This window comes from Lycorma delicatula, chromosome 8 (genome assembly GCF_047948215.1).
Source record: "Lycorma delicatula isolate Av1 chromosome 8, ASM4794821v1, whole genome shotgun sequence".
Classification (NCBI taxonomy): Eukaryota; Metazoa; Arthropoda; class Insecta; order Hemiptera; family Fulgoridae; genus Lycorma; species Lycorma delicatula.
In genome coordinates, this window is record NC_134462.1 from 99436270 (window position 1) to 99561997 (window position 125728).

At 30.3% G+C, this 125728-nt stretch overlaps 3 protein-coding genes across 6 annotated transcripts; 2 read left to right on the forward strand and 1 right to left on the reverse strand.

The window, feature by feature from the left end:
• Window positions 1-6293: 6293 nt before the first annotated feature.
• Window positions 6294-43049, forward strand: LOC142329274 (PP2C-like domain-containing protein CG9801). Its single transcript, XM_075373706.1, has 7 exons — window positions 6294-6702; window positions 18333-18535; window positions 21270-21446; window positions 30221-30519; window positions 32866-33067; window positions 36307-36495; window positions 40007-43049. The coding sequence occupies exons 1-7, from the start codon at window positions 6572-6574 to the stop codon at window positions 40345-40347; spliced, it is 1542 nt and encodes a 513-aa protein (XP_075229821.1). The 5' UTR covers window positions 6294-6571; the 3' UTR covers window positions 40348-43049.
• A 15038-nt stretch (window positions 43050-58087) lies between these two features.
• Window positions 58088-66490, reverse strand: MED8 (mediator complex subunit 8). The gene has a single exon (XM_075373800.1). It carries the CDS (start codon window positions 65973-65975, stop codon window positions 65181-65183), a length of 795 nt encoding a protein of 264 aa, XP_075229915.1. The 5' UTR covers window positions 65976-66490; the 3' UTR covers window positions 58088-65180.
• A 4634-nt stretch (window positions 66491-71124) lies between these two features.
• Window positions 71125-110986, forward strand: LOC142329144 (mitochondrial inner membrane protein OXA1L-like). Of its 4 annotated transcripts, XR_012757427.1 has the most exons (13): window positions 71125-71379; window positions 75835-75885; window positions 77478-77837; window positions 78981-79152; window positions 83778-83921; window positions 86862-86947; window positions 90132-90296; window positions 92129-92239; window positions 97953-98130; window positions 99586-99714; window positions 104158-104218; window positions 105622-105730; window positions 110770-110986. XR_012757427.1 is itself a non-coding variant. In XM_075373482.1 (10 exons), the coding sequence occupies exons 1-10, from the start codon at window positions 71314-71316 to the stop codon at window positions 99693-99695; spliced, it is 1443 nt and encodes a 480-aa protein (XP_075229597.1). In that variant the 5' UTR covers window positions 71125-71313; the 3' UTR covers window positions 99696-99808. The 4 variants fall into 4 exon arrangements, 1 of the variants encoding a protein (XP_075229597.1); XR_012757428.1 differs by lacking the exon at window positions 105622-105730 and having other exon boundaries at window positions 110770-110985; XR_012757429.1 differs by lacking the exon at window positions 75835-75885 and having other exon boundaries at window positions 71126-71379; window positions 110770-110984.
• The last annotated feature ends 14742 nt before the right edge of the window (window positions 110987-125728 follow it).

Consider the following 125728-nt stretch of genomic DNA (forward strand, 5'->3'; position numbering starts at 1 on the left):
CTATTATTAGCTGTGTGCACTGTGGCGCCATTTTGTTGGAAACAATCTTTGTTGATTTACACTTCTGTTAACTGATTAATGAAGTTTGTTAAAACAACACAATAACGATCACTATTAACTGTATTTTAAAAAAAAAGATTGGATCCACAATCCGCGTTCTACTCACACCGACCCAAACTCCAATTTTCTCTTCGTGTAATAATCGTGTCATGGAAATTAGTTGTCATGTCATGTCATGTCGTGTCATGTTATTCGATTAATCGTGCCACGGGGATTAGTTGTTGACCACAGTCGTGTGTATTTTGTGTATTAATATACCCTCCCAGATAAAACCACGCTTCACCTGCAAAAAACGTAATGTCTAGGACCTACGGAATTTCGGTCAATAAAAACATTGAAAATAATTACATTTAAACATTGATAATAATCTAGTCTTTTGGCATGATCTGTAGATTTCAGTTCTTGAACACGCATTATTTTGTAGTGGAAAATTTTCAGTTCTTTTCTTGCAGCGTTATGTGCGGCAGCAAGTCCGATATTTTGTTGCTTTGCTAACTTACCATTGACTACTATGGACTTTCGGCCATAGTCCGAAATATCAAGCAGCTTGCTTCTGTACGTTAAGTTTAGGTGGTCTTCCACTTCGATCAGCGTCTTTAACAGAGTCTGTTGCCCGAAAGTTTTCTATGAGTTCGAATTGCATTGCGATGAGGAAAGGTGTGTTCACTAAATCAGTACACTGATCACCTTCACAAAAGACTTTTCAAGTTCAACTAGAAAAATCCATTCCTCTGAACCAAAATGATAACACAAAAAATTTCTTAAGTTTTCCCAAATACTTCTAAACTAACTTAGTTCTTTCTAGCTAGAACCAGCAATTTTTTATTCAACTTAATTTGAGAAAAAGCTAAAACTATCTGTTAGATACTAGCTCATAGTTGCTAGGTTTCACTCACTTCACCTTTTATTACTTAAAATTTTTTAATTTGCAAACTTTTTTTAATTTTCTGAGAACTAATAATATTAATCTGAATATCTCATATATGTGCAGGTCCTTATTTAACAGTGAATAACTTCATAACGAACAGAAACTTTTACTTTTTAACAAATTATTCACGACAGGGTATCAAATATAAATTTTTCATTTGAACAACTATCACCATAAAAATCTGAAATTCTTTAACCATCAGAATAATTGTATGATAAAGTTTATCACTAGGATACATCTTACTCCTTCTGACATAAACTGTAACCAGTCTGAATTGTCATTTATCATATGCTTAAGGTTTTTTGTAAAAGCGCCCAAATTTTTATCCTTGCTGCAAAAGTGATAGGGTACATATCCAGTTACGTACTTCAAGCCTTCTTCATTTATACTATCTCTAAATATTTTTTTTCATAAGTACTTAAAAAATCTTTAAGATCTAGAGTGATTTTGATATTTGCACGTTTCATTTGGGAACAGTAATATTTATGATGAACAAAGGAGTAGTGTAACATGTTTTCCTCTTTACATCAATTGAATCAGTCATTTAAGAAAGGGCCTGTTGGCACCATTTCTAATTTTTCAGGAGACACATAATATTTTTTTGTAAAGAAATTAATAATTCATGTTTATTGCTGCAGTTATGAAGTTCTAGTGTAACTTAAACATTTGGGAATTTTAAATATTAATAATATAATTTTTCCAGTACGTATTTATGCTAATTTAAAATAATGGAACTGGAGCCTGTTCTTAAATGAATGGTGAAGCAAAAAGAAAAAAGGCAAATGATGTTCAATAAAGTAATGTGGACATAATAAAGAAGCCACAATTTATTATTAAAAATTACATAGGCCTAGTATTGTTTAAATACACAGTGTGCCTATTACAAAATTAAACACTAAATTAAAGAAAAAAATAATTCGGCTGAAACAATTTGGTTTTTTTTTCATTTTTCTTTGTCTTTGTTGATAGTAGGCTATGCAAGTATGTATTTGCAAAAATGTTGATGATCTTCTGGAATAAAACACAGCAATTTTGACAAATTTTGTAGTTTTTTCTCATTGATGGGCACACACGTTGGGCAGGCTCACTGGTGGTGTTGTATCAGGTATTTTTAGCTCAAATGTGTGACTGAAAAAATTTCCAATGTACTTTGTTGCACAAACTTGCCTCCATTGTCTAACATTTAAAATATCCTGATAGGATATACATTTTACTGTAAACCTATTATTTTTTGCAGTGTTTACAATAATCTCAATGTATTCTATTATAGAATATATTCATTTTTAAATAAATCTTTTTATGAAGCCAAAGTCTCAGCTACATGCATTAAATAAATGCTCTGACATGGAAGAAATGATAATTTTTTTTAATCGTTTGGACTTGGCTAAGGCTGTGAGTATTCTAATCAGAGAGTGATTTTTGTTTTGTTCCATGCATCCATCTGAGAAGAGATAGAGATGGGTCACTGTGTCAAGGACAAAACATTTTATATAGTTAAGGATAAAGGAGCAAACATCATTTGCATCCTTTTTCCCTTCACCATCTTGGCATATATACTTAACAGATTTTGCTCTGATTTTATGTATATTAAATATATTTAATATACATAAAATCACAGCAAAATGGGTTTATATAAACCCATAATTGTCAGAGATAAAATACATCCTGCATGGGAATCCGTAGCAGGGGTAGGATTTGCATGAATCGAAACAGAGCTAATCGTATTGACTTTCTTTCTTGCTTCTTTACTTTCTTTCATTTTAGTAAAAAAACCTTTTAGCATGGGGCTTGTGTATCATGTATTAAGCCTTGTTTGGCGTGTTCATTCAATGTGGGAATTTTCATTTTTACTACAAGTTATTCACATGTAACACATGTGTTATTTGGGGCTGCCCGAAAGTAAATTCAAAGTTATATTTGAAATAGAACTTGTGTTTAACTTAACTAGTGGGGTGATTTTCTTTGAACATTTCATACATTTTTTATCGTTCAACACTGCATTTAAATAATTATATTCTTGTGATGAATAATGACTGCATTTCACAGAAAATTCAGAAATATGATCATGAATTAGTCTACATTCATTTTCTGGTACAACTCAGTTCTTGTTACTGATGCCTCTCACATCTACTGCGAATGTCCCATATTTTAATTCTCTGCACCCATTTTTCAATGACAACAAATAAACTGAGAAAATTCCAGCAGGACGGTTATTCCTATAACTGTCCTGCTGAAATAACTTTTCCTTTTTAATTTGAATGTTCAAGGCCGATACTTTAATTTTTTTGGCTACTTCACCCTTATATCTTTTTTTATTTACTAAACCTTTCTTCCTTTTTGTTTTTAGAACATCTGATACATTAAAATCACAAGCCTCCATTTCATCCATCTGTTTAACTGCATGAACTAAATTCCAAAATTCATCACCAGATGTCAGTTCATTATAGAAAGGCCTCATCTCCTGTAGCTGAGTCACTTCTGAAATGAATGCAATATTCAAGTGGTTGTATCTTCCATATATATACTGATGGGATTGAGCCATTTCTTTACAAAATATCAAATAACAAATTTGCAGTGAGGTTGATATCCAAATTTTTTTTTTAAATTGTCATACCAGTTATTAATTTCATTAATTATGATGTTTCTTTTCACTTAATATTGTGCATAAACCCTTTCTTGCTACAATGTTCAATTCCTTTTGACACAATTAGAAAATAATTGTGTAGTCAATTGCACCATCTGTCTTTTTGAACCTTTCACATATAAAGGATATCTAATAGATATGTTAGCAATTGTTAATTTTGCAAATGATATTGATAGCAAAATTTTAAAGCATTTTTATTGATAAATTTATTTCCAATATTAAAATCAACCTATTGTGAATCAACAAATAAAAGGCAACCAAAACTACAAAAAACTTACTGTCATATTGTCAAAATGCAAAATTTATTTCATTTGAATGATAATAAAGAAAATAATTTTTAATAAGTAATATTTAATTAAGAACATAAACCAACATTTCCAGAACCTATGTTACTACTAACAGCAACAACAATGAATACCATATTATGTAATTTATAAAGAATTCCTTTATAGCATTTTTTCTCACAGGCTAGTCAAATTCACAATATTTAGGCTGGTTCCACTAGCTGAAGAATCCTTTATCAAAAAGGTTTGACAAGATTTATGAGAGGACCTACTTTATATTGTTTGTTTTTGTCAATATTTATTTTATTTGAAATATGAATCTCATCGAAGGTTAAAACACTTAGATACACCAGTTACTTAATTACGATGATTTAGTTTTTGTTAATGCAATACATTATTTAAAATGCCAGCATGTAAATTTAAAAATTTTGTTCAAGTTGAAAAAATTTAGTGTTGAACCAGATGTTGCCCAATGGTTGAAAAACTGGTAATCTGTTACCAGTTTTTAAAAAAAAAACTGAAGAATAATAAAAGAATAATAAAAGAAGAATAGAGCTCTGGCTCTATTCTTCTTAAATATCTATCAGCTCTTGGACTAACACTCTTTAATGAGATTGCTGCAACAATATTCTCTGTTAAAATTGAATCTCTTTCCTGCATTTTATATCTTGCAGTACGATAAAAATTCTTTTTAAAGTTTGATTACAAGTGGCTAAAATTTCATCACTTTTTAAGGCTTTTTCTTTCAATAACAGTTCCTATTTTTCTTTTAGTTCTTCAAACTGAATCTTCATACCATGATTTTCATTTTTACCTTTTCTTTAGTTAATTTCATCAAAGTTAATTAATACCACCAAATTATCAACTTGAAGTAGAGGAATGGCAAATGTACTCACTAAGATTTCATCAAGGTTAATCATATTGTTATTTAGAGACCTGTTACATAAAATATTCAGAAGTTCGATGATGATTTCTTTTTCCTACCCATCTTGTTATTGTGATGATAAGTCTTACAACAGCTGAAGGAAAATATTTAATCGATATTGTATTTGCTTTAAAATTACAAATTTTAGTTGTTGTTTAGCTGATGAAGTGGAACAGTAAAACTTAAAAAATCAAAATGAGTGGATCACATTTTAAACTAAAATGTGAGTGGATCAGTTTTTAATTTAAAAACTGAGTGTATCAGTTTTTAAATTAAACTTGTCACTTTGCCAACAAATAATAATCTACTGCAATTGCAATAATAATCTTCTTCCTAATTTCCTCCTTCTGGAAATCTAAAATATTCTATTTCTGCATCTTTGAAATTTCTGCAGGGTTTATATAATGAAAAAATCACTGTCCGGCATAATTCAATTTAAAAACACCTTAATTTTAAAACCCTTAATAAGAGCACATAAATTTAATTATACACTTAATCATAAAATACCTCAAGTTCTATAAAAAAAAATATTCCAGACACTTTCAAGTAAATGAAAGCCAAGAAAAAGATCATTATCATACTACCATGGAGTTTTCATTTTATTTATAGCAATAGCACACCAATTACTGTTCTGCAGGTGACATCATGAGCAAACACAGACCGATTTAGAACTTCTGTATGAACTTCTGTACACTATTATTCTCAAACTACAATAGTAATATACAAATTTCCCTATTTATAATAAAACTGAATGAGAAATAAATCTTAATAAGACCTTTTCATCACTAAAACATTTTGAATTAGATTTTTTTGTTTTTATTGACTTTATCAGTATTACTAAAAAGGTTTTTCTTTTTAATGGTTATAATTACAGGAATAACTAGACTTTTTCCTGGTTGCTCATTTAAACCTGTTAAATATCTCTATTTATGGGTTGAATTCTAAGTGTATTTATAATTCAAACAATGTTACCACCGTATATCTAAACTCTTGAATTAAATACCTCTCCTTTTATAGATTGAATTCTGTGATTTTCAGAACCTAAACAAAGCTACCAACATTACGTTAACTCACGATTAGATAATACTTCTCAAATGGAATAACCAAAAATTTGATTTTAAAAAAAATGTTAACTTCCTGAATCCAAATAATTAATTACTTAACAGCACTAATTTCAATATATAGATAATTAATGTCTGTTTACAAAGTATTTTATGTTCCCCGTCAACGATTGAAAATAAAAATTTGCTTGCCTTGTTATTTAGATATACAGTTTTTACAGTATCCATTTTCATCCTTACTAGATAAAATAATTTTTCATACCTAAAAAAATGTAAATTCCGAAAAATAAGACATTAGTAAAGAAAGTGAAGTGAACGCATATCATATTGGTACCACTGCACAGGGAGGAGGCTTTGTATTTATCTTTTTGGTTGGTTGAAGGTTTTAGACTGTGTGATAGATCACTAACCTTTTGTCGTTGTTATTCGTAACATGACATACTTTAAATTCCGTCGATAAATTTAACTGGTTCATTTTACCTACTAATTTTTTCTTTAATTATTAAATTTTATGACTTAAACAGAATAAAGTTATGTTTCTTTATTGGTGGTGTTAAAGTAATCTTAGTTGTTTGTACAAATACGATTTTAATGTTAACATGATATGTTAATTTTAATAGTTTTTTTTATTAATACGGCAACATCTATATATCCTCGTAAAAATTGATTATGATGCCTTCATTTCGACAAAAAGTCGCTGGATTTCTTCGTCAATTGTCCAATCAAGCAGAAAATGATAGATCGTTTGATGATCACAAACCCACGTCTTCCGATTGTTTTATTCAAAGATACTTGAGTGGGTGCGTATTATTGTTAATGTTGTCATTTATATTTTTTTAAACATATTAATTGATTAATAAGTGTATACTTTATTTCTTACGTCTATTAATTGAAATTTGCGCTATTCTAAATGGTTAGGTTCGGATGCGATTTAGAACTTCATAGGTTTGTTTATATTAACTTGGTTTCTAATCATAACAGTGTTGTGTTGTATATAATATATAATACAATTGATAAGTATGTGTTGATTTAATCATTCTCTTATGTATAAAAATTTATTTATTCCCACTACATGTTTTATGTCTCATTTTTTTCAAGACTTGTACATATTGAAACTCATCATTTGAGTCTGTGAATATATTGTAACTGATTGATGCTGCCTATGTATTGGACATGTTGTATTTCAAATTGAACTTGCTGATTTTTCAATATATACCTACTGAATAAAAAGTTAAACTATATTTGTATTATCCCATCCATGAATTATTCATATAATTCCTTATATGTACATACAGTTATGTAGAAAGATGGTACTCTTTCTAGGTACATCAGACCTTACCAATTAATACTGTCAAGGAGAAGGTACTTTCACTATCTTCATATTTTCTTTTGTTTAATAATTTCTCATTTTTTACTAAAATAAGTTATAAAATAAGTTTACAACTGAGTTAATATTTACAAAGTAATATGAACGTAGAATATCTGCCAGGCTGTGAATCTGTGTTTAAGAGTTAACTCTTTTTCACTGCAGTCTTCCCAACATGTTAGCAGTAGATTCCACCTATTAGCAAGGAACCTTAGTGTGAAATTCTATAAAATCTTAAAGTGCTGTGTTGGCTGTGATTGTTTCGAAAACAGTGATTAAGTGCCAAAAATTTGATTTGAGAATATGACCATGCTTCACAAGGTCCATTAATACGGTTGGTTAAATTCACTTAATTGTACATCAATAAATGCTCAGGAAATTTTTTAATTTAAATACTAAATATAGGCTTTGCTTTTTAAAATGTAGGATATACTAATTGCTGTATTGGTTCAGAGAAAATGATATAACTCATACTTTACTGTGTTATGTTTACTGTGTTATATGTACAAGTAGTCAGTAGATTTTTTGTACATAAATTCTTATATTGTAGAAGCCACAAAAAATTATTTGTGACTGTATTGAGTTCTCTTGTCAGTGCTATTAGTGATTTTATTAAAAGCTGGTACATTTTCTCTTTTTTTGTATATTCGAAACTAATAATAAAATTGGACATTTAGAAATAGGCATAAAAATTCAATACCCTGTCTAGTTTCATTTATACATTTATTTGATTTATAACTGGTCCAGTATAATGCTTTTCGTAGTTTAATTTTTTTTTGTTACATCTAAAAAGTAATTATCTGATGAAATTCAAAATTTGTAAAATGAATTCTTTATGGTAGAGATGCCCTGTACTGTTTGTTATTGCCAGATAGATTATATGTTTAGTGAACTTATTGTTTGTCTGCACATTTATTTCTACGTAGGTAAAAGTAAATAAAGTATATCTTATTTTAAAATCATATAGTCTCAGTTACGCATCAACATTTTTACTTCCTTGTATGTACAAGGAGGTATTGTAATAGCAAAATATTTCAGTTTACAAATTTCAACTGAAATATGCATTTCAACCATCCCTGAATCCATTTTGACTAGTTTCAGCGTGATATCTGTATGTATGTCTCTTGCATAACTCAAAAACATCGGTTTGAATCCGACTTCATTTCTTTTTTAATTTAAATATATTGATTTATTAATAATTTATTAACATCTGATTGTAAAAAAAATTTTTACAATAAATAATAATTCAATTATGACAATAAAAAAAATTTTTTAAATCAGAAGTCATTAGTGAAATAAAATTTTATGTACTTTTAAAAGTGTGTGTATAAAATTTAATAGGCATACAAAGAAGTCATGTGGTGTTCACATCAGATTTCTTTTATAAGATAGTTTTACTATTGCATCACAATGTTTGTAACTGCCAGGTAAAGAAATAGATTTAATCTTTATTCCAGAGGCCAATAATAGACTATGCTAGGTTCATGGCAATTATTGTATTGAGGCTTTTTAAACTCTTAATAAATAAGTATCCTACTATGCCATATTTAATTTTTTACTCCACATTATTATGTGCTTCACCAATTTCCATTAAGTATTAATAGACTAGTTTAGCTAGACAATTGTAAATGTAATTTTCTGGTGTATTTGCCATTCATCCAAACTAATTATAGTTTCACGCCCTCTTTGTCTAATAACATGTAGTTTATATTCCATTCTCTTACTCTCATTGCATAATAAAAACAGATTTGTTCCCCTTTAGTGTCCCTCAAAAACCATGTATGTGTATAGAATACACATTGCTGGATACTTTAACTATTTTACACTTTTAAAAAAGAACTTATTTCCCTCGAACAATATTTGATGTTTTGCAAGTTTTTCGGACTTAGTATATTAATTTGCACATTAAGTGATACAACATTTCTCTGACTTCAGTCATTTAAAACTATTCTGATTTTAGTATTTAAGTTAATGGTATTCCTATTTTGAATAAACCCAACATTCCCATAACCTTATCTATACAACCATAAAATCATGGTTGACAAACAGATTTGTGTGGATTTTGTATGATGCTACATTCACATGAAAAAGTGATACGTGATTTTAGTTTTTAATTCATTCAATTGAACAAATAAAGTTAATTGTTGAAAGGATTAGATCTTATTCCAGTTCCTGAGTTGTTTTTATTGCTTTAGAAAATTACAATTAATAATGATGCTGTTTCATTGTATAATGTTGATAATATTGCATGTATTACAACATAATTTAAAATTAAAAAAAGAATTTACAAGAAAAATAATGTTAACAGAATAATATGGTACAGAATTTTTAATTAAAAATCTGTTGGTATTAATGTAGTAGGCAATCTACCGCTGTATTTAGTTAGTTCTTAGATGGCGCCACTGAAATGCTATATTGAAATAAGAAAATAAATAAATAAAATTATAAATATAATCTAACCTTAACCTACATCTGCTTTGCTCATTGACCTTCACTCGCTAGTCAAGGTTAGCGAGCATAGTGTAAGTTAGGTTACATTATATTTATAATTTTATTTATTTATTTTCTTATTTCAGTATAGCATTTCAGCGGTGCCATCTAAGAACAAATCAACTAACTACAGCCATAGATCACTTACTACATTAATACCAATCTGTTTTTGGGTGCAACTATAAAAAACTTTAATTCACATTAACCATAAGATGAATCACATTCTTTACTTTTATGAAGTAGATTAAAACTGGTACCTTTGTAGGAGTAGTCATGCCATAAATTTATTAATATGAGCAATAATCAATATTTGGTCTTGTATGGGTAAGTTAAACATAACAAAGAGAAATACTTAATCAAACATCATTTTTATGTATACTATTATATAAACAGGAAGATGGTTTTTTGTTCGGGATAAACATAAAAATTACCCGATCTGTCTCTATAAATTTTTACCCATGTTTCTTGGCATAACTGAGAAGTTTTTTGGATATATTTCATCCTTATATATATATATGTAGTAGTGCAGATTTGCCAGTCAAAGCACAAACTTTAATGAATTGTGAACTGTGAGTGTGTATCACTATGTGAGCTGGGTTTAAACTGAATGATGTGAGTATTTAAAAACCAATTTATAGATTTTTTGAAATTCTGAGTTTCAAGTGTTAAAATGAATTTTTGAGTTTTTTTTTTAATCTTCGTGTCAATAAACCAATTTCTAAATTTTTTAAATTCGACCTTGAAAGGGGATGAAGAAAGATAAAAAAAATTTTGAATGATTGTAAATTTTCCCAATCCTAGTTACAGTAAATGAGATATTCAGTAGATTTGGGCATGCAAATGCTCTTCAGACAGATATTTAAATACCATTTTCAGGTTTTTTTTAAATTCCGATTTTTTAAGGGGTGCAAAGTGTATGGCGCTGTGGTCAACTAAAACAGTCACTGCCTGTGTTACTATATGTGTGACTGGCTGCATCTGCCTCCCATTACTTAACTAAAAAACATAAAATATAAAAATTGACGCCATGGGAAATGCAATTGACGCCATGGGATTACTTGCATTTCCCATGGAAAACAATATAACAGAGGCAAAGCTACAACAGGGAGCTAATCTCTTAATATTTATTCAAACATTTATATATTACTCCATCACTTATCATTTCATTAAAGTCTTTGAGCTGCTGCCTCAGCATATTCATATCTCATGTTTAATGGATTTATCTCTCATAAAATATTTTTTTTAATGCACATTTGCTGCTAGTTTAATTTTTAGTAGATCAAATCAATGAAAATTACTTGGCAGGCTAAACAGAGGCTATAAGGTAGATATTTAGGTAGTAGTTACAAATTATGATTAGTAGTAGTAGTAGTAGTGGTGATTAGTAGTTAATTTATCATTTTGTCTCTGGAAATACGCTAGCAGACTTCTTTGTAAAAATCCCGGAATTGTAAATAATAACAGTACCAGCTGAGGATGTAAACTTGAATCTTTTGTACAAAGTAGACAAATAAAGAAGGATTTTGCAGTTCATTGAATTATGTTCTGATTTGAGTCTGTTGTGATATGATTCATAACCAATAGAAACATTTCTCACTTACCAACAGAGATGTTGCAAACATACACCCTTTTGATTAATTTTATGTAATTCAGTTTGTTCTCTAAACATCCATTGAGCAAATTTGAAAGAAAAACAATCTGCTGTAGGCTGAATCTCAAGAACATTCTTTTGAAGTTCCCTATGCTGTGTAATTTTACTTGCCTATCAGCTTAAATCATCTCTACCTACATCACCTAGTCGTTCTATTTTAGTCTGAATTACAACAGAACAGAAGGCACCAGAGCAGTCAGTGTTAACAACTTTTGAACATCCTTGACAGAATTTATTGACTTGTACAACACTTCTCATCATAGATGGGAAGTATTTCGTTATATAGAAATATCTCTTGAAGAAAGTGTTCTTTCCCATAAAAAAAAAAAATTCTTCTCTTATTTCATCCACTTTTGAAGTACGATTGCCATTTTTAAACACAGTAAATATGCAAGTACATTTTGTCTACATACGGGATTGTGCTATCATCTTACGTCATTTTTAGAAAATATATACTGCTATTTTCTCCAGCTGTTTTTTATCAGTTTGTAATCTAATTACCAAATTTCCCTAATATGTTGTAACCCTTTTTTTCTACTAAATCTTCCAACAACCATTTCATTATATCTTTTTTAGGTTTTTGGATCATGTTGATTTACATTTTAAACTTCATTTAATTTTTAGGCATGGAGAGGGTTAATAAAAGAATACTACAATGTATCCTGAGATCAATTTTTTCTGCTATTTTGTAATTTGTTAGGTTTTATGTTTCTTTTACTTTATATATTTAAGATTATACCTCGTAATTAAGTGCAGCCCTTTACTTTTATGGGAGCATATTTGCTAAATTAATAGCTAGTTTGTTTTAACTATTCTTAGACCATGATCTTTGGAGTCAGCAAAAACCAATTTTTTGTGTTTCTCTAAGTATGATACCATTTCTTGAATTTCTTTTTTGCGTATATTGCAGATCTGCAAATACAATTTTTCTATCACCCTTAGTTTTAAATAAATTACTTTTTAAAAAGATTTAGGGAAAATATGGTTAAAATCTGTAAAATTTATAATTTTACATGGCCATACCTGATTTAGAATGATTTCACTGATCCTTTTTTTTATAAATAGCCTCAGGCACATCCCAAATTATGTCCAACAGTAATTGGCTAGCATGTTAGTATTCCATTTCCGTTTATAGTGGCTTTCCCACCGAAATGTCTTGGTGAAAACGTTCACCTTGTTCGTCACTTACATCTCCAAGGTTGTTCGGGAAAAATCCAGATGTGGGTGGAGGAAATGTATTTTCAAAGACATATTACATCCCATAGCTCTGTATGAAGTAAGAAGTTGATTAACAATATTGTAGTAATAGTCAGAGTTTTGTTTGCCGAGAAAATTTTTGCAAATGCCTTTAAATGAAGCCCAAGCTGCGCTTTCCACATTATTTAACATTGAGTTAAATACATTATCTTTGATCAACTCTCTTATTTGTGGACCAACAAATATTCCTTCTTTAATTTGTCCTTCACTTACATTCAGGAATTTCTACGTAATAGACAAAAATCCAGGACTATCCTTCTTCATTGCTTTTGAAAGATTTTTCATTAGTTCTAGCTTGATATGGAGAGGGAGTAAACATTTTCTTTGGGGTTTAACTAAGGGCTCATGAATAATATTTTTCCAATTTGGAGTTTGTTGTCTCATTTCTTTCACTCTTTGGTAGCATAATGTTTATCCCTAGCTCTGCTGTCCCATTCACAAAGAAAACACATGTACTTAGTATAGCCTAACTGCATGCCTAACAAAGTAGCTATTTCAAATCAACCACATATGTTCCAGTTATGTTTTTTATAATTTATTTTTTCAAGAATGTCTTTCTTCACATATGTCTCTTTCAAATTAATACTATAAACAATTGGTATTGAAGGATATTTGTTATCGTTGTGTAATAAAACCACTTTTAAACTATATTTGGGCAAATCTATGAAAAGGCACCATTCCTCTGGTGTATGATTTTGCCTAAAGTGCAATATAAGTTCATCAATACTTGTGCAATAAACCAAATTATTTCATCAATAAAGTACTGAGAAAGTCCTTTTTGTCGACCTTGAAAGCCTGAAATTTTTGTATTTTTTAAAGTAAATTCCATCAACCTTGCAATCTTGATCCTAATTGTTCAGCTTGATTTTTTGATAAATTTAAGTCCCTAACCAAACCATTTAATTTACCTTGTGATATAAGATCTGACTTATTGAAATATAATTCAAAATCAAAATCATTGTTGTTTTCTTCAGTACTGCCGGAGTCTTCTTCGCTGCTTTCAAAACATATATTCACAGGTGGCTCAAAAATAACAAAAGTAACAATCGGTTACATGATCCTGTGCTTCATACCAAACCATAGGTACACCAAATGGCAAAGCCTTCCAAGTATCTTTCAGCCATCCTCTTAAATATACAGAACAATTAGTGCATACTATATGAGAAGCCCATATCTTATTCTGATCGCCAATTTTGTACTGAAAGTACAAACGATATGTTTTTTTAATTAAAGGTGTAATGGTTTTTCTACTTGATTTTATGGTAAACTCACCACATACATAACAAAAGGCATCCACATCATTTACATAATTTCGAGGCATTATGACACTGTACTAGTAACAAACTTAAGACAGCAATATAACTGAACAAAATGTAATTCATTCCTAAATGCAGTGCTTAATACAAACAACACAGTTGTGTTTTCAGCTACATGTTTTGGACCTGCACTGACATGATTAATCTTGTCCATGAAGGCTCACTCTTCAGTATTAGATATGATGTCATAATATGTGACTATGGTATGATTTAATTCTTTGTCTAATATTGTTTATTTATAGTTTAAAAATCATGTTAACAAAGTTAATAAAAGATGAGCTAACAAAATACAATGTAGGAGCAACTATACGTTTTGTAAATAAAAAAAACATCCTTTAATTAAAATATAATTTTTTTTCAAAAATGGGGCTTGATAAAAAGATTCTGAGTTCATATTCATTTTCAGCATCAAAAATCAGATTAAAATCATGTATCGCATGTTAGGAAACAAAAATGATGTTTATCAGTGTAATCAAATACAGTACCGATAAAGAAAGCTTTTAAATTTACAAGCTTATTTCAAATAAACATTAGTTTAGTTTTGATAATTGTTTAAAAAATAATGAAAAGCTGATTATAATTTTTTTTTTAAATAAATTCAAAATAAATTTATTCACTAATGTAGATTTATAATTAAAAAAATAATTACACATTTGTTTTGATTAGGTGTAATCCAATGCAATTGCAATGTGTGTATGATATTTATTTATTTTACAAGAAGCTGTTCTGTTATTACTTATCTAATTTATTAATTATAATTGTTATTCAAATAAACATTTTTATAATTCCTTTATAATATTAATCATAAAATTATTTATTGTCTTATTTCACCAATAAGTGCTATTCATAATAATTAATACAACATCTGTTATCAAAGTAACATTTTATATTGTGGTGTAATATAAATTCGGTGTTCAGAAAATTTTTGGTCTGAAAAGAAAACATGATTTTTCAAAAACTCTTTTATATTTTCAGTGTAATTAGCTTGTAATATATTATATTTAAACCAACAAATTTCCATATTTTTGTACTCTTAGTATAATGCAATTTGGCCAGCTCTGCAAAATAAGCTTTGACCTCATCGTATGAGTGAATCTTCATCCTGCGAGCCATTTCTTCAGATTTGGGAAGAGGAGTCACTGAAGAGGAAGAGGAATTACTGGGAGTTAAATCTGGCAAATACAGTGCAGTAATTGTGTGGAAAGAGCCTTTTTTTTTGCTAGATGTGGACACTTAGCTGGAGTAACTTCCTTCAGTACTGCAGTAGTGAAGTGTAATATTCCCCAGTGTGACACTGGGAAACCAGTGATTCCCCAGTATACTGCATTTTCCAAAGTAGCCTATAAACACCACACCACAAGAGTTTCATATCCTTATCCATGACTTTTCCTGCGTGTGGAACCATTTACACTTTATTTTACACACTTTCTCCTCCTCCTCATTGTTTGGACTGCTGTTTGCCTTCTTTGGCATATAATGGTTAATCCATCTGCCATCTTAATTCAAAATGAGTCAGATGGTTTGAGGGACAAAAGTAACTGAATTACTAAAGTATTACCATAAATTTGCAAGGAAATAAAAATTCTTTTATCCAAAGAAAAGGAAACTCATTACTAAAAAAGACTAATAAATCATTTTTATTTTCATTAGTTCCTTTTAATGTTTGTGTTCCAGTTTTTTAAATTCATTACAATTTAATTTTATGTTCTTTAATTAAAAATTTAACCATGTAACACACTAATTTCTTTCTATTTTAATGTCAGATTACATGTAGTAACTTTATACTTACTAACAAATTGTAAACAGACTCCGTTACTAATACTGTTTTTTTTCTTTCAAATTTTTAAAGTATATTACATTCATAAATCCTGTAATTTGATATTTTCCCTGTTTCATCACTCTTAAGGCCACAAACATACAAATTGTAGAGTTTTCGCTACATATTGATTTCTCTGTTAGTTTACTAGAGCATGCTACTACATCTTGGTCTATCCTAAATAAAAACCATATCTGCTAAGGCCATAAAAATGATCAATTAAATTATTATGACAGTTCTCCTAACTTTAATCTTGCCTGTTAAAATATCTTGAATCTGTTGAGTTTTACAATTATTTTTGCTAATAGTAAAAGCTCTTGTACAGAGTTTAATTAACTTTCTTAGATTATTAAATGATGTTATTTGAAAGTTAGATGCCAATTTTATTGATTGATTAGTTTTAGATTGTTAAAAGTGAAACCTTGACAAAAATCAGTTTGTGTTTCTTTAGAAGAAAATTACAAATTTTGGAACAGAGAATCTAGTATAAAATCATATTGTAATAGCTGTAAAATCTAAATTATTACATGTGAATGTTGGTGGAGGGTTTACAAAAAATATATAAAGCTACCTCTTTAAGATAAAAAGCTAACTTAAGATTGACTTACAATCTTAAGAGATTGTAAGTCTCTCTCAATAAAAGAGAGATGATATGATAATAGAAAAATTAAATTATCATAAAGAGCAACTGTTTCATTTTTTCCCTACAAATGTTCAATGTGAGCATCCTCACTCCCTGTATGGAAGGACATCTGCACCTGCCATGTGACAATTCTGGATACCACACCACTTCCTCAATTCCTAGCCTGAGACCAGAGATCATCTTTTAGACCCTCTAAATGTGATTATAATATCACATTCATCAGTTTGGCCGCCGTCAGGATACCACTGATGCAAATTCTTCAGTAGACATTTCCATCGGTGTTTTAACTCATCTTTGCCATCACGTTTGCTATGGCTTCTTAAAAAAAGAAAAAAATTGCTCATTCTTCTGTAATTTAATTCCTGTGCCTCACTCTTAACACCGAAGGAACCAAAATAATTATCAGATAAATATCAAACTAGACTGAACTGCTTCATACATCTGACCAATCGGATAGTTCGTCCCGTACTTTAACCAGCAGATCTGGAATAATGGAAATGATAGCTCTTCAGTCCTGTGTGTTAAATCGAATAAATCAATTGGTAGTGGAGGCAGATACACAAGATGTATTATAAAATACCTTGGACACAATCGCAAACAAGCTCTAACATCAGGTCCATGCTGACAGATCCAGCAGTTCAAAACATCATTCAACCAATCCCGTACAGAATTATGCCTGTGCGGAAGATCACCCGTTTTGTTACTAAATAAAATCTTTTGTTCCATCCTGCATTGAAAAAAGAGCCATGTATGCAGCATGTCCAAGTAAATAACTCAATTTATGCTTAAGAAAATTACCTGTAAACTTGCTATCAGAAGATTGAACAGAAAACATTTAATTTTAGGGAATAACTTTAGTATTGTAAGAGTTCATATGGATTTTCTGAGCCTCAGATACTGACATTATGTATGTTAACTTTTCAAAAAATATGAAACTTAGACTCATCATTAAACATCATATGATTATAATCTTCATCCTGCAACATTTAGAGTGCGAAGTTGGCACACACAGTGTAGTCAGTAGATTTCAAAGCTTGTAACAGATGTAAATGGTATGGATGCATATGTATCTGTTTCCTTAAAACATTCCACTTTGACAATTCTAGTTTGTGATGTGTGACTGGCCTTATTAACAAATTTCTAGGACTTCACAGGAAAGACTCGCTTACATTTTTAACATTTTCTTCAGACACCTTCAGTCACCTCATGGTCTTCCCTTTACACAAACATTAGGACCTGTTAGGTTTCTTTCCAACTATATTTCTGGTTTGGATATAAAACTAAAATAAAAAATCTTTTCTTAATTTTCTAACTGTAAAATTGTAAGTCTTAAATAGGTGTTGGTAAATCAGTCAATCCTAGATTAATATAATCCTGTATGGACAGTTTTTGTTACATCCATTTCATTTTAGATAGTTTTATTTTTAAGAAAATGTTGCATTATATACATACATACTTTCAAAAATGGGCTACTATATAAATGATATTAAAGTTACCATTTCATGAGAATAAAGGAACGAATTTACTTCAGCAATTTGTTATAGGATCATAGAAGATGATATAAGCCCAGGGGATTATATGATAGCAAATTGTTATAGTAAATTATTTAAAAATAGAAAGATAAAAGAGAAAATGGATTGTGGTTGCAAGAAACTGATAGATATATAAGTGTAACGTAATGGTATAAGTATGTTATTGATAGTGTAAAAAGATTTTAATTGTTTGTTTTATCATTATTTCTAATTATAGCATTGAAAATAGACATAATTTATTTCCAAGGTCAGGTAGTCATTGTTCTTGAAAACAAGCTAGATTTTTGATCTATATATTTTTTAGAAAATTAAAATAACATTGATTCATTAATTAAAATTTCATAAATTTTCATGTTTAGAAAAGAACAAAGTCGTGATGAACCAAAGATATTGCACGGTCGTACATACCAGGAGTTGCCACCTAGATCACTTGGTGTATTGTCTAAAGCAGTATTAGTCGCAATGACCGGTCCTAATGGAGGTCTTACCACAGTAAATCATCGTCAGCGGCATCTTTCGATCAGTGATCCTGATGTGCATTTTATTGATGAACCTCAGACTGGTAATTTAGTCCTTTTTCTTACATTAATTTATTTAGTTTTAAGATATAATTAAAATTTTACTATACTCATACAATGTACAGTTGAAATAAGAGTATGAAAGCCTGATAAAAAAGAGAGATGATATGATAATAGAAAAATTAAATTATCATAAATTTTCAGATATTAACATATCAGCCACCTAAATATAAAACTAGAATTATACTGTTACTGCTTGTGCTGTTCTGCCACATATATACAATGAACACTACTTATTTTTATTTTTATGAAAGGATTTAGTGCCTGTTCTGAACTAATTCTAAAGCTAAGCTACAAAGAAAAAAAATTGAAGTTCTAAGCTACAAGCAATCAAATGTCTATATCAGATTGTGAACTCAAAGCTACAAGTATATTGGAAAAACTTATTTTCTTAGTTCAGCCTAAGTATTGACAGTCATATGTATGATGTTAAGTAAGTTAAGTGTGAGTGTTTCACAGTTTGTAAAGTTACGAAAATGAGCAGTTGTAAGGAGTCAAAGGTGGGTAAAGACATTGTTTACAAATTCTTTATCATGTTCTATTTTTCATAATTCCTTTGTATTTCAACCCACTCCTACTTGTTCGTGATATTGACCAGTATACATATATATAATTTCTGTTCTTTGAAATTGAAAGTAAAATGTCAGGTGACAATATTAATAAAATTACTGGTCAATATCACAAACAAGTAGAGGGATGAAAAACAAAGGAATTATATATATATATATATATATATATAAACAAAGGAATTATATACATATAATTTTTGACCTGTCTAACAAATCACATTAATGTGTAATGTAGTGTTTGTTAATATATGTAAATTTGTAACTGAATATCTAGATAACATAATATTTTCATAGTTATTTTATATCGGCAGATTATTGTAAACATGAAAATTCAATACTAGATTGATTTTTGTTAACAATTACAATCTCAATAAAAAGTAAAGTAATTTATTTATATTAACTTTATATAATATTAATGTATAATTACTATGTTTATGTATCATTTTACATAAATATAATTTGAAGATTTATTATCATCATCTGTCATTACTACATACAGTAATAACCTGAAACTAGAATTAACAGGACTACACTTAGCCGGTATTATCCAAAATCGAAATTAACCAGAAATTAGATTTACATATTTCTGCAAATCTGTATGGTAACCAGTTCTGTATGGTACTTTGGTTCAGATGGAGGGATTTTGTTCATTGCTCTAGGCTTTTATGAAGTCTGTATAGTACAATTGCAAGGGTCCATTTTTAGTTTCCATAGTTAGTTTACTACAAAATTTTATATTTTTTAGATTTCATTATACATTTAGAGAATCATAATGATTTTTTAATTTTATTTTTAATGTTTTAACATTTTCATTAACATAGTGATTTATTTTACAATCTTTTTAATTTCTCTTTTTATTTTTCTGTGGTCCAGATTTTATTTTTATAATTATTTTTGGGTTAATAATGTTCTTTAGAATTTCTTTATAATTAACAATCATTGTTTTTGATATTTAAAAAAATGTATTTTCCCGAATTGATATTTGTTACGGTTAACTATTTTTGATAATCCTATATGTGTTATAATTTTTTTACTCCTATCTAGTCTTCCTACTTTGCATACAAATTAGAAACATAGAGAAGAATTTTTAAAAAAAATATATTATACTCGTGCTATTCTGTTTTATGATCATTCATATGATCAGATATCTTTAGTTCGTTATTGTCTTTTTAAAAAACCAAGTAAACTAGAAGCTCTAAATTTTTTACATATAACTGAAAATGCATGATCACACGGATTGAGCATGATCCAAGCCTGAAGTGGGAACACTGGTACTGGGTTGCAAAGAACATGTGATCTTTTTTTTTAGTGATCTGAACGTTAATTTTTGAAAAAAATATTTTTCCAAATTATTTCAACTTCTCATTATAAAATTCATTAAAAAAAAATTATCTATGTTGGATGGTTAAGTAAATTGTAAAATCATCATTATATGATGTATATGCTAACGTCACCTTTTTATTTGCATTCTAACTATTGAAATTTTTAACCTTAAGGCTCTTTATTGGACTAATTAAATAACATTTAAAGTAAAAATTAATAAATTCAGTCTTTTCACCCTTTTGTAAATTTTTTCTATATTTTTAATATAACATGAAAGAGAAACATATGAAAGATATTTTTACATACGTTAATGTGTTAATCATCTGAAGTAACAGTGCATTATGAAAGCTTGTATACTTGTCATTAAAGAAAAACAGCAAAAGGATTTCAAATATTTATTGTATTAAAATTATTCTGCTGCTTGAATTCATTGAAATAATAATAATAACATTTTTTTAAATGTGTATAGTAGTGTATTAATTTAGCTTCAAGTACAGTAGTGGAATGTTTATAAAGAATTGAATTTTTTTTAGAAAATTTGTAATTCACTTACACTCTGGTAACACATTAACAGCACTTCGAAATAGTAAAAGTTAAATCTGGTATATAATGCTCAGAAGGTTTTATTTTTATATTTCTGTTCATTTCTCCCTCACAAATTATTGAAATTTCATATAAAAACTCTAAAACAAAAGAATTAACCAATAGTCTGGGCAGTGTAAGTTTAAATTAACTGGTATTTACTATATGTTAAATGACTTAAAAAGATTATTTTTTAATAACTTTTTTGACTTGTATTTTTATCTCTTTATGATTTTAATCATAGGTAGTTCATCAAGTGGTCATTCTAAAGATGCCAATTCTAACATATCACCAATGAATGCCAATGTTATTCCACCACCCCCTGAGTATGCTACTCCATCAAATGCTGCCAACAATTCTACCTCTATACAAAAATCTGAAAGTGTTCCCAATGCTTGTGACAGCAGATTTAATAATCCGGGTAACTATTAACTTTATTTCAATAGATTTATGTAAATATTAGAATGTGATTTCTATTTTCCTGATGATATCGCCACATAAGCTTGAAGCTTGTGCATGAGATATGAAAATGGAATTTTATATGAAAAATGCCAAGCCTGATCAGGATTTTTGGATGAAAGGCTTACCACTCTGCCCTGGAGATCAGCAGAGTAGTATTTTTAATACCTTATTTACTGTAGTTGGTGCTTTGTAGCCGATAATGGCATATCATATTGAGAATTTACAAAATAGAAGTGAGTAAAGTGCGAGTGCCCATTTCTGTAGCTTTTTGTGAACAGATCTAGGACATCATATTGCATTATTGGCATCAGGTAATCATTGATACTAATCAATGCTTACCTAATATTATGTTTGTTTTAGTATTTTACTATTTTATAGTACATATTTATTTGTCTTAGTTTACTAATTATCCATTACTTTGAAATGTTTAAGTAATTACATTTAGCCACAGAAGTATCATGCCATTCATTCCCCTTTTTATTGATTTGAATAAAATTTAAAATTCAATGTACAAAACTTATACAATAGCCCTCCATCCCCTTGCTATTATAACATATTGATTCCTGTGGTTATAAATAGGCAAGTCACAAATTAAGTCCTTAGCATTGATCAGCCATATTGTATTGTCGATTAGTTTGCAGTTAGATCGTCCAGTTATTTCTTAGTAGAAATTAAATTATTAGATTATGTATTATTTTATATTGAGTAAAAGATAGCAGTGCAATTTGTTGTGGATTAAAATAATTTTTTTTTCTTCATTGTATTCACCCCAATGGCATACATTTCTTAGTAGAGGCCTGTTTCAAGACATTGAATAAAGATGAACTAAATATTTACTTTCTCTGAGGTCTGTTCAGAAAATAATGAACTGTATTTTTTTAATCTTTATTATTAATTTTACAAATTATTGGTTCTTGCTGTCCTTCAAAGTACTCCCCTCCACTATACACCCACTTTCCCCAGCAGTGTTTCCACTTTGTGAAGCAGTCCTGGATAGCTTCATTTGAAATGGCTTTAAGGTCTGTGATGAATTGCTTTAATGTCATCAATAATCTCAAAATGGCATCCTTTCATCACTGAAGAAAAAAGAAAAACTCGCATGGAGCCAGGACTACCAAGTAGCGAGGCTGAGGGAGGATTGTCCTCTGATTTTTGTCACAAAACTGACGAATTGACAAAGCTGAGTGTGCAAGCACATTGTCATAGTGAAGAAACCACGAGTTGTCTCGTCACAACTCCACTCTCTTTTTATGGACTTTTTCACTGTTGTTGAACGCCGATACTCTGGTCCCTAGTGCGTCTCAGAGTATCACCGTGGTATATCTTACCATCAGTGTTCATTTGGCTGTCGGTCGTGTGTGTACCTTCCGACAGTATCGAGGTTAGTTGGTCTTAAGGCTGTATTCACGAACTGGGCATTTTAAATTAGACTCAGCATCCGTAGCTTTGCTACGGTGTGATTGGCGTGGACTTATGCAACGCGTACTCGCCTCAACGCGGCGAAAGGGTGGCAACGACTGCTGGTCATTAGTTCCCGTAACAGAAAAAAGGCTTTGCCTTTTAGTCCTTCTGCGCTCTTGTCAGAGCGAGGGCCGTAAACTGTGGTTCATTGTGGTACGTCTAGTGCACCAATCAATCGTTCCAGCAGCGGCGAAGAGGTTCGAAGGGTGACAGAAGAACGCAAGGGTCCTCCGGCTGCCCGTACTTGCTGCGGGTAGTTGTCACTGTGTGGGCTTGCCCAAATTTGTCAGTAGTAGGTAGACAGCGAGATTTTAGTTAATTCAGCAGGACTTAAGGAATCTTCGGCCATGTCGGAGTTCCAAGAGATTAAGAAGTCCAGGCGGAAGAGGAAACCTGCGCCAGTTCCATCAACCAGCTCCTCCGAGGACGAGGTCAGCGAGGCAATGGATACAGGGGCACCCACCCAGGTGCAGTCCTTCCCTGTAGTAGAGGCTTTCAAAAATGCTAAGGGCAGAACTGCCAGGTCTGCCCTGTTGTTGAAAGTAGTCCAGGAGGACCTGGGCTACTTAGTAGATTTTCTTGCGCTTCCCGGCGGAGTCAGTTCGGGGGCGAGGAAGACGATTCTCCCTCGACTTGGCAAGTTGAGGGAAGCTTTCAAGGCGGTTAGTGAGGGTTTCGAGGCCTCGGCCTCCAAGCCCCACGAGGTCAAGGCGGTTAGTGAGGGTTTCGAGGCCTCGGCCTCCAAGCCCCACGAGGTCAAGGCTCCCAAGGTGGTTGTTCAGACCCCAGTGCCGCCCAGGCGCTACGCTGAGGTCCTGAAAACCAAACGCGAGGCCAGCAAGGCAGCGAAGAAGCCGGAGGAGGTAATCTTCGTAAACAAGGCGGAGGGCTCGAAGACCACGAGTCAAGACTTGAAGCGCGATTTCCGTGAGGCCCTTCGTGGTGATCGGAATCGGCTTAGGATTCGTGATATTAAGGAGACCAGCAGAGGGTTAGTAGTTGTTGCAGACAATAAGGAGACGGTCCAAGTCATCAAGGACTCTCCTGCGGAACAGAAGCTTGAGGTCAAGGTGGACCCCAAGCGGTTGAGGAAGCCCCGGGTCATAATTTATGACATCGAGCGGAGTCTCTCTGATGAAGAGGTTCTGTCTCTCATTCGAGAGCAGAACACGGATTTGGACGAGGCCTCATTCAAAGAGCAGTGTAGGCTAGTCTTCAAGACTGGAAAGCATGATGCCTCTCGGTATCACAGAGTTTTTGAGTTAGGTGCTGGTCTCCACCAGAAGTTTTTGTCCGAGGGTGGGGTCTTCGTTGATTTTGGCTCCTGTCGCATCAAGGAATACCTTGACGTGCAGAGGTGTTTCAAGTGTTGTAGGTTCGGCCATAGGGTCAAGTTTTGTAAGTATGCGTCGGTCTGCGCGCATTGTGGTGAAGAGGGCTACAAGCGAGACGACTGTCCGCAAAAGGAGGCTCCGGTCTGCGTTAACTGCAAGTGGTTACGCAAAAACCGTAGGCACTCCATCAATAGCAGGGAGTGTGGTAGCTATTTGAGAGCGATTGAGGTCTACTTCAACTCGCTCGATGGTTATGTTCGGTCAACTCAATGCCCAGGGTGCCTATGCGGTCCAAGTGGAGTTAGGTAACGTCGTTGAAAAGCGGAGCCTCGATGTTTTACTTCTGCAACACCCGTACGTTGTCAAGGGTGACATGCCAGGTTTTTCAGACTGGAATAAGTTCCATGTTGGTGAAAGTAAATCCGCCGTTCTGTGCAGGCAGTCTATAGATAGTGTCTTTGTACGGCAAGCCTCTGACACGCATCATGTCGTTGTTAAGCTTGCTGTGGATGGTTTCGACCTAGTTGTGGTTAGTTCGTACTTCCAGTACAGAGATCCACTGATTTACATTTGGAAAGATGAGATAGAATTATCAGGCTGATAGCGGGTCGTCCTATTCTTATAGGAGTTGATGCGAACGCCAAATCGCTTCTTTGGCACAGTGGGATCACAGATGACGGCGGTGAACTGCTAGAAGGCTTCATCGCGCAGCACCGTTTTGAGGTGTTCAATATCGCCGGCGAGTTGGCTACCTTCGCCGGCGCGGTGGGACTGCGGAGGACCTTCCTTGGTACCAACATTGATGTTACCATAGGCAAGGATATCCCTGGTTGGATTCTGAACTGGTCTGTAGTCGATGATTGCGAAAGCGACCATCGGCTCATAGTTTTTGATTGGATAGGTGGGCTGCGCGATGTCTTTAGGGCGGACGCCCCTGTTCAGCAGGGGCGCTTCTTGCACAGGCGGGCGGATTGGCCCAAGTTCTCTAACATTCTTGCGGCCAGGATGCGGGTATTCACTCGTACCCTGGACGAGGTCCCTCTAGATAACCTGGCAGAGAATTTCTCTTCTGCGGTGGTTGAAACCGCAGAACTCTCAATCCCTCGGAGTACGGGTCGAGAGAGAGTAGCTGGTTGGTGGTCTCGGGACTTGACTGCGATAAAGCAGGCCGTGGACCGACTCAGGAGAGCCGCACAGCGTGCGCGTGATCCTGACCGGCGCGAGGCCTTGTTTGCGGAGTATCGTCAGAAAAGGAACGAGTATTTTCATAGAATTAGGACTTCTAAGCGAGATTCCTGGCGCTCTTTTGTTCAAGAGCAGGGGAATAAAGACCCTTGGGGTGTTGTTTATCGTGTACTTGGTCACAAGCGGAAAAAGGACAGTCTTCTGTTGGCTCTCTCGACCCAAGACGGCGTTGTAGTTGAGAAAGATCGTGTTCTATTTCTTCTGATGAACAATCTGCTCCCCGATGACACCGAGGTTTGTGAGACCTCGTATCACCGGAGTGTTCGAGCGGCGGTTGTGGATTTCACTACAGACTCTGTGTCTTTGGAGATTGCTGAGGCGGAAGTCCGCCAAGTAATCTGTAGCCTGGCTAGGAACAAAGCCCCCGGATATGATGGTATTACGGTGGAGCTCCTTATTCGCACCCTGCCTGTAATTCTTGGCCCGTTGACTAGGGTGTTCAATAGGTGTTTATTTGCCGGGTATTTCCCGGCTTGCTGGAAGCGTGGAATTTTGAAGTTGTTATTCAAAGGTGGTGACAAGGACCCCACCGTTAGTTCTTCTTACCGTCCTCTGACGCTCTTACCAGTTGTTGGAAAAATTTTCGAGAAGGTACTTTACCTCCGCATTAATAGTAGGCTGACTTCGAATCACATGCTGATGGACGACCAGTATGGCTTTAGACCCGGTAAGAGTACAGAGGATGCGATTCTTAGGGTCCTGGATCTGGCTTCAGGCAGTGAGTGCAAATATGTACTCGGTGTCTTCTTGGACATATCCGGGGCATTTAATAACTTGTGGTGACCCTCTGCCTTGTTTCAATTGCAGAAGCGTGGTTGCACGCAGGATGAAATTAGGACTCTCTCGAGTTATTTCAGCGAAAGAATTGTTGTCCTTCGTGACGGCAGTTCGCAAGTAGGAAAGACCCTGTCAAAAGGATGTCCACAGGGCAGTGTATTAGGTCCACTCGTCTGGACCATCGAGTTTGATTCTCTCATGCGGCTACGTTTGCCCGGTAGCTGTCGCGTTGTGGCTTATGCCGACGATGGTCTGCTGCTGGTTGAGGGTGGCTCGCGTGCTGAGATTGAGCTCAGAGCGGCACCGGCATGTAGGGTTTTGCAGTTGTGGAGTCTTCAGCATAAGATGGTTTTCAGTGCGGAGAAAACCACTATGATTTTTTTGAAGGGCCGTCTAGCTGCAACTCGCCATCCGCGGGTTGTGATGGACGGTCGTTCAATTAGGTATGTCACCCTTAAAAAATATCTGGGTGTTATCCTTGATGAGAGGCTTCTCTTCAAGGAGCACCTGCAGTATGTGGCGAAGAAGGCAGTTGATGCTTTCTTCGGCGTCCGTAGAGTGGTCCATCCCGATTCGAGGTTGAATTTCCGTACCATGCGGATTCTTTTGCGAGGCCATTATGTTGTACGCTGCGTCCGTCTGGGCTCATCGATTGCGGTACCAATGCTATAGGGACATTCTATTACGAGCCCAGCGTCTTCTTTTGTTAGCGGTTGTCGGTGGTTACAGGACTGTCTCGCGAGAGGCAGTAACTGTGATAGCGGGCATCAAACCTGTTGATATTTTGGCTACAGAACGTAGCCAGCGGTATGTTGCAAAGAAGGGAGGCCTTCTTACTTCTGGGCGTATGCGTGAGATCGAAGACCAAGGTTTCGACTCTTGGCAAGATAGGTGGAATACTTCTTTGACAGGTCGTTACACGCGTGGTATATTTCCCAATGTTAGAGAGTTGCGAGCGGTTTGCTATGTATCCCCCAATCGGCACACTACACAGTTCCTCTATGGACATGGTGCCTTTAGGGATAAATTGGCAAGGTTTAGGTTGGTCGATTCCGGCTTCTGTCCGGACTGTAGGGTCGATGACATCGTGGACCATGTCCTTCGCATATGTTCCCGGTACGTAGCTGAGCGTACCATAGTTACTAGGGAACTCGAGAGAGTAAACTCTATTTTGGATCTACGAGTCAACTGGAGGACTCGTAGAGAGTGGACAATAGTTGCTGGCTTCCTTCGCTTCCTCACCCTGAGCAGGGCTGCCGAAGGGATTTAGTAGGTGATAGGAACCTGGGTGGCTAGGGACCGCCTGGGCAGTTGACTGGCCGAAGGTAGGCGCTTAAGGCAGCGTGCCTCGGTTAGATGTATTTGGTGTCTTGTATTGAATTACGCTGTCGGCGGAGTTGGGGCCACTGCCAACGGGCATAGTTATCCTTGCCCGGGGGGTGCGATCGCGCTCCGACGAGGGCATTTATGAGCTAACGACACTGTCGGCGGGGCGTCTCTGGGTACTGCTTTGGTGGTATGCAGGGGAGTCTTGACGGCGGTTTGCGAAAGATGGTGAATGTCACGCGGGACTCTGTGATAGCGCTGTGCGGGAGTAGGCGTTTATTCTCCTCTCCCGGGCAGACCGGAGCGGAGTCAGATAAACTCATTTTGAGTAATAAGCGGGGTTCTTAAGGGAACTAGGTCTAAATTTCGTTGTGTGAAACTTTAGTGGGAAAGTTTGTTATTGAGGCTGTTAGTACGGATCTGAGACATTCAGTAATTGGCTCTTTAATAGTTAGGACTAGGCGCAGGGTCTTCATTCTGCGGTTAGGCTTCTAGCTTAGTTCCTGAGGGCGACGTGGTAGCTGCAGGTGTCCGTTGCCTTCATTCTGAAGGCATAAACACGTAAAACTATCTCGGGGTGAACTTTACCGATGCAGATGTCCCTCGGGGTATCTGCATCGGTGGCATCTCTGCGGGGCCTGGACTGAAAGCTGTGGTGCGCAATCAGTTTGAGGGCGAGAAGATGTCCTCCATTAAAGCCACTACTGGCTAGGAACGGAGGGGGTGGTGTAGCGACCAGACACGCTACGAGGTAGGATCTTCTCCCCTCGGGGGGGAATCGAGATGTTGTTGAACGCCTTGATAGTAAGCATGGTTCACTGTTTCATCTTGAGGCAAGAATTCAAAATGCACAATTCCATTAAAATCAAAAAAAAGAAACAGAGAACATCACTTTGACATTGGATCAACACTGGCATGCTTTCTTGGGGCATGGAGATCCTTTGCCCCAATCCATTGTGACGATTGAACTTATGTCTCAATGTCATAGCCGTAAACCCAGCTTTCATCTCCATTATGATCCTTTGAATGATTGTTTCATCATCATTGGCTTGTTCAAGAAGTTGCTGACAAACATCTACTTTATATTCAGTCATCAAATGAGGAACAAACTTGCTGCAACTCGATGCATGTTCAATTTTTCAGTCAAATTATTTTTGCATGATCTAATTGAGATGCTAACCTCTTACAAGTTCTGTAACAGTCAATCGGCGATTTGCTCACACCAAATCGTTGATTTTCTGAACATGGGTGTCATCAGTTGTAGTTGAAGGCCTTCCTGGTCAAGGGTCTCTTCAATCGACTGACAACCACTTTAAATCATGAAAACCATTCCTAACATTGTGTATAACCAGAGCATCATCTCCATAAGCTTGTTTCAAAAGTTGAAACGTTTCTGTAAAGGTTTTCTCCAGTTTCAAGCAAAAGATTACATTGTATCCTTGCTTCTGAAAATCGCACATTGCAAATATCACTACTAACACTTCAACAAGTTGCACTCAAATAACAATAACATGAAAACTAAACAAGATATCAATAATCCAAAAGCATGTGGTTACAGAGGAGGTTATGCGGAACACAATGCTACCTACCTCACATTACTAAATATCTCCATTGGCACAGAATTAAAAATGTTTGGTTATTTTCTGAACAGACCTCATGCAGTAGTTAAAATTATCTGGGTTGTCGAGAAGAATTCTTTGACAGTTAGTAATTTTTAACAAAACTAATTTTGTCTGTTGAAGCAAAATTTAATACAAACACATGTTTACTGCAGATGTTGACCAAACTTTATCAATGATAACATCATGCATCAAATCAAATTGTATTTTGAAATGTTGCCATTATGCAATGGCACTTGTTGGAACACACTTTGTGAACTGGTTGGTGCACTATTACAAAAATTTATTGTTTTTTTTTTAATACACATCATTTACTTTTAGTGGGATGTGAAATTTATAGTTTGGAGCTATTTCATTTACTTTCATATCTGATTCTCCGGATTTTAAAATTTTGTGTTTCTTTCGCATATTATTTACCTTTGTTTGATTTTGAGATTTTGATTTCTTTTATTTCTGTCATTGTATCACTAAAACCTTTCATGCCCATAAAAATATATTTATTATCCAATGAAAGTTAATAATTATATCAAATTAAAATAAGGTGCATTATATATGTTATGGTTTTTAAACCAGGTAGGTTGTTGTAGTAAACTAGAGAACATTGGCAAATATTATGCTGGATTATTTTATCACTTCTAGCAGTGAAGTATGGAACAACCAGCTTATGTCTGTTTATCATGGTTCATGTGGAAGAAGTTGACATTTCATTGCCTCAATTAATACCAAATAACTTATAAACTTGGTAATAGATTGCTAAAGAATATATTGTTTTTTAATTAAAAAAAAAGTAGTTAGTACTTTGTGATTGGTTTTACTTTATTTTGAGAGTTGTGCAGAGTTCAGCCTCCAGTTTTATTACAAGTGGAAATTATAATAATCTTCTTAACTGAACATCCATTATTTCTATTAAACATTTACTTTTTACTAATTTCATAAAATGTTCATAGGTAAATTTTTTATATTCTTTTCAGATAGTATATTAGGTGTGAACAGAGAAATAGCTGGTGTGAGCGATTGGGGTTCAGGTACAAGTGAAGCATTTGGTTGTTCTACAACATTATATGAACGACATCCTCTTACTGGAATACCTGCTGGTGAACCGATTGCTGATAGTTTCGCTATAGTCACACGCAGAGATTCAGCTATATTGTGCTTAGCAGATGGTGTAAACTGGGGTGTAAAAGCTAGTCTGGCTGCACGAGCTGCTGTACATGGTTGTATTGATTACCTAAATAGAGCAATATTTTCATGGCCAATGTCCACTACCACAGTAAGTAATACTAATTTTTGTGAAAAATCTCATCTAGTTAAAATTATTGTATTTTATCCTTGTAATACATCCTGACTCCCAGAGAGAGAAACACCTGCCTTGTGATAATCAGTCACCACGCCATTCACTCCGATCCTAGCCCTGATGGACTTTACCAGAGGTCGTCTTTTAGACCCTTTATACATGATAACATATCACAGTCATCACTTTGGCCTCTGTCAGGATGTTACCAATGCAAATGCCTCAGCAGTAAGTGGGTTATATTTTCATGTTAATTGGACTTTACTATATATCTTTATTGAAAAACAAGATTAATACATTAGACTTTTGTCATGCTGAGCGGTAAAATGAATGCTAGGTTGAAGAATGGAGGCAAGATGATATTGGAAGTATAGTCAGATGGTAATAATGGTGACAGTAAATTCATTCTTCCTGCCTTTTGTTAGTCCAAAAGAAGTTTCTTTGTAATATTGTATTTTAATGAAGATTTAAATGTATAGTTGATATGTTCTGACCTAATAACATTATGACATAACAGCAAGAGAAACAGATGATATATCATTTAAATGGATATTTAAAATACAATAATGTTAAGTTTAATACCTGTTTTATGAATGAAATTTTTATTATTTTAATACATTTTATTATTAAATGTGAGTGAATTATTTGTTTTATACATAAAGATTTTCCAAACTATTATTGTTTTACATAAAAGTTACTCTTCATTCATTGGCCTTTACATACGCAATAAAATCAATACCTGAATATACTTTACTTAAAAAGGAATGTACTGTATTATTAGTAAAATTTAAAGAAAAAGCTGCATGCAACCACACAATGCTAAATTTTATTTTTTTTACGGTGAGGTGTGGTAAAATGTACATTACATCTGTTACTTAGACTACGTATGGTTCCTGGTCTTGATAGTAAACTTCCTTGGTCCGAGACAGTTCCTTTATGGGCTGATCATCCTCTTCCTTTTTGTTCACTTTTCATAACCTTATTCCTTTTTGCTTAGATAAGGTCAATAGAAATTAGTCAACTGGCACCTTGCTTCTATTTGTGGAGAGTCAGTTTAGCTCTATTTAGTAATCATTATGGCACCCACTTGTTACAAGTGGGTTAGTGATTGATCCACTTTCCAAGCTTGTTTATTTTTTATTTTACATGAAAAGGTAGTATAGTACTATCCGTGTCTGTGATATATTTACTGATTGAAGTTTATGATTACTAAATGTTTAACTTGTTTTCATAACAAAATACCAAAAGTAGTAAAGTAGAAATATTGCATCCTTAATGAATTTATTTCTCATTGTTGTGCTTCCATAAAATTTTAGTACAGCTCAGCTCAGTTCATGCCATTACAAATTCTCAAGATTCCTCTGCCCTGCTTGTCAGACTTTTTAATTCTTTTGAACTCCTTAAACCTTTTGAACTTCCTTAAGTTATAAATGAAGCAGTTAACATATTGTCTTTTTTTATCAAGCAAACTATATGGTTCCATATTGACTTGCCAAGCCCTGCAGGAGACACTTTCAGTTTGTTGCTCACTGAACTGCCTTTATAATAAACGTCATCATTTTCAGAGCTAGCAACTCGTGAGTAGTGCTGTTTCTGCCATAAATGCTTCATATGCATCACAGCCATAATAATAAAAGTTGGGATAGATTGATTTTTACTTCTTTTTGTGGGAATAACATTAATTCTCTTGTCTTTAATCAATAAAAGAATTTTTCATACGCATTATTTAATTTTCATTGTTACAAATTGTCACTGTGAATTTTCATTGTTATTCTGTGTATCATTTTATTATTTTCCTAATATTTAATAGAATAGTATTTATTTTTTAATCTTTTTTATAATTTTTTTTTTATGTTAATTTTTCTTGTTTTATTTCTTATCTATACTTTTTCTGTTTATTTTACTTAGATGTTCATGGATAATTAGAATCATAATAAACTGTTAAATTAATCATTTTTTACAAATGTTATTTACTTTTTAAGATCATAAAATATTAATTTACTGATTAATCTTACCCACTGATAAGATGTAAAATTGTAAGAAGTTGTAATTTTTTATTAGACCTTTATTTATAGTTTTTCCTGTATGTTGCCTAGCTTAAAACATTATCATTGAATAATATTTCAAAATTTTAGATTTTACCATGTCAGTTTGTGGTACTGCTTTATCACTATTAATTACTAATTCCCTTACATTTAGTACAATTTGTGGATGGTACCTTATTTTACCTTATAATGTTATTTTAGCAATTAATTACCATTTTGTTGATTTAACCAATTAAATAGTGTTAACTTTTTCTAACATTTTGATTCTTTAATTCCACAGGAAGTGTTTCACTCCTTGTTAAGATCATTTCATGCTGCTCATACGTTAATACTTCAAGAAGAAGGATTGTTAACTACACTAACTGCTGTGGTTGTTTTGCCATTAGTGACATCTGATAGGTATATAGCTTGCGCATGCAACGTCGGTGATAGTCTCGCTTACGTGTACAGCCCTGTATATGGTGTCAGGGAAATAACACAAGGTAGTTTATGTACAATAAGCTTTATCATACAAATCAGTGGATATATGTGTTTATATGTGTACACTTGTTTTGTGGTAAGATAAAATGTATATAAAATAAATCATTGTTCTTTTGAATTTGTATTATAAAAACAGTAAAATGCTTATTGCTGAACCTCATTTAAAGTGACGCTGTAAATAAAATTTGTGATATAGATTTGAACTTATTTTTATTTTGATCTGTTTGCTGTTTATAGAATATTGCTCTGCTACTTATAATTTTAAAATATACGGTTTAAAATTGCTTTAATGGCTTATACGTTATTTTTTTAAACTTAGCCATAATTATTTAGTATAATTAATATAAAAATAAAAACAAATTATAAAAAGCTTGATTGCTACCAGCTTTCTCACCTTCAACAGAAATAAAAATTAATTTACTGTACAATTAAATTGTCATAGTAAACATTTATGTTAGTTTTTGTAAACTTTTTTTTTTAAATTATCAGTTGACGTATTATTACTTAAACAACTTACTTGTCAAATAATGCATGATTTTGTATTGAATATTTTTAACAAACATGGGCAGAGTTGTTTAACATAAGAACACAATTATGAACATTGATTTTTAACTACTGATGATGACATAAAATCCAAAGCATTATTTTTTTTATAATGATTGTTTTTATTGCTAAATATTTTAAAATGTGTAATGTACTGCTACTACATCAAGTAGAATAAACTTGCAGTTTGTAATTACATTACAAGATATTTCACATTATTTATTAGAATTATAATAACTTCCTTATTTATCAGTCTGTCTCTCCCTCTCTGTCACTAGCTGAAATATGTTTGCTATTATATGAGGTCTGTAAATAAAGTAATGAGACTAGTTTTTTTTTTTTGGCAGCCACGGTGGCAACTCTGTAAAGTTACTAGTAAACAGATTGTTATATGAACAGCTGATTTATATTAGGTGTTAATATCTTCAGTCTATTGTTGCCATGTGAGTTGTAAACAAACTTTTTTGTGAAACAAAATTTTGTTGTGCGTTACAAAGATGAGTGATACTAAATATGAGCAACGTTGTGCAAACAAATTTTGTGTTAAACTCAATGGGAATGCTACTGAAACTTTTTCAAAATTGAAAAGGGCGTATGGAGATGACATCGTCATGAGCCCAAGTTTTTAGGTGGTTTAAAGCATTTTCAGATTGCTGGGAATCAGTTGCAGATGATTCACGTTCTGGAAGACTGTTAATGTCAAAAAGTGACGACAATGTTGGACAAATCAGAGACTTGATATGGTACAACCGGCGATTAACTGTCAGAATAATTGAATTTGAACCGTACCACAGTCCATCAAATTTTGACAAACAAATTGGACATGAAAAAAGTTTCTGCAAAATTGGTCCCAAAAAACCTCAATGTTGGACAGAAAACCAATAGGGTGGAAGTGTATTGCAATCTTCTAGGGTGAATTGAAACTGATCCTGATTATCTACAAACTGTTATTACCGGTGATGAATCTTGGATATTTGAGTGTGATCCAGCAACAAAACATCAGAGTAAGGAGTGGCACACTTCACACTCACCAGGTCCCAAAAGAGCAAAAATGGGCAAATGAAAACCATGCTAACTTGTTTCTTCGATAGTAATGGCATTGTCCATAAGGAGTTTTTGCCTACAGGACAGACTGTAAATCAATGTGTTTTCAAAGAAATTCTTGAAAGACTGCGAAAAAGAGTTGCCTGTGTGAGACCAGCCATCAAAGACAACTGGATGCTGCATCATGACAATGCACCTTGTCACACTGTACTCTCAATTAATGAGTTTTTGGCAAAGAAAAACATTACTGCAGTTCCTCAACCACCTTATCTGACCCACCATCTGAAAGATATTCCAGTTTTTGAGTTCCAACACTGCTATGAAGAGTGGGAAAACCATTTGAAGAGTCACATGGGTTCCCAAGGAAACTATTTCGAAGGTGATAGAGTGCATGTATAATTGGATTGTAAATAAAAAGTTTTTTTGAATCGGTCTCATTACTTTATTTACAGACCTTCTATTATAGAAATCATATGATCAGTGTCCATAAGAAAAATAATCTAAAATCCCAGTTAATAATACAGGTTCATTTTTCGTATTGCATACATACTAACAGATTTCTTCTATCAAATAAATTGTATATAGTTTTTTTAATGTATTTATTTCTGAGTAGTTTTTACAAATGTTGCATAGAAAAATGAATAAATATACAGCTTTGTAAAAAAAAAAACAATTTTTTTAAAAATTGCATATTTTTTTTATACATATACATAATTTATTGAACCATATGTTAAACTTCTGTAAAACTCCAAAATTGTAGTATTTTACAACCTGTTCTGCTGATGGGATAGGTTTTTCTTCTTTGTTATGAGTACCGTGACTGCAATCCAATGGTTTTTGTCTCTTTCCCTTTTTCAGATCAGTAGTGATGTTTCCAGCTTTCCTTAGCTGTTGAAACTGCACAAAAATTATTCTCCATTATATTGAAACAACCCGAAAACATGCTTGGAAATGTTTACTTGTTCACACTTTTGATCGGTTGTTAGCATTCGTATCATCCATCTGTAGAGAGGTTATGCAAATATTAGTGAAAAGTGTCGTGCATCCATTCATATGGGATGTCTATTGTCTTAGCGATTTCTAATATTTTCAGTCTTCTATCCTCCATCACTATATCATGGATTTTTTTCAATATTTTCTGCTGTTATAACCTCAACAGGCCCCATAGAACATTCAGTGTCATTCATTCTCTTATGACCATTCCAAAATTAACTAAACCACTTGTAAACTGTTTTATTCAATGGAGCTGATTCACCATAAAATTTATCCAGCATGGCTTTAATTTTTTGTCCTGTTTTATCATTCAAAAATTCACCACATAAAATTTTCTGCTATCCATTATTCACAAATCATAATATTTTATTAACTCAAATTACGGTCAACAACAGAATTATGAAAGTGTCTGCCTGAAACTTTGTGCAGCTCTTAACATAGATATGGGAAACTAAACGTGACCAAGAAAACTAAAAAATGACCAACTAAAAATAAGCATCACACATTAACTTTGCACAGACTTATAAAATGCCTCTTTTGTTGTTGATGTTTGTATATATGAACCACATTTCTATGATGCCCAATAAAAATAAATCAACATATTTTATATTTAAAAAAGGATTGTGTATATCTGATTCATTGATTAATTTGTTTTTATTAGGATCTCACGATGTCCATCGCATGCGTGATATGAGAGATGCTCTAGGAGCGCTTGGTCCAGTTGATGGTCAGAACCCAGAGCTCGGTAACCTTACGTGTTCGATGACAGAAGTGGAACCAGGTGATATTGTATTTTTAACATCTGATGGAGTGTCTGATAACCTTGATCCAGTTGTTGGCAAATTTACTGGTTAGTATTTTTCTTGAATCCCTTGAATAACTTACTCCAACAACTTGAGAGTTGGAAATTAAGATTGGGTTTGAAAGTATTGAAACTCAGTAACATTAAGGTTTCTGTGAAAGTTATTTTGTGTAAATTTCACAGTAAAATTCAAATGACAAAATGAGGTAATAAATTTTATTCCCTTGTATTCACAGATGATACATTCTAAAAGCTACTTTGGATAGACGTAATCCCAGTATAGCATTCAGGATTTACACACTATATAGTATACAGGATTAAAATATACAGGGTTGCAACATATACAGCAAACCTTCTTCCACTTTCCAACTTATTTGTGATTAATAAGCTCAGTCGATTAATTTTATGTAACATGACATTTTTCCAACAGTAAAAGGAAAACATTTATTTCAATTCCAACGATTCATTTACCAACTTGTTTTAAATGAACAAATATTGTAATAAATAAATTTAAAAAAAATAATAATAAAACTGGCTACAAAATAGCACATAAAAACAATACTTTTTAATTTTTCCTTAGAAGTCTGAGCCTAATTAAAAACAACTTTTTTGAGGTCAGTTTTATTTTTTAAGTTTGTTTTTTCTGGCTTAATTTTTAAAGTTTTTTATCTATCTTAAGTTTTGTTTTCAACACATTCATGCACTGAAGTTTTTTGCAAATTATTTATCAATATATAGGAAAAAAGTGATGGTAATATCAAGATGCAGTTTGGTTTTAGGAATGGTTTCAGAATGACGCTTTGTTTTTCTATCCAAGTTTCAGTACAGAAATGTTTAGACCAACAAAAGATTGTCTTTATGTGCTATATCGATTTTGAGGGAGCTTGCGATAGTGTAACGCTTGAAAATAGTTTGAACTTTTATTTTGTAGTAAAGCTAGTAGGTAACAAGGGTTTTTGGATTCTGGGGAATTTGTAAATTAGGAAGAGCATACATTGAAAGGTATTAAGATATTTAAGGATGTCAGGCAAGAATGTGTGTTGTCTCCTGTATACTTTTTAACTTGTATTTTGAAGCTATTCTAGAAGTTGCTGGAAGAAATTGAGATGGAGTACAAAAGTTACAGGATGGGTTTAATCACAATTACGATATGTCAATGATATCATGTTCCTTGCAAATAATGGTGATCTTTTCTGTTGAATAAAATGAGCATTGTACTTAAATATGGACTTGAAGTAAATGTTATAAAAACTAAAACAATGGTTACTAGAAAATTGTAAAGAAAGACATTAATTTCAAATTATTTTGGAGTGTCAAAACATTGAGAGAATTGCATCTGGTAAGTATTTTGGTTAACAGTTTAATGAGTAATGGGGATAAGATAATGAGAAAAAGGTTTGTATTGAGTTACTCAAATGTACTTGCTTTGAAATAAGGCTTTTATTATGTAATCAAGAAACTTAACTTGTTGGAATGCTGCTAAGCATATATCTTAGCAGTATTATTATACCGAGTTGGCAGATGACATGTTAAAAGCATATCAAGATTGATTGTCTTTGAGAAATGGCTCTGCAGGCATATTTTTTTAATCTCGGGTTGACAGCATCTCGAATGCAGAGGTTTAACGAATGAATGTGACAGAAATTATTAAGTTACATAAAAAAGAGAAAGGTTGTATGTTTAGATCATATTTTTAGGGGTAAAAAATATGGTCTTGTGCAGTCAATAATTGAAGGGAAAGTTGAAGGAAGGGGTTTGTTCTCATGGCACAGTTAAATCTCTTGTAAAGCTAACTCAGAAGAGGGAATAGATGATAGCTTCCAACCTCTGGTGAGGAACTTGTAACAAAAGAAAAGAAGTTCTGTTTCTATTTAAGATCCAACAAAAAGGTGCATATGTTCAAAATAAAATCTGTTAACAAAAAACAAAAAGGCAACAAACCTGCATCTTGATAAAATAAGGAAATTTTAAGTAATAATATTGTCATTTCTGCTCTGTGAACTAATGATTTCTAAAAGCAGGTATGTGCGTAGGTTTTTTTTTACTCTAAGTTTCAAATAATAATTTTTCTAAATTTTTGTCAAAAATACTTAGAATATAAAATTGGATTCAGGCTGTATACCATTATGTTACAACAGTCTAGTACTAAGTGACAACAAAAAATGAAAGGTATCTTCAAATTGTCTATCTGTGAAGTTTTTGATAGAGCTGTCTCTGAGTTATATAGAAAAACCTTGCTGTAGGACCACCGAAAAACACATCTACAGAAAAAAAGTCAATCCAATTGGGAAAGAGTATAGCCTGATATTTTTTTCATTTATATTATACAGATCAATTTGAAATTTCTTCTTTTTTTGAAGTTTGTTGTAAATTGTTAAATCGAGGCCTGATATTAAGATAAAATCAATTTTATTTTAATTTTATTAGTTTTTATTATATTGTCATTATTCTTTTTTTGGATTCGTTTTGGAATGCAATTTGAACGCAAAACATCGTCTTTCATGGTTCTTTTTGGAGAATAGAAAGAAGTCACAGGAGGCCATGTCCAGCAAATATGGAGGTTGAGGCATCATAACTGCATTGTTTTTGGCTCAAAATTCATGAACAAGCAGTGAAATGTGAGCAGATGAATTATCGCAGTGCTATTGCTATGAATTGTTTTGACACCAATCCGAGGAGTTTCTTCAGATTGCTTCATGCAAACAGCATAGAACTTTCAGGTAGTAATCCTTATTGACTCTCTGGTAATGATTTGGTGATTGTCCATAATCATTTTCAACAATGCCATCAGTTGTTGATATGCTAGGATGTCCAGGGTGTTCATCATCTTCAATGTCTTTATGGCCCCCTTGGAAATGTATCTACCACTTGTAAGCACTTGTTTTATTCATAGAAGAATCACCAAAAGCGACATTCAATATTTCCATTGCGGTGCTGCACTTTATTCCATTCTTAAAGCAAAATTTACTGCAAATTCTTTGTTCCATTTTTCCACAAGTTAAAAATCACCATCCATATCAAAAAATTTTAACCATTTCGACAGCCAACAATATACTAAGCATCAATATGATTATAAATGTAAACATACATTAGGGACAAGTGTACCAACATAACAAAACAAAATTGTGACAATTGACCTTATACAGTCTGGGAAATTAAAAATTCTGCATATTTTTTTATCAAACCTCATATTACAGTAAAATATCATACCATTATTCTACAATAGAATGGAGTATTACCTGGATGGATCATAGAGCATTTATGTAATATTAATGCTGTTGTGTTCAGGAACCTTAATATTTTTTTTACAAAATATTAAACTGAAGATGTTAAGATCGCTATTCAGAATGCTAAATATTAGGAATTCAGAGTACCTTATTCTGTGATGTCCCATGTACTTTATTATAAGCATGTTTTCTTGCTGCTGATAAATTTTTTTGTAATAATTGAACAAACAGTTGATTTATTTTCATTGGCTATATAATAATAAAAATGGTTTCTAGTTTATTTTTAGTCTGTCAATATGAATAATTTGTTTTAATTTAACTTACATGTCTAGGTTTACCAATGGTTGAAGCTCATCAGCGCCATAGATTGACTCTTTTAAGAACAGAAGATCTTTTACGTAACGGAGTGTCTGGTCACGGCCCTCCATGTTCAACAGCTAAAGAACTTGTTTCATTACTGATAGACTTTGTCACTCGATTGACTGCAGCTAAAAGGCGTATGTTGGAAGACGTCGAATTATATGCCGACAGTGAAGGCGGACCCCGGACACGAGGTAAGCAACGTGCTCGTAGGAAGGATGTTTGTGCTAAGTTGGCTATGGTGCCTGGTAAATTGGATCATGCTACTGTTGTTGCATATACGGTTGGTGAATTTCCTCAGTCAGGAACATGATATACACAGTAGTTTTTATAACTTAGTTTGTTGCAATATATAAATACACGATTTTCCGTCTTCTAATCATGTTCCAATTTTCATTGTGGTTGCAAATCTATATTTACATAAAGTACAGCATGTATGCCGCCACATTAAATAAGAAATACTATTGTTAATATGTAGTTAAGTGTATTAAGAAATATAGATTTTTAATGGGTACATATCCACATATTAATATCATGAAAGTTGTTTAATTGTTTATGTGTGTGTGTGTGTGTGTGTGTGTGTGTGTGTGTGTTGGAATAATACAGTATGATGTTCTTTTGTATCAGCATAACACCAGAATTAATTAAAATTAGCATAAAATAGTAATTAGATAATTACAGTATTTCTTTTATTGAATAGAAATAGTTGTAGCATTGGAATATATTATAAATCACTAATTAAGACATGTTGATGTGCATTCATAATATCTGAATCCTTTTACTTAAATATGGTATAGATTTCCATTCTTGCTGAATTTGAGCTATTCCTTGTAAATTTAAGTATTATAGAAAAGTAGAATATTTAGTGTTTAGTATTTGAAAATGGCACATCTAAATTGTACCTGTATTTTTTATTTAAATAATTATTAGTCCCACAAATATTATTTTATTTATAATACATTTTTTTTTTTTACTTTAAAAATTGTTGGTGTTAGGCTGGAAGAATTTGGCTGAATTATTATTTCCAGAATTTAGTACAGTGATACTCTTTTAATATTCTGTTGCATTTTCCTCCTTTTTTGTTATGATGTAAACATTCAACTGTTAGTATAATTCACTACTGAGCTTTTATTATAAAAATTATATTATTTAAAATATTTTTTAACTAATCTTTTTTCGTAATAAATCTTTAAAATTATTTTTCTTACTATAAAATAAACTTATTTATGTTTTTTTAGTATTAATGTAATTTTTGATAGTATTCTTTGTTTTTTATTGACTCAGAGAGTCTGCCATATGAGTGATAGTGATTTTTTATTGCTTAGTATACAGCAGATTAGTTCTTTCATTATACATGTTTAATTATAAGAATAAACTGCTAGATATGCTGGAATCATTTTCCAAATCTTTTATTATGTTTCAACAAAAAAACCTTTTAAATTGATTACTGAAAATTTTTTTTAAAATGAATTTCATTTTATAAAATTAATTTTTATTTTATAAAATTTCATTTTATAAACAGATTTCTGTAATTGTGTCCAGTTTTCTTGGTTTTGGGCCTTTTCTTCATTCTTTGTAACTTTTCCTCCCTCTATGAGTTCTGTTGGAATTTCAAACTATTTCTTCTGCTTTATCATTTCAAAGTAAACAATCAGGTTTCTCTTGATTGTTTACTTTAATAACCTCTCTTTGTTTAATTATTTTATTTCAAATATTCCTCACCAGAAGTGAATTCAAGGACTTTAAGTATTTTCCAATATGTTGCATGTATAATTTTTGAAAATATGAGATTACTGATTATTAAGAATATATATATATGTTGTTAATTAAATAATTTTATTATGTAAATTTGATAAGACACCGTTTTATCTTTCACTTTTGTGTTGTTATTATTCTTTGAAGCTGTATTAAGAAGTTATTATTAGTATTTGTTTAACAAGTATGAAATTTGTTCATTTGTTAGTATATATGTTTTAGCTTCCATTCGTTTTATCTGTTGTTGAAAAATAAAACATTTTATTTTATTTATTTATTAATCTTTTTTAATCTCCTGTGTACTGATTTCTTAAATGTACACTTCTTATATTTCATTTATGTCATACGCACTCTACATCAATTTCAGCCTTACTTAATTTAATTTACCTATAATAAATTATTAGAAATTTGAAGATATTACATTGTATATGATTATAATTTGTTTTTTTCTATGTTGGTAAAAACTTGCTTTTATCATTTCTTAAATTTTTTTTTCATTTTCAATATGAATACTTGTGTATAAAAGAATTTATTGAATTTGATATATTGTTCCTTCTCATTCATTGCAATTATCATAAAACAAAGAATTTATATAAAACAAAAATTTTCATTTGTTAAAACAAAATGTCAGTGTAAAGACTGTAAAATCTTTATTGACATTACATCACCAATAAGCAAAGAAAATTGTTTAAAATGACCAGCTGCAAGTAAAATCTATCAACTTTCATTTATAACATGTGATGATAGTGGTGGTACTGGAAAACTAAATATATGCAAAATTTCTTAGAGGGTTTATTATAAACTTGTAATTATATTACTTATCGATATAAATTTGTTTGACTTTTATTTAACTTCACTCATTTTGCAATTGAAGAGTAGTTCATTTGTGTAAGTATATGGAGGTTTATTCTTTGAACTCAACCAATCAATTTTTATTTGTAAATGCAGTGTCAATTCTTATTAATTATGAGGATGCCAGTTTAGATCTTTTAATGTCAGATTTCGAGTAATATTCTGATATTTATTTATCTGCAGGTGTCACATGTTGTCTTATTTTTGGAGTCTACCATATATCTATTATGAAATTGAATTTATACACATCATAAATCAGTAAATAGCCTACCTTCTGTTAAGTAATCTTGGATTGCTTTTAGATTGTTTGAAGTAAACATTCGATTTATCCCAATGACTTAGAGAAAAACATGTATTTTCTGTTGTCAAATGCCTTACAATGGGTAATGTATCCATTGTTACACTATATCCAGCCAGTAGTATATATATATATATATATATATATATAATTTTTTTTTTCTTGAGTATATAACAAAATCTGAACATATCTCTCTTAAATAATTATTCATATCATATTCAATTCACATTATTTCATCAACAATCTGTGCAACCATGAATAAATGAAGCATGTGGCAATTATTAACTGTAATCTAGAACGTGAAAATCAATTCTCAACCTATATACCTTAATACGGCATATATGTCTGTTACACCAGAGACCATTTATATTTAAATTTATCTGGTGTCTATATATTCCATTGGCATAATATTTTTTTGTGTAAATTTCTCTCTAATTTCTTTTTTATTTGGCAGGTCTATAATTTTCAGTTTTAAATGAAATAAAATCTAATGTTGCAATACCGATAAACAACTAAACAATAATAATTTATGCGGAATAAAACTTATCCTTTGCTTGTAGATATGATAATGAGGTAAATAACTCAAATATAGTAAATCATACATTTCGTTGAAAAAAAATTAAATTTATTAAATCAAATAATAAAACATTGAAAAACTAAAATTAAGAAATATTAATGAAAAAATTAAAATGATGATGAATTTAATATCATTTTTAAAAACTTTTTTTTTAATTACAAGAAAATTGTTTTTTCATTACTGTGACAATATTAAGACTATGTTGAAATTAATGTGGAGTACAAAACATGCACTGTATATATAAGCATATTAAATATTTGAGGTAAAATGGTACTTTACTATTAATTGATAATAGCTGTTAAAAATGTATATTAATTTTTAAATGTAATTTGTTATATTAGTGTTAGAAAACATATATTATTTTATGTAACAAAAATGAATAAGTTTTTATTGTGGGATCTTATTATTGTGAATTTTTACAGTTATGTTTTTATAGTTGTAATTTGAATTAATTGTTTGTTAATTTTGCATTAACTAAAGTTAATTTATGAATTAATTATATATATTTATATATATAATTACTTATTTATTTATTTATATTTATCACTTATTTAGAGTTTTACTTTGAATATACAGTATAAATATATGTGCAATATGCATACAAATAACACAAGAATACATTGGGTTCTTCCTATTTTTATATTCTCAAGCACTGAATTTATGACTAATATTATATAATTATTACTTAATGCTGGTCATTAGTGAAAGTACAGTATATTATTAAAAGACAAGTAGTATTTTGTAGAAAAGGAAAAAATCCGTAATATTTTTGTCAGTCAAAACAATAGATTACTTTTCATGAAAAAGTAAAGTTATAGTAAGTAATGTTCAGCTTCTTTTAATATATAATAGTTATTAATATTCTACCTATTACCAATCCTTAATATTTATTCTCAAATATATAGTATACATTACAAGTATTTTCAAACAATCTATGCTCAATCAACTGGTACGTGTGTGTGTGTGTGTGCGTGTGTGTTTTAGGGGTAAAATTGTATTTATGTCGTTAAGTTGTCTCTCTTTAAACATTTCATTCCTCTTAATCTCTTTCTTCTTCCAACTATTCTTAAATTTAAATGCAATGATGATCTATGCCCTTTTAGTGCCAATATTTACATTAAATGCATTTAATTTATAAAACACCATATTGTAATTGGATTAGGCTTATCTTCATTATTAAAGATATTTTATTCTTTCAGTCTAATTATTTTTATGATTTATTCGTTCAGAATATGTAATGAATGAATAAATCAGAAAAATGTTTTGCTATTAGAGATCACACTCCTTTTAACTTTATATGCTTAATTTGTTTTGTTTAGTTACATTATGAAAATTAAATTCTAAATTAAAAAAACTGGCAGTTTAGCTTGTGCAGATTTTCTTATTTTCTAACCCTGTACTTACCAAACATTTTAAAAAGTGTATTATTGCAACTAAAGTGAAGATGATCATTCATTTGCTCTCCTTTGCATTCATACTCATGCTCTTTGTATGTATTTAAATTTTAAAAGATTAATAAAATCTTTTTTTAAATAATTAACTTTTTTAATTTTAGAGAGAAAAAGGTGAAAAAAGTTTTAAAAACAATTTAAATTTTTCAAATATAAATTGTTCAAAATAAAACTTTTCACTAAGTTGCACCTCAATAGAAATAGTAATCATGAATTAACAAGAAGGAAGCAGCTACTCCAATACCTGTCTGGTTTTAATAAAAATTTGGTATTATCAGTACTGCACATACATGTCACTGAACCAAATTCCACGAATAAGGTGAAACCAATTAAATATAAGAATACTGTCACTGATCATTTATAAAATCTAATATTTCAGAGATTGTTAAGTGAAATATATACAAATATGACCCAGAATCATTCTCAGCATCACAGATTTTTTTACAACTTCCTCATTCACTAGTTTGACAACCCTGCCTGGACATCATCATTTTCTAACCACTTTTTTCCTCAGCACCCCCTGGAATTGGATGAAGATAGTTCATATCATTTAATATTTATATTTAATTCCTTCAGTTTTTGTTAGATCCTTCAGTTTATCTGTTTCCTCTTTAAAAAAGTATTTTTTCATATGTATAATAAACAGTTTAAGATTTATAGAATACAATTGTTTTTTTATGTATTTCATAAGGAAATTTTTTATCCAAAACTCTTTACATAATAACATTATATACTGTAAATACACATCAGTCGAACTGATGTTTAAATTATTAACTGTACCATGTTTGAAAAATAAACCATACATGCATTAATATATTTTTGGAGACTGAATTTCAGCTTAATACATTATGTTCAGTTGAAGTTGAAAATTGTCAAAATATTGTTGGATCAGTAATTGTAATCATTACAATAGTAGTGTTGGCACTAAAAGGGTCAGTAATATTAACTGTTATTATTAGGATGTATTAATAGAGACATTTTAAAAGATAGTTTGTAAAATCTAATAGAATCCATCTGTTGCTCATTTAGTTTATAGCTTAAAAAATATGTATGTATAACTTTACTGTATGATTAAAACAAAATGAAGATTTTAATATTTGAATTAATAATTATATACTTGTTGTTAACGCAAATAAAAAAATTACAATTGAATTTAATTTCACATTTATGAAAATCAGTCACATTAAATTCATATCGTTTGGTGGTATTTTCCACATCATGAAATTTTTATATGATAAGATACAAATGTAAAGTGTAAGCAGTTGTTATTAGGTAGGATTTCTTCCTAGTGCACGAGGCCAGTTTTGAACCACAGCAGTGGTACCATGAGCCATTCGTTACCAGTATATAAAGCTTAAATTTCAGAGCTATATACTAAACAAGAATTGTGGAATAAGTTGTGATAATTTTAGAAAACATGGATTATGATGTATCCTTTATTTATAATACTGTAATATTTCCATTAACTTTTCTTTTTTATACAGCAATATTTTTAAAATTGTTTTCTATGCTTATTATATTAATGTTTTTTTGTTACGTTTATGCTGAATGTTTTTATTCTTGTATTCTTTAAACTGTTGTGAAAAATGCTTGTAAAAAGATATATCAGTTATTTTTTTTATACATTTATTTATAGCTATCGCATATTACATTACTGTAGTTAGCAACTAAAAGAAATTTACCTGTATTGTTTTAAACTATAAAAAAATTAACTATCTTTTTAAGATAATTACTACATTCAAGCACAAATGAATATACATTGTTAAAAAAAGTTTAACCTGTAATTGGTCCAAATATACAATTGAACCAAGTAACATAATGTTTCTATTATTTAAGACTGAAATTCTTTAATATGAAAACCATACAAAGGGCTATATTCTAAATTAAACTAAAGTTTAATTTCACAACCTGCAGTAGTTATACTGTGAAAAACTTAGTTTTTGTACTATTTTTTAATATAGTTAAACCTGTTCAAAATGGACCCTGAGCAAGATGGAAACCTTCCCATTTTGGAAAATAATATTCCTGTTAAAAAATGGACAAATCAATGTATGTCATCCTATATAATACGAAACCTCCACAACATGGAAATGGAAAGTTAGGCACCCAGAATAATACAGAAAATATACTATATGAATTATGGGTATTAAGGAAGGAAAATTGATTATTTTATCAGAATTTGTAGAAGGTGATTAAAAATGATAGTAGCATATAAGAAAGCAATGACAGATATATGTGAATTGGCGGTTGAACACGCAAGCAAAGAACAGCTATAGTGATGACGCAATACACATTCCAAAAAAATTATGTCATTGTTTATTGCATAAAAATTTGTCTATGCTTCTTTTCTGTCTATACTGCAGTTGGGTTTACTTGCCTGTAAACTTGTCATGTATGTCGAGTTGCCCAACGTTCTTGAATTTTTTACTGTGTAACAATTAATGTGTTTGTGCTTTATTGTGTTTGTCTGTATCTTATTACTATATTGTACTGTAGCTTACTATGTATACATATCAGTTTATTTTAAATTTATAAATTTGTTTTTGTTTTAAAATTCACCAAAATGTCTCATAAAATACTGCTTTAACACTAAGTGATAAACCTCACTTCCCGATGTAACTAAATAACAAAGATAAATTGACTGTATGTCAGTTAATGGACAATTGTAAGTGCGGTAAACTTAGATCTAAATCTTAAAAAATAAGGAAAAAATTATGGACGAGTGGTTAAAAGGAAATGGGAATATGAAAAGACAGCAGAAAACTACTGGATATGAAGAAATGAACGAACTGTTGTGAGAATGGTTTGTTAGCAGTAGATCTAAACATTTGCCAATTTCTGGCCCTTTATTACAAAGCCAAGCTTTATTAGCTAAAAAATTAAACAAACCTGATTTTAAAGGTACGAATGGATGGCTTGAAATTTAAAAAATAGACATAACATCGTGTGGAATAAAGTTTATGGAAGAGCAACTGTTGTTGATCAAGTCTGTAGTTAAGGAATGGAAGACAAAACTTTCTATCATGCTGGCTTGCTACGATCAAAAAGACTTTTTAACTGTGATGATACAAAAATATTTTTTTAGAACTTTACTGACTAAAACATTAGCTTTAAAAGGAAAAAAATGTGTTGGTAGAAAGGTATCAAAAGAACCTCTTACTGTCTCCTTTATACATACATGGCTGGGGAACTTCTAAAACCGCTCGTCATCAGTAAATCAGCAAGACTACAATGTTTTTCTTACATTAATGGTAATAAACTCCCTGTGACTTGGCGATTTAACAAAGAAGCTTGAATGACTTCTTGTATAATGGAGGAGTGGCTGAACAATTTTAATTCTAAAATGAAAATTCAAAACTGCTGTGTTCTGTTATTCCTCGATAATGCAACTTGTCATTGTCATAACAGTTTGTCTAATGTTAAATGTCTGGTTTCTACCTAACACTACAAGCATCATACAACCACTGGATCAGGGTGTGATTTACACATGAAATCCTCTACAGAAGAATGGTATTGCAATAGACTATTATGAAAATGAATTGTGTGAAGAGTGCTAATGTGCTCAAGAAATCAATTTCAGTACTTGATGCTGTATACTGGATTCATATGGCTGTAAAGAATGTAACAAAGGAAACCATAAAAAAATATTTAAAAAAAACTAAATTCTTATCACAACTATAGTCTTAGATGAAGCAGAGGAAAATATGAGACTTTTAAAAGATCTGAAAAGTACTAATGAATTTGAAATAGACAATGATGATACATTTGTAAACTCTGACAGTGGTTTTACCAGTATTACGGCTAACAATGCAACTGAGGTAGTTTTGTCAGTTCCATGGGAAGATATGACATTGAACCACCTACTGATGAACATGAAGAAGAATGTATCGAACTTGATGATTCAACAAGCAACATTGAAGATCCCGTCAAAATAAATAAGCAACATTCAAGTTCCTGCCGTACTTCGATGCACTCCAAACCTTAAATGACTTAAAGGAGTTCGCCACAAGAAAAGACTGTACTGAATTTTTGGTGTATTTGTGTAAAGTGTTTATTTCTTAAGAGTAGCATGCTGTTAAAGAAAAGACATTGTTTGACATGTGGAAATCACACAAATAATGATGATAAAAATGTAATTTAATCATAAGTACTATATTTTTGAAAAATTATTTTTATAGTTTTTGTAGTTAATTAGTATAACATTAATTGTGTAATAAAAATATCTAGTACGCCTACAAACTGAATTGCTTTAATAAATTATATACTGTATTATTCCAGTAGATTACAGCATTCTAGGTAAGTTGCTGTGTATTCTTAACAGGACACATTATTATACAGTATATTCATCATTACAGTCATAACAGGATAAAACGGAAACCTGTCCAAAATTGAACAAAAATTTTATCCCATTGGTTTCTGTTTTGAACAGGTTTCACTATATATCACAAACAAGTGCATTCAGTAGAACAGAATTCTAGTATCTCAAACAAAAAGTAGCTTATTGTATCGCTACACATAAATATAATTTGTATACAAGTGATTAGTTCTATCTAGATATAGCTGCAGTTATATGAACCTTATGAATCTACATCATCATGATTAGATGAAAAGAATCCTACTCTACATAGTGTGTGCTCTGTATGGTATTAGCATTAAACAATTTGATCATGATTACTGCAGTATGGTATATTATTTTATCAACATTAATATTTTAATGTCTTGAAACTTTTACTTAAAATTGAATTATTGCAATATAATGAAGTAATTTCTTTTTAATAGCAGTTTGATTCTTGTTTTAACACGAGTGACAGTATGCAACTATAATTCATATTAATTTTATGTTGACTAGTTTAAATGTATGTCAATGTTAGTTAAGTATCAATTAGTCATTTAAAAACACTGTGTAATATTATGGTAGTAATAAGCTTATTACGAAAGAATACACATTCCATTGGTTATTATTTTTAAATGGTAGTTTTTCTGTTGTATGTTTAGGTATGATGTGATAAAGATTCCTTTTTTTATAATTTATACATTGTATAATATACAGTATATAAATGTTTAGTAGATATTTTATAGGGAGCAACATGAAAAATGTTCCTGAAATTTTTTGATGAAACTGTTGAAAGATTTTACATTCTAATTATACTACCTTTTGGATTCCCAAGTCATTATGCCATGAGAATAGTCACAAGCATCCTATAAACTACTACTAAAAAAAGTTGTGCCTTCCTGTATTATCTGATATCCAAGAAGGCTAGATGAATTGAGCAGGATATGGAAAAGAATCTAATGAAAAACAAATATTACCAATCCATCTTTATGTGGACACTATCACAGAACGATTGTTCTCTCGGCTACCAGTTCAGGAATACAAGTGGTCAGGTTTTAGCATCGACAAGCATTAGAGCAAACAACAGGCAGAATTTATTTCCTTACCCAGAATTTGAATTAAGCGATTCTGTAAGGAGGGAGGGCCCTTGGTGTTTTTCTTCTGCATAGATCATGGACTCTTCTAAACAGACTGATGACTGGCCGAGGAAGATGTACTAAAATTTAGCATAAATAGAAATATTTTTTCCTGAGATTATTAACTGCAGATGTTACAGCCAAACAATAGAACATTTAGTTAAATTTGTGCAAGACTTTCATAATAGTTAATGAAGGATTGTTTTAATATCACTGACAAATCCATTAGTTGGCTTTTATATTTTGACTTAGATATTTTAAAAAGTATACTGAGAGAAATTCTTTTTTGGAACAGCTATTTCATACAAGATTACCTACCATGGTTGAAATCTATGGTCATTGAACTTCCTAGTCTGCGGTAGTAATTAAATTTATGGTCATATGGTTAAGTACAAAAACTCTCTGCCACTATATTCCCAGTAACCATCCCTGCCAAACAATAAGTTTTATTTATATTTTCAATTGTCCCGCCTTTTCATCCTCCATCACCAATTCAGTTTACAAAAGAGTTTGAGTTTGAAAATACTTACCAACAGATAATAACCCACTTAGCTTTTTGTTAACTAATAAATAGTTATAAATCCAATCAATTATTTTATTCTTCTCAGCATGATCTCATAGTCGCAAATGAAGTTTTCTTGTGCAAAAATAGAGAAAATATTTTTAGTTTTTGCAAAACGATTTTTATCTGTAAATTAGGCCATCCTGAACCAAATGTGTTGATTTATTCAAATGTTTTGAATATATTCTCATTTAACTAAACATAATTTGTTAATGAATGCAATTATGCACAGTTACAATTAATAAATGATTTCTTGCTCAGAGAATGAGATTACAATTTCAATGTATAGTATGGACTATCAATTTTTCATACTCTTATAGGCAAAATAAATAAAAAATTGTGGCTTTTAATTATTGTCGCATTTTATCCTTATTTAGTGCATTATTCGAGATACTAATCCGTAGGAACTGTCAGCTGTTTATATGGATGCATTTCTTTCCCTCGGGTAATTTTGTGTGAAACTTGGTTAATATAATTACTTTTTTATGCACTATTTGCTACATAGTTATGAAAGATTATTTTCTTTGCTGTACTAAAAAAAAAAAATATTAATTTAAAAATCTGTAAATATAGAACTTTTTCGGCTTTTTTTTTAGAAAAATCAGGGGGATTGTTCTCTTTATGCAGGTAGGCAGTAATTATTATGTACAGCTTGGAACTGGATGATTTTTATTAAAATTTATATAAAGTGGGAAAATTGTTCTGGTAAGATGAAGTAGTTATAAAAAGCTTATCTTAGTAAAACCAATGATTCACCCACTAGTAACCTCTATCTAGTTTAACTATATCTGTGAATGTAGTTGAGTAGATTGTACACAGCTTGATGTTTTTTAATCTGCCCACTAGTATACAATTAATGTAGTGGATGTATGCAAATTAGAAGAGTTTGTGATAATGTTAGTTGTAATAGCATAAATCTAAATGTAACTACGTTAAAAAGAGAATTAATGTTACATTTTAAATGTAATATATTAAGAATTGATTTTTCCATTGTTACACCTATCCAAGTTAAGGGAAGTTTAGAAAACTCATTCCACAATTATTCAACTGGTTTAAAGTATAGTTCTCCTTCCTAATGTTGTTCCCTGATAGGAAACTATGTACTCTGGATAGTTTTGAATTGCTTTCTTTATCAGTTCTATTTTTTATTAATTCTGTGTATCTTTTACTTTTCTCATTTAATTAGTTTTTAAAAAACTAAATGCATAACAGTTCAGAAACTTTCAGGCACAGTTTTCATTTAAAACTCTTCATACTAAGTGTTAAATGTAAATTATTATACTATATTTTATACCAGATGTATGGTGTATGTTATTGTTGTCTTTTTATATTTTATTGTAATAGATATTTTTTATAAAATTAATGCAGATGTGAAAAATTTATATTGTGTAGACTATTAATTATGTAAATTATTTTGTAATAGTGTTTTTATAAGTGTTGCATAGTAGTATTTCACTAATACTTATTATTTAAAAACTTTTTACTAATTATTTTTGTTGATTTTGAAGTTGTAAGACTTTTTGAATAACAATTTTAACAAAATTATTTATTTTACTTATTGAATTTTTTTTAAATTATAAAGTTAATAAAATTAAATTATCATAAAGTTCTTGTAGGTTGTTATATAAATATCAGTATGCGTTTTTTTATATATAAGATTGTATCAAAAAGTTCCCAGACAGGATCTAGTTTTCTTGGTATACAAAAATTTGAACTACTTAGAAGTATTGTGAGTTTTTTCCCTGAAGGTATTCAGTACTACCTTAGATCGAGTTGGATGATGTCTTTGTTAAAAAGGTCAGCCCTTCAGTTTCAATTTCATCTTGGGGGAACAAGATAAATTCGCATAAGACTAGGTCAAGAGAGTAGAAAGGGATGACTGCCACTTTGTTTTCTGTCAGAAACTGGGGTGTCACTTCTACTGGACGTCCTGAACGATGTTCATCTTTTGTATATGTCTACAGCCATGCTTTAACATATTTACTCAATTGTAAATAGTTGCAAACACAGGAACAGATGTGCCATGAACTTCATCCAACTCAGCTTTGAACTTTTTTGGTGTTAAGCCTTTTAAATGTAAGTGTTTAATCACCACTCAAAACTCACTTTTTTCCATTTTTCTAAATCAACAATAGCTTGTTGCTTCAATTGATTATGACAATGAAACCACATGATTGATACAGCTGAAAATTTAAATGCACTCTAGCAACAAATGATGCTTACTAAAAGCAAACCATTTTCGACACTATGAGCACCATTTCTTGGATTTTCTAAGGACCTATTGAACAACCCTTGTATTAAATACTAACTTATATTTCAGTAACATTGAAAACCAAAACTGAAGACTAAATAGGTCTAATGACTAAATCATATGTTGCAGATGAGTTATGTTCTATAATAATTACATAGTTAATTTATAAATATATTGGTAATCGGTAAAATAAAATGTATACTATGTTTGAATTATTGTAAAAAATTAATAATTGTGTACTCTATTTGATCTCTGATTTCCCACTTTTTTAAGGAATATGAATGATACTAACGTAAAATCGTTTCAAACTTAGGTTTATTAATGTTTTTCTTTTTATTCTTCGCAGTCTCTTTCTGATTTTTACCCTTTCATATATTATGTTCTGCTATTTCTTTATGCTTCATATCTGTAATGAACTTTATGTGAAATCACTGCTGTCTTTGATACAAATAGCACACGGATTACAATATTAAGTTTCCTATTAACTATTCACTGTATGAGAATGATTACTCCACAAGAGAGTATCATATATTATTAGTTAACAGATGCGGGTTAAAAGGTTGACTATAGTTCTATGAACGATAAGTTTTTATACTGAATTTGTTTATTTATTTAAGAGAAAATTGATAATGTTATGTAAAAAAAGTGAAAGTATTTCATTTATAAAAATATTAAAAGTTATATTACCAATTACATAATTGTTGATCATCATTCTAACTCCCACATTCTGCTAAAAACCTTAAAACTATAAGTAGTTTCCATAGATAACACACATTGCTGCCAAGATTATTATAGTTATGAAAAGTAGTAGTTTAATAAGAGTTTACAATAAATTAAGTCTGTTATCACATAATGAATTAACATTGCTGCAAGTTTCCCCGTTAGTTTTGTCATGTATTGAAAAGAAACAACTCCTAGAATCTTATCTGTTAAATAATTTCATTATGCGCTCCTTTAGTTGCCCTGGAGGCATCAAGACAATAGCCAACATCTTATTATGCACAATAGAGAACATCAGATGAGATAGACAAAACCACTTCCTCCCTCCCCTGTTATTGAGTGGATCAATGATCCATTCTCTTTTAAAATAATCCAACTTACACTACACAAATAAAAACCCATAGTGATAATACTGGAAGACAGATTATCTACCCTTCTTGTACGACCTGTTGGTTGAGGTAATGTAGCAATTCCATATAAACATGGAGGTGCTCTGTCTAACTGAAGAATGAAAGGGACACTGGATACGTTAGAAGAGTATTGTAGTGTCCCTTTCATTCTCCAGTTAGACAGAGCACCTCCATGTTTATATGGAATTGCTACATTACCTCAACCAACGGGTCGTACAATCTGTCTTCCAGTATTATCACTGTGGGTTTTTATTTGTGTAGTGTAAGTTGGATCATTTTGTATCCAGCAAGTAGTTTCTGTTATAATTTTTTCAGCAAAATAGGAACTAATAATGCTCGTCAAGTCCAATTGCACATCACAAATTACCTTTTGGGCTGTCACATTGATGTTTCATAACTGACTTATGGATTTTCATTATTAAAACATTATGTTGATCTACTCTCCCCATAACATGAAACATAGCTTCATCACTGAAAAGAAACGAGTTTAAAAACTACACATCATGATCAATCTTTCCAGATTGTGATAAATTCAAATCGTTTAATTTTGTCCACCAGATAAATTTTATAACTGGTAAAGCATTATTTTTTTTTAAATTGTGAGCAATCGTTTGGAATGCCTAACTACAGAACACTTTTGCCCTGATTTTTTTCAGGCTACATAAATAATTCATGTAACTTAAAACAATCTCATCAAACACTTTTGGTCATACTGGATAAACCACTTTAGTAGGCTGTCAATTTCTCTGAATTGTTTGTCCCATCGGCAAATGTTATTTTCATGAGCTGGGTTCTTCACCACATGACAGTATTGATGCACCTACCTACAAACTCAAATTTAGCAAACTACAAAATATTTTGAATCTTCCTCTGCACTGTAATCAGATGATGAGCTTCATGCAGCTATTAACCTTGTAACACAGTACACATGTGCTAGTTCTAAATCTTATTAAACATAAGAAACTTTAGACATTGTCTCTTTATTTTGATGCATACTTCACATGTCACGCTTTGTTCCTAGACTGTTTGAAATCACTGGTAATTTACAGATAAATATCATTTCTTTATTGTATTATATTGTTATAGTTTTAGTGGAAATTAAATCTAAATACATATAAGTACAGGCAACATCCAGTCAAAAAGTAAGATGAACTCCATTTTCAGTAATTTTAAAAGAACACATCATTTCTTGAAAAAGAGCTAATTGAAACAGTCATCAAAAACTAAATATTACAATAAAAATGCATCAATGCTTATAGCAAATGATACCCAAACTTCTCTTACTTACCATATAGTTTCTTCTACCATTTGTAGTTTACTTTTGAACATTTGCAGATAGTTTACTTTTAACAATTTTCTGTGAAATTTCAAAATACTTAGTTGCTGCAAAAAGCAGGATGTGTATTTTGTATTTAATTCCCATTCATAACAAGAAAGGTTGTTCTGACTTATCTGCTGCAATTGGTGGAAATGAATAGGCTAGTCTTCCGTTAAATTAAGTTTAGTTTTTAGGACACAATACTTCATCATTTAGAATTAAGTTTTTCAAGTTAAAATGTTTATAATTATTATAATAGATTAATTAATTAATAAAATATTATTATAAATACTTTAGCAAATACATATTTCTGTCCTAGTCAGCCAGCAAATTTTATAAAAACAACAAAATTACATATGAAAACGCTTACTGAAAATAAAAATGAAGATAATATTTGTATTACTCAGTAATAAAATATTTTTAAAATATTATAGAAAACAATTAATGCATCGAAACAGTATTATTTTTTAATTATTTTATATTAAATCAAATTAAAGATGATGTGAATACAATGATATTTTTATTAAACTTATTAAAATTTTATCATTATATTAAGTTATAAAAAAATTAATATTTTATAGAAAAATAAAAGTTATAACATTTGTAGTTATATTTTATGTTCAAAATAAATATTTTATTTTAAAAATAGCTTGTTTTATTGACTCCCTTTCCCAAAAGAAGTCTTGCAAAGTGATAAAATTGTAAGTGGTCTTGCATGACAGAGTTGACCAAACTTTTTCTAATACGTAGAGCAATCTTCTGCTTCTATGAACAACTTAACTTAATTCATTCCTTGAAACAATTTACAGTTCAGGAAACCAGTCATTGTACTGAAGTTCGATGAGCATTTTAAATTTTTTTAATATGAAGGGCCAAAATCACAAAGTTCATTCACCTCTTTATTACTGGAATGCATACCTAGTCATTAAGATCAATTTTTTTACTAGTTGTTTTTGTTTGCAATTCATATTTAGTAGTTTTTTATTTATCTGTTTTATCAAAATGCTGTCTAATAACATTTAAATAAACACTTAATAAAAGAGATGCAATGTTTACAAACAAAAAAAAAGAACTCCATACAACATGGGTGGTTGTATCAGTGCTTCAGACCTGGGTATTTCTTTTAATAATGTAGCATTTTGGTTTTTGTATGTAATCTACCTTTTATAACAAACACAGTAACAATGTAAAAAACTAATACCAAAAGTCAACTTTCATGGGATCCTGCATCATCCATTGTTAAAAGATTCCAAAATTACATTATAAAAAAGAAATAAAAACTAAAAATTTAGAAACATAAACCCCAATAACCACAAAACTTGAACAATATAATATAACTCACATGGCAACTGGATTAACAAAAATAAAATAAAATTTTAATTCATGACTATTAAATTCCAGTTTGCATAGAGTTATATTGTTCCAACTGTTGTGGTTATTAGGGTTTATGATTTCTAAACTTTTACTATTTATTTTCTATTTTTGTTTGATATAATTTTGGATTTTTTTTTACAGATTGATTATGAGGATCCCACGAAAGTCAACTTCTAGAATTAGTTTTTAGGTTCTGTTACTGTTTTATTTTTGGTTATTTGACACAGTGATCAGTATGTTGATTTTTTTTTTAATTTTCACAATGTACCTTTTATCAACATTATATTTTTCAAGAACACTTCTACTTCTATTTATATATATAAATAAAGGAATTACAGCATCACAAAATGGTATTATTTTAGGCCAATAAGGAACATACGAGCATCAGGAACTCATAATGTTACAACACATTAATCAGAACCAAAGCAAAAAGATCAAGAAAACTGCAGTTGGAATTATAACAGCTATTTTTAAGAAAAAACCAAATATATTGACACAGTATTATTATTATATGTTCAATGAATTAATGTTGTCTATGACAAAATAACACAATGTTTAAAGGATTATTCATTAGAAAGCATTACAAAAATAAATAAAATTCAGTATCAGCAAGTAAATATTTAAAAAAAACTGCTAGGTAGGTGTGCATATATCTTATCCTGTATTATATATGTTCAGAACTTTTACATACATTTTTAACCCACATTTTTAACACCAAACCAAACAGATTATGGAACAATGATAAATCTCAAAATACAACTGAAGTTGACAGATTTTATAAAACTTCTAGGGAAAAAGAATGTGTAGTGAAGGCGAAACCATTAACTAAAATTTAGTTTTTTCAGATATCCCCGAGCAAATAACATTAAAAAATTAAGTTTCACAAGAAATCGGGCATAATGTATAGCGTGTTATTTGCACAGGTCAGTATAAAAATATCATAAGTATAACTGGAAAAATGGTTTCCAGAAAAAGCTTCCTTTAGTTAGGTTTAGGTAAAAATATAAAATAAGAAATAAAAGTAATGCAGTAATTTAATATCAAAAAAAGAATGATCCAGTGATACCAAATTTGCTTAGTATTTTCAAAATATACAGTATAATATATTAATTTGAATTAATTGTACTTGAGACTACAATTTTAATAATTAATAATACACTTAAAATATAAAAATATAGAATATACATGGTAGAGTGCATCAAAGTTATCTTAACGTAAACACAATGATGCGCTTAACATAGAACATAAACACAGAACAACTTCTGTGTTTATGGAGGGGGAAGGTGACCATCGGTAACATTCCTTTCTAGTGCTTCACATGGTTCTAATAAAATAGTATTACTTTTTGTTAAAACAGTATTTATCAATACTCCTTTCACAGGAGTAAAATACAGTAAAAATAGTATTTTTTGCTATTTTCAATGTTCTTATAAAATATAGTATTTTCAATACTAATTCCGCAGTTGGTGTATTTTCAGTTAGAATTATAGTGTACAGAATTATGGTGTGTAATGCCTCAAAACCAAGATCTAATTAATTGTACACTGGGATAGGAGTGCTATAAGAAGTCAAGACTAAAAACAATTTAGCATCTACAAACAATTTCATAATAAAATCTTGATATGTTACGTTGAAAAACACAAGTTTGCAATGCTGATTTATGTGGCATTTCAGTTCCCATTATGCGAAAAATTATAACTAAAAAAATAAACTTGGTGAAAATGAAAATTTCACTACACCAGGAAAATCTCGAAAAAGAATGAAAAAAATTAGTATCAATGATTTTCAAAAATGTGCATTATGGAACATTGTATATAATTTTCATATACACCATTAAAAAATTACCAACGTTAAATAAATTCTTAGCAATTTTGAAAACAGAACATAAACATTTAGATTTCAAATTTATGCACGAAACATTAAGAAAGATTTTACAGAACATGAGTTTTCGGTAAACAAAGACTGCTGATGACAGAAAGCCGCTAGTGGAAAAACACGACATTCGTTTAAAATGCATAAATATTTTTTAATTTACAAAGTTATAGAAACTATGGCCGAGTGAATGACAATTTTTGTAGCATGTGAAAATGCCTAACCAAGAATCAAACCCGGGACCTCTGGATGAAAGCCCACTCACGCCATGGAGGCTGACCAGCTTCTGACAAGTCCTATATTTATTCAAATTGCACAAAACGTTTTTTGGACTGATGACTCTGTTCAAGGTTGCAAAAAAACTGTATCAAGAGGTCAGACTGATTGATAATGGTGCACGCCGGAGGTGAAACTGGAGAAGTCTCTAATGGTATTTTTGTTGGGAAAAATTACAAAATAAAATGACATAGCTCGTTTTTGCCAAAAGAATTGGACTTTAATTAGAAAAAAACAACTTCCAACCTTTTCTTTTAAATCATAACCTTAAAAAAATTAAATGAAATTACAAAATAAACTTAACTTAATCCTACACAGTATTTATACAAGGATATCAGCTGAATCAACATATCTATTATAATATTAAATGACAAATACATAAATATACATTTTTCAATTAATCATTTTGAAAATCTATTGTATTAAATATGAGTCTAAAAACGGTTTAAATAACTAAATACATTATTATTCACACTACAAGATGGGCAATAAATATTACTAGATCAAATCACAATATTAATTACAAAGAAGTCCAAAATCATAATTTCACTTCAGGGATTATTTTCTTTAGATTAATTTAAGAAAAGTAATATGAATTCAGTTCATGAATAAATAAAAATTAATCTCTGCACTTAACAAATTTATGCATTTTACAAATATTTTATAATTAGTGTTCTATTTCATAACGATCAAATGAAGTTCTAATTTCTAAAAAGAAAAATCTACAAAATATTTGAATAATGTTGATTTTATTGACGTAATGGTCCAAATATTTTCATACAAAATAGCTTCCTGTCCGAGACATTTTTTTGAAAATCAAATTATTTAATCATCCATAAATAAATATCAGTAATTGTATTACTTACAAAGGCATTCAAAACACAAACTTTTAAACACATCAAGATCCATGGCAAAATAAAACTATAAATATTTCAGACCGTAGCTGTTAATAAAATATATGAAGTAAAATGTAAATATTTAGTTGTAAAATTATGTTAACATCTACAATAAAGACGCTTGAAAGACAATGTAAACACTGTACGCAATTTATTGAAATTCATTTTATGGTTAAGAGCAAAGTGTAAAAATATTAATGAATCAAAATTCAGGAGGTTTAACATTTACGAATAATACGCAGCATCACAAATTTGTAATAACCAGTTTGGAAAGATCCTGCTTCGATAAATTTGGCTGGTTTGTAGTAACTGAACCACTTTCAACACTAGACATTATCTACTGAATTTAAAATTAACTTATCAAAGAAATGAGGCAAAACAATCATAGAAATGTGTGAAATCACGAAACACTGACGAGTACAACAACACGATATAGCGACCGAGTTTTACCACGCTAAACGAGAGAGAAAACATGACAGAGTCGCAGGCATCCACACACCGTGGAAATTTGACCTGCACTGAAGAAAGGTGGCATGATGAGAAGAGGGGAAACAAACTAGGCCGTAGACAGAAGAGAGTGTGTGTGTGTTGACAACAGGTAGTGTGCAAGTGTTAGTGCAAGAAGGTAACAGCATAGGTTGGTGACGATAAGAGAAACGTGGGGAATTTGGGAACGATAGACATAACAACGATTATTTTTTTTTATACACAAGCAGACCATTAAAAGAATTATGTAAGACTGATAAGAAAATTTCTGAATACGAACAAGTGGAAGAATGACATCATCGCAGACAAAGAAAATTAAACTACTAGGAACTTTGAGAACAACATTAAAATTGGTGAGAACAAAAAACAATTATGATTAATTTGGTTAAATAGAAATTGTTTTTAAGAATCATTATGACTACAGCAGACAAAATAATAACAAAAACATTATTGGATTAAAGCTACTTTACGCATTGGCGTAAACAATTTTAATATTAAAATCAGGTCAGAAACAAGGTGATTGCCATGGCGACTTGAATGCCAATAACTATGAAAAATGGCTGAAAACAAAATTGATTCAAAATCTTCCACCTCATTCAGTTTTAGTTTTCGACAATGCATCTTACAATAATAGAAAATTAAACCAGGTTCTGAACTTGGACTGTTGAAAGCAAATGCTATTAGAAAGGTTGCAAACTAGAAATAGTATATGCTCATCGCAGATGTTAAGTCCAATTTTATCAATTGGTTAGTAAAAGTTAAATAAAGTCCACTACTATGGAACAATTTATTTTGACAAAATAATGGAATATTACAGTCAGAGTGTTTTAATACTGCCACCATACCACCCTAAACTTAACCCGATTGAGCTGATTTGGGCAAGAGTATAAAATCAGATATCTGAAGATAATGTTTTACCTCGGCAAAATATTGGTGAAGTTAAGCAAATGGAAGAAGAAAAATTTTCTGAATTTATGGCTGAAGACTGCAATCATGCTTTAAAATTTGAAAAATCATATTCCAGAGACAGATGCAGTTGCAGATATGCAAACTGAAAATTTTATTATAGTGATGAGTTAATGATAGTGATGAGTCTGAGATATCAGACTGCAATGATACGGATAATGTAATTGACAATAGTATGGATGGCATTGAGCCACTTGACTGACTTAAATAAAACATGGCTTATTAAAAAACAAAATAATATAGCATCATTTATAATTTACTCAATCAATACTATCCTATTTTTCCTTTCTGAAAAATAAAATTGAGAATTAAAGAAAAAAACATTTTAAAAATAAAAGAATACATAAAATATGCAAGAAGAAAATTTCGTGAAAAATAACAAACAGCACACCTAGTTGCCATTCGTCACCTATGTGTATTGTGTGCACCAAAGGAATGCGTGTGGGTACAGGTGTTTGTATGTAATTTCACAGACCCAATCTTACTACCACCAGTCTAGCATATCTTGACCATGCTGCAAGGTGGTTGTGCTAAGATAACTTTGTTCTACTCTACCACACATTTCTTTACAATTACAATTATTACTAACAAAAAATTTGAGTTAAACATTTGTAAATGATTTATATATAATAAATACTAGAATATACGCACATTAATTTTATCTTAAAAAAAATAATTCAAAAGCATTTTTTCCATGCTGAATTCTTAACAAAAATATGACTTGCAACACACAGCAGATCCATGAAAATAAGTTTCAATACAAATTAACATAAACAAAATATGAATAAAAATTATTAAATTTAAATTATTTTAAAATTTAAATTATTAAATCTTCATAATTAAAAATCAAAAAACAAAATTAGTTTCAGACTATAGAAAATAATTTTAATAAAAGATGATATGAGAATGCATTAAAAATATGCAAAGGAAAAATAATAACTATTACATAGGCACTTGCTTCAAGTTAAAACATAACAGTACATTGATAACAAATAAATATGATAAAAAAAGCAATAAACATACATCTCACAATTGTATGTTAATTTATATTTAACATAATTACGAAAAAAGAAACGATTTTTCTATTCAATTACTGCCAAAGCACAACAGCATGTTTAATCTAATCAACATTCAGCAAATCCTTCTTTCCTTCTTCTGTTATAGATAGTCAGTTTTAGACAATCCACTGTTGTTTTTTTTTTGTGGACAAATGAGACAACTAAAATTTATCACCTTGAAGTAACAATCAAAAGATGTGGAAGTGAGATTCATTCTTTCTTTCACACTGGTACAATCTGGGATTTTTAAGAATCAAAAAATTAGCAGCAGAGGCAACTGAGATAAGAACACAAGAAAAACCATATGAGTGCATCCTTCCCCTTTCTTATCTGATTTAAAGAAAAAGTACATTCCTTACAGTAAATGACTGATGAGGCTAGAGTACAGACATTTCATTCCTGTCCTAAGATAAAATACCAATCCATGGTACAAAAGCAAACCAGTAACCATTAAGAGTGAAAATGGTTAACCAACAAAACAATTTTGAGTGGATTTCATATTTAGACACACTCATCAACTAACAATAACAGCGTAGCATAATTATGAAACACAAAATTATAAAAAAAGCATTATATAGGAAACCTACTTTCTGCAATAAATAACTTTCACAGTATTGAAATAGTGTAAATGAAAATTATAATAATCCGGTAACACATAAGAAAAATTAAAATCAGCTATATAATATAAAAAACCTAATTCTTATCAATGTGAATTGAACAAATAACACTGACTCATCTAATATTGAAATAAATTACAGAAAGGAGAATTTATAATCAATTCTAGATATGTCTAGGAAAGGTAGAAGGGAATAAATATGAAAAAGCTTTAAAAGTACCTGAGCACATTCAAATATAACAGTCAACAAATGAATATAAATCTTGAAAATTTGCTGGCTATACATTCCTCCATGCACTGTTATTCAGAAGAGCAGTTGTTAGTAAATTCATCAAAACAATAAACAAATAAAAATATTAATGATTATTGTAATCAGAAATGAAAAACCTGTATAAAGAAAGGTTTATAATCGAAAATAAAAGCTGGTCGATTTTAATTAGCTATGTACTACACAAGATTTTTAGTTAAATATTTATGAAGAATATAATGAAGGCAACGTTACTTAGGACAAAAAAGTAAAGAGAATCAAGAAGATGAAAGAGAATAGAGATGTCAAAACAACAACAAGTCCTACATCACTAAGCGTAGAAATCTTTTCACAGTGACCAAGATGAGTCCTCATCTAATGTTGACAACAATGCTGAGACTTTTATGTAATAAGCTATGTATTCCAAAACAAATCACAAAAAACTTCTAATATAATTAAACAATTTATATAATCTGCATAACCTAAAACTTTTAACAAGTATTGTTAATTTGCAACCAATTCACTTCCTTAATACATGAAAATGTGTTTGTAGATCTTTTCAGGGACTAAGTAGTCACTCCTTCATTACAAGATAAGATAGTTTTAAATTTTTTCATAAAAATTTTAAATCAGATTTCATCCAGCTTATCAAAAATTTATATTATTAATCTACATTTAACAACTTAAAAAATAAATAAAAAATTTCAAAATTCTTTTGTAAAGCATAAGAAACAGAATAAACACTTATTAAAGTATTAACTTAAATTATTTTTCAAAACTGAATAAACTTAATAATTTTAACAACAGAATAAAATTCACTACGTAAAACAAATTTAAGTATATTTATTCTAGAAAAAAATGTTATATATTATTATTGCGTATTTTATTATCATGTCACATTAAAAAAAAAAAAAAACTAAATGTATTAAAAAAGTATGGAAATATGAAAAATATCACCAAAACTCTGATATAACATAAATGCGATGAGATTAGTAAACTATTGGATGACTAGATTGGACATTTTTTTACTGTATAGGCCAATATACTTAAATGAAAGAACTAAAACAAATTGATATGAGTTGTAAAATGGATCTAACAATTTAAAAAAAATGTTAACATGAAACACATACAACACAAATGAAGGTAAATTACAAAATTGCAACATGAAGCACATACAACACAAATAAACCTGAATTACTTTCATAACCTGACCTACCTACAATTTGGAATTATAGATTATCCAAACTTAAAAAGTTGATATCAACCTAGATCAATTAGTTTCTTGGTTTATTACTTCAATGTTTTGGTACATGAACAATTTTTAAAATTATATATTAAATATAACATTTATTGAATAATTGGAAAGATTAAAATTAAATCTAAATTACATATAAAACTGCATTCATATTTATAAAGAAAAAAATCCGTAAATTCAGTACTCAAAAGTATGTTTACAAATAATTATAACATAATAACACAATGTTTAAAACAAATAAAAACTTAATTTCCGTAATATGAACTTATTTCCCACAGACACCTATTTATTTATTTTATAATTTCATATATTTTATTTCATTACTTAACACCTGCAGCATAGACAATTTTTATTAAAATAAAAGATATAAAAATTCATTACAATAGTATAGCCTACTTATCAACTTACCAGTCTTTACTTTGATAATTTATATTACTTTATCGTGCATATGGATGAATTTGTGTAGCAGCCTTAATATTTGTCTTTATTCCACTAGGAGCTTTGCCAACTGGTCCCATTTGTTGCTGTTGCTGATTTGGATTCATTGGACCACCAGGACCTGGTTGTCCAGGTGGTCCACCACTACCAGGCCTACCCAATGGAGCCATCATCATCCCTTGGGATCCTGGTTGTACACCTTGTGGCATCATCTTCAAACCTTTACCTAAAGCAACAGCAGCAACTAATGTATGCGTATCTGTTACTGATGATGTTTGTGTTGCACCACCACGAGCACTGCCTTCACTCTCCCATTCTTCTCTTGCTTTGCTTACTATTTCCCAAACATGACTGACTACTTTACTATAAGCAGTCATCTGTTTCTGAGTAGTTTCAAAAGAAAGACTAGCAGCTTTATGTTCTAACTGTATCATTTTACTTTCTACCTCAGGTTCAGGCTTGCTTCTCAAGTAATCAGGAACCACATCATGAGCAAATGCTGGAACTCTCTGTTCAGTAAGGCGCAATAGTTCTTCATCACGCTCTTGGCTCAATAATAAAGGTAATACAGTCAGATTGCGAAGTGGAGGTGATTTGTCATGCGTCAACATTTTTGAAAGGGATGTTAAATGACCTGATAATAAAGCAAAATTATCTAGGAATGTTGGCCAATTCAAGGTTTCATATTCATGTTCTATTTTAAATATCATGGCAGCAATTGAATTTTTCAAATCATTCACCCGCATAATAATGGCATCAAGTGCCGCTTCCAATTGTTTTTCTTCCCTCTGCATTTTGTTATAGCATTCAACAGTCTAGATATGTACCAAATAATTTGATTTCAATAACTTATAAAATAATAAGGAGCTCCAATAATGTTAACGATTAAATAACCTCAAAACTTTACCATCGAACAAAAAAACATATTTATAAATTTATAACGCATCAAATCCCATGGCTCTTCTTCTGGCGTAACATCCTAAACATGCGCAAATCCCAATGAAACTAATTCCAACAACCAAAATGAAAGCCAAAACATCACCAAAATCAACTCCACCCAAAGCGAGGGCCCGATCACAACATATAAGTAACAGAATGAGAATGTATTTGAGCATTTTTATTTCACTTTATAACACTTTAGAAAAATCCCGTGACTACACGAACGAAATAAATCCGTTCTACACATAAAAACTATAAACTACTTCTTAGACGCAACTAACCAAATGATTACACAACCACCAAGGAATAATAAAATTATGCAGTCATGTTAGTTTATATTCTACGCATGCATACGTTCTCTTTGCATTTTTTTTTTTTTCATTAAAAAACCTTTTTTTCCAAATGTTTCTATTACTTTAGTCAAAACATTATATAACGCATGCGCTTTTGTATTTATTTTAAATTGCTTAAGAGTTATATAATACAACAATTACCCACAAATTAATTAATTATTGCTAATAATATAATTATTTTATATCTGACATTTATATTGTTAGTGTTTATTTTTCTTAACCACAAACTGAATATATATATAAATATATATCTTAGAAGATTTCAGGCCTGAAAATGTGCTGTGTATTAATTAACATGTAAAAAAATTACATTTTTCCCAGTCATATTGAGTACTTAGACGTTAACATGATCCTGAATAATGAATCAGCAGTAAGGTACTGCTTTGTTGTAATTGCCTTTTGTGAGGTAGAAGCGCCAGTAGTCAGATTTGTTAGCCTTTGTACTTCCCTCTTCACGTTTCTACTCCACGGTTTTGACGGTTTTCTCCTTCCTGACTATACTGTGCAAAGTCCAATTTCATTAGCCTCACCAGCCAGCAATAACATCGTTTTATTTTGCTGGTTTGGGAAAATGGAGAAATGAAATGTTTTTTGAGTCGTGAAATCTTTTCATTATTTCTTTACGATACATAATACATGAGCATGTAGAGCTCAGTTGGCAATAGTTGAACAATTGAAATAGTTAGCAATTGAACATATAAAGCTTTCTTTTATTTCTTTAGGTTGTATAATACTAATTATATGAACATATCAAAGTCATTCAATAACAATAAAATGATCCCCGTTTATTTCTTAAATTTTCCTTTCTCTTCTTGACCCCGCCGGGTTGGTCTAATAGTAAAATTCGTCGTAAATCACTGATTTCTAAGTCGAGAATTCTCAGATTCGAATCGTAATAAAGGTGACTGCTTTTATTCGGTTTTGAATTCTAGATTGTAGATACCGGTGTACTTTGGCGATTGGGTTTCAATTAACCACATGTTTCAGGTATGATCGACTTGAGACAAGATTACACGTCAAGAATAATGGACGCGGCTGCCTCCTTCGGTCTGCGATTCTAGAAAGCTACATGGGTTATCTGGAAATTTCTGTAATATTCATAAGAAAAAAGATTCTATCATTATTCTAAACCTTTAAATGGTCTTTTATTAATTTATCTTGTAACTGAGCATTTTTAACAAGATTTTTCAGTGTTTACATAGTATCATATAATTCCTGTTTAGCCCCAGACCCCAACACTAGCCAATAGAGAATAAATAGGGTATGTAGGCTGAAAACCAACATAATGTCTTACATACCCTATTTAAAAATAAATATAAATGTCCTCATTTTATTTACCCTGCTACTAAAATTATTGTGATGGGTGTACAAACTGAGCTGAATTCTCTTCAGTAAAAGTACATAAAATGTATTACATTTTAAAGAATTTAATTCTAAGCTATTAAATAAAAATTTTAAGGGCAGTGCTAATATAAAATAAGAGTGATTCCAAAGTTATAGGTAATGACAGACCTATTTTGTCGATTGATTCTATAACATAGAAGAATTGTTACGTTTCGTTCAGCATGAAAACTTGTTTCTTCGGTTCATAGCTTTGCTTTCAAAACACAAATCTACATCAACAATCCTTTTCTTAGTAAAGGAAATTAGGATGCAATCTAGGAATGGACAGTTGCCCTTAAATTCTGTGATTTGAGCAAAGCATTTGACTGTTTCTGTGATTCTTTTGAAAGGTATAGTATCAACGGTATTGTTTTTAATACTAGGATTACCTGAGTATTAGGCATCAATTTGCATTTCCAATTGGAACTATATCCGAAGCTTTGTGCATTGAATATAGTATTACAATTACCTACAGCTGCCTCCTTGATCCCTTGTTCTTAATTTTTATATGTGATCTAACTGTTGTAGAATGAACATTTCTACATGCAAATATACAAATTGATATCTACAGATAAGGATCTTGCAAAGATGTGTTAACATATGGAATGCTGTTTGGTGTATACCAATGATTTGTTGCAACCAGGAATTTAGTTCAGATAAAATCAAACATGTCTTATAAAGGGTAGAGCAGAGGAAACTAATGTTTTTTAAACTGCTAGTACTCAGCGGCGAGTGGAAGTATTGACCTTTGGCGACCTCTGACGGACAGCTGACACTACGCACTTTCAGTCGCTATGAAGTGTTGGAGCGCAGAACATCGCGTACTTTGCTGTCGAGTAGTTTTTTTTTATAGAAACAATGATTCTGTGGTCATGGTTCATTGTCTTTTCAGTCGAAATGTCAGACGTCGAGGTGCAGTTCTAGATCGGAATGCCATACTCTGATAGTTTGAGGCGTTTGGAAGTACTGGATTTGTGACGAAGAAAAACTCCGAAAAACGTAAACAGAGTGAGAAGGGCAGTTCTTGCTAATCCAAAACGATCCGCTTGGCGACAGGCTGTTGCGTTGGGTATGTCATGTCGTTCGCTACATTGCATCTTATACGGCGATATCAAATTTCTCCAGTACAAAATAATGATTCTCCAGCAGCTAAAAAAAGGGATTTTGTAAACGCAAATATTTTGTGGCATAATGAATGGCATTCTTACAGAAGATGTAAACGCCCTAATAATGATGAGTGACGAAGTCCATTTCCATCTGGATGGCTATGTTAATGTACAGAATTGTCGATACTGGGCGTCGGAGAACCCACGCGAACTACACCAAAAATCTCTCCACACTTCAAAAGTAACGTGTGATGCGGTGTCTCCAAGATAGGGATTGTCCTAACCTTTTTGAAGAGGAGGGAAACCACAGTTATAGTGACATCAGCACGCTACATTAACATGTTAAATAACTTCCTGCGTTCAGAACTGGAAAGGCATCTGGTGAGCATGAGAGAAATGTGTTAACAACAGGATGGCGCTACAGCTCACATGGCGAGAGAATCGATTAAAGTGGTTCAAAAAATGTTTCCTGGACATGTCATATGATTTGGTGATGTTTCTTGGCCCCCCAATCTCTCACGATCTATCGATTTGTAACTTTTTTTGTGGGGCTACCTGAAATCAAGAATGTACATGAACAAGCCACACATAATCAAAGACCTGAAAATTTCCATTTGTCAAGAAATTGAAGATGTGTTGAATGAAATGTTGGAGAAAGCCGTGCAGAGCTTTGAGGAGAGGCTCCAAATTTGTAGACGGTTGTCATCTTACTGACATTATTTTTCAAACCCAGTTAAGGTATGTTGAGTTAAATAATGCAATAAAAATATTATTATTTAATGTAACATTTTTTTTTATAATTAAAACAACTGAAGTTTTTTTCAGTAGTGAAAAAACATGTAAAAAACCTCTGCTCCACTCTTTACAGCATTAAGTATCATACATTGATCTATGATATTCTAAGTGTAGAATTATTTGGCTTCTCAATTAGCCAGATATTACTTTGAAATTATGTTGGGCAAGTCTGCTGTAAACTTTATAGAATGTTTACTTTCTGATCAATTCAAGAGTTTGATAACGTTATTATACATTGACTACAAATCATGCAGTTTTTCAGTCACATTAACCAGGGGCTTATAGTTTGGGTCATGCTCTCAACTTTCTGCTTTAGGATTTAATAGAATTGCAGGAGGTTTCTGCTTTTGCAGAAAAAAACCAGAGGCATTACTTCTTGTTACTTCAGCCTTTGCAAATCATTGTTCAAGTGACTTTTAGTCTATTTGTTTATTGACATTACCTGTTCAACTGCTTAATTCTGTTTATATATTCCGTACCCTTGTAATTCAAATAAAAGACTTTGCCTTTATGACAAAAAAATGAAGGTGAAATTTTAATTTGTAGGTAGAGTTTATGAGTTGAAAGATTTTAATACATTAAAATGGTTCAATATTACTAAAATGTTTCAATGAAAATATAGCAGTAATATAATTTGTTTTTCACACCTCTTTTCTATTTTTTTTCTGAACCTAAATGGGCACAATTTTCCTGAGTCTCATTTAAATACCTGACTATTTATGGATGTCCTTCATTTAAACATATAGAGCTACATGATAATACCAGCACATGTAAATGAATAGCCATTTGTTCATTTTTTTAATGATAAATGTTAATTAACTTTAGTTTTCTTACCAGAAGTGATGAAAAAAGATTAGAACAAAAATGAGAATATTTTTTCTACTTATTTGTGAAACACAAAGAAGGGTCACATATGTTTTTGTGTAATGTAAGTTTAAAGCTTCATAGAAATTAATGCTAATCTTATGAATTTAGTTTAAAAATGCCAATCAAAAATAAAAAAAAACCCTTGTATAAGTATTACCAAATATCCATCCCGCTGGAACTTAACATCATTACAAAATTATTCTGTAATGAATGCTGTGGCAATTAATGCATTTTGCATTATTTAACTAGGACTAAAAACCTAGAAATATTTGGGTTCAAAGATCCTTTGTGGCTGAACTTGCTCTCTTTTCATACTTTTTGTTTTGCATAGTGTCTTGTTTATTGGAGGATAGGAATAATGCAATAAAAATTGTCAGTACCGTATTTTTAGACTCATAAATAATCGCAGTGATAAAGCGTAATAAATTAAAGTTCTGTATATACAAGGAAAACACAGTTAACTATATTCTTACAAGTAGTTCATCGAGATCTGTAACTACATGAACACCGTACTGTATAGGCAAACATAACCTATATTGTAATGAAATGTATCATTATTGGCAAAAAGGGGTTTATCTATAATTTTTCATTTTATGACGCGCAAAAATGGGTTTATGCGATAAAACTATGCTAACACATCCTATTTTCTGTTAGCTAAAGTTTGATTTAATTAAAACTTATAAGTAATAATGTCTTCTTTCAGGTGTATGTTTAAAGTGATTAATAGAATAAGGACAGAAAAAGGGCTTTTAAATGTAAGTGAAATGGTATTTTCATTAATAACTGCTGTAGTCAGTAATTTATTTATTTAATTATGTTCATGAGCGTATTTGTGTGTTGAACGGTCTTAAATAAATGTGTAAAATATAATAAACCGGTATTTCCTTTTGTACGTTACGGTATGTCCAATAGTATCATATTTACGATATTTATCAGTACAAGTTATTTAATTATTTTTCCGTTTATTTATTTATTTCTGTTTATTTTGATATTTGTTCTTACTGAAAGTATATCCAAAAACTTTATTAAAAATGTTCTATCTGTTATTCAAAATGAATTTTTATACATTTTTAACGTAACTGTTTGTCTTATTTGTGTTACTTCTCAGCTGTGATGTGTATGAAGTGCTAATATAAATCTGTTCCTTTGTTTTTTTTATAACTCACTCTGCTATATAATTTTTGGTTTAAATTCAACTCATATTAAATACCCATGGTGATGATGTAAATTTCATTAAGATCAGTTTTCCTAGTCTCTTCTGATAAGTTAAAATAGTTTTAAAAAATCTCCAGACACATATATTTCATTATTTATGAACATGATTAATGCAGGTTTTAGAAATGCTTGTGTAGTTTATATCCTACAGCAGTTTGTGAAATTGTTACCAAATTATTGCAAAGAGAGAATTTTTGTATTTTAGGAGGGATTAAAAGGTCTAGCTTTACTCAATAGGTATTTATGATGGAGCTTATTAAACAGCCACTATATAGGAAGAAGATAGAGGTTTCCCTGGTTGGTCCGCAAGCAATCACCATACCTGAAATGCTAAAGAGTAAAGTGACTCTATTGGTCCAACTATCATGCTTAGTGTAGAGGATGTAGCAGGATTAGACCTACAGTGCATATTGGGAAACAAAATATCAATAATAAGGAAAAGAGTGGCTGGTGAGAAAGGACAGTCTATTGTCTCAGGAACTATGTACAAGACTTGGAGGAAATCTCAAGGATCTTATAAGCACCAGATATCCACTCCACCCATTTCTCAGGAGATTCAAAGTATTTTTACCTAGATGGAAGCATCACATTACTGATCAAGGATTTTGTGTTAACTAGCTGAAATATATATTATAAAAAAACTGTTTTTCTTTCAGAAATTAAAGAGCAAGGATAGCTGCATCATTGTATAGATAGATACATTACCCATTCCCTGAATTACTTAGAATTTGGAAGTATCCCACCAAACTTCACTAAAACTATTCATGTAGCACCTGTTCATTTGTGCTACAGCATGATGATTGTGATCTCTGGGTGTATGTATATATATATCTTAGGGAGATAACAATAAATATGAATAAATTCTGATACTGTTTGGCTACACAACAAAGCTGTTTTTCTTGTTTTATTTATGTCACAATTTTTATTATTTATTTTTAATTTAATTAATTTAGAATAATCTATTTATCTAATTATTATGGTGACCAGTAGATACAGATTTCTGAAGGTTCTCAAAGGAAACAATGTTCTAATTTTTATTTGGTGATGCCATATGAGCTTGACTAGGTAGCTGTCAAGATTGTAGTGTCACACATTTTTTCAGTATGTTGTACGTGTGTACTATTTATTGGTTGGCCCATAAAATTATATGTGTGGACAGTATAATATAATAATTGCAATTATGAAGAATAGCTGAAATGTAATTCAGTCATTCATAACTCACAAATGAAACAAATATATCATAAAAGTGCATTTTATTTACTAAAAAAACTTACATTTATTTTTCCAAATTACCATTTACTACTACACATTTCTTCCAATGGGGACAAATCCATTCAGTTGAGATACCCGCAGCACTAGCAGTTTCATGTATCATCACTCTTCTGTCATCCAATACACTTTAATATCATGAACACTTTATCAATGATCTCTATAGTAGTGACCTTAATAAGCATCCAGAACATTTGGCATCACTTGTGATGGTATGACCACTTCAGAGATTTTAAAACCAGGTAAGTGTTTTAATCAAAGGTACAGATTACCATAATATTTATCAATTTTTTTTTTAGTCTACTGAGCAATTTGGCCTTCATTACGTAATGTTTAATCAACACATAAAAATGTGTCATCAATCTTAAACAATTCATTTTACTTTCTTGATTCAAACAGACACCAAACACCGAGAAGTTAATTGTTCAGGTCAAAACTTGGTGTGCGTTCTTCCAAAAGATGCTACTAACTGAATCACTAATGAGCAGCAGTAGTGCCAACTCTCAGACTTTGCACAGGCTTTTAAGATCACCCAAATATATATGTATCTTGTATAATAATAATAATTAATTTTTGTAAAGAATTTCTGATGAATTAATATGAAACTAAATTTCATGAATTGATAATGGAGAATTATATCACTGTGACATTTTACAGTGTCTGACATTGAAGAACAGGTTAAAGTTATCTTTAATTTAGTAAGTACTGTTTTGTTTTGCTAGGGGATTTATTTTCTCTTCAATAATACTGGTAAAAAAAAAAACGTTTTTTGTGCAACTTCAATAAAATTATGTGTTTCTACTTTATTTTGCAGCAGAAAATTCAAAAGTAACTGCCAAAACACTAACACTTCTTTTTTTTTTTATTAGCCATATTTCACATATCAAAAACTGGAAGAAATTGAAATCAGAACTATGGTTTATTAAGATATTTTAATTTTTTTTATTTATCATGAAATAACATTTTATTTAGCTACATAGGCAAAGAGGAAAAAGCCTATAGCAAAAGAAAATAAAATACTGTTAACATGATTTAACTTTGATAATTTTTTTTTCCTTTTATGTGGAAATCGTTTTTTATAAACCAGCAGCAGTCACCTTTCATTTCCAGGTCCCATCACCTGCTGTCTTCATGATTCTAATGTCCTGGTGGAATCTCTTTCCTTGTTCATCACTACTGCATTCGGATGTCCACGAATGAAACTGTTATGCAAATATAAAAAATGGTTTTTAGCAACATTCAACATCTGATGGTTTGATTGGTCTTAAGAAGCATTCATCCAAAGGTTTTGTAGTTTTCTTCTTTCTTGTTTTCTAAAAATACTTTTGCCACCTTCACGAATGATTTCCATGCTGCTAATTCCTTTTGGTTTAAGTTTTTCTTCAAAACCAGGGTCATAAATCACATCATATTTTCTAACATCATTAGAGTATTTTCTAACACCATGCCCTCTTTATGTTTGCTTTCACTTAATTGTGAAATTATTCTTTTAAATATTTGAACTCTTTGCCTTCTTTATCCATGGCTTTTATAAAAAAAATTATCAATCTTAACTTGATGTAAGTGGAGAAAAAAATTTTTACAGGTTCAACAAGAGGGGCATACAAGACATTATGGTCACATAGTTCAAAAGAATTTCTCTTTAGTTAGGCCCCTTTTTTTTTTTTGAATCTTGCTCTTTGCTATTCTATAATGATCCATGAGATCTAGATTTTTCACATTCAATGCAGGTAACATATTTGAAAATTCAATTTTATGTTTTTTTCTTTTAGTATTATTCTGTATTTTTACACCTAAAGTAGCAATCAGAATGATTCATTGACTCATGCCACAATATAGAAATATTAAATGGCTTAGAGTTCTATTCTTTTTCATCAATTAAACTAGTCATATTACAACTTACATGAAGTCTCAGTTTTTACCCTTATTCCCAATTTTACAGATAAATTTAAAAAAAGAAGCTTTTTTCACTTTTTTGTTATAGATCTACCATATGGCTTTATGTATAAATATACCGATCTTTATCTAGTAAGATTTTACAAGCTCTGTGGTGAAAACTTAATGTTTTGAAAGTAAACTGCCCTTAAAAAACACATAAACAAAGACTGCTCTTTACTTGGAATAAACACAGACAACGTCCCAGTACCCTCACCACTAATCTACTTATTTAACAACGGTGGTTTAGTGGAAATACTGAATGATGGTAGAGGGGATTAATGGTATAGTAACAAAAATGTGACATTTTGGGATTTTTAAAAATTATTAGCAAATATACTAGCTCTGGGATAATTAATTTATTACAAAATGAATAATAAGATTATAATTTTGTCTATGTTTCTAATACATTGTCGACCGGTACAATTATAGATTTAGAATCAGTTCTGAACAGAATACACTAGTAACTGTGATATGTTTACTGTCTGGTTTTGTTAAGTATGTGTGTTATGAAAACTGTATAATGTACAATCTTACTGTAATGACTAGAATTACATAATATGTAATTTATATAATCTTATTTTTTTTCATTTTTATATCTAATTCTAACCAAACTGTTATTATTTTCATTTATGTTTAACAAAAATAGTTGAACTCCAGAAGGTTTATAAAATTTGTTATTTCTTGTTCATAACATCAATGATATTAATTTAAATTTTGAACTTTTGTAATGGTAAGCAAAACCAAATTGTATCAACACATTTTTTAATAACTTATTAAAATGTTTTCAGTCATCTTTGCAAACATCTTCAGTGATTGGTACTGCTGTTTTCCATACTAATGTGAGTTGATGTTAGGGTCGCAGTGTTTTATTAATTAGATATGTATTCTGAATGAAGTAAAAGAGTGTGTTAGATTTGAATTGTATTTACTCATTTCTTGTTTGTTTTTGTACGTTTATACACTTCAGAATGAACTCACAAATTTAGATGTGGCTGAATATTTCAGTACGATTCTGAAGATCATGAAGGAACAGATGATAGTTAAAAATATTATAATAAACTTTCTGTAAGTGTTAGAAAAATTTATTTTATTTCAAGAAGTATCTGTTGCAATCTTTTCTGGAGAAAAGCTATTTGCAAAAAATGGATTTTTGACTGACAGTAATTAGGTTGTTGATCTTAATATTAGTCTGTATCTAGTTAGATTTTTAAGTTAATTACCAATAGAAAGTTTTACTGTGTTCAGTGTTGTGTGCTGCAATTGGTAATCTTGCATTCTACTGATGAGGCACTTGTTATTTTATCATTATTATCTATTAAAATTAATATATTTTAAAATATTTTTGTTTTCCCTTATTTGTGTTTATTTTATGAGTTGTATTTGTAAAACATTATACGACAACAGAAATCAAATAACATAAATAAATGCCCATCTGTGTTAAGGTATGATCTTTTTTATATATGTGCAAGATGGCGAGGTTATTGTTGATGTTGGTAAATGTAAATGTGTGATTTGTGCCTTTGTGGTGGTCAGAAAATTTTGACTATGTTGCAACAGAGTTAATATTCTACAAGTATACAAAAAAATCTACATCTTAACACACAATAAAATACAAATACAAAAACACACATGATGTACTAGATAAATAGACACAGTTCAAATGCACACATGTGCATATGTGTGAGTTGTATGCATGTGCATGCACACACACACACACAATTGTATTACATTCTTAGTGTGAGTATGCCTAATTAAAAAAAAAAAAAAACTACCAGAATTAAATCTGCTAATGCTAGTATGGAAGCAACATCAGTTATTGAGAATGGCTGGAAAGATGACTGAAAATATTTTGAGATGATTAAGTTATGTCTCTTATAGATTACACAGTATCCTTACCAAACATTCATTATTGTTGGGATAAATAATTTGGTTTCAGTGAAATTAAGTTAAGAATGAGAATAGATTCTCTTAAGGCTATATTGAGTTAAGTTAAGCTTCAGGTGTGTATTTTGGTAAACATGCAGTATTCATTATTTATGCAGTAAATAACCTGGTTTAAGTGAAATTTAATTGAGTTTAATCAGGTGTAGGTCAAGGTTAAGGTTAGGTTAAGTTGCTTTATAAGTAAATTATAAATTTGACAGAAACTTATCATTTATCTGATAAATTCACAATTTAAGATTCTGCTCAACTTAAGTAAATCTAACCTTATTTTTACCAAATTTAATTGAATCAAATTATTTGTCAGCAAATAATGTATATTACACGTATATATTGCAAAATAACCAAATTTTGGGTGCAGATGCTGTGTAACTTATGAGGGACTTAACTCAGGTGAAAAAGTTAATAATATTATTGATAAGAGAGCAAGCAAATTTATTACACAATTATTTGTGTTAACATTAATTTTGTGTTTTCATTTTCTTTTTAGGCTGAACATTACTACAATAGTGTTTATTCAAAGCACTTTCACGATGTAAAATCACACTTACCAGTTTCAAACGTACTATTCATTAATAATAATAATAATTTTAATGAAATTTTAAGTAAGCAACATTGTTATTTAAATAAACAGTGCTTAAATAATGTAAATATTAGAGTTATAAATAGAATACCACTGTTCAGCAGCCATAATTCATATAGACAGTTCAGTATCTCATTAGCCAATTACAATAATGATGTTTCTGTTGATGCTAGCTTAAGTAGTTCTCAAGTTACTCTAACTGCTAGTGTAGTAAATCCTTCTGCTACAAGTGATATTACAAATTCAGAAACCAGCTACATTGAATATGTAAGTATTGAAATATTTATTAATTTTGATTTATTGTTGGTAATTTACAGTTACTACTTTTCTGTTTTTGCCATGAAAATGTCTCCTGTATGATTTATATTGTTTTAAAATAAATTATCTTATCTATGTTTCATTATTAGTGATGTAAAAGTTTTGAATTATTTTGACGCATAATACTGTTATATACAGTTGTTTATGGGACCAATATCAGACAAGCCTTTCAAGTAATGAATGCTATGATATAGTCTTTCTAACATAATGTTTTTTTATTTAAGTGAAATTTAGAAGGCCTGCTATATTCAGTAAGATACATAATTATATATTGTACGTACACCAGTTGTAATTTTGTTCTAACTGACAACCGTTAAATTCTGTGAAAAGTACTTGGTCTGTCACAACATGATTGTATACTGGAACAATTGTTTACATGAGAATTTGTGTGTCTAAACTGTTAGCATGTCCTGCAGTTATTAGAGTCCTGAGTGAAGTCATTGAAATAGATGAGTCCCTATTTACAAAAAAAAAAAAAGATTATATATATATAAATATATTTAAGCTATTAGTTCACCAATAAATGTTCTGTGGAATAAGTGAGTGAAAGAAATTATGTTTCTTATTTGCAATTCTAGATCATATGGTGATTATTTGCAATCATATAGCCTCAGAAACTACTAGTGAGTGATAATTGGCTGTTATAACAGATTACACTTTTTATGCTTAATTGTGCTGAAATTTTTTTTTTTATCAAACACCTGATCAATATACACAAACCATTAAAAGATTGTGGAGGTCTGCTATATTTCAGCATAAGCATAACAGTGGAACAACAAATAATGTGTTCGACAGCTACTTGTGTGAATTTCTATGGCACCATCATCTTTCTCCTAACATAAACCCAATTGAACAAATCTTACATGATATTAGTAATTTATTGGCCTCCTTGATGAGCAAGTTTATATTTTTTTAAATTAATTAATGTAATAACTTGAAGAGGAAAGGTTTCATAGTGGATGATAATGATCAGGAAAATAATTTATAACAGTGAACAAGTTTTGCGGATTATAACATTTTATTTACAGTTTCAATATTTTGACTATAACTGTCAGTTGGATTAGTTGTACATTTTTTTTTTTTTTTTTACAGAATGGTACATTACAGAGTGACACAGTAAGTAGTGGTAATGTAACATTGATAGAAGAGCCTTCTTTTGAAAGTATTGGCCTTGGTGGTTGGAGTCCCCCAGGTCTTGTACAAAGTGCTATGGAGTTTCTACACATTTCTTACAGTCTACCTTGGTGGGCTTGTGTTGTATGTGGTAAGTGTTATACAGTTTTGTTAACTAATATTGTAGAATATAAATTATATTGATTGATTTACAAATAACTAATTTAAAGTAACCTGTAATACTTAGACAATAAACTTTTATTATGTGGTTAGAGCATAATAATTACAGATTAATTTAAAAAAAAAATGAAATTATATATTTTTAATCTTGTGTGTGTGCGCGCGCGCGCTCACATGTAATTTATTTAAAAAAGTGTCAAACTTTTCTAATTGTGTGTCAGCTAGTGCTCACAACTTGCCGAGAGGTGCTGTCTTGTAGCAACTTTCAGAAGTATGAAATGTGCCAGATCACATATGTGTCATTTGACACATCATCCTTCATTGTTAGTTCTTGAGCTAAAACAATTGGAGTAAACACATGTACTCCAACCTCTCTTCAGATTTTAAACAAAGTGAAAATGGAAGATATTGTAGAAAGTGTGTTTGTGTTAAATTTTACTTCAAATTCAATAAAATTTTTACATAGACCTTGAAATGCTTCTGCAAACATTTGGGGAAGACTGTCTAAGCAGGTCATAGTTCTACAAATGGTTTAATAATTTACAAGGGGGCAAAACATCAACTGATGAAGATTTTAGTCCAGGACAACCTTTCACGTCAACAATGATGATGCAATCTGTGCTTTTGTTCATGAATGCTGCTTAATTGCTTGAGAGATTGCTTGAGAAATGGGCATCAGCTTAAGATCATGCCATACCATTTTAATGGAAAAATTTAACATACATTGCATCTGTGAAATTGTTGCTACATTTACTGATGATCAGAAAGATAATTATATTAACCAGTTATGAAAACCTTTTGCAAAAACACTATAGTAGGGGATGAGGCTTCAGTTAATGGCTACAATTTAGAAATCAAGAAGAAATTATTGCCATGACTGAGGAAAGAATTGATTGTCCTAGCTAAAAGATAAAGCCAGCATAAGTTGGTCAAACATGGAAATGTTGTTTGTGGACTTCTTTTTGACTGGAAAGACCTGGCCCATTCTAAATTTATTCCAGAATATGGTCAGACAGTAAGCGAGGAGTTCTATATGGAAGTTTTATAGCATTTGATTGTTGCTGTACGTAGAAAGAGGGCTGAACTATGGGAAAAACAAATTTTGATGTTGCATTATGACAACTTGCCAGCTCACATGTCATTTCTTATCCGTCATTATCTGGCAAAACATGAGATACAAGTGTTGTGCTTCACCAACCCTACTCTCTGAACTTGGCCCCAGCACAGACTTTTGTTGTTTTTCAAATTAAAGTTAGCCTTGAAAGGGCATCATTTTCAAACCATAAACAAGTTGAAGAAAATACAACACAATAGTTGTATGTCATTCCCAAAAATTGAAGAAACATTAGGAGGGGTGTTGCCTACACCAGCGACAATTATGGAGAGGACAAGCCTGTTTAAAATTGTAAACACATGAATAAAGGTTTTTTATTACACAAATAGTGTTTTTTTTTGGTTTTTTTTTAATATGCCTCGCATATGTACATATTTGTATTTCTATTTGACAAGTCACATTTAAACTAATGTCTTCAGGCCAAAAAGAGACAGACAAGACCCAATTATATGATTTGATTGCAAACTGTACTCTTACCTATTGAGGTTAGGTTATAGATTGATTAATTTCTTTATGATTGTTGGAACACACTTGGATAATGTGATTAGAGTGCCACTGGAAAATCATCAGTATAAAATGTTATTTAATATCAAGGTCAATGATTATACAGATTACGATAGAGGATAGCCTAAATGATTAGGGATTTCATGATAGTGGGTATCCTACTGTGAATTCAGTCAGTCCTTTGACTGATTTCATGGTAGGGAATAGTGTCAAGAAATGTATTCAAGAACTGAGATGGAAATAACCAGTTGTTATTACATCTTGACAATTTTTATTGACATTGAAATATTGCTTCCTTCACTTAGTTAGAACTTATCTGAAATCTTTCTCACTATAAGGTACTTAAAACTTTCACAGATCATGAGGGATTATTTCTCCAACCAGTCAGTAGTTTTTTTTTTTTATAGTAGGCTGTAACTGTGTTCAAACCAATTGTTATATGAAGTATGTAAATGTTTTAAATATATATTATTAACTTTTAACTTTATTGGGTCTTAATTACCATAATTTTTAATAAATCATACTTCACTTATAATTGCTTATAAAAATGGAATGAATTCCTAATAAATCTGAATCGGTAAGTTTCCTTGTGCTCAAAAATCTGGAACTACCTGAATTTAATATTTGTTTGTCAGCGAATATTTTGAATTACAATTTTTTTGTATTGTTTTTTATCTTATCAATGTCTAATCTTTACATTGAGTATTACATTAATCAAATTTTGCTTATAAATCCATCAGATACCATATTTATTGTTTAAAAGATCTCTTAACATTTAAAAGATGTAAGTTGGTGTGCTGCAATGCATAAACCACCACCCAATCTATCTGCAATCAGTTTATCTTCAAAGCGTTTGATCATTTCATTTGCAAGAAATGTAAATATTGTATTCCAGAAAGTTTGGTAGTAAGAAAAAATGACTGACAGTATTGCCATCAAGCATATCAACGTGCACCGTACATTAAATGAAGAATTAATTTATCTAACATTATTACCAATGTATCAAAATAATTATTATTAACAATAAAAATTACACCACCAGATACAGTTCATAAAGAGTAATGAACACTTACTTATTTGTCTGTAGTGCTTTTAGAGCTTATAGGTCCATCATCGGCAGACTTTTTACAAGTTAGACATAATATGAAATTAAAATTTTATTATGAAATATTGTTAGTTATTATTTAAAATATTAATGTATAAAATAAAACTTCTTACATCTACCATGGCACGGTACAGAATCTTGTGCTATAAAAAATTTAAAAAAATCATGGTCACAAAATCTTTGCAGTTACGTATACTGACATTTTTACTTGCAATGTTTTTCTTTTTTTTTCATGTTTGTCCTCAAATCTTGCATCTTTAATTTAACATATTTCCTGACATTGACTGCTGATGAAATTTTGCACAGTTACTAAGGTCAGGTGACAATATAATATTCCATCATTACTTTTGCAAACATTCCCCCATACAGGGGTAAATTTGTAAAATGTATATAAGTGACAAAAAAAAGTTTTGTTAATTTATAATTGTTTTTCAGTAATCGAAAACTTCACATTTCATTGCTTTGTATAGTAAATGTTTGAAAATTTATTTGATATTTTATAAATGTATTAGAAATTTCAATATGTTATCTTTTGAAATCCAAATTAACTAATTAAAATTTCTAATTAAACTCATGCAATGCATGAATTATCATGCAATTTGATTAAAGTATGACTAAAAAGTATAAAGCAAGATTCAAAATGCTTTTTAAAATCTTTGTTATATTATTTGATAATTATTTTCAAATAACTTGATTGTAATGAATGTTTTAATAATTTATTTTATTTTAATAGTTTTATTTTTATATATTAATATTTTAAATAATAATTTACAATATTTTTAAATAATATTTTAATTTCATAGTGTTCAGTTTTTGGTCAAGGTCGCAGACACAAAGTTGTTCGAGAAACCACAGTTTTGCTGATTTCGCATTAACGGACAAGGGTTTGTCAACAAATCTGTGAATGGTGTTATAAACAACATAATCCAAGGTTGTTTATTGTTACAATTCTAACCTGCGTGCAAATTCCGTTACCAGCTGTCGCCAATCTGCTCTCTGTGTGCGTTGGGTGTGTTAGCTTCGGTGCTGTGTACATTGTTTTTTTATTGACAATATATCGTCGCGTCAAACTCTTTACAAAATTTTAGTTTTCTAAAGACTTTATTTAATGTTTTACTTTCTGCTCATGGCTATTTTTGTATTGTCGGAAAAGCTAGAATTAGATTATTTCTTTAAGTGAAATGTTGACCACGATAAGGCTCGTCGTGCTATGTGTTTTCGTACTATGAGTTAAAATTATATGTCTGCATTCCTGTTTTTTTTTTAATTTTGTGAATGTAATAATTATTCTCAGTTAAGTCTTCTCTTCTTGTGTTTCTAGTATAATTATAAATTAAACAAACTTCAAATAATGCTGATGTGCTGTTTTATTTATTTTTTTCTTATTCGTAATCATTACCCAATCCAGACCATCAGATCCTCTCAGAAGACATACTTATAATTAGTAAAAGGTCTGCTGATGATGGAGCTGTAAGCTGTGAAAACGCTATAGACAGTGTTCTTATTCTTTATGAACTGTATCTGGTGGTATAATCTTTAATTATAATTTTTATTGATAAAATAAAAATATTTGGAAGTGCATTGTAAGTGGCAATCTCGTGTGGATTTTTCTCTGCCCAAGTATGTCTTTTTTTTTAAATTGTCAGTTCTATTTCCTTCAATACACAATTCATCAGTAACTAGAAGATGACTAAGGAAGATGAGGTATGTCCACATTTTCTAACAACCATCAACAGAGATTAGTCCATTTATTATGATTGGCAGTAATGTCTTGTGCATGGATTATGTTAAATGGGTACAATTGTTGTCCCTATATTTTAAAAGTTTAAAACTTAATAAATAATTTTTTTTATGATTTTTTTTTTATCAAAAGGTACATTAATTATTAGAATAGCAGTTTTACCACTTGTAATCAGATTCCAAAGACAAATGATTGTTATGAACAATACTTTACCACAGATGCAAGTGTTACAAATGAAAATGATGAATGCACGACAATCGGGTAATCCTGTTGAAGGTCAGTACGTATTTGAAAATGATTTTATATGTATATATTATTTAATTAACTACAATCACATATTTTCCCCCTTTTTATCTAATTGTTAAAAATAAGAAGCAGAACCTTAATTGGTCAGTAAGAATAGCATTTTAATTCATTGGGAGTAATGAATCTGTAACTATAAATTTTTTTGCAAACATTTATCTTCCTTCAAATTAATTAGGATGCATTAACATTGTAGATGGTTATATAGTTTCAAATTTTCTATCATTAAATAACATTACTCAATTTTCTTGTAAATTATTGAGTATCTTTAAAACATTTATCTATTTCTTGTAACTCGTCAATTTCCATACCAGATGATTGTTTTCACATAAAACTTTACTTTTGAATTGTAGATTAAGAAAAGAAGTTTGAATACACACTGTACCAATAAAATAATAAGACTGATGGTATTGAAAAAAATTGGCAAAATAAAATTATATATATATTTATTTATTATGTATTTATTATATTAGTGATTTACTTTTATGGCTCCTAAGATTTCAGGTAAGTTAAAGTAATTTGTAGAGGCCTGGTCTGGAGAATAGAGAGGAAGGAATTGTGACTAATGCTTTTTTATGCAAAAAATTCCTAATGTTTATAACAGAATGGGCAATTGCTTTGTCATGCCTTTTTTGTTGTTGCTTGAAAGTATGAATCCAGTACAAAATGAAATAATTTTTTCTTTTGTTCCAAAAAAGATGTGTAAAAATCTTTCAAAATTACTTATATGGATTCCTTATTCCTACTGATTATTTTGGCAAACTCATTGAGATTAATCTTTAGGAACAAGTTTTCTAATCCTTTTTTTACAGTCTCTGGTTTTGGAATGGAGATTGGTAGACCTGGTCAAGAAGCGACTTCTATTTATACTCGTTCATCCTGAAAACTAGAACACCTCTTGAGCATTTGTGGTCATGATAAACATTCACATTCATAAATGTTTTTTAATCATTAAATGTTTTCATAGTGTTCTTTTATTATTTAAAATAAAATTGAATTTCTGCTTTTCGTTCCAGTTTTAATTTTTTAATCACATGCTCTGAAGTATCAGTACTATTTTTTGCTGTAAATAATAATAAACTACAGCTTGCACAAGATTTAATTTAATTAATTGCAAATAACATATTGTTGTAACGGATCTTTGCCATCTCACATCATCATGCAGTCTTATTATGTAATTGGCACACTGTGTATTTATTTGACAAAATGTAAAGAAAATGAGCTTTAATAGAATTTTATTGATTAATTAGATTTTAAATAACTATTGTTTATTTAGATATGTAATGAGATAACTTTAACCAGCCATTTTCTGTTTTCAAAATTGAATGCTTAGATATTTCAGTTTGTTTTATTTGTTTCATATTTTATTCCTAGTCCATCAGACTAATCTAATGAAAACTCTTCATCGCAAATCACTTGTTTAACAGCTAATTTTTAAAGTCGAAGGTTTTGAGGTTCAAATCCTTGTAAAAGGTAGTTGCTTCTGTATGGATTTGAATGCTAAACAGTGGATACTGGTGTATTTTGGTGGTTTGGGTTCAGTTAATCACACATCTCAGAATGTTCAGCCTCTCTTCTTTTTCAGTTTTATCCTCTGGAACTGCCATAAGGTATTACTTCAGAGAATGAATGAGGATGATATATATGAATGTCAATGAGATGTAGTCTTGTGCAGTCTCAGGTCGACTGTTCCTGAGATGTGTGGTTAATTGAAATCCAACCACCAAAGAACAACGGTATTCATGATCTAGAATGTTCAGCCTATCCTCATCTCATCGAGCCATGGGGGGTTGCTTATTGTTCATTAGTTGAACAGATTGCAAAGATACACTTTAGGAAAAAAAATATATTTTATTCTAAAATTAATTGTTTTGAAATTATTATTTTTAATCATACGCATTAATTTTGAAAAACATTTTTTTCAGAAGTATTCAATAATTTAATGAAAAGTTCAGAAAATTATTTCAATGTGAAAGAAAAGAGTATGTATATAAATCTTTTTTTTACAACATTTTTTATTCATGTAATCTGTACAGTTTCAGATTGCATTTTTTTCTGTACAGAATAGTTAATTTAAAGATATTTTATTTCTGAATATTGTTTTTACCTATGTTTTATGAAAATTCTTATAAATCTCTGTGAATGAAGGATTAGATTAAATGGAGCTAAATTAATGACTGTTGTTGTTGAAGAACAGTGGTCAAATATGCATACAAAGTAAGTCACTTTAGTTTTGTTCATTATTTAATCATTTACAATAATTGTTAAACTGTACTGCTTTTAATGGTACTTCAATTAAATTTTAGTGAAGAATGCACACCAAACTTTAAAATGAGTCAATCCATCTAAGGTGACTGAAGAACTAACTTCATCTGTCTCTTTATTTTTTCACCTTTCTTTATTTTACTTTGGGTTCAAATTTTTGCCATCTTGATTATGTGATTAGATTTATAATAGCTTTAAAATTTTTTTATTTTTATTTTTAGAACCTGCAAAGTTAACTATGTATTTTGTTAATGTATTACTGAAATGTTTGTTAAGGACTTTAAAATAACTTTTAATAGAAAAAAAGTCTTATAGATCTTTTCTGAGTTAGTCTCAGAAACTCTCTGAGTTAGGCTCCTTCATCAGTTAGTTTCAGTTGTAGCATTTTTTCCTCAGCTCTCTTTCATAATTTAAACAGTTATATGTATTTTAGAAAAGCATATCATGTTAGTTTTTTTTTTAAGTTTTTAAGTTTTTTTTTTAGTTTTTTTGTCACATTTCATTATATTTATCAATGGAAAAAATTCTGCTTTTTTATAGAGGATTATATTTTTTTATAGAGAATATCTTTGTTGTGCTTTAACTAAATGGAATATTTTCAATTTTGTTATAATATTAAAAAATTTTTTTTTTTTTGTTTTTTAACAGCTGCTCATTACAGCAATGAGTTAGTGAATCTTGTACAAACGAAACAAATCAATCCATTTAAGAGTATTGCTTTACCCTTAATTCAGGTAATAAAACATTAATATTTTGTTCTGTTTAGTATATATTGTGTTTACATGTGTAAATGAAACTAATTTTTGACAATAAATAAATAATAATGACATTTGTTTATTTCAGTAAATGAATTAATGAATATATGCTTTAACTGATGAAAAGTTTGTTTAAAAATAGGTCAATGTAATTCTTCCTTCAGTAAAAGATTATTTATAATTTTATTTAAATCACTGCTAGCAATACAGTTTAGTAGTGGAATCAAAAACTATGGAGTTTTATTAATTTTAAATCATATTTAGTATTTATTTTTTGACAAAGCATCATTTTCATATATTACATATTCAGTAATATTTTTTATTTTAATTAATTTTACAAGAGTTCAGGCTCTAAAGTTTGTTTTAAACACTTGTTTTATAACAGGGTGTAAAAGTGTATTATCATCCTTCTGGAAAGTGGATTAGAACAGCAGTTTATTAGTTCAAAGCACCTTTTAAAGCAGGATTGGATCCTACATAAATTCAGATTTCACTAAATTTGATTTAACAGATCATAACCCAGCCACCATTTGAAATAAGATATAGAATAAGTTCATGCATGAGTTAAAAAAAGCCTTCATGTCACTGAATAAAACTAGTCCTCTGCTAGCTTCTCTTCACAATTTTTAACTTCATTGCTAAAATATAAATAAAAGTAATTTTTTAACATCACATACAAATCCTCAAATATAGACAGCAATCTGAATTCATATATATTTATTTATGTTTAAATGTCTTTTTATTTAGTTATTTTTTATTTTAAGTTTTATTTATATAGTTCTACATTATTTGAATCCAATATTTCAAATATGTTTTTTATATATAGTAGAAAATTGCAACACATGTTTTAAAGTAAGGTCCATTTTGAATTTGCCACTTATATATGTATTGTAAACAGATAGCGCTTGAATAGCTCAATTATTTTAATTAATAGTCATCTGTTATTAACAATAGTTAAGTCATTTCATTGTTAGTTTTTATATTCATTTATTTATGATGAGTGCTACGATTTATGATTCCACCAATTGTGAAGTACCCGTAGTCGTCCAATTTTTTATGGCAAAAGACAATCCAATTTCTGTTCAGTTTTGTTTTTATTTTTTAAAAAATCATATTTTAAAAACACATTTCATGTATTCTTCAAAAATAATAGCATAAATATTTGTATAGGTGAGATGGGAAACGCATTTATTACTTCTTTTGTTTTCATTGTCACAGTCAGTTTCTGATTAATGAATTTACCATCTGAAGTTATCTAAAACTGGCATGGGTGCTGCCTGTGTTACATAATAGAAAATGTACATTGTGAAGTCAAAATTTTTTATTTGTGTACTTTTAATAATTTATTTTCCTTTATTCATTACAGGCCAACATCTAGTTGTAAATTTCATTTTTTTGTAATAAAAGATAAATTTTGTATTGAATAAAAGATACGAGGCCTGACTAGTAATCAAACCTAGAAACCAATTTTTTTATAAAAATATATACCTGTTTCAAAAGGTATATAAATTATTTTTTTAACACAGTCATCATCTTAATTGATGGACTTGTCTAGAATAAAATCCATTGATGAAAACTGTGTTGATATAAGATGGGAACTTATTAACATACATACCTCACTGTACAGTCGTCATCTGGTTGGAATTGCTTACCATAATTTTGTCTCCAGTCAGTAATGGAATAGTCCGTACCGTAACTTATCTCTAGTAATATATTTTTTAAACATTGATTAAAGAAAGATGAATGAGGAGTGCCCCTTAGTGCTTATCTGTCATTTACCAAGTTACCCATCTACTGTGTTCTTTTTTGTACCCGTAAATAATTACGCCAGTAGTGTAAGATGAACATTGAAGTTTGTTCTCTGATTTACAAATATTTTCTTCAATTAACTGAGCTATTAGTCTGGTGCACTCCGAACTATCATCAGAATGATGTTTGCTGTAACATTCACATTATCTCACTTTTAGAATTTGACTATAGTCCTCTAGAATCCTAGAAATCTGTAAGCATAACTTCACAAGTAAGGGTATAACATTCATAAAATTGAAGAAGTTTGTTTCTCTATTAAATCATGCTTTAATTTGGGACTGTAGTGATGCACTAATGATTCATATTTAGTAACAATCCTGTTAAGCATGTTTTCTCCTTTATTGATATATCTAGAAAGATTTTACACATCTCATTGGTGCCCTTTCAATTCATGCTTTGTTCCTCAGTCTGTTGTCTGGGTATCATCATGGCATGCTTTTCACAAATTGAGATGCTCATGTTATGCTATAAGTGTGAATTAATTTGTTAAGCTATGTATAATTCAGATCATCTCCTCCAACTGTCATACCAATGGTTCAACTGCAATCTGAACAGATCTTTGTTAACAATTTTGTGCATCCTTGAGAGAATTTATTGACCCATTTCTGAATCACAACTTTATGCAAGGAATACATCTCACTTTAAATAGGTAATATTTTCTCATTAATATCCTTTGCAGAAATTTTTTTTGCTCACATAAAAACTCAGAGCAGCATGCTACTTTTCTTATATACTTTTTAAACGTAGTCACCAGTTCAAATTGGGATGGCAATGTGTAATTCTGCTACTTCATAATTACTAATTGAATGTCATGATGCTGGATATTGCTACCATCTGAACACCTTTAAAGCAATCATCACTATTAATTTCATGCCTCTACATCAGTTTAAGATCATTTTACTGACTTTCTCATATAAATAAATCTGATTCCCTAGCAGAGAGCAAATGAGCATGCTAAGGGACATTATTATCTGTCTTTTACTTAAAATCTAACCACACTTACTTAGAAAATAATGGAAATAAAACGTACTTACTTTTGAATGGAAATTATTATAATGAACATGGATTATAATAAAGCAGAAATCACCCACTATCAACAAAAGTGAAACAGTATGCTTTTACTAGTGTTTATTCTAGTTAAATTATTATCTGTTCATAGATAGTAATCAAAATGTCTGTGATTTATAGCAGTGCAAAGTATGAAAACAGTTGGCTTATGGCCAGTAGAAATATGAAGACTGTGTAATAAATATTTTCCAAGAATAAAACACATTATAAGTGTGCAATCATTTAGATTTGTTAAAACTAGTGTTCAGTTATTAATGTAATTTTACATATTATTATTTTGTTACAGTTACCATTTTTTTTATCATTTTTCTTTGGTCTGCGTGGAATGACTGAACTGCCAGTTGAAAGTCTTCATAATGGAGGTTTGTGGTGGTTTTCTGACCTGACTGTTCCTGATCCATATTATATTTTACCAATTGCAACTTGTTTAACTCTTCTAATAACTATTGAGGTAATATTTTATTATTTTCATTATTAGTAATAATAATTCACAAGCAATTAAGTGTGTGACAATAGACATAAATATGTATAAAGTGATACGTTAATAAGTATCATTTACTTATTTATTACCTTATATTTACCAAAAATGCAGTTTAAAAAAAGTGTTAAAAGCACTGCTCCACAACTTTGCTTACATATATAAGTACTATGACTATTGTATATTGATAAACTTTCATGTAACACTTAATGGGCAAAATGTACTTTTAACTTCTGTTAGATATAATGAAATTATATGGATTCCACAAAAAATGCTGTTTATCTTAACTTCATAGACATTAATAAAAAGAAAACTTATGTACAGAAATACTATCTACATGAAAGTACTATCTGTAGCATGAAATGATCACAAATTGAGCAGATTTCCAAAATTAGAAGTTTAAAAAGACATAAGAAAATTAAAACTAGATTGAAGAATAACAGTGTAAATTGCATTTTGCAATCACATTTTGGTCAAGTTTGTTTATCACCTCAACTGTTTCCACTTCTGAGCTGGAAAAAAGTTCCAGTTCCCTAGTATAATTGACATAGTAGCTGGAATATAAAAAATTCTGGAAATATAAGTAAACAATATTTTATTCTCTTTGGTACATAATAATATGTACCAAATAGTGATACACGTATAAATCATATTAGGAGTGAGTTAATATACTTCGTGGATAATAAAAGAGCTGTCAGCACTTACCTGGATGGATCAAGGGAAACCATGCTAAAACTTTGGTCAGATCAGCATCATAAAATACACAATTAATTTTAAAATAGAATATAGATGTGATTAAAATCCATATTAATTATTTAAAATGTAAACACATGAAATAATTTTTAAGGTAAATTAAAATACATAAAAAAAATAACTTTAGAATTATTCGCAATTCACATTTTTAAGTATTTTACTTGTTCTTTGGAAATTATTCAACATTCTTGCACACTTTTAACTGGATGCAGAAAATCCAGGGGATTTGTTTTTAAATTGCCAATTAGTATTATTTAAAAACTCATAAACAGAGTTATAGTGTTTTTGTAAAAGAACTTCTTTTAATATTGGGAATAAATTGATGGGAAGAGTTTTTAAATGGTTTTAAAATTTATTAAATGTGGCAATAGAAGTATAATGAAGTTGTGTTGCCTTACATGAAAACAGTTGTGTAATTTGAAATAGATGGATTTGTTGTTTCATAACAATAAGTGACTATTGTTTTTAGCAATAAAAACACATTCATTACACATTCATAAATATAAATGTAAAGATAAGTTAACAACCAAGTAAAGCTGTTTTCAACATAAAATGTTTTAGGTGTCTCATGTAACTTTCCCCAGTTTTTTTTTTAATTATTTTTTTTATGTATGTTCAATTGATATTAACTACTAACAAATTCCAGCATCATGCACTGATGAACCTGCATCTATGTTGTTTAACTTGATTGTCAGTGGGAACTATTTTATTAAATGTAACTTCAGCCATTGACATTTTATACTAATCACAACCTTTTGCAGAACCATCAGGTTCTAATAGTGCATTTAACTGTCTGATCCAGAATCTTCTTTCTTTTTTATTGCCTGTTCTTTGTATTGGGTAACAATAAAAATTGTAATCACTGCATGGGGGCAAATTGCTGAACCCATTGGCAGTGAAAGGATTTAAGCAGAATCCTGAATTCAGTGAAAACTCACTGTTGTTTGGTTTTAATTCTTCTGAACTTCTAATGTGGAATGTTTTGCGGTAATTAATGTTGCAATACTGAAATTAAATTTTTTATTAAGGTTACTTTTGTCTATTTTTTCCAGTTGGGATTGGATTCTGGTGTGTCTGTCAATCAAGTGCAAATACGATTTGTTAAATATGTGATGAGGGCGATGCCAATTATAATGTTTCCTGTTATAATGAACTTCCCAGGTGTAAGTTTATTTTTAAGTAGTTAATTACTGATATCAGTTAGGCAGTCCACACAAAGAGTTACTGAAAAGAAACTGATTGGTAATGTGTGTTGCCTATCATTTACTTATGTCGCTTACGATTTAATTCAATGGAATGCTGCACACTGAACTATCTGTTAGTAATCCATCATAAACCAAGTCCAGGTGACTAGGCTTTCCAATCACCTAACTCTTCATTTTCCTAGTAACATCTTTCTGTTACAGATTATCTCAAATGAATGAACAAATTTAAAAATTTAATTTGTAGGAGAAGTTAAGAAACAATGCTATATGATTATAAGCTTCCAGGCTACTCATGGAAGTACATCACAAAGAAAGGATGAAATTAAATTGGTAGAGAAGTTCAAGAAACAGGTATGAAGCTGTCCATTGGAGCTTGAGCTCTTTGGGTGCTACAAGTAGTCTGCAGTGGGTGGCTTTTTTAGATATAGATGAACCTCAAATCATTTTCTTGTTTCTTTCTCCTTAAATAATTCTTCATCACTAGAATCAGTTCTTACATCATCATTCTTACATCATGACTGCGTAATGAAAAACACATTACCTTGCATGTTGTACTCATTTGACTTATGTGGTTTCCGTCACTATTGAATAGCTGTGTGTAAAGAACCACATCACTAACCAGTTAGTAATTACTTGTTAATTTTGATCATTAACCAATTTCTTTTGAGTTTGTCTGTGTGCAGCTGGCCTGTTTACTTTTCTTTTTGTTTATTAATTATTGATATTTTAATTATTTAGTTATTAATATTTGTGTTTTTTTTTAAATTATAAGTTTGGTTTAAAAGGAAGTATATAAAGAAACTTTGTATAAGAATCAGGTAAGGGAAAGTTTTAAATGGAAATAACTATAATAAAAGTAAAATACTCAAGTCAGCAAATCATTAATATTTTAAAGAAGTTTCAATTAAATTGAATGAAAAAATAATTAAACAAGTAGAAGATTCACGTACTTGGAAACCAGAAAATCTGAAGCTGGAAAAGTAGTTAATATGTTAACAGTAAGAATGTAAAGAGGTTATTTGATTTTACATGGTTTTACTTTGGCATAAGGAAGTACCATTGCATTGTATATGGTTATTATTCAACATATGTGCCTGTAGTTATGTGCTTCAAAAGCAAGATAAATATGAATAGATTGCAAGCGGAGAGATGAAATTCCTGAGAAGTAGACTAGGATAGATGGTGAAGAAATAACATTGCGTGTGCATGCATGCACGCACAGGCATGTGCGAGCGTGTTTGAGTGAGTGAGTGTGTGTATATGTATGTGAAAGAGAGAACAAGTTACTGTGATATTATATTGTGGCTGAAAAAAGTGGGTAAAATTTATTGAAATGATTTGGGTACCTGATTTGAGGTATTGACTCTCAGGAAGGTTGGTCATCATGAAGACCGCCTGCCAAACTGTAATTGTGTTTGTAGCTTGTTATTTGACAGTGTAATAACTAGAAAAAACAATTTAAAAGCTATGAGAAAAGTTATTGTAAAACTTTACCACCATTATTTTCTAAAATTAATTTTATTTTCTAAAAAATCTATTTTTATAAAACTGATTTCAATTAAAATATTCTTTTAACAACCCTTTATTCAGTCATTTTTTAAATTTATTTTGTACACTGATTAATTCCAAATCAAAAAGATTGCTTCTCTGCTGCATATTACATAATTTTCAATACATTTTTGAAAAAATGTATTTTGATAGCTACATTTTATAAAATTCACAATAAAACATTAAAAAAATGAACGTGCATAATCTAGTAACAAATAAGCAATAAAACACTAGCTTGTTCAGTAATTTACATGTGCAATAATGAGCCAGGAGGTGTGCCAAATTATTTTAAATCTTTAAATTTAAATCTGTTACAGTTAAATGAAAATGTATAGTACTTAAGGATTGATTGCTTAATACACATCATAGTTTACATGTCAATTTAGTTTAATGGTTATAAAAAGAAATCAAGTATATCATTTACCTGACACTGTTAACAGTATTTGGAACTCTTTTAGATTTTAATAATCCACTTAAAAAATATTGTGACTTCAATAAAATTGGCATGTGTAAAGTTGGCTCAGGTTAACCTCTTATCAAAGTAAATTGTTAAGGTTAGCTTCTCACTTATAAGTAAGGCAAAACTTTGGTAGGGTCTGTCTTTTTTTTACATATTTTGTTGATTCTATATGAGCTGATACACAGAACATGTCAGTGAAGTGGAAAAATTTTAAACTCCTGTATTTAAATAAGTTTTTATTTTAACTAATAAGTTTTTACTGTTATCTGTTTAGTACAATAACTGTATTTTATTTTTTTAAATAATTTTATTTTTTATAAGTAATGGCTGATTGGTGGGCACATTTGACCTATCCACTTGTGTAATCTTAATAAAAAATCTCTCTCTATAACGTGGCTGATGTAATGCGTGCTACTTGTTGAATTTTTAATTTTAGTTCTGCTAATATTTTTGGTTGCTTACATACAACTTGCTTTAGAGCAAGCTGCAAGGAAAAAAGTCGAATGTGGACAAATCAATAGCTCTAGCTGCCCAAAAAATGTTCCCGTTTTTGGGTATGACATGATTCAAAAAGAGGACTTTTAAAACAGTAATAGACCCACAAGTGATAGGACTTGTAGCACCATCTTTCTGGAACCATCTAATCTGTGTAAATAGAATTCATTCTTGCTTCAAAAGTATTGTGACCATGCTTATGTAACACACTGCAATAACAGTTGTTACTGCAGTAAATTGTAATGATCAAAGAGATTATTTTTTTTCAAAATGATCTTGATCATTTTGAAAAAGAATGGTCTAATAATGTCAGATGATGAAATTGACACACCACACTATGACCTTTAGACTATGCAACGCTGTCTCATTTAACAGATTTGGGTTTTCAGCACTCCAGTTTGACTATTCTGTTTATTTACATAGCCAGTCAGATGAAAGTGAGCTTTATCTGGCATAAACTGTTGGTGGATTAAGTTTTCAGCACCCCAAATGTTGAAACTTTTCTTGACAAAAATTGATGAGAGCAACTAAATCAGCATCTTTAAATTCCTCAACAGTTTAAATTTTATAGTGTGAAAACTTAATTCCTTCTGTAAGGTTCAATACATTACTGATTGATGTTTCACTTATATTTAGTGCTAATGTGTGTTTAATCGCAGATTTATTGTGGACTCCATATTATGGCAGTTTGAATTCTTATCAGTGTTTTCTGTTATTCTAATACTTTTTGCTGCTTGTATATGTTTTAAATTTAATGTGGACAGGTTTCCTCAAATTTTTAATCCGTAAGTTAATTTTATGAATATACAGTACCTGTGATGTAGAATATTGTACTGTACAGTTGTTTCACAGTCACCACTTCTATAAACTGATTTATTGCAGAAGGCACAATGTCCTCTGACAACTGTTATAGTATTAAATGATTGACAATAAACAAGGTCAACACCCTTACCCAAACATTAAATGAATATCAAAGTGTTTAGATTTTTCCGTTTCACTGACATGCCCTTACTTAAGTAATGAGATGGTGATAACTGGAAATATAAAATTCTAAATTCAAGCCAGGAATTTTTAACCTTGGACCTTTACTATATAAATGGGTTGCTCTACTAGCTAAATTTAAAAGATAACATATTTCTAATAACGTTCAAGTAAACATCTTCAGAAGAAAAAAAAAATATCTTTAAACATTTCTAAACTCTAAGAGTGTTCAAAGTTGAATCAATTCTTTTATTGTTGAGAGCAAGATAGTAACATAAAACATAAAGATGTTCCTGTTTTTTACTTTCTTGTATGAAGTAAAGGAAGTATTGTGATCGCGAAAAATTTCGGTTTTCAGATTTCAATGGAAATTTCCATTTTGACCATCCCAGAATCCATTTTGACTAGTTTCAGTGTGATGTCTGTACGTATGTAAGTATGTATCTCGTATAACTCAAAAACGATTAGCCATAGATGTTGAAATTTTGGATTTAGAACTGTTGTAACATCTAGTTATGTACCTCCCCTTTTGATAGTAATTACTGCGGTAATAAGCCCTCATTAAGAGCTCAGTAATAACAGTAAAAAAAATCAGAAGTTATCTATATATATAAAAATGAATGTTTGTCTGTCTGTATGTCTCTTATGCCTTCTTAAACCGTTCATCCGATTGCAATGAAACTTTGATGAGTTGTTGTGGGCACGCCTGCGAAGGTTTCTGAATTAGTTTGGACCCGCTAGGTAGCACTGGGGTAGATATATTTCAAAAAAATGTATTTATGGTCCGATTTGGCTCATATTCAGAATATATGGTACTTACATGGAAAGAAAGCCTCTGCAAAAAATGGACCCACTAGATGGCGCGGGGGTTGAGATATTTGGAAAAATTGTACTTATTGTCTGATTTGGCTCATATTCAGAATATACATTAGTTATGTGAAAAGATAAGTTAGGTGACGCCGGTGTCGAAATATTTACGAAACAAACAAATATACAAATAGATTTTCTTCTATATATATATATAAAAGGTAATGTTCGTATGTATGTCCGCTATAAACTAAAAACTGCTGGACTGATTTACATGCTGGAAAAAGGTAAATAGGGGAGAAGTGAAAAAGGGAAATAGGGACAAAAGGGGAAAAGAGATAAAGTGAAAGGTTAAATTTTGTAATGTTCCGTAATGTTCATTTTTTTAATGTTTTATCAAATTTTCAATTGTGTTCATTTAATATATATATATTGAGTGTATATTGAGATATATATATATATATACTCAAAGCTAGCAATAGCGAAGCATTGCCGGGTCTGCTAGTTAATTAAATAAAATTTTATGTACTCTTCATTTTAAAAAAATGTGTATATGTAATTTAATAGGTGTACAAGGAAGTCATGTGGTGTCCACATCAGATTCTTTTCTTTAGTTTTTAGTACTTAAATGTCTGGTAACCGAGTTCCCTGTATGTACTATTTTTTTTACACTTAAGTGTTGGGTGTTACACCCATCATTATATTTCAACTTTTGTAATTGTCTGTAGTGAGGGCTCTTACATTTGTTGTGGATTTAATTTGTGTTAAGATCTTAAGCATCAGTTTGAGATACTATTCAGATTTGATCCTCTCTATTTTGTAAAAATAGAATTTTTTAATATATTACTTTGTATGGTTTTACATGTGACATTTCATTTATAAACAGCTATTCATCTAATATCTGTACATTTTGCAATGTTACTAATATTATAGTAAATATATCCATTTAAAAATGTGAAATATCTGTTTTTGTAAACAGGTCTTCATCCAAGAGATGTGCTTTGAAAAATATCATACTTTAAAATGTTATAATATTAGTGATAGAAGAGACAGAAAAAAGTATAAAAGCTTGTTAATATAATGGATGAGGATGGATGTATGAGAATTTGAAGTATAAGAGTATGGCAGTAAAATTCAAGGATAAGACCTAATTTAATTGAAGAAAATTGAATGGATCTATAACAACTGACCGGCCAATGGGTTTGTGGATCAGTATCCTGGTTTTCATTCATTTGATCCTATGTTCAGTACCAGCAAAGATCTGGTATTTTTTCATTTGATCTCATTATAAAAAAATTAACAATAATTATCTCTGTTATTGATCATATACCTTTGGAGTGAATAAATAAATAAAATAAACTTGTGAATTTTTCATTGCAGATAATTCTGGTATACTGGTTGTCGAATAATTTAATATCATTGATTCAATCAAATGTTCTAAAAATAACTTCTGTTCGTGACTTCTGTGGATTTGAACATTCTATAAAAAACACAGCCAGTTTAGATCTTATGAAAAAGATGCAAAATGATATTGGATTTAAGCAAGGATTTAAAGATTGTAAGTCAAATTGTACATTATTTTGACTTTTATACTTCTATTGCTGCTGCAGCAGCTTATTTATAAAAGGAAAGTATAGAAATCGACCAAAATTTTGGATATCATGTTTTTGTAGATGTTGACATTTTGAGAACCCAACAGTCCAAAAAAAAGGGTTATAAATATTTCCAGAAGGTGTATTCAGATGCTTTTATGCATATGTATGTTGGCCTGTATTGTGATTAATCTGGGTCGACTCACCATAAATTCTTAGAAAATGGCTCAAAAAATGTCTATATATGAGGCATTGATGACATTAAATTTTAGTTAAAATTAAAAAAAGGAGGTTAGTTTTCACAATTTTTATTTGTTTGAGCATTGAAAATTGAGCTTAATAAGAGCAGGATGCTCTTATTCAGTTATTTAAAATTTTAAAAGTTTTGAGTCTATTAAATTTATGGCTGAGGGATATTCAACCTGATGAACAAAAACGTTGAAATTTGGCATAGATATATATGTATATATAAAATACAATATTATAGCTTCTAGCATATTTATAGTTTCGACCTGATTTTCAATTCCATAAGACAAGGAGCTTAATATTTTATTTTTTAGTAAACTATAATTTTTTTTTTTTAGTCTTGTTGAATAACATTACATCAAATTGGGCCAACTTATTCAAGTAAATAATTACTCCCTTTAAATAAACTTTTTAGCTCCAAACAACATGGTGAATGAATTTGACCCATACTTAAAATATACATTTTTTTTAAACATTAATTTTAAGACTGAAGATCCAACTATATCTAGTATTGATTCAGATGACTATTGTAGCTTCAAAGTTAACAATGGTAGCATGATATTTCAAACAGCGTTGGATTTTCAAAAGTTATCACTAGCTAGCGCAGCTTATTGGAACACAATCGGGTGCACTGGTTACACACTGTTATAAAAGTTTAGTTTTTCTTTTAGATTTCACCTTGTAAAACCTTTTTTTAATTATTTATTTTTTAAATTGTTAACAACATTGAATAATAAAGAATAAATAAAAATATAATTTAACAAAAAGATTAGATTAATTTTTTTAAGTGTAGAATCATTTTAAGTGTGGAATCAATCACAAGTATACTTGTGTTATTATGGATAATAAATGTGGAATATAGAATAAAACAATCAAAATATTTAAAATAGATGGAATTATCAAATTTATTGTAATCGTACTAAACTTCATCGTAAATGATGTGTTTTAAGATTTAAAAAAACATACACTTACTTTTTATCTACGGTTTTTCCATTTATGAAAATTTCAGAGAAGATAACTCTCTCCCACAAATAGGTAAAGTTCTAATTTATTTAAAAATGAAACACAGTTTCTTGTTTTATTTTTGTACGAATTTATTTCATGAAAGTTTAAACGAAGTTTTGTTTAAATAAATGTACTTGTTATTTTTTAATTTGCAAATCTGTTCCTTTCAGCATTAGAAAATATGAAAATATCACAAGAAATGATGGAAAGAATGGCCCTTGAAAGAGAAGAAAAAATAAAGAAATTGAAGGGTGAATTAAAAAAGAAGCATAATAAATAAATTGTTAATTTATTTTTAGGTTAGTAATTACTGTTTTTATTTATTTTTGTATAAAATGTTTATAGCATTTTAATTGTTAAATAGATGAAAAAATTAAAAGTAATTTTTGTTTAGTTTGTTTGTTTTTCTGTTGTATTTGAAAGTTGTATAACGTGATTGTTAAGATAATAAAATCATATTTATGGAAAATATAATTTCTGTTCAAGAAATTTGAATATATGGCATGCAGTTCTGATCAATTCTTTCCTTATGGATTTGATGATTGCCCTTCATTTGACTTGATTTAATTCTTTTATTTTACTGTATACGTATTAGAAATGGGTTCTTCTCAGAAAATTTACTACATCCATAGCAGTATTGACAAAGATCTTATTTGTTGAAATCTCAGTATAAATGTTTTAGTGGAAATAAAATGACAGCATTTTACAGTATGTAAAACAGAAACTGTCAAGTTGATCTCTACCATATCTTTTATTTTTATCTGAGGTCTTCCTAAGGTGTAATTTGCTTTTATTTTGTTCTGTTTACTATTTTTGGTTCCTTAAATAACTTTAATGGGGACAGAATAAGACATCTAATTTGGAATTGAAGCATGATCCTTATAATACTCTGTAAATTAATGCATTAAAGCTTAAATGTTTGTGTAGAGTGTTAATAATGGGATTATTTATAATCTAATCTCAAGAATGCATTCTAGTAATGAAATTTAAAAAAATTATAAAAATAATATTAAAAATACTCTATTTTTGTATATGGCCAGGTTTAGGCTAAACTTTTTGTGTAAAAGCACAATGAAAGTACTGTGTATGGCTGATGGAAGTGGGGTCTAATTTGATGTCAGTAATGAGAGCACCAAGGAGTATTTTGTCCATCATTATCTAGTTCTTTGAACATTATGTGATACAATAGCAATTGCCCCTTCAAGTTTTATGAGCATTTTTATTAAGTATTACAAACAGTTTTTAATTCTTTTATATCCATCAGTATTAAAGTTGTAAGAAGTAATCTGATTTGAATCCTGTGTCTTTTGCATAATTTTAACTGAAGTTAAAAACTCTAGTTAATTCTTTGGGATTTAAAAAAAAAGTACTCTAACATTACTTATAAAAAGCTGTTCCATTGTTATTATTAATAGCTTAATTTCATTTTTGTTACATTTATTGGTATTTTATTCTTATCTTTATATCTCCTTGGTAGCATCTCAGCCTTTCACCCAGAAGGTTCTGAGTTTAAATCATAATCAGATTGGCATTTTTAATACTATACAAATCTCATACTCTTCAAATCGTTATTGTTATGTGCTGTCAGTTAAGACAAAGGATATAGAGACTACACACCTTAAAATTCTTATAAATGTATTATTTATTTCCTTTACCACATTACTATTCTGATCCTACTATGAAATTTGCAATAATTAATACTTCATTAAATAAGTGATTGTAGCAGAGATATTGTAATTACAAAATCAGTAATAAACTTTATACTATTAAACTTTATACTATACTACGATTATTTACTTTTACTATTCACAAACGGTAACCAGCTTATACTTCTAAAAATAAATTGTCATCTATATATAAAATAAATAACCTTGTCATCTGTATACAATGAACACAGACAGCTTTGTGCACATAACTGCAAAGTAGATCACTGTCGCAGTTTACTGCAAGACAGAGTATACTTGTGTTTAAGTCTTTGGTCATATACACTGACTGTTATCGCATGCACACTGTCATTCTCTGGGCCTTGGTAGTGTTTATATTTTCAGGTCTAGAGATTATCCTGATGCAACAGCAGTCAATCCATCTGCTGCTTCATTCAAGCATAATGGTTTCAAAATAACACCTATTGTTCCAACTATTATTTTATTTTCAGAATTCTTTTGATTTTAAAATTTATACTCTATTCAAAAAATTCTTTCCATTGCCCTTCTTTGTTATTATTTCTTGATTTTTTCCTTTTTACATTTATTTATTTGTTTCATTTTCTCTTTTTTCATTTCACTCTGCATTTTTCATCTCTACTCATCACAGTATGTTTCGTCTAACATTTATGAACAAAGATTCAGAAAAAACAACTACAGAAAAATTAACAAGTAGTGATTATCTTCCAGAACAATAAACAAATCAAATAACAAAGTGCTCCAAAAGTTTACATATTGAACAACTCCAAATTTATAAAATTATATATAGATTGCATTAACAGAATGGAGCTTCAAAGGTCTAGTGAACATATGAAAGTAATAACATATGAAAGTAATTCACAATAATAAAAGATCAACACTTTCCATATAACTTGAAAACAAATTTCAACATTAACAACTTACCTAGATATTCTACGTAAACACAAAAAGTAAAAAGGGCAACATCTTAATGCATTGAATGTTGTAAGTGTACTTTGTACAGTTATATACTTTCCATTTCTAGAAGCTTCTCTACTCATAAAGTTATAGTAACTCATATTATAATAACTTGAATAATGTTATTCAAGTTAATTCATTTGCCTCATACTTCAACTTTAATTTGTTATATAGTTTTTTCTTCGCTTTCTTTCTTGATTAACTTCTGTATACATCATGTATTTTAAATAAATTTTTAAAAAATTATAAAAAAGAGGACACACAAATTTTATTTTTATTTTAATGGTAATTGTCACATTTTTTAGGCATCAGTAGTATAATATGTTTTGTTGTAACATTTATTGGTGTTATTGCCACCAAACCAAGTTTTTAATTTCTCTCTGTCTTTGCTATGAAAAGTTTTTTCATAAGATTTATTGGGCTAGTTTTCCAATGAATTACAGCATGACAAACCAAACAGTATGATTTGTATGCATAGGCTGTATGTAGTCTTGTAAATTCCAGTTATAAAACTGGATAAGCTCCAATTTATATTTTGCCTTATAAAAATGGAAATTTGATTAAATAAACATTTTACTGTAGTGGTTACACTATTTGTAACAAATTCTAATAATTATAATTCAATTACATGGAATACTGATATGATATAATATTGTTTTTCTACGATTTTTTTTAAATTTAACCTTACTTTTCACCAAATAGATTGATTTTAATAATTTTTCTGTTTTGGATAGAAAGTCCCTCTGATGGTTTTTTCTCAGATAACTTCAGTGGAAGAATTTTTTTGACAAAATATTACAGTTAAATTGTAAGTGGTAGTATAGTAATCACCATGTGATGCTGTGCTTGGGTGATCAGCCTGGCACGTCACTACTATACTGTTGTTTTCTGAAACATTGGTACATCATGATTAGTTATCTCTTAGAATAAACACAATGTATGATACATTTGCTAGTAATCATCAGTACTCCAAGCTCACCATTATGGCGGCGATGGTAAATAATTTAATTATGTTTATCATTTTTATTAGTATTGAATTACTTTAGCATAGCCTGATGCTATTGTGATATTGAAGTATTTTAATTGAAGAAAATTAGTTGGAAAACCTAAGGGTAAAAAATGATACATATCCTTTCATTCCAGAGAGCCTGAATTTATACTTTGTATCTATCTTTTACATAGTTTCTTTGACTCCTTTTCTTATTTCATGAAGAGTCATGATTTTTGCATTTATATTTCTTGTGAATAGCTTTATTCTGTATGATAGTTTATTTTGCCGACTTATCGTATTTTAAATAAGTTTTAAAAAATCTGATGTAGACAACACGACTTCTTTATACGCCTGTTAAATTACATTTGTTCATTTTTTTTTTTAATGAAAAGTACATAGTATTTTATTTCATTAAAAGCTTCTGATATTTTTTCATATTTTTTATATTTTTTGTTATTGAATTATTATTTATTGTAAAAATCTTTTACAATGAAAAGTTAATAAATCATTATATTTAAATTAAAAAAAGGAGATGAAGTCGGATTGAACTGATATGCCTCCCCTTCTAAGATCCAAATATTTCATTAATTAAAATTTTATTTGGCTATAACTCTGGAACCAGTGAAAATAAATGATTATCGTTGAAAATATCTGTAGTTAAGAAAAAGTCCAAAATCCAAATTTTTTGAATTTTCGATTTTTTGGACACTTTTGGTCCAGTCGATTGCAATCAAAAAGAGAGGTACACAACTAGATGTTACAGCAGTCCTAAATCCAAAATTTCAACATCCTGCGGCTAATCGTACTTGAGTTACATATCGAAGAGATACATATACATATTGGATACATATTGGTACATATTGGATACGGAAACTAATCAAAATGGATATAGCTGCTGAAATCTGGAAACCAAAATTTTTCATGATCACAATACTTTCTTTACTTCGTACAAGGAAGTAAAAATAATAAAATTGTGAAAAAAATTCTAAAAACTAAAAAATAATACTTTTTAAATTTTGTTTTTTGAAGTTAGTAAGTAGGTCGTTTTTCTTCTCATTAATTTAATTTTTTCTTTTGTAATCCATAATTTCTAAAATTCAACACTGTTTTAGAAAGGAACCATTGAAATGATGCAGTTATCTTCAAAAACTTTTTATATTTAAAAAGTAAAAGGTAAGAAGATTTAATTATATGTAGTGTTTAAGCTAGATTCATTGCTGATAAAAAATATTGAAAATTATATTTTTTATTATTACTTAATGAATTCTTATTTTATTTTAATTCTTTGATATTTTATTTTATAAAATGACAAAAATAATTGAAAAAATGTAAATGAATTGCTAATTTTAACATAAATTACAAAATAGATATTGCATAAAAATTAAAACTCAACTATTGTAAAATTTTTATTATTCAGTGAGAAAAAGAAAAACATATTTATCTATTTTGTTTTTCAAGTAACTATAGACCACCTAAATTACAGCTGTTGATAGATGAATTTTTGTAACTTGTGAAAGATACCAGCTTTACTGAGATTTGGACCCAGGACCTGTGCATGAAAGGCAGGGATGCCACCATTCCCCTATGGAGGACAGTGGTGTGGTTAAATATCATGGCAACCATAATATATGATTTTAAAGTTAATAAGATGGAAGGAAACTTAAACTTTAGTAGAAGAAATATGCACACTATATCTTCTCTAGATTTTTTTTTATTAATTTAGTTATTTTTATTTTACTATATATAGGTAATTGTTTATTGTGTATATTGCCAAAGAAAAAATTTAATTAAAGAAAATATGATGAAATGTTTGCACATATACATTTGTGGTAGTCATTTTATGAATGTAAATATTCTGCTTAAAAATTGTACAATGTATGAAACGACTAATTATAGTTGCTGGAATATTAAAAATAATTTTTTAAATATTTAATTTAAAAGGTTATCTACAGAATGTCAATAAAGGTCATCAAGTTCTTATTTTTCCAAAATCATGAGAAATTTTATTTAATTGATCCTGAGTCATTTATAATTCAAGTACATGATTCATAATTATGTGAAGGCTTTTTAAAGCTGGTAGGTACAAATATTCAAGGAAGAATGTTCAAGTAAACATAAAATAAAATATACAGTTTAATAAAATAAAGATGACCAATAATTTTATTATTGCTGTTTTTAGTAACTTTTTCAATTAGATTCTAATGTTTGTTACACCTTTTCTATATTTAATGTTAAATATAAAGAACTTATATTTTACAGGAAATTTGTTGATACATTTGCTTAATATGCCAGAAATATCTTTATATCTAGAGTACTGTTTTGTTGAATTTGTGAATATTTCATTGTACTTTTGACTAGACTGTGGAAAATCAACTAACATGTTATATCTGCAGTGTGGGGTAGGGAAAACTTCCCTGTTTTTGTTTTAAATGAAACAGAATTATATAATTAATATTTTTGTAATGGTCAGTGACCACTGTTTACTGCAACTAAAGCTTGCTTCACTTCATCCTAATCTAGATGAAAGCTTACAGTTAATACTGAAAACAATTGGTGTTTTTTTTTTTTTTTTTCAGTTGGTTATTTCTTTATGATAAACCATAATGAAGTTATTATTTTATTAGCATTATTGAAATCATTTCTGTTTGACTTTTCCTCGTTTTTAGAAGCCATCACATGCTGAAGGTAATTGAAATTTAAAAAAAATAAAATAATTAGAAAAATGAGGTGTTTTATGAAAGAGAAAGATATTGTCATTTAAATTCAGAAAATTTGTTTGCTTATAGACATCTCTTATATTCTTGTATTAAATATACAATTGGCATTTTTTGTATTCTCCATAATTTTTAAAATCACTTCTGTGCATAATTTTTGAGTTTATGTTGTGAATTAATTATCTAAAGAAATAGTAATTAAAATTTTAACAACATATTCTTTCCATTGTGAAAGTAATATTACTTGTACAAGCAGTTTTGTCACATAATTATTTTTGACAGCCAACATTTTTTAGGGGTTGTTCACAAACCATAATAATAACTAAAAAAATAAATAATAATCCTAAAATTCACAGAATTAAAGAGTTTGAAGATTTAAAAAAATTTAAAATTCAAGTTATTTTTAAGATTTAATTCGAGTCTAAATAATAAATTAATAAGCCTCTACTTAATTTCAATTTTAAATTTTTATGTACATAAAAAGTAATACTTGTGTCTTCATTTAATTGAGGTATTGTATTTCCCTTTCTTTTTCCTGTTTAGTCTCTGGGAATTACCATCAGGTATTACTTCAGAGGATGATGTGTATGAGTGTAAGTGAAGTGTAGTCATGTACAGTCTCAGGTCAACCATTTCTGAGATATGTGGTTAATTGAAATCCAACCACCAAAGAACACCAGTATCCACGATCTAGTATTCAAATCCGTATAAAAGTAACTGCCTTTACTAGGTCTTGAACGCTGGAACTCTCAACTTCCAAAACAGCTGATTTGCGAAGACACATTCACCATTAGACCAACCCAGTGGGTTATTGGCATTTCCCTGTTCAGTGCCAATTACACATTTTATTCCTGCAATCTCCTTCAAATCATCTTCGTGCATTAATTTTGCCTTCCTCTTTTCCTTTTCTCATAGAAAGGTTTTCAAGATGTAATTTGTTTTGTCCACCTCTTATCTTCCAGGCAACCAACCTATTTCCTCTTCAATTTTTTGATTACTTTAGCCACATCTGTCTCCAGTTATTGTTGTACTTGGTCACATTTAGCTGTATTTTTACTTTCAGACCAAGGATGTTTCTTTTCATTGATCGTTGGATAACTTTCATAATTTGTATGGATTTCTTCGGTAAGGTAAGCTGCCCAACCTTGTTTTTCCAATTCGTTCATCATTTTTTGTAAAGTTTCAGGAGGTGAAGCAAATAGGACCAGATCATCTGTGATCCTTAGATTTTTCAATCTTCTACTACTGATACTGATTGGAAATATTTTTCTTACTTTTTCAGTTTTTTAAATACTTCCTCCAAGAGTGAATTAAACAGTCAGTAATAAAAAATACCTTCCTGTCTATTTTAAAACATGAACTGATGTAGTTTTCACTATTTTGGCTTTACTAGATGTATATATATTTTCTTATTAAATTGATTTATTTAGGAGGCATGTTTAGGGAACTTATCGCATTGTATAGGAATTGGTGGTTTATGGAATCAAAAATATTAGAATAATCAATGAATGTTATGTATATCTATATTTAAAATTCTATTGCTTTTTTGATAACTGTTTATTAGATCACTTGGATATGATATATTTTAGAGAAACTTAAAGAAAATCCTGCCTGTTCCAGTGATTGAGCTTTTTCCAATTCATGTTTAATTTCTTTTTAGAATTATTTTTCATAAATATCTTGCTTATGGCAGAAGTAAGAGGTTATTGGTGTGTAATTATTTAAATATTGAGTATCTCCTTTCTGTGGTTAAAAATATCAGATAATAACCATGAATGTGATATTTCTTCTGCTTCTAATATCCTGTTGAACAGTTGTGTTCACAAATTTTTAAGTATCTAGTAGGATGTTTACATCACCTTATTAGCAATGGCATCTCTTATTGATTTTTTTATTTTTTTTAGTTCTTTTACGATGGCTTCCACTTCACTCTAATCTAGACATTATGCCAGTATAGTAATGAGTGAATTGCATTTTTCCATGTTTTTTTCCTTAAAATATCTGATATTTCTCTGCCGTGAAATAAAAAATAATAACAAAATCTGTTATTTAGGAGAATAAGGAAATTCTTCAATAGCTCTTAAAAGTATGGGAAAGTACTTTTCCTCAGTTTTGAATTTCTTTAATGTCAGTTAGAATTGGAAATCAGTGTTTCAGGTTCTAGAATCCTCACATTTGGGCTTCAAAGTTGGTTTTTTTTATTGTGGAGTAAGATGAACTGAGCATAGTAATAAAATACCAGGATAACTTCTGTTTTTAGAATCAAGAGTCAAACAATATATATTTTATTGTGATATTTGATTAAAATTATACCTGTTGAATGAGATCTGCTTCTTAACTGACACTTGCATTGTTGATCATAATAGGTGTTACTAGTTAATAGTGATTTCATAATTTTAATATCCATTATCAAATATTTACTATTTCCCAAAAAAAAATAGTTTACTCATGTATCTCGAGATATTGGTGTCCAGGTATCTTTGCATTCAACCTGATTGATACACTTATAGGCTGTATTAATTTTTAATATTTATGTATGAAATAAAAGATACAATAAATGAAATCAAAACATTTAACTAGCATAATAAAATGTTATTATGCGTGTAATAAATAAGTTATGGCACAGATTTATTTCATTGTCATTTGAGCTCTGAAAATTTTATTACACATAATTTTTAGAAGGTTAATTTATTGTCTTTCAGCTGATTATTAAATTTTAATAGAAATTTACATACTGTTATTTTTTACTATAAATTAAAACTTTGAAAATAATGTTTATAAATTTGTGGATGGTTAATCCATATCAGCTTTTTTCATTGTATATTTCTTATATATATATATTTATAAATGTAGCTTTTCTTTTTAGTAATGCTAAGTTTTAACATCCATTAATTACTTCATTTATGTATTAATGTTTTAATTTCCATAGAAGTTGTATTTATTTTTCTTTTTATATCTGTATGTTAAAATCCAAGGTAAATACAATTTGTTTTCATGATGTCATATTAAAAGTAAGTATTAGAATACAGGCAGGATTCATAGCTCTGTCTTATGACCTCACAAGGTCATAGATAGATCAGTGACCTTGAAACTTTACTACCAGTAAATTCTTTAGTGTGTATTATCTCAGTCTGTACTATCCTTTTCTAATTTATTCTTTTTCTCTTTCTTTCTGGTGGTCTTTAATTTCCTCTTCTCTCCTTCCCATTACATAAAAGATGCTTGCAAGTCTTGTCCATTCTATTTTTAAGTTTCTGCAGCAATATTAAAAACATTCAATTCATTTGTTTTAAATTAAATGATGTAATGATTAATGTTTTTTTTGATACATTATTAAAGTATTAACTCATGTTTTTCTGATCTTCATAACAATATAAAGCATTATAAATTGTTATTGTAATAGCAATATAATAATTACAATAATATATTATAATTATAATTGCCGTTATAAAATGCATTCTTTTTTAGCTATTCCAACTGTTAAAAAAGGTTTTACTGAATTATTAACTTATATTCTCCTCTTTTTTAAAAATATATATTCTTACATTGTTGTACTACTACATTAAACTACAGGTGTACACAATAAAATGATATTTTATTTATAAGTAATGGCTAAGAAATTTCAAACAGTAAATTAATCTCATTTTTATGATAAATACTATATTGAATATCTATATGATTTTGATTTACTTATATCAAATTTATATAAATTAATTAATGTTTGTTTACCAATCACATTTTATTTAAATTGATTAATAAATAAATAAATAATTTAAATTGAATAATTTAAATATTTTTACAAAAAAAAAGTGAGTGCACCTGCCCATCCATTAGACCATTCATATGAATATTATAATACCTTAAAAGTGACATTTCCATCATAATGACATTTTGTATTCAGCATTATCTCAGAACAAAATTTACCAGAATTTAGTATAACATATTTCTGTTTAAAATTTACATAGAGAATATTTTTATTTTTCACTGTCCTTAGTTGCATAAAATTTGTTTTTTTTTTTTTTTTTTTTTTTTTTTTTATTTAATATGAATGTGCACCTTGATAGGAGTTTAGGACTAGCATACACCCAATTTTTTTAGCTGAAGCATTAATTTGTTTTCTGCATAACCTGTAAATTTTTTTAAAATTAATATTAAGTTGTTTTATCTTTTATTTGAGTATTTATTAAAAACGAATATTGATTTTTACTTTTTGAAATATATGTAACATGTAGGTGTGAGTCCTAAGTTTAAGATTATAAATATTTCACTCCATTCAAAGAGGTTCAGATTATTAATGCACAGGAAAGTAGGTAACACAAGTTTTAAAAAAAGGAAATTAATATTTCTTCAATTATAAAGTTTTCTGAAATCAGTTGCCAACAATTTACAAATCTGTAATCTGGCACCGATTTCGTAACATCAAAATTTAAAGATCTGAGAAAGTATTTTACTTTTAGTATACTTTTTTGTGGTTTGTATTTTTTTTTAACAGAAAATCAATTTATTGGAACATTTTATTTTTATTTAAAATATGATTAGTCCTACAAAAAGAGGCTGCTCATATGAAAAAATTTATTTGCTGAAAACTCAGAAGATAATTGACCTGTGACTTAAAAAAATTTTAAAAATATGAGAAAAATTTAACATTTTTTCTACTATTCAAGAATGTATAAATTCCAGGTAACTAAATAGTTGCATGAAAAATGAGCCAATGGCTTGGCTCAGTTTAATAGATGAGTGTCTATCAAGTAAGACTGCCAAGCAATATTCTCTTATTGCCTCATTTCTATGCAAGAGATAATCACATTGTTTTATAGAACAGTGTTCAGACCATTCAGTGTTTAGATCATTACATAAAACATTAAGGAGTGTGAAAGTTAAATAATAACTGGAACTGCAGAATTATTTTTTTGTTTTATGATCTTACTGTGATGTCTTAAAAAATTAAAAATGTAAATTAAAAGAAAAATTCATTGATTATTCAACCATTCATTGTTATCTTCTTTGCAGGTGACACAACTATTGTCTATATAATGAAGATAACTATTTACGAAGAAATAAAAATTCTACGTTAGCAGCTCAAAAATATCATTCATTACATGTAATATCTAACTTTAAATATAGATAAAACTATTGCATTGTGCTTTTTGGATAAACATAATATTGCAATTCATGTGGGTAGAATTCCCTATATTGGTAATGATAGTATTTTTGATGCCCATAAAGCAAAATTTGTGAATGTTTGATTAAAAAGCAAATTTTCTTGAAATTATCAAATTACTTTTTTTTATATACCATTTTGTTCTGAAGTGCTTTGATAAAATACTAAGCTTGTCATCAATAAAAAATAATTATTATGTGTATGTATATTCCAAACAGAATATGATATCATCTTTTCATACTATTTCCTAAAGTCAAGGTAAGTTAGCACCCTCGAATATTAATTATATTGGCTGATAATAAGAACATTACAAATATTAACATATTTATTCTTGTGCGTATATTTATGAGTTTGCAATTTTTGCTGAAAAGAATTGTTACTTATTCTAAAAAAAAAAAAATAATATCCATTTCGACAAAACCAGACAGCAGATCTGTTTTTATATAACTCAACACAATAGTTTGGCTTACAAGAAAGAGCTTTATGCTTTCATTGCCAGTTTTAATAAATTACCAAATCATTTATTTTCAAATAATACTAATTGAGGAATTTAAAAAAAAAATAACCACTCTTTTACATCCTATTTAATGTGTACAAGGTCTGTTCAGAAAATAATTGAACTTTATTTTTTTAATCTTTATTATTAATTTTATAGATTATTGCTCCTTGCCCCTTCCTACTCTCCCTTATTCACACAGTTTTCCCAGCGTTTTTTTTCCACTTCATGAAGCAGTCCTGGATAGCTTCATTTGAAATGGCCTTAAGGTCTGTGACAAATTTGCTTTAATGTCATCAATAGTCTCAAAACGGCATGCTTTCATCATTGATTTTAATTTTGGAAATAAGAAAAAATTGCAAGGAGCCAGGTCTGGTGCGTAGGGAGGCTGAAGGTGAGCATTCATCTGATTTTTGGCACAAAACTGACAAATTGACTCAGCTGAGTGTGCAAGCGCATTGTTGTGGTGAAGGAACCTTGAGTTGTCTCGTCACAACTCTTGTCCCTTTTTGCAGATTTTTTCATGTAATCATTATAAAATGCCTTGATAGTAGTACGGTTCACTGTTGCACTTTGAGGCAAGAATTCACAATTCCATTAAAATTGAAAAAACAGAGAGCATCACTTTGGCACTGGATCGAGACTGACGTACTTTCTTGGGGCGCAGGCGTGTAGATCCTTTGCCAATCTATTGTGATTGAACTTTTATCTCAATGTTGTAGCCATAAACCCAGCTTTCATATCCCGTTATGATCCTTTGCATGAATGTCTCATTGTCATTGGCTTGTTCAAGAAGTTGCCGACAAATGACCACTCGGTGTTCTTGGTGCTGTTTGGTCATCAAACAAGGAACAAACTTTGCTGCAACTCGATGTATGTTCAATTTTTCAGTCAAAATGTCATGGCACGATCCAATTGAGATGCTAATCTCTTCTGAAAGTTCTCTGACAGTCAGTCAGTGATTTGCACGCACCAGATTGTTGATTTTCTGAATGTGTGGGTGCCATCAGTTGAAGTCATCAGTTCAAAAGTTGAAACGTTTCTGTAAAAATTTTACCCAGTTTCACACAAAATTTTACGTTGTATCCTTGCTCCCGATAATCGCATTATAAAGATTACTACTAACACTTAAATATGTTGCACTCAGATAACAATAAACACAGAAACTAAATAAAATTTAGTTCATTATGCGCTGGTGTGCTGGCTCCTATGCTATCAGCTGGGGACTCCATGTGTGAAATGTGACGCTTTCTGCTGTGACGACGATCATCTGCACCCGACGTCTTTTAGGGGGGAGTCAAGACCAAAGTCCCGGTGGGGGATCCCCTTGGGGACCGCTCCATTTGAGGCACAAGGCACTAAAAAGACCGAGACTCGGCCCCTGGAGTGGCGATGAAGGTACTTAGTGGGCCAAATCAATAAAGATCGATTGAGTTCGAGTTACTATTTTACACTTTAAATATTATTAATTTATTTAATTCTACCGCTAACCTGTGACGTCTAGTTGACGACTACAACAACATTTTTTGGGGTGGGAGTGCGATTTAAATTTTTTTTTCCAATATTGTTACTTTTTAACTAACAAATGTATTTAAGAAGAATACGATTCGAGGCGAAATCTCGAGATGCTGAAAGTAACCTTGTCTACAGCCTCGCCCCCTTGATCTTTTAAGTTGAAAATTTAATGATTCCAATGCCTCATATGTAGAAGTAATCGGTTCATTAGTTATGGAGATATAAGTTGATTTAAAGTGCGACATCCAATACCGAACACATACACACGTACATACGAATATCCAGAAAATTTCCATCCGGTTTTTGGGTTTTTTGAGTTCATTAAGTGCCAAAACGTCAAGATCCGGTGAAAACCGCATATGTCCAAGTTGGACCTATTACAAAATACTTTCCCTACTATAGCTCTGCTATAGCGCTATCTTGACGGGAAAGTAAAAATTACTGTGTAGAACAATTGAGACAAATATACAGTTTTTCCCATTCGTGTTTTAATTTGTAATGTAGAAATAATAAGAGATTTAAAAAAAAATAAAAACAGAGTAACAATAAAAGACAAAAAAATAAAAATGTTAAAATTTTTTATGACATCTTATTGGCGAGAAATAATGAATTTCGCGGATTCGTTGCCGAGGGAAATATTTAGTTTGTACCTAAATAAACAACTAAAAATACTGATTAGAGGCTTTTGTGATGTAAAGTTGCTAGAAAGTACTTAATATTAAGTATGTTGATAGAATATAAATAAAAAGTCCCTATGCAAACTGTGAAAAAAATGTTTGTGGGAAAGACTTGTAAATAGGACAAGGTTAACTTTTTTTTTGTCTTCATTCATTTGACTGGTTTGATGCAGCCCTCCAAGATTCCCTATCTAGTGCTAGTCGTTTCATTTCAGTATACCCCCTACATCCTACATCCCTAACAATTTATTTTACATATTCCAAACGTGGCCTGCCTACACAATTTTTTCCTTCTACCTGTCCTTCCAATATTAAAGCGACTATTCCAGGATGTCTTAGTATGTGGCCTATAAGTCTGACTCTTCTTTTATTTTTCCAAATGCTTCATCAAATTTCTTCATCTATTTGCCGCAATACCTCTTCATTTGTCACTTTATCCACCCATCTTAACATTTAACATTCTCCTATAGCACCAGATTTTAAAAGCTTCTAATCTTTTCTTCTCAGATACTCCGATTGTCCAAGCTTCACTTCCATATAAAGCGACACTCCAAACACATACTTTCAAAAATTTTTTCCTGACATTTAAATTAATTTTTGATGTTAACAAATTATATTTCTGACTGAAGGCTCGTTTCGCTTGTGCTATTCGGCATTTTATATCGCTCCTGCTTCGTCAATCTTTAGTAATTCTACTTCCCAAATAGCAAACTTCTTCTACCTCCATAATCTTTTCTCCTTCTATTTTCACATTCATTGGTCCATCTTTGATATTTCTAATACATTTCATTACTTTTGTTTTGTATTTGTTTATTTTCATGCGATAGTTGTTGCGTATGACTTCATCTATGCCATTCATTGTTTCTTCTAAATCCTTTTTACTCTCGGCTAGAATTACTATATCATCAGCAAATCGTAGCATCTTTATATTTTTACCTTGTACTGTTAATCCGAATCTAAATTGTTCTTTAACATCATTAACTGCTAGTTCCATGTAAAGGTTAAAAAGTAACGGGGATAGGGAACATCCTTGGACTCCCTTTCTTATTACGGCTTCTTTCTTATGTTCTTCGATTATTACTGTTGCTGTTTGGTTCCTGTACATGTTAGCAATTGTTCTTCTATCTCTGTTTTTGAACCCTAATTTTTTTTAAATGCTGAACATTTTATTCCAGTCTACGTTATCGAATGCCTTTTCTAGGTCTATAAACGCCAAGTATGTTGGTTTGTTTTTCTTTAATCTTTCTTCTACTATTAATCTGAAGCCTAAAATTGCTTCCCTTGTCCCTATACTTTTCCTGAAACCAAATTGGTCTTCTCCTAACACTTCTTCCACTCTCTTCTCAATTCTTCTGTATAGAATTCTAGTTAAAATTTTTGATGCATGACTAGTTAAACTAATTGTTCTGTATTCTTCACATTTATCTGCTCCTGCTTTCTTTGGTATTATGACTATAACACTTTTTTTGAAGTCTGACGGAACTTACCCTATTTCATAAATATTACACACCAGCTTGTATAATCTATCAATCGCTTCCTCACCTGCACTGCGCAGTAATTCTACAGGTATTCCGTCTATTTCAGGAGCCTTTCTGCCATTTAAATATTTTAATGCTCTCTTAAATTCAGATCTCAGTATTGTTTCTCCCATTTCATCCTCCTCAACTTCCTCTGTAACGCCATTTTCTAATTCATTTCCTCCGTATAACTCTTCAATATATTCCACCCATCTATCGACTTTACCTTTCGTATTACATATTGGTGTACCATCTTTGTTTAACACATTATTAGATTTTAATTTATGTACCCCAAAATTTTCCTTAACTTTCCTGTATGCTCCGTCTATTTTACCAATGTTCATTTCTCTTTCCACTTCTGAACACTTTTCTTTAATCCACTCTTCTTTCGCTAGTTTGCACTTCCTGTTTATAGCATTTCTTAATTGTCGGTAGTTCCTTTTACTTTCTTCATCACTAACATTCTTATATTTTCTACGTTCATCCATCAGCTGCAATATATCGTCTGAAACCCAAGGTTTTCTACCAGTTCTCTTTGTTCCGCCTAAGTTGGCTTCTGCTGATTTAATAATTTCCTTTTTAACATTCTCCCATTCTTCTTCTAACCTCACCTCCTCTTCCTCAAGCTTCTCTAAAATTCCACCGATTCATCTGACACCTTTCCTTCAGGTTTTTAAATCCCAATTTACATTTCATTATCACCAAATTATGGTCGCTATCAATGTCTGCTCCAGGGTAAGTTTTGCAGTCAACGAGTTGATTCCTAAATCTTTGCTTAACCATGATATAATCTATCTGATACCTTGCAGTATCGCCTGGCTTTTTCCAAGTGTATATTCTTCTATTATGATTTTTAAATTGGGTGTTGGCAATTACTAAATCATACTTTGTGCGAAACTCTATAAGTCTGTCCCCTCTGTCATTCCTTTTGCCCAGCCCGTATTCACCTACTATATTTCCTTCCTTGCCCTTTCCAATGCTTGCATTCCAATCTCCAACTATTATTAAATTTTCATCTCCTTTTACGTGTTTAATTGCTTCATCAATCTCTTCGTATACACACTCTACCTCATCATCATCATGGGCGCTTGTAGGCATATAGACGTTAACAATCGTTGTCGGTTTAGATTTTGATTTTATCCTTATTACAATGATTCTATTGCTATGCGTTTTGAAATATTCTACTCTCTTCCCTATCTTCTTGTTCATTATGAAACCTACTCCTGCCTGCCCATTATTTGAAGCTGAGTTTATTATTCTAAAATCACCTGACCAAAAGTCGCCTTCCTCTTCCCACCGAACCTCACTAATTCCTACTACATCCACATTTATGCTATCCATTTTTCTTTTTAAATTTTCCAGCCTACCAACCTTTTTTAAACTTCTAACATTCCACGCTCCGACTCGTAGAATGTTATTTTTTAATTTTCTGGTGACCCCCTCCTTAGTAGTCCCCACCCGGAGATCCGAACGGGGGACTAGTTTACCTCCGGAATATTTTACCAAGGAAGGCGCCTCCATCATTGCTATATGAAAATGCAGAGAGCCACATTTTCTTGGAAAAAAAGCAGCTGTAGTTTTCCATTGCTTTCAGCTGGTTAAGGTTAACTTTAAAATATTAAAAGAAATTCTGAATTACTAACAGAGAAATTCAGTTAAAAAATTAGTGACACTAAATATGACTGAATAGAAAGTGATAAATTAGTTATTTGAACAGAAGTTAACAAAATTTTAATATTTGCAATAGGTGGACAAAATTGGGTACGCTTTCCATGTTTTTTCTTCTTTAATTAGATATTAAATGCAATTTTACAAGCATTTGCATCTACATAAGCATCTATCAATAAATTTTTTTCTTATCTTAACTTAATGTTGTATTATTGCTGCTAATGTAGTCTTTGACTTGTGCCCATTTTAATTCTATCGGGTTAAAATTGCAATAATATGGAAAAAGACGCTACACGACACAATTTTTTGATTTTGTGATTTCATCTACTTGATATGTAATGAATATATTCTTATTTAATTAATTCTACTATTTTTAAAAGTTCTACTTTAACATATCTTCGACGTACGCAGTTTTAATCATTTGGCAATTTTCGGTATTCCGGTCGAAGGAATTTTTTGAAGTATTTTGAATTTTTTTTAGTTCTCAGGCAATGGTACGGCGCATTATTCATTAGTATGACGGATCTTTATCAATAATTTTGACAGTTTTTTAAACCACAGCTTAAAATTGTTACCATTCATTTCATCGTGATACTCTTGGGAAAATCTGGAGCACCCATAAACCACCGTTGAAAACCCCATTTTCACTGCCAACGCGCGTTAGTATTAATCGTTTACCTATTCCAGGCGGAATTTTCATGCCAGTTGACAAACCATTCATAAAAAGGCCTTTTGTGCCTTTATCTCTTTATCCACCCGTACCTTTTCTTTTATATGTCCGGCATTTTACCCAAGTTTCATTTAAATAATAAACTAAAAAAAAATTACTCTTCACGAAATCGCTTTAAAAAAATAATATTTTCGCCTTCAATCAATAAAGAACTATTTTTTCTGGACATAAAACAAAAATGCATTGATTTTAAAACACGATATAATAATGGACTTCTATTAAAATTCGACAGTTCAGAATCGGTATTCACGGTGTTTAATATTTTGTTCAAGATAGGAAGCTTGTTATTGAAATAAAACGAATTGACTTTTTTTCTGATAGCGTTTTAGTAAAATTGTCCAACTTTTCAATCATTTTCACAAGCTTTCGAGAGTTTTTAGGGCCAACATGTTTACCATAAATTTTATGTATCTTTATTATATTATTGTTCTTTTGCTAACGATTGTTCCACTACTTGCTTTCCGAACAATGTCTCTGACTGCAGTTTCAGGGTTATCTTGTTTTAAGATACATTGCTAATTTTTTTTTTTTTGGAGCTATTTAAGGATTTTCCCGGTTTATGTTTCACGAAAGAATCGCACATCAAACCTGATTGGCACAAAAACACAGGGTAAATTAAATTTAATGAAAATAACAATTAATTATAAATTATAAATAATGAAACTTATAAAAATGAAGTATAAAACTGTATCAAGAGTAACACGATAACACAGATTCACTGAACTGAATAATTTTGTGAAGCATTACAAATGATATTATCATTTAAAATTCAAACAAAGACTCAACAAAATTTTTAATTTCTTATTATCGGAATGTCATGGCTCCAGACAAGTGATAGTTTACTGCACGTGGGAGTGACAGAATGATTCAACCAAAACTACCGAGATATTATTCATATATATTGAATTCATATTTATATCTGCTTCTATTTCCTGAGATGGACCTTAGATACGTGGATTAAACACATGAGATTGTAGACCACAAAAAATTAGGTGTTTTAAGTTAAGTATAATTATATTTACGTATCCCTAGTTGCATGAATAAATAAAAAATTAAAATGGTACTTATGAAATAGTATAAAATTGAATAAACATTTTTTAATATCTACATAAAAAATCATAGAGAAGATCTAGTCATGCATTACATTTTTACTTAAAGACTAGTTCAGTATCAGAAAGAGCAGTTGGTAGGAAGAGAGACAATCTCTCCCTCAGATTAATTGTAGAAGGTAGGTGTAAAAAGAGTAAAAACCACCTACATGGAATTTGTAAATCTGAAGAAGAGATTTGATCATTTTGAATTGAACAAAATGTTTAATACTTTAAAGAAAATTTGACTGAAATATATGGAAAGACAATTCATATAGTCTGTATAGAACTCTGATACCATTGAAAAGAGTTGAAGAATAATAAAGGAATTAGATAAGGATGGTAATGCATCTTTTTTTTGTTTTACAACTTCTGTATACAAGATTGGAAGAAAATGGTCTTCTGGCAAAAACCAAAAATGGTATAAAAAAAATTTTGAGTATCATAGGTTGTAGCTAAGAGAGAAATTCAATTAGAAAATAAATGACACTACTAAATATAACTGAAAAGAAAATAATGGATAAGATATTCAAGCAGAAGTTAACAGAATTTCAATATTTACACATCATAATTACAATAGATGAACAAAATAAGGTAGAGATCAAAAGAAGACTGGCTGAATAAGTAGAAAAAAGTTGCATCAAATATAGATCTACAAATTAAAAATATATTCTTAAAAATTATTATATGTATTTATTATTATTTTTTATGATCGCATAGGATCACTTTAGTCAGTCCATTATCTGAGTCTCTTCGATGGGACTGTTTGGGCCTTATGGTCCTCCCAGTACTTTTCCATATGTTCTGATCTTTGTGCCCTTTCTAGTATTGAAAATGTTCATGTTGTGAGTGTGAAGCGAGTGTTTTTATTCTTAATTTTCTCTTATCTGTGGTGTCTTCTGGTGTAAGGCCAATTTCCTTCAGATCCTCTCATATTTGTCCGATCCATCTGCTTCCTGTCTTGGTGTTTTTCGAGTCAAGATTGTGCTATAGTAACTGTTTCAGAAGTCTTGAATCTTGCATCCTCATGATATGTCAAAAGAATCCTAGTCTCCTCTTACACATAGTATCAGTGATGGGTTCTAACTATTTGTACATGACTTTTTTGGGCACAGTCCACCACTGCCCATCTATCTGGTACTTTTTACGACTATATCTGTAAAAAGTACTTTCAATTCTTCAGTAAAAATATTTCAATTATATCAGTAAAAATACTTTCAATTCTTCTTTCGATATTCTGGAGTCTGTCTGTCTTCAATTGTTTGTTCAGGTGGAAGGGTGTTTCTGCTCCACAAGTGGCTTCTGGTTTTATAACTGTATTGTAGTGTTTTATTTTTGTGTTTATTGGTAGGCACTTTTTATTGTAAGAGTACCAGGTTAATTTTTGAGTTTTAGCTAGTTTGTTTCTTCTTATTTGGATCAAGGTTTTTTCGTTTAGGTTGTTATTATTTAAATCGGGTAACTATTTTGGGTTACCTCCCCCCCATTTATGTATTCTATGCAATTTTACTACACAATATAATAAACATCAGAAGTAAAATAAACCCTATAATTTCAACATTTAAATTGGGGGGTTACTATTTTGATTTTATTACCATTTATGTTTACTTCTTTTAATCATGTTTGTTTTTGAGTCATAATTTCCATCTTTTCAAATGATATTTTGAGGCCAATTTTATTTGCAATGGTTTGAAATTCTAATATCTGTGATTAAGCTTTTTTGATGTCGTTTGCTAGCAGTGCCAAGTTTTCGGCCAAACCAAAACAGTTTGATTTGATTTTTTGGCCTATTTTTACTTTTCGGGGTATTTTTTAATCCATATCCTCATACCATTTCTAGTGCAGTTGAATAATAGCAGTGAGAGCCCATGCAACAAGACTGCACCAAGGTGCAGTCCTGTTTTGATCTCAAAAGGTTCTGAGAGCTGGTCTTTAAATTTTACCTTTGACTTAGTGTTTGTAAGGGTCAGTTTTATTAATTTTGTATGTCGTCCAAGGTGTCTTAGAATTTTTAGTAGGGATTCTCTGTGGATGCAGTCATAAGCTTTCTTGAAATCTACAGATATTATTACCATGTCTCTGTTTTTTTCCTGTTGTAATCCTTTATCAGCTTGGAAATCATGATCTGATCTGGACAGATCAGGCCCTACCAGAAGTCTAGTAGACTTCTTTTATCGTGGGAGGATTGATGTTTTCTGGTGGTTTGTTATTGGGGTGTTGGTGTTAAAGTTTAGAAGTTCTGTTGGTTCTTCGCAATTTAGGAGTTTGTTGAAATATTTAGCTGGAATTTTCACATTGTTCTTTATTGTAATGAGCCAGATTACTGTTTTCATTCTTTATTAGCAGAGTTGGGGGTTTGTATTTTTGGAGCTGATTTTTGAAGGTTTTGTAGTAGTCTCTCGACTGTGTTTTATTGAATTCTTCTTCTGTTGACTTCAGTGTGTCTTTATGGTGTTCCCTTTTTATTCTCATTAGAGTTCGAGTGGTTTATTTTCTTTGTTTTACTAGATTTTGGAAGGATGTTTCTGATTTTTGGGATTGGTGAAATAGCTATGCTTGATGTCTTTTCTCCACTTGTCATCACATTCGCTGTTCCACCATTGATGTTTTTTATGAGATTTTATTGGGGCTAATTCTTCTGTCATTTTTTGAAGGTTGTTGACTAGATCTTCAAGTTTATCCTGTTATTTTTTCAGTTGCTTTTTTATAATTTTCATTTTTAATTAATTGGGTAGGGTCCATTTTTCTTTTAGTTTTAAGGGCTTGGCTTTGTTTTTTCTTTGGGGAATAAATGTAATTTTTTCTGCTTTAGTGTGGGTTGTTTCCAATTTTTGAGGTTTTCTCTTGAAATATGTGATTTCAAGATTAGCTTGTGGTTTCTGCAGAGAACAATGAGTCTTTGTCTGTTTTTGTTTGTTTTCTTTTGAGCAGGCTATTTTCTGATGATGTCACGATATCGTCTTTTTGTGACTAGTTGAGCATTGAAATCTCCCAATTAATTGTTTAACATGGTTTTTGGGAATGTTATTTATAGTCAGGTCGAGTAGATCCCAGAACTTACACAGATTTGAATACTAGATCTTGGATACCGGTGTTCTTTGGTGGTTGGGTTCCATGTCACGATATCGTCTTTTTGTGACTAGTTGAGCATTGAAATCTCCCAATTAATTGTTTAACATGGTTTTTGGGAATGTTATTTATAGTCAGGTCGAGTAGATCCCAGAACTTACACAGATTTGAATACTAGATCTTGGATACCGGTTTTCTTTGGTGGTTGGGTTTCAATTAACCACATATCTCAGTAATGGTCGAACTGAGACTGTACAAGACTACTTCATTTACACTCATACATATCATCCTCTGAAGTATTATGTGAACGGTAATTACCGGAGGCTAAACAGGAAAAAGAAAGAAAGAGTAGATCCCAGAACGCTTCTGTTTCTTTATGGTTTTTTGTAGTGTTATTTTTATTATTAGTGGGTGCATGGGCGTTTATTATAGTGCGCAGATTTTATTAGATGCTTTTAAGGTGAGTTTTAAGATTCTTGGGGATTGTGACTTGAATTCTTGTATGGAGTTTATTAATATGTGGGACATTTAAGGATTAATATGTGGACACAAGTAATTGAGGATATAGGATGTAATAAATACTGCTTTGTTAAAAATTTAGCTCAGAACAGAAAGAAATGAAGAATGTCATAAAACCAGTCAGATGACTCATTAAAACGTTTTTTTTTTTTTACTAGAATGTGGGGTAATAAATAGCCTTTGATGTTCTCATTACTGTTATAATGTGATATCACTCATTGATAGTTGTGAACAGCAAGACGTGATTAAAATTCATTAATAAATTTTACGAAAGAGTATGTTTTTGTTTATATTATTATAATTAATACTAATGAAGAAGTGCAGTTGCATAACTTATAATATTCATTATTTTAAAATAAATGCAAATACTCACATTTTTACTTCCTTGTACGAAGTAAAGGAAGTATTGTAATTGCGAAAAATTTAGGTTCTCAGATTTCAATGGAAATATCCATCTTGACCATTCCTGAATCCATTTTGACTAGTTGCAGTGTGACCCCTGTTCGTACATATCTATGTATCTCGCATAACTCAAAAATAATTAGACGTATGATGTTGAAATTTTGGATTTAGTTGTAACATCTAGTTGTGTACCTCCCATTTTGATTGCAATCAACTGGACCAAAAGTGTCTAAAAAGCCCAAAATCTAAAAAAAATAAATTGGATTTTGGACTTAACTGCAGTAATAAGTCTTCATTGAGAGTTTTTTAACAATATATCTTAAGTGGTAATTATTTTTATTGGTTCATGAGTTATAGCCAAACAAAATTTTTATTAATGAAATATTTGGATCCTGCTTTGTTAATTTAGGGGCTAAAATTAGCCAATTCCCTTTTTTTGTAGTGAATGTAGCCATATTTATTATGTATTTAAATTGTGTCAGATTTATTTAAACAAATTTACAAATTTTTACTAAATATGTTATCGATTTAAGTCTGAGGTATATTTTTACCATACTACGCTGGAAGTATAAGTGTGGATTTATATTTATTTGTTTGTGGCTCTGTAACTCCAGATCGGGTATAACCTTTTATCAGCTTAACTATATAAGTGTCATCGAGAATATATAAAGGCTTGAAAAATTTCCAAAATGGTTAATGATAAACAAAATTTATTCATTAAACAGATTTTTTTGCATAGTTTAATAATTATGATTTCAAATTAAAATTAATCTTTGTTATTTTTTTTATTGTAACAAAGTATTAATATAATCATAATGAAAATTTAAAATTTTAAAAATATTTCCTTAAAAATACAGAGTATTAAATTTATGTAGTTTTTATTCTGTTTAAATAAATACTTATTGTACCTTAAGATATAATTGATGTAATTTTTTTTTAAATTTTGACAACTCTCTGAAAAGGATTTCTATTCTTTTAATTCTAGGCATAAAAAAATTTGTTTGGATAAAAAAAAACCATAACTATACGTGTACTTTTCTAACTGAAGATTAATCGATGGCACTGTTTCTTGATCGAATGGACTGAAACTGGGTTAAGACTGATTGCCAAACCTTACAGATAGTTATCCGTATAGTTGTATAATCTCAAACATTACCTCGAATATGAAATAATACAAACTTGTTAATTTCGTAAATTATACAATTTAGAAATTTTTCTTATGATGTTTGCACGCCTGCTTGAATCAAGACCGACCGGTTTGTTGATATTTTTTTCTCTTTATAATCCAGATGGCAAAACGCCTACCTTGGGGATAATTAGCAATACCCCGACCTCTGTCCAGCATACCAGCTGCGACCGCAGTCGTCTTTTTTCTTTCGATTTACCTTTGTTCCTTGCATTGTAAAATCGCATAGGCTGATTATAGAGAGGAAAGTCCTCTCGGCTCCACCGGATAATAACTGAAACGTATGGATTCAGTCGTTAAACCGGATGTGCTATCGATACCTGCAACTGTAGAAACTAAACGATTCCATTCCTACAATTATTATTACGTTCGCCTCTTTCCCTAATTTTATACTCCGCCTTCATCAAGTCCTGAAGATTTACAACTGCAGCTTACAACGGTATAATTGTATCGTCACTCTAACGACCGCTGCTTCGATATTCGATTTATTAAATCATGTGAAGTTTTGAACTTTTTCCAACTATTGGATATTGTCTTTTAATTAATAAATCTTTAATTCTAATCAATATATAATAATATATTTTATAGATTACTTCAAGCACGAATAGATTTGTTGTTAGACTGATAAAAAAAGGAATTTCTCTAGCATTTGCCTGAATTAGCCATGGGAAACTGTAATAAACCCTTGAGACATCTTATAATAGAAGTTACAAAATATAAGAGAAAATACAAAATTAATTATAAAATAAAAAATAAACGCGAATTAAATTCATATTCCCTACTTCCGTGGCTGAATAGGTAGCGTCTCGGCATTTTGTGCGAAGGTCCCGGGTTCGTATCCCGACCAGGCATGACATCTTTTCACACTCTACCAATTTCCACCGGACTAATGATTATAGCTGTTGATATCCATTATTTCATAACAAAAGAAATTCATATTGTTTAAAATATAAACACATAAAATAATATTAAGATAAATACATGAAGATACTAAATAAAAAATAATTTTAAATTTAGAAGCCATTAATAAAAATTATTCATGTACAGATTGAGCTGAATGGAGAAAAATAAGGGTTTTTTTAATTAGGTTTTTTTTTTAATTAATTCACAGAGAAATATTGTTTTTATAAAAGAAAACCTTTTAATTGTGTGGTAAATAAAGTGGATGAAGATTTTTTTAAAAATCATTCTGAAATTTATTAAAGATGGCAAAGGATAGCATAATAAGGGACTTTCTCATAAGCTGAAGTACTATTGTGTTGAGTTGCACGCGATTCAATTTTTTGCCTCCGTTACCACCGTTAGGTATTGCTTAGAGCATTCGTTCTCAAAGTGGGCGATAAAGCTCCCTTGTGGGTGTTGGAGGCCTTCGGGGGGGGGGGGGCGGTAGAAGGCCCACAGAAAATTAAGGGCGTTCAGGTAGTCTAGGAAGACGATGGCTGATTAAAAAATAGGCAAATATTATGTTTTCCTGATATTTCAAACTAAAATGAAATACCTACTACACTAGTACAAAAAATTAAAGGGACGCCTATATTTTATGATAAAAAATGATCGTATTCAAACTACTTTAACTTTGCAACCTAGAGACTTAGAGAGACGAATAAAAAAAAGAATTAAAGCTTCAATACTCCACTTTTTGACGATATTCAGATTTAAAAAATCATAAAATTAAAAAAAAAATCAGCTAGAAGAAAAGTTTAAAAAATTTGAAAGTTTTTCTTCGTGTTTGATCGAGTGCATGGGGAAAAAGAATTTTTTTCAGTAAACTGCATTAAAATCATTTAAAAGCGTAGGACTTTAGCTTCAATTTCTTTTTTTGAATGTTTCTCTACGATTTTTCTGAACCAAAATATTCCACTTTAAAGAGAAACGGCCACTTTGTCTTTAATGTTGTATATCTGACGATCTAAGTAACATATTGATGCAAATAAATATGGA

What these genes read in the sequence shown, in the direction of transcription:
- MED8 (XM_075373800.1), bottom strand. Translation starts at nt 65,975, where the DNA reads ATGCAGAGGGAAGAAAAACAATTGGAAGCGGCACTTGATGCCATTATT.
- LOC142329274 (XM_075373706.1), top strand. Translation starts at nt 6,572, where the DNA reads ATGATGCCTTCATTTCGACAAAAAGTCGCTGGATTTCTTCGTCAATTG. An exon ending in TGTCAGGGAAATAACACAAG is followed by an intron (nt 33,068 to 36,306) that starts GTAGTTTATGTA and finishes TGTTTTTATTAG; the next exon opens with GATCTCACGATGTCCATCGC. An exon ending in AGTTGTTGGCAAATTTACTG is followed by an intron (nt 36,496 to 40,006) that starts GTTAGTATTTTT and finishes TTACATGTCTAG; the next exon opens with GTTTACCAATGGTTGAAGCT.
- LOC142329144 (XM_075373482.1), top strand. Translation starts at nt 71,314, where the DNA reads ATGTCTTCTTTCAGGTGTATGTTTAAAGTGATTAATAGAATAAGGACA. An exon ending in CTCTTCTAATAACTATTGAG is followed by an intron (nt 90,297 to 92,128) that starts GTAATATTTTAT and finishes TATTTTTTCCAG; the next exon opens with TTGGGATTGGATTCTGGTGT. An exon ending in TAAGCAAGGATTTAAAGATT is followed by an intron (nt 98,131 to 99,585) that starts GTAAGTCAAATT and finishes TGTTCCTTTCAG; the next exon opens with CATTAGAAAATATGAAAATA.